Genomic DNA, 133,679 nt, shown 5'->3' with positions numbered 1-133,679 from the left:
GTACCATATTTCCATATTTTCAGTGACTGTGAGCACTACACCATATATACACGCATCTACTCAAGCCCATGGACGCGCGGTCGGCCGTCACTTTGGCGGCGGCGGGGACACCACGACGGCTGCGACGGTGCGGGTGCCGATTGAAGTGCCTGGTACCGGTGCCGGAGGAGAAGGCAGGACTTGGTTAAGCTTCCGTGGACCTCGCGGCACGCAGGCAAGGCCTGCACATGTGCATTAGAGCGAGCCATAGAGTACAGAGCTAATTAAGACAGTGAAAAAAAGAACTACAGCTGATTGAAAAGTGATCTGAAGAAACCTAAAGTTTGCTCAAAACTCAAAACAAAACCAAAGATAAATGAACACTGAACTCGATCAGAAGTTCAGAACCCGACGAGTCACTGAACGAAATCGAACTGACCTGGGTATGGGCGAGCCTCCGACGGCGACGAGCGAGGCGACGAGACGACGGCGACCAGCAGGACGATAATGATTGTTAGGAGCCGAGATGGCCTAGCGCCCCACATTGTCAAACACCTCACTGAACGAATCAATTGACCAGGTTAGTAATAAGCATGGACAGTGCATGCGTCTGTGGAGTGGCGTGACGCTGTGTGTGTTTATATATGGGCGTGCTGAGAGATTAGAGAATGATGATGCCTATGAAGTGGAGCATATGAACTTCAACGAAACTACTTGCTAGTACTATACAAATTTCGTGTCAGTAACTTTTGTCGGTAAGGTAAGCCCGGTCAAGCAGTAAAAAATGGAGGCACAGCTCTAATCTCAAACAACCGAAGGTCAACTTATGTGGTAGCAGCGAGGCATGTAAACGTACGTGATGCTCGAGACATGGGCGCCAGGATGGAGTAGAGATCCAAATCAGGCCCAGAACGATAGAACTTATATAAGTTAGGCAGATTCGACTTGTCACCACTGGTTTAGTTCACATGAGACACTATGCATGCATGGTCTCCTAAACTTGGGGAAGGGTCTAAAAATTTAGTCTAGAAATTTTAAGGATCGGATTTAAAAAGAGCCGGACTCATATTCTATATATTTTTAGCTAAACGTAATTAAAGACTGAGTTGAATTATGAAGGAAGGATATTATAACCATGATCCATTACAACTCCTGGCTAAACCTACAGAGTGCATACACATAGTTATTCATATATCTCTAGTAAGATCAATGAAACCATCAAAGACTATATAGGCGATAGCACGTCACACTGTACTATTATGGATCCACGTGTGGTCCACAGGAAACATTATCCGTGCATGGTTAAGTCAGGCAGATTCGACTTGTCACCATTGGTTAAGTTCACAGGAAACATTGTTCGTGCATAGCCTTCTAAACCTGCAGCTGCAGGTATTCACTTCTCCAGTAAGATCAACTAAGATGGTACGCACGCTACGCTGTCGGTGTTGAGCTATCAAGGAATGGTGGATGGTTTTTGAGCCAATAACAGTTTGGTGAAATATCGAGGAGACATGGATTTTGCGCACGATAGACAAATCCCATGAGGATGTCAGGATGGGCGGCCTAAACAGATGGGGGCTGCAACGGACCAACCTAGCGGCAGGAAGGAAACATGTGAGGTCGGCATCACCACCGGTAAAAAAAGTAAGACACGTGTCACGCAGTGATAGGCTAAAGTGGGAGGGATACTACCGTGATGCGGATTTTTTTTAAGACACTTGTGAAGTCATCCAAGACTATATAGGTGATACCATGTCACACTACTACTATTATAGGTCTACGCGAGGTCCTACGTAACTTGGGGACATGATTTTTCAAAAAAAAACTTTTGGGGACAAGCCCTAACGATGACCCAGGCCAAATGTCGAACTCCCAATTCAACCATGACTCTCGCCCAACTTCAAGTGTACAACTGCAATGCAACTGGTGGTACGAAGGCATATTTGCTATGGAGTTGTGCAGTCCTATCAGTAGCACCAAGTGGACACAAGTCACCACAGAATTGTGCACTTGAAGTTAAATTCCATGACGCGCTGTATACATTCACGGATCGGGCACGCGCATATCGGCACCGGCACATAATAATACGTGCAAGCGCGCCGGCGCGTGGCCATCGTTGTTTGGTCGATCACTTCACCGGCGCTGGCGGCGGAGAAGATTGTACGGCGGCGCGTGTGCCGATCGTGGTTCCTGACGTCGGCGGCGGCGGCGGCGGAAGCGTGGCTTGGTTAATAAGCTTCCGTTCACCGCGCGGCGCGCCGGCGTGGCCTGCACGGCTGCACATGCATCTGTACATACATGGATCCGATAAGCTAGCTGATCAGGATGTAAATATAATGGAAGGAATTAGTAGCACTCAGCTCGTACAGATAGCTGTGGATGAGACCAATTAACTAACTAATGAACTAGTAGTGTATATATGTGGAGAACGCACACTAACTATGTTGCCCTGGCGAGGTATCTGATGAGAGAAGTATGCAGTGGGGAGATGTGGCTTTATAGGGCGTAATGGAGAAGAATAGAGTCGGAGCTAGCCGTAGAACTTAAGGAAGAGGAAGCTCCGTCGTACCTGCTGGGTGCTCTGCACAACTACGATCCTATCGCCCATTAGCAATAATATTTGTTAACTATATCGTGAATGTACATATATCAATATTAGTCTTAATTGCTACTACATGAGGAACTACTAGTGTGTTTTTTTTTATAAAAAAATCATCTAAACATTTGCATAACCACACTAAAGGTGCATTCACAGATCCGAGGCAAAGTGAACTATATAGGTTTTGCAAGTGACCCAGATTCTACTAAATATGCATTTCAATGATCTAGCTAAATAGCTAATAATGAATCATGAGCTTTCATTCTTCAAGTGATTTTCAACCGTTCGATCTTTTTGTAAGAAAATGTCCGTATGTATGTATAACAATGCTGTCAAAGCACTCCAACTCTTGCGATCATCCAGGCGCACAGCTTTACCAAAAACAGCGTAATTAGTTAATTAATAAGCTTCATTGTTTCTCCAGGGACAGCGCACAACAAGCACTTTCACGACAACCACTGAGATTACCACCATGCGATTACAGTAATAAAAACTTCATAGCAGCCAGAAGATCAGGCTGAACACGTTCTGCCAGTCGTGGAGTAATAGTGTAATACTAGCTAGCTTTATTCAAATGTAAATTGAAGTGAGTAGTAGAGGATAGAGAACCCCAGGCTAGTACAGAGACAGCACTGCTAGCTGGCTGCTGCATGGATACACATGCATGGGCGTGTTCGTTATCAGGTCGTCGTCGGTGGCGGCGGTGGTGGTGGCGCCGGGGACGGGCATAGTGGGATCGGAGTGCCCGACGCCGGCGCCGGCGGAGGCGGCGCGGGGCCCAGAAGCCTCCGCGCTCCGGTAAGGCCTGCATCTATGTCATCATCAGCCTTGATGACTAATTCCAGTACGCTGATCTCGACGCTGCTTCTCGTAGGTACTACACAGAGAATCAGACAATGATTACGTAGTCCGATGATGCATATCTACCTGCGCTGTGGCCGAGAGATCATCATCAGTTTTTCGCCGTGTGGCGCGCGGCGAGCTAGGCAGCAGCGGGTGCGCGTGAGATATCGATGCTCGAGATGCAGTGCAGGATCCCGAGCATATGTGACGTAAGTGAAGCGATTGTACACATAGTATTGCAGAACTGCAGATTCGTCTTGTCGCCATTGGCTGTCTGGATTAAACTTCGCAGAATTTCTTCAAGATAGATTTTATATATCCTTTATATATATATATCGTCTTGTCGTCATGTATATCCTTTATATATACTACAAGCTCTTGTAGTCCAATTGTGAATCAGGGAAAATAGATTTGACCCAAGGGCCTGGTGTTTAATTAAATTAAAAAAGGGATCGTTCCCGCACTTAAAAAGCCACAGTCATAACTAGTATAATCCGTATTACTTGTACTCATATTTGCCTGGGCCTATATGTATAAATACTCCTATGTTGTTTTTCATTAGCAGGGAAATAGGAAACCAATGGTCAAATTCGCATTTTAAGGAAACCGCTCATTATTCCCGAAGCTGCATTGTGCAGCATCCACTGGTATGCGGAACTAGTGACCACCGCCACCCCGCGGTTGCGATACACGACGCACACTGAAGAAATCTATTGGAATAAGAGGGAACAGGCCGGCAGAGGCCGCACCGCACGGACATCTGCTATAGCGTACGTGCAGGCGCAGCGTGCGCGGTCGTCCGTCGTCGTGGCGTCGTCACGGCCCGGGAGACGGCGGCGGCGCGGGGATATTGGGGAGGGGGCCAATCGGAGGTCCGCCTGCCGGAGCTGGAGGCGGCGGACTTTCCCGTAAGTAACCTGCTAGGGACCTCCGGCCGCCGTACTTGCCACCAGCTGCGAGTAGTGATTCGATCATCGTCGCGGCCATTCGTCCAAATCAGAACGAAATTAGAGCATTATTCTAGATAACGATCTGGCGTTAGTCTGATCGAAGCAAGTTATTAAGTTTTTACCTTGTGGGGCGCTACCATAGGCATCCAGGGGATACGGGGACGAGGCGAGCAGGAGCAGGGCCAGGGCGAGCGCGAGCAGAGACGATGACCTAGGAGCAGACAACATCTCTACTGATAGCTAGATCTTCTAGCTAGGGTTAACTTAATACTCAGGAGTGCGAACCTGGCCACGTACTTGATGGAGGACGGAAGGTACAGTACTACCCTACTTATACACGAAAGCCAAGGAATTGATTAAGGACTTCACAAGTCAACTAACTTGGTGCTTTCCTATTATCGGCCGAGGTTTACAACAAGTTGCAAATGGAGGTTCGTTCTGGCTGAGGTTTGGAGGCCCTGCGCATGTGCTTGCATGATTTACAGTCTAGGAGCTCGAGCTAGGCATCTAGCTGCTCCTGCCCTAGTTCTGGAGCTATTTGCGGCGCGGCCTTAGCTTTGAGATTCGAGCTACCTGATGTATGAGCTAGATTCTATTTGTCGCAGGCTCGCTGTTACTGTTAGTATGTGAGTATGTTTAAGCTTCGAAGTTGCAATGTTTGTCCATAGCCAGGGGTGGTAAATTAGGGGCCCAAAAACTGCTGGTCTAAAATTTCATATCTTTGAGAGCTAAAACTGGTTAAGCGCTGAGATGGACAGTGAATATAATGCATGGATCATAAAGTCCTTTTAGCTTAATTAATGAAGCAGGACTTCTGATTTCCGTACCAAGTAAGGATGTCGCTTACTAGTCATTAAACTCGCAAGCAAGCATCTAAATTGATGGACGCCATGACGTGAACCCTGGCTGGTGTTACCGTGTTAGTGCCAACAACTAACTCTACCAGCACGGTAACGATAGGTCAAGTACTTGCATAAGCCTATCGAGATCAGGGTTACTGATCTTAATCTTCCATCGCAGATACACCTGTCGGCAAAGTTTATTTGACGAGTTTGCAAAAACCCGAACCTGCTGCCACACTACACTCCATTGCTACCTAACCAAAACCATCATATAGTCAAACAGGGGGAAGTTGAGTAACGGTAATTTTCATATTTCAATATATATCTTTTAATACTTCATTGATTTTTTTTTTGAACCGTGTCGGGGGATACAACATTGATTTGATTTTGTGATAATTGATTATATGTTGGTTCTCCTCTAAAGAGGTTTTAATCCTTTTTATTATCGGCGAGTCTTTCGCTGTGCACGTACAAGTACACAACGCCAGGCTTTCACTGAGCATACTTTATTCGTTGTAGCAATTATTCTACGTAGATGCGCCCAAGCTTGCAGCCCTTGCAACATTGAGTTACGCAAGTTTAAGCATTTTCGGTTCCGTTTGCGTATCTTTTCTCTGCAACTTCAGAACAATAATCCGCATTTTTGTTGAAAGCAAGGTAGTAGTATAATAATTAAGCTCAATTATTTCTGAAGCCGAATACACGGCAGCACACAGTACAGCAGCAGCAAATCACTTGCAGGCCCGCCTACTACATGTACGGATCATACGTATGCGATTAATTAAAATAAAGATTAAATTCCGTAACAGCGGGAGCAAGCTGTCCACACACATGAACATGGCCCCCCACCTACTCCCGGAGCAGTAAATTTATTCGATTCGACCAGTAGAAAATGAGGAGGAGGATGCATCGCCGCCAGCACGTACGTGCAGGCAGCTAGCACTGACAGATTCGTGCACGCACGGCGCGCGGTGATCACGCGGCCGGCGGCGGCGGCGACGGCGGCGGCAGCCCACTCGGGGTGGGGAGAGGGCCGATGGGAGGGCCCGACGCCGGCGCCGGCGGAGGAGGCGTGACCTGGATATCGCCGCTGAGGAGCTTCCGTGCTCCGTGCTGCACGCCGGCGAAGCCTACACATGAATACATATTATAATATATATATATATATATAGACAAATATAGAATGTAGAGTACGGTATATATAAAACACTTGCATTAATTAATTAACAGTGAGGTGCAGCAACCTGATTAAAGAAAAATGCATATCAGCCTATGCTAGCTTCTTATGTTTGACTGGAAAGTTTAGCTTCTTATATTAATAACAAGTAGCTATATATATATATATATATATATGCATGGTGACCTGTAGTACCTGCAGAATATGATGCAGTAGCCTCCGAGGAGTGTGGAGATGCTGTGACGAGGACTAGCACCAGGACGATCATGAACAGATGAGATGATGGCCGTGGAGCTGGAGACATCGCCATTGTTTCTGATCACTTGTCGATCAGAGCAGGCGATGTGATCGATCGAGCTGAGACGACCGGGAGTGAGAGGCCTGTGTGCAGTGTGCACGGTTTCGATGTCTATTTATAGAGGCGTTTCGTGGTCGTGGAGAGGTTCACCGGAGAAGCTAGCAGCGAGATAAAACCTGATCGGCCATGCATGGAAATTACCGTGCCGGCTGGAGTAAAACCGTTCGTGCATGCACTCTCTGAACTGGAAATGACCACAGTTCGCTACGTGTCGATAGTCACATGGGAGGAATGCTAGGGCTAATTGCCTTTCCTTGGCTTTCACTTCCAGCTGGAGTGAGTAATAATTAAACTGATCGCCATGATCGGAGTATCTTCGATCGGGCTTAATAAGTGATCGACTGCTACGTAATTAGTCTCGACGCTACTACTCCCAGGTTTGTGGAATCACTGCACGTAGGATGATGCTTCAGAAGGATACCTGCACAGTGGCCGAGCTCAGTTTGGCCATGTGGCAGCGAGGCAGTGCGCCCAAGTAGTCCTCGAGATCCAGGCCCAGATCTAAACTAAACATGCTCGAGATGCGATGGAGAAATAGAAATGGCTCTCAGATTCGACTTGTCGCTGTTTGGCCGAGCTCGTGGGGAACTTCCTACGTGCACGGAGCACGGTAATCCAAGCAAGAAACTTCGTACGTGCACGGTAGTCCTAGGACTACTCCTCGGATCCTCGCAAAAGACTTAAAAGGGGGGGATCCTAGTACTCTTAATCGTATCAGGCAAGAAACAAACTATGCTCTCCGGACGGGAGACGAGGCGACGGATAGCTCCATAACGCGTAGGAAAATGGATACGGGCCGGCCCACGCCCTGGCTGCACAAGATGATGGTGATGGATCACTTGGCCCAAGTCGGCCTATATTGTGCGGTAGGATCAGGCCAATATAGGTTGTCTCCAAACGATGCGGCCTCTTAAACCTACTCCACGTCCACGTGATTCCACATCATGTCCTACTCTTTCTTCCCAAAACTATCATCACGCGCTCCACCATCCACCCGAGTCCAAGCCTTATGCCGTTTCTTCAGGTGCACACCCAAGGCTAGGCTATTGGGATTCAATTTTTTGTTTTATTAGTTTTTTTTTAAGATTAAGCAGTACAGCTAAGACGCTTACAGTGCACGCACACTCATCCCTATGAACACACGTACGTACGCAATTCCATCCTTATGAGCATCTTCGAAGACTGAACTGGCAACTCCTCAAAATTGACAAAATCACTATAGTCACCTTGTTGTCGACGGAAACATCTCCTACTACTGAAAACACAACGCTGTTAAATTTAAGAACTTGAGATGCTACTAAAAACTCTTATAACCACTAGACTACATGCCCTTTCGCTATTTTATTAGAGTTTCTTGGGGGCATCCTCTCCCTAACGGATCAAGAAGGCCAACATTGGAAGGTTGGACATGCGTCGATGACAGGAGGGGTATAAGGAGATGGAGGACGGGCGGAGGCAAGGGCTTTTGTGGAGTGGCCATCTGAGAGGAATGAAGAAGCTCGGTTTAATTGTGGGCGAGACGAGAATGAATATGACTGAAGTTTCGAATCTCTTGTCGGGCCTAATTGGTTGCCCAGTACGAGAGGGTTACTAGTAGTAGCAGCGTGGTGGAGACTTTTCGTGTAGTCAACAAAACTTTGACTTTTGTCATCTCCTTGAATATTGGATTAATTGAAATTAACTACAACTTTAAAACGACACGCTTAGCAGTTTATGTCCCCAAATATATATACTTTCAAGTATATTCTATAATATGATCATATTAAACGGAATTTGGTGGTCGTATATAGCTAAGCTTTTGGTTTTGAAGACGTGTCGATGTTCAAAAATGATATATATTCGATTTTTTGTGATGATGAAATGTTAAGAGTGATGTTGAGTCATAAGACGATCCCTCTCAATTTCTCCGTGGACACTTGAATTAAATCCGGAGGACATTAAACCAAACGAACAATCGACGACTGTGAGCTCGCTTGGGCTTTGTTTTTCAGTTCATTCGCTCTGGTAAATTCACAAAGCATACGCGCACAAGAAATAACTTATAGGCACGTAATCGATGCGATCGATCGCAGCGTGCAAGCTTATTATTATTTTTTTGACGGCATGCAAAGCTTATTATTACATGATGAAACGCAGGCTACTGGATTAGTTAATCGCAGCTCGGAACACACACGCCCGCAATTTATTTCTGCAGTCGATCTGCTAGTGGAGGTCGACTGATCTAGAAGAGCCGTCACACCCCCGGCGGCGGCGGAATGGGGACGGTCGGAGCAGGCCCGATCGGAGGTGAGCCGGTTTCCGGAGCCGGAGGCGGCGGCGTCGACCGCAGGGCGTCCGCTACCTGCTGGAGCTTCCGGCCGCCGCAGTGGTGCTTCCGGCAGAAGCGCGCGTAGCCAGCTCCCTCTTCTGCAAAGCGAACCAGTGAACAGGTCGACTTGCATTACAATAAGGCCACCTCAACGGCAGACAGCTGGTAGGAGTAGGGACGTGTATTACCTTGAGGGACATCATCGTCAGCCGCCAGAGCAGACGGGAAGGGGGCAGCGGCCAGAAGCAGCGTCACCAGGACGATCGCCGTGAGAAGAAGAGGCGGCGATGCCCTGACGGGAGCAGCCATCGCTGTCAATTTTGCAGCTAAAAACGGCTATGAAGGATGTGAAGGTACAGTGCCGTGCTTATATAGGGAAGGTGCGGGCTAATCAGCAAGTTTAATTTCAGGATGCTTCGGCTGATCGCTTGCAGCTTTCGTTCTGGCCGAGGTTCGCCATGTGACGCTGCGTGCATCAGTTCTAGCCTAGGAGATCGCGAGCTAGCTAGCTGCTTAGTACGAAGCCATTGGTTGTTGCTTCGTCGTGATTCGCGAGATCTTGCTTCGGAACTGGAGATGCAGCGAGCGATTCATCGCCAGATTATTACAACTGTCGCCGCGCCGCTCGCGTGGAGTAGAGTAGCGCCGCCCTCGCTGACGGACAGTACTAGCGCCGCCACCGGTTGGCACCGGCGACGGCATGAATCTGTCGCCTGGTGGGCCTAATTGAATCCTATCACGGATTGGCCTATCTACGGCCCAGGAAACAATGCGTTGGGCAGCTGACTGATCATTATTTCACCTGGCTAAAAGGCGATGTGGCCAACCATAGTCGTCGTCTTCTATTGAATGCTAAAGATCTTTGTACTCACGTAAACGGCTTCACAAACCTGTAATTTAGAGATGGCCGCCAACTCTTTCGTCTTCTATTGAAAGGTAAAGCAAGATTTGATTCAGGATATGATCGACCCATTCATCTTCTATTTGAAAGCTAAACATCTTATTCAGATAAGCCACCACGCGTACACGAGCACAAACAGATGCATTATGCTTCGACGATCCATCACATTACGTACTGATACGTGCACGGTCGAGTAGTCGAAAACGAAAATAGGTACGAGTACAGCGACATTTCATGCAGAGCGTGAAGCTCACTCAGGTGCAATTGCTTTTCTATGTGCAGCTAGCTAGCTAGCTAGCCAGCCAGCCAGCCAGCCATGCAGCGCATGATACATGGAGGGGCGCGCGCGGTTGTCGCATCACATTGCTGGCGGTGGCGATGGAGGAGGAGGCGGCGGCGGCAATGTGACAGCGGCGCCGACCGGAGTGCCCGATGACGGCGCCGGCGGTGGAGGCGCGGCGCGGTTCAGAAGCTTCCGCGCACCGCCGGCGAGGTCTACATGTAGCAGATCGAGGGGCATAGGTCAGAACCGACAGATCAGGAAACTTAAAGCTAGCTAGCTGCATGCTTTAAAAACCACAGATAATACAAATTCCACGCGGCACTTAAACCCCATGAATCAAAGCAAAAGATGAAACTAGCAGTAGTACGTACAGACCTGCTGATGGTGTTCGAGCCTCTGAAGAATTTGGAGACGAGACGAGCAGGAATAACGCGAGGATGATCACCAGCAGTAGCTGAGACGATGTTCTTCTCGCCGAGGCGCCCCACATTATGATCACAGGAATCGCAGAGGAGATAATTAATTGGACGGGAAATTCGGTTGATCATCTAGAGGCCGGGCCGCCGGGCAACATTCGAGATGCGCGCGCAGGGTGCAGATCCAGTGGGCGCGCAAGGGGGAACCGCGGGGCGGAGATTCGACTTGTCGCCGCGCTGTTGGCTGCGCCACCACTCACCGGAGCAAAGCTCTCTGAGATTCAGGTCGATCGATCTCGCTCGTTCCTCTCATCCCGATAGATGCTTACGGCATGCGTGCAGATGCATCATGCATGCATGATTCGGCACCGGCCTCCTCTCTACACGCGTGCGAGCATCGGAAGCCGGAGCACCACAGCTGCATGCATCTCCCTCTCGCTGTCGACCGCGCATACACCGCCTGTCAGAAATCAGAAACAGCAAGCTTCTGAATCAGTTCAGGAGCAGTGGAAGTTCGGGGCGTCCATATATGCAGCCGGCCCAGGTGGACCGTCCCGGGCCGTCAAAAGTTCGGGGCCCAACCATATGCCACAAAAAGTTCGGGAGTGCTGTAAAGTTCACGGGGGGCGACGCCAGCGTCCTGCTCGACCAGACCGACCCGAGCAACCCGCCGGAGAAGCTGGGCATACCCAACCTGAGCCTGCGCGTACGCTGCATTGAGGTGATCAGCGCGGCCAAGGCGGCGCTCGAGGCGGCCTGCCCGCGGCAGGTCTCGTGCGCCGACGTCCTCGCCTAGTCGCCTTCGTCGCCCGCGACGCACCATCCTCCTACACTTCTTCAGCGACCACGCGTCCACGCCATCGACTTCAAGATGCCATGCCAGCGGGGCTACAACGGCCCAATTAACCTACTACACACTTAGGCCTTCGCGCCCCTGCACCAAGCCCAAAAGCTACGAATTACTGTGCGGAGGCCCATACGTCCCACTATACATTTCCGCGGTTAGGGAAGGCCAACCCCGGAAGGTCAATTTCATTTTTTTTGTTCATTCCCGCTCAAGTATTTTCCTCTAAAAGGATAAAATAAAAAAGAAGAGAAAAGGATACAAAAATACCATTGTCACCCATGAACGCGTGAAAAGAAAAAAAAATCACAAGGGGAGTAGCATGTAAATTTATAGCAACTTTGTTTTAAAGAAAACAAAGGCCAGAGTGTTATTTCCATAATCCAAAAGGTTCTGTAGCTTTGGGAATAAGTCTAAATTCCCGCGACTTGCTAGTCCGCAGAAGCGGAGCTAGTGAAAGATCGAGGAGGTGCGGCACTTCGTAGTACGGTGAAATTTTACAGGTGATAACTGATTATGGATTTTTCTGGGTGCGGTCGCACCCACAGCATACACAGTAGTTTCACTGTGAGAACGCACTATGAAATTTATTCAAATAATAATAAGATTACAACCACATTGTTCCACGCTCTGACCGCGAGTGTAAATATAGCAGCGGCATCTCGTCTAGTTACTCTGTTTTTTATTTATATGTCGTATTAGGTTTGTCCTAAGTTGAATTTGACCAAATTTGATCAAATTTATAGAAAAAATAATAACATTTATAATATCAAATTTATTTCATTAAATTTACCATGAAATATATTTTGATAGCGATTATGTTAGATAGTACGGCTGCTGCTACATTTTTCTATACATTTGATCAAAATTATCTAAGTTTAACTTAGAATAAAATTAATACGATATGTAAATAAAAACAGAAGGAGTATATAACGTACCCACGGATGTTGCCACCTACATGGTCGGCGGCGGGGTGACGACGAGTCCAGGGCCAACCGGCGGATCGGATGTCGGCGCCGGCGGAGTTATGACCTGGTTGTCGGTGCCGAGGAGCTTCCGTGTACCGCCGTGCTGCAGCGTGCTTGCAGCCAGGTCTTCATCTGCATATCGCACATATACATAACTTTCGCCATCAATTATATATGAGCAGGGAGATGCATGTTGTGTATAAATATACTTCCTCCGCTCCAAATTGTAGATCGTTTTGTCAAATTTAGAAATAATTTTTACGTATTTAGACATATTACATATCTTCTAAAAATTTCAAAACGATCTATAATTTGAAACAGAGAAAGTATATTACCTCCGTCCATACTTAAAAATACAACGTCAAAAAGAGGACAATTCATTCAAAATTGTTTGTCTTAAATACATCATGTATTTATGAGTGGAGCTGCACACATGGGAACGCTAGCCAGATGAATGGAAAGAACTGCAGAGATACCGTACCTGGTGATGTGCGAGCCTCGGAGGAATGTGGAGAAGAGACGAGGAGGACAAGCAGTAGGCAGCCGCAGATCAGGAGATGATGAGGAGATGGTCTTGGAGCAGAGGCGACCCACATTGTCACTGTAGGTACCTAGCTAGCAAGCTGATCAGGCCGATCGCCCAGTGAACAGGGTGAATAACGTGTGCTACGGATCGGAGAGAGAAAGCTGTTGGTTGGGAGAAGCTAGTATGCAACCGGTGCTGTGTCGTATTTATAGGGAATGGCGCCGATCAAGAAGGTTGACCAAGATTCTATAGTTTATACAAATAATCTCAAGGAAAATAGTAAAATGCCTAGCACCCATTTGCGATATGATCCGGTTGATCATGCTCGGAGGCGGAGCCAACAATAAAATTTAGGGAAACCGAGCCGAGCCATATCAAATTAATAAATAATAAATCCATCTGTAACGGTATTTAGAATGTTGTCATCATTAAAAAGTTACGCCAGACATATTTTTTCACAATAAACAACGATCGGAACGCGGACTCCAAACGACAAATACGAGAAGCAGCTTTTCTGGACGCACTCGTATAGAATACGCTGCCACGTAACACAGTTCCAAACAAGCTCAATAGTAATTATGGTTGTAGAATATATAGTATCATAGAATACTTATTTATATTGTAATGTAGCATGGACAATTATATTTCACCGTTGTCAGCAGATGGTCAAAAGATAAATAAACTCACAGTGATTTTATAGTTTTAGCATAATGTGTAGTTTATCTATAGAAAAAATAACTTATATATCTGGTAAATAGGATAGTAGAACATGACATTTGTATCTATGAATATAAATTTCTAATGAATAGAAGTCTTAATTATTTAAAAAATTCTAAATAATTTAATGAATAGAAGTCTTATATTTAAAAAAGATCTAAATAATTAATGATTAGTCTAAATCAGTAACCTAAATTTGTTTATCTAAACTTGATTACCTGGATCATTAGGGGGCCATTGCCCTGCCGGCCCCCTGCCTCCGCCACTAATTATGCTTCAACCACGTAGCCTAGAATTTCATATTTTCATTCGCTTTCATTTGTCCTATTTACACGGTCTACAATGAGCTACTCTCTTGGTCTAAAAAGAAAACATTATTCTAACCTAAGTCAAATTATTTTTAGTTTGATTAAATTATAGAAAATAGGGTCAAGATACCAGACATAGATATATGGAAATAAATTTTTATCATGAATCTAGTGATAACTATTTACTGTCACAAGTGATAACTTTCTTTACAATAAACTTAGTCAAACTTAAAAATAGTTTGATTTAGTGCAAATCAAGAAATGTATTCTTTTTTACTACAATTATCCTCGAACTACCAACCATGAGTTGAATGTCATCATTAGTCTTAATTGCTACTTTAACCTCAAACGATATTGCCTCTCCTATGGTGCAGATCTTTTTTTTGCAAACGTGCATGAACACGTATTTCATTAAGAATAAACTAATACGACCATTACAAATCTTAGGCACAAGCACCACCAAGCAAGTGGCGGACGATCTCAACAACAAATAAGAACAGCAATAATATCAGGGAGGAGACTCACCCAAACCTACAACCCTAGCCACAACCATACAACTAAACCTGCTAAAAGATACTACAACATCAAGGATGCAAAGGTCCACGGCGCAACAAAGGTAGCAAAGTATCCACCCGATCAACTAACCACAGCGGCAAAGCATACGCCCGAGGCGATCCCCAACCAACACGACGACTGCGGCAAAGCATCCGATAGAGCAGAACAGTGGCAAAGTATCTGCAAAGAGAGGGGCGGCAAAGCATCCGCTACACGATGTAGATGCAACCGTGCGAAGGCAGGCGTAGAAGCGGAAACTCTCCGAAGAGAGCAGATGACCACCACCAGCAAAGCTTTCAAGACGACAACTCAAGGGAGAGAGCGACGCCACGGACGCCGTCGTTATCCGACCAACGTGGTCAAGTTTTTCACCCGAAAATCTCACTGGAGAGAAGGGAAGAGGTCGAAAAAATGACGCTTTCAAGAAGGTGCACGACGTCGATCAGCGGGTGAGTACCGCAAGTAGGAATTCGTGAGAACCTCCGTTTAGAGATTCGGCTAGAGGATGACGCGCAACAATCTCCTAGAATAGCTTGTGAACTTACTGTCTCACATTAATTGTTCATGTGCCCAAGTCCAAATGGAGTATTCGAATGGTTATTTTCTCTTTCAAACAAGTATGCAAATACATATGCATCTATTACGTGATATAATATTTTTTATGAATTACCTGATATAATATTATTTGGTTCATTATTTGATATACTAATTATAGTTTATTAGAAAAGAATAGCATACGAAGCAAGTAACTGATTTTACTAAGCTGAAGTTTTCTTTTCTTTTTCTTTCAGAGGAGGTGGTGTTCAAGCTAAGCTCCTTTACTCGCGGAGCCCACAAATACTTGGAGCCTCTTCGATTTTCTGGCCCATCTCCACGGAGCTTGGCCCATATACAAACAAGACATATTAACGCTGTTATGTAAAGCCCATTAACAAAATGTCTGCCCAACTAGTAGCAGACTGCCTACCTCTCCAAATCAGAAGAGGACCCTCAAAAAAAGATCAGAAGAGGAGGAAAAAAACTAACTTTTCAAGGAAAATAGAGAGGCGGGGAATAAAAAGATGTTTTTCTAGATACAGTTTGAAATTAGGCGCAAACAGCTGATATCGATGAGACGAACTTGACCGCACAGAGACACTCTGTTCTGTCGAAACCGCAAGATTGTTGCCAAGAAGGAAAAAGGTTTACAGCAACTACGGCCACCAGCTCATCAGCATCTCGTATACAGGGAGCCTGTCTGAACTCTGAAGTATTGATTCGTACTGGCCCCCTACACTGAGAACTCTGAAGTTTTTTTTTTTTTGAAAGAAACTACAGCAACCCTTGGGTTGCCTGAATTTTACTCTGAAGTAGGAGTATTCTATGCGCAGCCGACCATATGAAGCGCTTGGTACATGGAAGGGCGGCGTGGTTGTCGCATCATATAGCTGCAGGCGGCGGCGGCGGCAAGGCGGCAGAGGCGCTGTACGGAGGGCGTGAAGCCGGCGCCGGCGGCGGAGGCGCGGCGCGGCCCAGAAGCTTCCGCGCACCGTGCAGCGCGCCGGCGAGGTCGTCTGCATGTAGATAGAGCACCATGGATCACAATTAAACTCATAGAGCACAAGAAGCTTATCACCAGCTAGCTATCTTTAAAAAAATATATAAATAAAACTCATGCTGCAGTTGAATTATACAGCAAAAAATAAACAATAAAACTGGTGCAGACCTGATGATGTGCGAGCCTCTGCTGAGACATTTGCAAATGAGATGAGGACAAGTAGTGAGACGATCACTAGCAGAGACGATGTTCTTGTCGCACAGGCCATGATTAACACTAGCTTGCTGGCTGATCGGTCAGGTTAATAACAGAGGACCAAGGATTCGCCGTTGTTCTGCGAGTATTTATAGGCGCAGAGAAGATTGGACTAGCAAAATAAGTTCACTGCACCTGCAGCTACCATTTGCAATTTTCCATAGTTTTCTGCACCACTTGCCATGATCCACAAGCTCGGGTTTCGCTCCCTCTTCACCTGCCGCTGGAGCCCATTTATCAGCACCATGAACTACACACAGCAACCCGGCCGGCGCTGTTTCGATCTCCCCGGCAGTCTGGGGAGTACTCGTAAGTATACAGCATGCACCTTTCTGAAGCCCGCCTGCGATGCGTCCATGCCGAGGTCAGCGTCGCCGCGTGGCAGGCTGCGCGGGGAGTCAGCGACATTCGAGATGCGCGCGCAGGGTGCAGACACGGCGAAGGCCGATCAAGTGGGCGCACGGGAACGGAGCCGCGGGATGCGTAGAAAGAGGCGGAGATTCGACCTGTCGCCGCCGTTGGGAAACCCATCGGTGCGACGGCGTGCGTACAGATGCATCCACGATTCGGCACCTCGAGCAGCACAGCGCGCGTGCAAGGCATCGGAGGACGGCCGGAGTCGGTGTCGACGACGGCGCGGCCGCGTGTCGTCGCGGGTCTCGACGGAGCCGCGGGAACCATTAGGTAGGCCTGTTTGACCAAGCATGGCCCGGCCCTTTTTTCTCGCTTGCAGCCCGCGCAACGTCACTCGGTTAGTCAAGGCCCATTTCATAGGAGCCGGCCCAATAGTTGTACCTCCACCGGGAAAAAAGAAAAAAGAAAAACTATTCGGCCCCCTCAATTTTGACTACAGTCACATTTGCCTCTCTAATTAAAAGAATGAATTTGACTGGGGATTGAAAATCCCTTTTTCTAAATCAGAGAGGCAAATCGGGCTACCGTGAAAATTGAGCAGGGATAAATAGATCTTGTTACTTCTTTTTACTATCTCTCTGATCAGAATTCAGAACTGTGCTGGGCTTGAGTGGGCCGCGTCATGGTTGTAGCTAAAAGAAAATCTCTACAACCAGAACCAGCTCAAAGAAAAAGACCCCCCGCTTGATTCCGCAGTCTGCAGGTCTAGTGCCAATGTTGTAAGAACCTTGTCGTCTGGTCTCGAGAACCGAGCAGACCAAGTTGTCATTTGAAATTAGGCGCCAAGTGCCCAGCATACATGTCTATGCAATGCATGTGGGCCACATTCTGTCAGCAACGACTCGGTCGTCATCAACTCGTTTGGGAGGGAGGACGAACAATCCAACCGTGGCTCCACCAGTACATCCGCATGTCGTATGCGATGGATCTTGTCTGAAAATTTGAAGTATGGGTTCATGCACATCGCCACTGTTACGTACTGTTGTTCAGACAGAAACCAGTTCACACACTGATTGTACTGTTCAGACAGAGTTAACAATCAGGCACGGACTCGGATCCTTGTTTAGTTTTATTTTCATTGATTCGTTTTTGCACATTTAATTTGACACACACACATACGCTACATGAAGCAACTTGAATTTGTGTTACCCAGGAACAAATGGAGCCGAAAACTGGAAAGGAAAACAAGAACAAGAAGCAAAATAAAAGGAATCAGCTGAACGCATGGCCTTCCCAGAAGCTGATCGGCCCATCCTGGTTGCCGTCGAGGTAGAAGTCCCCGAACAGGAAGCTCGCGTCGTCGACCATCGCCTTCAGGAACCCGTCGTCGCAGCCTCCCGCCTCCGTGCACGCGCTCGCGGTGCTCGTGGGCGACGGCGCTACCGAGTCCGCAGCCGCGGCGTTCCCGGCCACAAGAACAGAACCACCTGGCGCCGCCGCGGTGCTACCGGCGGCGGCCGACGGGTCGCTGTCGTAGCTGCTGCCGGCGGCAGCCGGGGCGGCGACATAGCCGGCAGGGCGCGGACGGTTCTCGGGAGCCGGGAGTGGGTTGAACACGGCTGGCGGATGCGTCCCGCTCCCGCCGTCCTCGCCGCCGCGGCGGCGGTGGCTCGCGGCGGGCTCTTTGCTCCCGGCCGTGGACGACGCCTCCTTCTGCCGGAGCTTCTTGCGCAGCCGCGCGTTCCAGAAGTTCTTGATCTCGTTGTCCGACCTCCCGGGCAGCCTCGCCGCGATCTGGGACCAGCTGCAGGCAATGACCAAATTAGCACCTGATCTAGGCATGAAGTTGAGGCGACATGTGGCAATGGCGGAGTAGATGTTAAGCTCAGCTCAGCTCAGCTACCTGTTGCCAAGTGCTTTGTGGAGAGCAACGATGAGGTCCTCTTCCTGCTGGGAGAAGCGGCCGCGCTTGAGGTCCGGCCGCAGGTAGTTCATCCACCGCAGCCGGCAGCTCTTGCCGCACCTCTGCAAGCCTGCAAGCAACAATGAACACACGCCACATGAGCAGCCAAGAACCATGGTGAATTGTATGTAATTCTAGCCAGCAGCTCATCTAGCTGAAATAAAGCTTAAGCTGAAACTGAAAGCTGAGGCGTGATGCCATGCAGGCATGCAGCACGGTATGTATACCTGCAAGTTCAGGGATGGAGCTCCAGCAGCTGACGCCGAAGCGGGCGATGTGGGAGGCGAGCCTCTCGTCCTCCTCCGGAGACCACAGCCCTTTCCTCACCTTCTTCTCCTCCGAGCAGCAAGGGTGTACCCTCCCCATCTGCTGCTGCCCACACCCTGCCAGCAATGGCGACTTGGCGAGTGCTCTTGATTACCAATCGACCTGGCTAGCGAGCTCTCACAATCAGAATGGCATGTGCACACTAGATAAAGTCTGGCTCACTGGATTAAGTACTCGATCGATGCTCTGGTGACAATCTGTCGATTTGTTAGAAACGTGCTTAGGAAATTGGGGCAGCCGCTGCATCTTGCGCCATTGTTTATCCCCAATGGGCCATGCATCGTGTACTTTATGCAGGGAGTCTTTTGTAATTGCGTGATAATGGCTGTAAAGCACCCATGTTCAATCAGGAGGCAGCATGCAGCCGGAGCCGGGAAGCTAGCTAGCTAGTTTAACGTGCAGCTGCACTTGCTGCCATCGCAAAAGCAGCCACACTCATGTCTCTAGCTGCGTCCTTCATAATGATGCGTGATGGGCTTCAGACATGCTTGACCCCTTTATACAGGCGTTGCGACATAAAGCTAGTGTGCTCCTGTGTGTGTGTTTTTTAAATTTTTTCCTTCAAATGCTGCATCGATGCATTGATTGGTCACGTTCTGACATATTTTTTACCTGTTCATGATCGATTATTGATAAACAGTCTAATAGCACCACCTATTTGCTTAGTAAAAAAAAAATACTTGCATGCATGTGTACTCTCCCTCAAGTCACAAGCAAGTGATATTTTGCAATATATATACATGGTCTATTAAACATAACTTGAACTAGTTTTTTTATTAAATAAATAAATAAATTATATATGTATATGCGCTACTACACCTTAGGTGTGCAGATGTCGTTCTACACCCAGTAGTTAAATTACTGACTAAACTAACAAAAAATACTGAACCAAATTACCATATTATACTAAATCACATTTATTAAAAGATGTCAGTAATCATGCGCAATAGTTATCACTGAAAATTTGTTCAATACTTAGTTAGATGTAGCTACACGTAGGATGCAGAATAGTACATGGGTATAATATATCACACGCATAATTTTATTTTATTCTATTTATTTGTGCGGAACACAAGTATACTTTTATGAAACCATCACGTCTCAAATAAAATTTACTCACGTTATTTTCAGGCATCCAAATTAATGTAACACATAAATATAACTAAATTTTCAAATGGTTGACTAATAAGAGTTCACTCGAAAACGTCACTTATTTGTGACTATAGTAGCATATAGTTCGGTTCTTTCTGTTGGCCCAGAAACAATTAAGACCGCTGTTTTAGTCGTTTTGTTTTAGAAAAGAGTCAAGATTTCATGATTATTCTGTCATTTGTTCAAGTGGAAGATAGTCACATCTTGCACGTATAGGCGCATAGCGATGGACCTTCTTAGAAACACCCAAGGATAAGATGCTGGTGGAGGATCGGAAAAAGTACATTTTACTACCACAAGATTGCACTATGCGACCAAGTAAAACAGTCGGACGAAAACATCATAGGATCGAAAAACTAACAATTGCAAATATGAGCACGTATCGCTGCCTATCTCCCCAGTTGTACTACTTTCTATGAGCTCTAGGACGGAGTCATTACCTGCTGGACTAGTTCTTTATTTTTCAGGGAGGCGTGCTGCATGGATACGTGCTCGTCTGATGTAGGAATTACTGGAAAGTCTTTGTCACTTTGTGCAGGACGTGTTAGGCCTTTGGAAGTATGTGTAGGGTTTACATATATAATAAGTGTAGGGCCGTTATTACCTAACCTCTCCATCACATCATGCATGACATGAAACCTTTGTGTGGTGCATGCACGCATGTAGTAGTAGTAACAGAGGGATACGAAACATCGATGGCCTACACTTTTGTCCCGTGACGATATTATCCACTGGAATTCCGGAAAAGCTATGGGATTAATATAATTAGAGTGCAGTATGTGTGCATGTATCAGACCTCTCTCTCTCTCTCTCTCTCCATTATTAGTTGTCCATGTTCGTATTAGATGGCTTGATGCAAGGACACACAGGCACGAATATGGTCTCCTGTCTTTGACCATTTCCGTTTTGAATCTTACACGAATCAAAACTATTCATTCGGATCAAAGTGATTAATTAAATTGCAGTAGAAATTTTAACCGCATGTGTCCTGTCTTGAATCAATTAACAAATTAAATCTTGGAGACCTCAGAATGCAACAACAAGATCGCGGCGCGGCCGGCCGGTTCGTCGTCGTCCATGCGTGCATGACGATTGGCGGCCGACCGGGAGATTTTGCACATTCATGCATGGGCCATCAACCACGAGAGCACGTATATAAAAACCTGTGCTTTGATAGCTACCTTCTACCACATTTTCACGTGCCAATGTGCCATGTGGGGGTTAAAGAAACCCTAGATAGGTGCCTGCTCCAATAATCACAACCAAGACACTCGCATGAGTCCATGGCACTTTTCTGGGCGAGAGATTTAGTTACATCGTTACGTGATAATTAAGCACCTAAACAAAAAAAACATCCATGAACATCTTTACTAGCTGATGGCGTAACCCATCTCGATCTGCACGTAGCTAGTACTGGTTCATAGTACACGTTCCTTGGTTGGCATGCTCAGTTTGGGATGTAATCATCAAATCGTTAGAGAGTTCATGCAGCAGGTGGAGGCTTGTGATCTCAACGGCCAGCAGCTGTAAGTAGTAGTTTTTTTTCCCCCCAATCAAAATCAAGGACAAGTGTGTTATATATGGACCATTGCTTACCTACTACCGTGCATTATTAGGTTCAGTTAATTTTCATATTACAAAACCTGCAACTTGATTTTTTTATTATTTTCAATCCGTACTCCTCCAGTCCCCTAAAAAGGCAATGAGAAAACAAGATCTGTAGGGGAGAAGGCTGTGATCAATTGCAAGGAATCTGACGCGCCTCTTGGTCTGTGTTGAAGCATTCCATGGGACGACAGATACTCATGGTAGTCACATGTACACCCGAATAGCTGGAGTGGTGTATCCATGCCAAGCGCTGCTGCGAGCATGTGGTGTTGAGATGTGTATCATTTTGTAGGGCAACCAAACTACAAAATTATTGTGCCTTCAGGATAGAAAAACTCACAATAAGGGATCATTGTGACAAGCTTAGTTCAGTCATTAGTTTCCAATTTATCATGTGATCTAAATGAGGTTTAAATGACTAGATTATTGTGATATATGGAGAGATTATTGAGCTTTGGGCGACTGATAATGTCCTTGCCTTGACTCTTGACTAGCAATAATGGTTAGAAATGCCAGCCAACTAATATATATTTGTTCAATCCGCGTAGCAACTTGATACTCTGATTATCAAATGAAGACATCATAATCCAACAAGATGCTGGCGGCTCTGTCCATATGCATGACGCTGAAGGGAACCGAGCGGATTTTTTTCGTGCACGAGAATCCTTCGATAAATTTACGCATCCTTTTAGAAACAATCGATCCTACCTTCGGTAGGTACTTACACTCTACTACATTCCCTTTTCATGTGCCAATAATGTGCCACCTCACAGTTAAAACAGACACATTGTATATGGTTTCTGCAAAAGTAGTACATCCCCCTAAATAAAGAAACACAGCACATGTTCCAAGCACACATATATATGAGGACATACTTTTGTGTTCATAATCCTTTCTTCGTGTGAGTTTACTCTATTTGATAATGAATTTAGCACGAAAATCATAATTGCATTCATTAACTTGATTATGGGGACTGTTACACCACCAGGTTCAAATAAAATTAAATACATAAAGTCGAAAGTGATGATCAACTGTCGACTAGACAGCTAGTCTAGATCAGTATGTTGAGTGGAACCGTGTTAATTGTGTTGCTAAAAAGACAGTTTTATTCGCAGTAACAATTCTATCTAAAGCTCTAGATGCACGGACTTTACCTATGGACTGAGGGTCCAAATTAATGTTATCCCATGTGTCCTCTCTGAGTTGCCAGCTAGTGACCAACGCAAGATATGACTACCTCTGAGTAACTGATGGTGTTCGAGCTGATCATGCAGAGACATGTGATCGACAATGCTTTTGATAGCAGATCCTAGCTTGTTTAAAATTAACCAGGAACCAGAACAGGAGTCAAAGGGCCAATACCGGCAATAAACCAGTCCAGGGAAGACCTTAGCTTGACCAATACCGTTATACCGGCAACACAAGTCCAAGGAAAACCTTGCTAATAATGCTTTCCTGCTTCAAGGAGAACGATAAACTTTTATGCATTCATAGTACACGCTCCTTGCGCTGGTGCCATCTAACCACCCACCAGCCCAACCATCGTATCAATCATGCAGATAAAACCAAGCAGCAGAGGTGCGAAAGAGTATCCCATGTGTTGCTTCCTAGTGTAATTGTTTCCACGCAGAGAAAATTTTCTAACCAGCATTGATATCAAGTTGATCCGTGTTTATTACCTACTACCATGCATCGTCAGATGCAACTAATTATCCTATCCCTCTTTGCAAAAATAATTGAATGAACTATCCTATTCGGCTACTGCGGGCCCACCAGCAACTTGATCGTATTTATCCAATAATCAATCTCCCCTCAAAAGGTAATGGGAACAATAAGATCGATCGATTGAAGAAAACAATGTGATCTATCATTGCTTGGAATATCTGTTGAGGTTGAGGCGGCACGTCTGTTGGTGAGTGAACCTTTGCTTGAGATAATTCGTGGTATCCAATGCAGGTAGCTTGAGAATGAAGCATGTAAGTATGTTCATGGAAAGCGCGGCGAGCGCCTTCACTATTCATGCTGGTTGCACTGTTTCTGGAGTCGAGACAATCTCCAACAAATTAAAAAGAACAGTTGTATTTCTCCAAAATACGTAGGAGATCTGCACACCAATACACTGCACGGTATCATTTTGACGGGGAGCTTGATAACAAATCTCGGATAGATACAACCTTACAAGGCAGCCAACCGACAACACTCTAAATGATTGGCAAACCCTCGACAACAAGCAAACAAAAGAGAACAATTATTAGAATTAAAACCAAGCAGCCGGCTCAACTTTAATTTGCAGCCCACAAATAAGAGGTATTATTGGCCACTTGCATCGAGTATGTATGTAGCCCCCCAAAAAAGCAGGCTAGCTCATGCATGAAACAAATTAAATCAACAATTATCAGCAGCATTTTCAGACGAATGCATCGCTATTTAATTCAACAATCAAACAAACCCACCCAAGCTAGCTGAGCTTTTGTGATGCCTGCAATATACATGCGCAAATAACAGTAGCATGCAGCTAGCAGCATGAGACAGTATGTATGTCATCAGCCATCCGATCGCTGTCGAGCTAGTGGCCATGTTGAGCATCTAATACACCTACTAATCTCTGCCCGATAATGATTTAGTATCACTCCCGTCAGTTAATCACAGGCTAATTATGCAGGTATTTAGCACTAGATCCAGCACTGCAGCCAGCCCAGGCTGCTAACCTGCGTGCATGCAGATGAATATGCATGCATACGTCAGGTGCTACGTATAATCTATTCAGGCAAGTTGCATCTGCATTGCCTGATAATAAGTATTGTTTTTCTCATCATGGTTGGGCCTTGTGCACTGGGGAATTTAATCCCATGCATGCATACACCTAAGCAAGGACGCTGACACGGGTTTAATTAATTAATAATCTCATATGTTTTATTATTAGATGGGTCGCGAGTACAAACAGAGGCCGCCATAAGTTTGTCGCGCATGCAACCTTAATTATCACCACACATGCATAATGCAGGATTAAATCATTTAATAATTGCGGAACACATGTCAAGGGAATATAGCTAGCTAGCAGCCGTGTGATTATTGGATTGAGAGTTCCTAATATTGGTAATTCCTGGCAAATTAGTTTCATTAACCTTCTGGAATGGGATGGCTCACCTAGCTAGAGTGTGTATATATACAACTTGCAACTGTGTCGCCTTGGCTTGCCTCCACCTCTAACAACCCAAGAGACAGAGGATCATTTTTTCCTCGCTCGTCAATATTATTTACCTGTTTGACTGACCATGTGCTCGGTAAAGTATCACGTCCACAGTTCTATATTCTGTGAATGCCAAACAATGTCTTACTCCAGACATGTGGTTGAATGTAGTGGTTGCCTTCATTGACTTGTGTAGTGACAATAATACCGTCTATTTATCTACTAATCTAGGTCAAAGAATTTGTAATTTTGCCATATGAAACATTGCAATTGCGTGTAACTTGCTGTAAATGTGGCCTTCTGCTGCACCTTTCTTTTCGTGGCAATGGAGTATATGTAAAAAGAAGTAGCTAAATATTATTGTTCGCATACTAGCTCGTAGCAGCAAGTGAGAACTTGTAGTCTACAGCTGCTAATTAGATGTTGTGAGAAGCATGCATGTTTACCTGATGATGGCCTAGTATGCATATATAGCCGCCTCTTATGAACTTTCCAATAATATCAAGCAACTTTCCAATAATCAGTGTGTATGCCTTTTGTCTCTTCCTGGAGCTAGCTAGCGGGAATAATAGGATGGAATGGTTGGCAACATCCTAAGTAGCTGATATGTACCATAAGGCCAATTAATGGTCCAGTTTATTGTGACCATGAACTTGGCAAATGATCATCACCACCAAAGACAAAGGGTAGTTGACAAAAGGTCATTGTCTTAGGTTTGTGACTATGATCATCCACTGAATAACTTTCTAGGCTAGGCAGGGGTCATAACTTTATCTAAGTGCACTTTCAACGAAGCTAGCAGATGTATCTGTCTATATATACATATACTGCTTAGCTCTGTCTGCAGATGTATCTTTATATATATACATATACTGCAGGCAGTGCAGTCACACACATGAGCAGCCAGCAGCATCAGCCAACAAACCAAGCTGAGCTTGCAAATACACAGCAGAGCCAGAGCTAAGCAATGGTGCGGAAGCCGAGCCATGGCGACAGCACCGGCGCCGGCAACGGCTGCACGGAGGCGGCGAAGGAGAGGAAGGGGCTGTGGTCGCCGGAGGAGGACGAGCGCCTCTTCGCCCAGATCACCTACCACGGCGTCTCCACCTGGAGCTCCGTCGGGCAGCTCGCAGGCAAGGCGATTAATTCTTTTTCTGAATAATCTGGTGCTAAATTTTGCATCATCAATTAGCACGCGTATCATACAACCTGTTCCGACTCCAGCATCAATCGTGAATGCGCAGGTCTGAGGAGGAGCGGCAAGAGCTGCCGGCTGCGGTGGATGAACTACCTGCGCCCGGACCTGAAGAAGGAGCCCATCTCCAAGCGCGAGGAGGAGGTCATCATCTCCCTGCAGCAGTCCCTAGGCAACCGGTGGTCGACGATCGCGGCGAGGATGCCGGGCAGGACGGACAACGAGATCAAGAACTACTGGAACTCCCGCATCAGGAAGCGCCTGAACGACGCCGCCAAGGCTGGCCGCGACGACGGTGCCGGCACCGAGCCAGCGCCGGCCGGCGAAGAGAAGGTGGAAGTGGAACCAGCCAATGCGGCCACCGAAGCGGGGCCTATGCCCATCCCCGCGCGGTTCCCGGTGTTCGCGTGCCAGATGCTCGACGGAGGAGTCGGCGGCGGCGGCATTTCATCGGCCGGCAGCGGCAGTGGCGAGAACACCCCGTCGACTACTAGCAGCACGCAGCAGAACTCCGGTGAGGAGAGCGAGGCGAGCGTCGGCGACAGCAACATGATCCATTTCCTGTTGTTCGATGATCTGGATTACCCAGCTGATTTGGTCATGGATGTGCCGGGGGCCATGGACGCGTGGGAGAGTGAACTGTACCCTGCAAATTCGATCAGCTCGCTCAATTATTGATTCATCATCATTGCCAGCAATCACAGCGATAGTTTCGTTCCCGAGAATTATAGGTCGTATGAGCTATTAAGGCAAACGAACGCCTCAGGCTTGACGTGTGAGCTGAAATAAGATGAGTAGACTGGCCAGTTGTCGGAGTGGTAAGAAAAATGTACTTCTTGTCATTTACATTCTTCTTAGGTGAGTTTTCTTTTGTTTTTTTGGTAAAGTTTATTGTAAGTAGCTAGCTACCTTATTAGCTTGTGTCAACCAACTCTTTGTTCAGAATATCGATAAGAAGACTGTTATTCAACTTGTTTTGAGTCCCGGTGACTGAACTACACATAATCGGCGAGCACATTTGGAAAACGTGTTGGGATAGTTACTTTGCGGACAGTCTTTATAGTATGTAAGGATAACAGAGCAATTCAGAGCCAATATGCAATTCAGCAGAGTTTACTGTGTCTAACTGCCTAGAATATGCATGCTTGCTGAATTAAGATGACTATATATAGGAGTATATATATGAAAGAAATAACGTAAGAGGGGGAGGGGGTGAATTAGGCGATTCTAAAACTTTAACATATGGCTCAAACTAACTAGTTAGCACAAAATATAAGCTAAAACATATTATTTAGATGTGCAATTAGTAGTGAAAAAACCGTATTCCAAAAAATTTTGCAACGTACAGTCAATCCTAGCAAGATACTATGTAAAGGCACACAAGATGCAATATGAAATGCAGAAATATAAAGGGGATAAGAGGAAGCAAACTCTTGATGTGTGATTTATCTCGTGGTATTGGTAGGCACAAAGTTATCGCTAGTCCACGTTGTTGAAGCACTCACTAAGAATATCACTTTCCGGTCACCAATTCTCTTCCAGGATTCTTCTTGACTCGCCATGATGGCTTAGCCACAAGACTCTCGTCAAGTCTCCAGCCACCTTGATGCCGCTTCCCACTAAGGAGCTTCTCCATGAAGGATGGAGATCTCCACATCCCCGCTTAAAGCCGTCGTCGCCGTTCCACACCAAGCCGGAGGGTCGATGACTTGCCGACAAACCACAAAAAACTTCAAGGGGCCGGCACACCGAGATACAAGCTTTGGTTCCAAGAACCAGCACACAAGACAACTACACCTTGCATTCTCACTCTAACTAGAGCTAGCCTAGCACTCTCACTTACAAAGCTTGTGCTAAACCTAAGGATGTGATCAACCTGCTTTTTGAATGGCTTGGGAAACTTCTTCAGAGTATGGATGCTTCAAACGAACTCCAGCACCCTCAAATGACCCGGAATGAGGTATTATATAGGATAGAGGGCAGCTCATAGCCGTTGCTTGCTTTTATCTAGAAAAACATAAAATGTCGGTTAAACTGGTCACAGCCATCGGTTCAACCGGTCACTCTAAACTTGCATACTAGCCGTTGCTCTACTATCTGTTATACCTGCTTTTGCTTGCGTCATTGCATCGGTGCATGCACCGACGCACTGTCAGTTCAACCGGTGCTGAAGACCTTCAAGCTTCTCCAACTCCAAACGCTTCTGCATCACTAAACTACCAATGCACCGACACCTATTTTTTGACCGTCGGTTCAACCGGTGCCTCTGGCACTTTTCCACTTGATCGCCATACCTTCTTCTTATTACACCGACGCCTTCCTTCTTATAGCGTCAGTTTAACCGGTGCTACTAACTTAATCACAGTAGTATCTCCCCAATGCACCGGTCGGTTTATTTTTAAGGGCGTCGGTTTAACCGGTCGCCTATTTCCTGCTGCACCTTGTCCAATCGTTACCGCTACATTTTTACTATAACTTGAGCATCTTGACTGCGGTTTGGACTATCTTATATATGAATTGGACTCCATCCATAGGATCTAGAAATACTATAAATTTGAACAAACTTGAGCTCACAAACTCGTTAGTTCCATTGACTATATTGTCACACAATCACCAGAATTACAACTATAACCTAAAAAGGACCATGTTTCATACAATATACCAAGTGTCATCACATATATACACAGTTTTTCCAAGCTACTTTCTAGGAGCAAGAGCTTCCATAGTCATCCCTGCGTGCGAGCATATAGAGCTTGAGATACAATTAATCGACGGCTTGCTTTCAGCATATACTACAGTGGTCAGTCTCTCTTCGTCGATCGTCGGCGCGACCATGGATGATGGATGGCGCATGGCTGATTGGCGCAAGCAACCGCTGCAGAAAAAGAATTGGTAAAGGCAGCGCATATCAGCACGAGACAGTATGTATTAGCGCGCGACAGCAAAGTTAATGGTTTCTGCTTATCCGCAAGCATACGCCCATGACCTGTTGCTCCATTCGCTTTACAGCAGATCTAATCTAAGATCAGCCCAGCCCAGCCTAGCCTCGCTACTCGCTAGCCGTGTCCTGCAGGTGCAGCTATATATGAATGGTTAGTTTAGTTCAGTAGTGGTGGTAGTAGCAGCCCAGGTGGTCATTAGCAATTGAAAATTGGAAAGCAAAGCCAGGCCAGGTCTGGATGGGCGCATGGATCATGGATGGATGCCTAGATCCATGCCAAGCATGAGCTTACCTGCTCCATCCCATGCTGGACTTGACTTTTGATTTGGAGCGGCACTTGTCCAATTACACAGCATACTGCTTGCATACGCGTAGGGCTAACAATGACTGATGACCAAGACTAATGATGATGACTAGCTATAAGTAGGTACTAGCTAGGACTAACAATGACTAAAGAGTACACTGCTACTCCCTTCATTTCACTAATTGCTAGTATAGTTGTCCACAACTTATGCAAGCTAGCTTAGGAAACGACAGTATCAAATGGCCATCTACATATACCACTGTAGAATGACATGATGCATCTATTTTTCTTAATCTTCCAAATCATTTAATTATAGATTATAGATTTTTTAGTTAATGGAAAAGTTCCGGCTTAGAGAGTGAAAACATTGTAATAAAACCATACTCTTGGAAGCACATTTTGGAATGAAAAAACTATTGGCCTGATGCCAAAGACAAGGAGAGTACCAGTAAACAAAGTGAGCCTATTGGTTGACAGTAATTAACTGTCAAATCACATTCATGCTTGCTTGATTGACGCCGCACAACTTTCTAGCCCTAGTCTAACCACTGGTTGTCTTCGTCCCAGTTAATAATTATCTCGTCGATCGTAGCAGAGATCAAATCACATGGGCATACAGGTCGCAGTCACCAATGACGATGAATAGCTAGGTGCCTAGCTAGAAGGACTAACAATGCAATGACTAATCAAAGTATACTTGCTGATACACTACGTACACAGCAACTGTCAGCTCAGCTCGCACTCATGCTCAACCCCGTCGACTAATTCTATTACCCTATTCGCTAGTCGTCTAACCTCTAGCTCATGTCTTCTTCGCGGCAAATTAAATCTTCATTAATTAGGATCCCTTTCAAAAAAAAATCTTCATTAGGATCGTAGAAGAGATACAATCACATGGGCATATAGGTCGCTGTCTGTTCTTCTTTGGCTCTTTTCTAATGTGTCTGCTTTTTTTTTATTTTGAGATGAATGCGTCTGTTTTTTAACCTCAACTGTAATGGTGGAAGAAATGCGTCGCTAACTGGGCTGCCTGTCTGCCTTTTTCCGCTGCTCAACTTCTTCTTCCCGGGCGGAGGCCTGTTGGGCTCAAATGGGGCGTAACAGAAAATGGAAATGGGCATGAGCGCAATCGGGCCGGACTGCCAGAGGAGAAACAGATGGGCCGAAATCAGCCGCTAGTCCCTTCTCTTTCTTCCCTGATGTCTCATGCCCCCAAGGAAATCCGTTTGACTTGGGGGTGGAAAGGAAAGGAGACAATACGGTGCCAAGCCTGAGACAGTGCAGACTTCAATCATGACTGGCTGGTCGTCAGAGATTAGGGAGGAATTAATCGATGCCGGTGCGGCGCATTCCGCTGCCGGGGGATGGCTTTGCTTTCGCCAACCGCGCGGTGGGTGGCCACCAATAGGATTAGGAGTGGATTACACTTCACTTCCACTTTTGTCTGGCCGCGTAATCGACGTCCCAACGAACTGGCAACAGAGACCTTCTAGAACCCACCCATGGCACCACGGCGTCCATTGGGCCTACAACGTGACCTTCTAGAAGCTCTACTGCACTTTGCCATGATTCTTGGTGCTGAAAGCTAAAGCCATTTGCGCATGTGAAGGCTCGATGACAGGTGGGGACACCCCTAGTATAGTAGTCAAAGTTGAATTAAACATTAATATGCGTGCGAGGTCCTTTATTCTAGGATAATCACCAGAAAAAAAATTATGCTCAACAAACTGAAGTTGATGTGATCCAACAAAATGCACCACCTGCCATAGAAAACCTCAGGAGAACGAGGAGTGCTCTGCTCGGGCCGGCTGCTAGGACAAAGCTGAGGGGCAGAGCGTGCTGGCCATTCAGAGAGAGAGAGAAGCAGCTGCTACTAACAGAGGGGCAGCCATGGGGTTCGGCGTGGTGTCCCTGCTCAACGCGGTGTTCCGCCGCATGTTCACCTCGGCGGGCCTCCGCCCCGCCTCCGCCACCGTCGACGCCGACGACACCACCATCCACTTCTGGGCCCACCCCTCCCTCCTCCAGCCCTCCTCGTCCTCGGAGCAGCAGCAGCCGCCGCGGCCGGTGGTGGTGCTGATCCACGGGTTCGGCCCGGACCCGACGTGGCAGTGGGCGGCGCAGGCGGGCCCGCTGTCCCGCCACTTCGACCTGGTGGTGCCCACGCTCCTCTTCTTCGGGGCCTCCGCCACGCGCGCGCCCGCCCGCTCCGACGCCTTCCAGGCCGGCGCCCTCGCCGCGCTCCTCACGGGCGGCGGCGGCGCGAGCAGCAACCTCCCGGGCCTCGGCGCCGGCCGCACCGTGCACGTGGTCGGCACCAGCTACGGCGGGCTCGTGGCGTACCACCTGGCCCGGGAGCTGCACCGCCGCGGCGGCGGCGTCCGCGTCGGGAAGGTGGCGCTGTGCGACTCGGACGCGTGCAAGGGCGCGGAGGACGACCGCGCGCTGGCAGCGAGGAGCGGCGTCGCGGAGGTGGCGGAGCTGCTGGCGCCCGCCGACACCCGGGCGCTGCGGCGGCTGATGGCCGTCTGCGCCCACCGCCCCGTCAAGTACATCCCCGAGTGCCTCCTCCGCGACATGCTCCGGGTACGTATACGGTATACGTACGGCCGGCCACCGTATGTACAATACACGCAATATACGTACGCATCGCGTTGAGCTGGCTGAGCCCATCCAACCAAAGTGGAGGCCATCATAGGAATAGACATGGAGCCCACCAGCGCAGGGTTTGGTCATGGGCTGGCCCACATAAGTTAGGTAACTGATCGTCCTTTGCAAAGCAAAAGATTTGGCGGCGAATCACATCCTCGACCACCGACAACTCCAATCATCTCCTCTCCTCTCGCGTACACCTAAAGCGTACTAGGAGTCGAGGACTAGGTCGCCATCGTGACGCAAGCATAGCGTCATGCATTCATCGGCTCCAGTTGAACCCCCCTAATCGTAGAGAAAGGAACCTGACATCAGTATCAGGTTGTTTCTTCGGAGAGCAATGCGATCGGATCAAATAATTCCTTGCTTGAATGCTGCATTTGCAGAAGTACTTCGGGGACAAGAGGGAGGATAAGATAGCGCTCATCAAAGGGATCACCACCGGGGAAGGCTTCCAGCTCGCTCCTCTGCCTCAGGTACGCACGGTCTGACCAGTGACCAAGCTACTGGCACCACTGAAGATGCACACCAATCTCGATCTATCGCAGGAGGTCCTGATCATCTGGGGCGAGTTCGACCAGATCTTCCCGGTCGAGAAAGCGCACAAGATGAAAGAGTAAGTTCCTGCTGCTCCTGCTTGATAAAGTTCAGTCCACTTCGGCTTCAGTAATCAGTGAGTCAGTCAGTACTGAACATTTGGACCTTCAGCACGACTTAACGTTATTGATTAGCTCAGTAAAACATGCTAGTTAACGCATCCATGGCCGATGAGATGAAGTAATAGATACTATCTGAATTCTTCACGCGCATGCAGGAAGCTCGGGGAGAAGGCGACGGTGAGGGTGATCCCGAACACGGGGCACCTGCCGCAGCAGGAGGATCCCAAGCTCTTCAACCAAACCCTCCTCGACTTCCTGCTGCACCCATCCGCCTCCAACGGCAGCGCCGCCGCCAAATAGCGCGCGCCATTCGCGCCACCTTGATGCTGCGTGCATCCGGTGATCGTTCGTGGAGATTCTGCCTTCTCTTTTTTTGCCCCCCAGCCGGTTTTGAAATGCAGAGGCAATGCAGGTTGCTGTGTTTTACCAAGGTTTAGGGAGAAAGGTGAAAGGACGCAGCCTTGCTTTTTTCCAATCTTTTTTCTTTTTCTCTGCGAGCAGTTAATATTTTGGATCGATGTCACAAAGTCTGTTTGGATCGGATGCTGCCTCCATATACCGATGGGGCAGTTCTTTCTGAAGAACACTATTGGGCCCTCTTAGGGCTTTGTTCAGTCGGATGGACCTGTGAGGTGAAAGCCAGAGAGCCCACCACCCATGCACTGAAGTTTGAAGCTTTCGTCTGTCATGTTTGTTTCAGTTCGAGACTGTAGTCGTCATACCTCTTACAATCACAAGATGAAACAAACAAGCAGCTTCTCACTTCGGATTGTAACAATCATCCTGATGCAAATTTTTCGTAATCCAAAGATCCGCCTCCTCCATGCTTATAGATTATTTCGATTTGCAATAAGCTGCTTTCTAAAACAAACTAGGAGCTTACATACGAAGACCATGGGCAACCTCAGCGTAAGAGACTTTTACACCAGCCGTGCGGTAGGTACTGATTCTCAAACAAAGATCAAGCTGAAAAACAAAAGGCGCGAGGTAGCTGAACCTCCTGTTCAGGAAATTCGCACCAGGATTCGGTCTTTAAAAGAGGAACATAGTAGAGTTATCTTAGCCTTTTGGTACGAAATTCATTCAAAGAAGCATATAGAATGACATGAAGATCGGGCATTTCATTGAAAGGAGCAGCTACTAGAAGGCTAGGAGTTCGAGGAGTCGTCGGTGGGTGATAGATGGGACCAGAAGACAAATTAGCTAGGTTTCAACGAAACTGCCACAAAACGAAAATGAAGGACCAAAAGGACAACAAATGGCATTTCTTCAGTGACCGCGTGCACTTTAGGTCTGAACGTAGCGACCTTTAGGTCAACAAACGGAACAACCATCTTTAGAAATGCTTATGTGTGCATGTAAAACGATCCAGTTTCAAAGTTGGCAGCACAAAAGGGAGAGCTCCAGGAGACAATGCAGTTGCTTACTGATGAGGTGATGAGTGTTCACCCCCTGCACATTTTGCTAGCATAGCATGTACTAGCATACTCCTACAGTGCTAGCTACTCCACATTCAAATTCTCAACCCACTGCCATAATAAGAAACTACAAAAATCAAGTCACCTACTCAAATTACCTGCTCCCTTCCAGAACTAATCCCAAGACCAGGGAAATTCATTCTTCTACATATCCCGTATCACCATTCACCACATGATCGATCGCTAGCTGGTTCATGCCGGAGCTCTGATCAAGCCGAGGCACATACCGTACCGGGTGCAGAGCCAGAGAGGAATCGAAAACCAACCGAGCTAGCATTGGCAATGGGGTTCGGCGTGGTGTCCCTGCTCGACGCGGTGTTCCGGCGCGCGTTCACCTCCGCCGGCCTCCGCCCCGGCTCCGCCGCCGTCGACGCCGACACCACCATCCACTTCTGGGCCCACCGCTCCCTCCTGCCTTCGACGTCGGCGGCCACCACGGAGCAGCGGCGGCGGCCAGTGGTGGTGCTCGTCCACGGCTTCGGCCCGGGCCCCACGTGGCAGTGGGCGGCGCAGGTGGGTCCGCTGTCCCGCCACTTCGACCTGGTGGTCCCGACGCTCCTCTTCTTCGGCGCCTCCCGCACGCGCGCCCCGGCGCGCTCCGAGGCCTCCCAGGCCGCCGCCGTCGCCGCGCTCCTCGCCGGCGGGCGCCACCTCCCCGGCCTCGGCCCGGGGCGCACGGTGCACGTGGTGGGCGCCAGCTACGGCGGGATCGTGTCGTACCACCTGGCCCGCGCGCTGCTGCAGCGGCAGCAAGGAGGCGGCGTGGAGCTGGGGAAGGTGGCGCTCTGCGACTCCGACGTGACCAAGGGCCCGGAGGACGACCGCGCCCTGGCGGCGAGGGGCGGCGTGGAGGAGGTGACGGAGCTGATGGTGCCCGCGGACACCAAGATGATGCGGCGGCTGACGGCGCTGTCCTTCCACCGCCCGCACAAGTACATGCCCGAGTGCATCGCCCGCGACCTCCTCCGGGTATGCACGTTCACGATCACCGCACCTTTATCCGTCAATTAGAATCCTAATCGAAATATGAACAAATCAATCAGAATTATAATAGAAATCCGAACAAATTAATCGAAATCCCAATCAAAACTAGAACAATTAATACCTCGCACGATCACAGTATAATCTATACACGCAGTGAAGGAGCACAAAGATCTAGATAAAATTTATATTACCCGTAGTAATGTACGGGTATTGTGCTAATTAAGATAGGATCGAATACTTATAAGAGTAGCACCTCTTTGTAGCAAGTAGAGAAATAAGCAACCTTTTTTTCTAGATAGCTCAAGGTAAGCAAATTATCATCACTGATTGCAAATAGCAGTGGATTGATGCATGCAGAAATCCTTGGAGGACCGAAGAGAAGATAAGATCGCGCTCATCGAAGGGATGACCACAGCGGGAGGCTCCCAGCTTTTGCCTCTGCCTCTGGTATGAACAGGCGCAAAGCTAGATTGAAATTATAGGAGAGTAGCTTATATAATTAAAGACTCAGTAGAGGAGGGTTGAGCATAATTTTCATTAATCTATGTTGTCAATTCGAGGGTGCATCACCAATGGTGTGCAAGCGTGGCGGTATGAACTGCAGTAATCATTAACCCACATTCTCTAAGAGTTTCATACCATTGCGAATAGAGATCCAGGTGGATACAGTTCACTCGCTATTTAAACCAATTGTCCATCTGTATATAGAGTAGTTTAACAAAATTATGTGCCCACCCAATGATTTAGAGAAAGAAAAACTTGCATCTACTCCCTCCATCCTAAATTATTAATTATTTTAGTTTTTCTAGATTCATAAACTATGAATCTAAAAACCAAAACGACTAGTAATTTAGGACGGAATGAGTAAAATATAAAATCTAAGTGATGGTTAAACATTACCTTTGTGCAATTTATCGATATTAACCACGTGCAGGAAGTGTTGATCATATGGGGAGAGTTCGACCAGATCTTCCCGCTGGAGAAAGCATACAAAGTGGAAGAGTAAGTTCTGTTCTACTTGCAATTCAGATTTTTTTCCCCGTTAATGGGTCGGTACTCCTTCTTTAGAACTTCTATTTATTCACCATTTTGAGCATTTCAGTTGAATGGGATGAAATGAATAATAAAATTAAATCCCAATGCATACACGCAGGAAGCTCGGGGAGAAGGCGACGGTGAAGGTGATTCCGAACTCGGGGCACTTGCCGGCGCAGGAGGAGCCCAAGCTCTTCAACCGCGTCCTCCTCGACTTCCTGCTGCAGCCTTCCAGCTCCAACGGCATTGCCACCGCGGCTAGCTAGATTTGGTTCGACGTGGCCCGGTCGGCTCGAGCTCATATAGTACTCCATCCAATAGCAGTTTTCCATAGTGTTACTGAATGGAGAAGGGGAGCCTATGTGGCACTATTTCGTAATATTATGCAGTTTTGTAATGGCTTTTTATTGCCAAGTGCCATCCTGGGTCCATAGCTCAGTGGTAGAGCATTTGACTGCAGATCAAGAGGTCACCGGTTCGAACCCGGTTGGGCCCTGTTTTGTGCTTTTTTATGAAACAAAAAATAAGTGTCATTTTGTTTTTGCTTCATATGTATTTTTTTTTGCCAGTTTAACGATGTCCTCATATAGTGTCATTTTCTTTTCTTTTCTTTTCTTTCCCTATGGAAAAAAACGCCAGCTTCACCATGTCCGCCGTTCACGAAACTTACAAGTGCAAATTATTGCTATCGCTCTTGCAAAGACTCCTAAACTTATTTGCATCGAGGAATCATGGCCACGCTCACGTGAAATGGCAGCAGTAAAAAGATTGCAAATTTGCAAAGCATATTCTTTCCTGCTGCTACGTACCAAACTGCCAAACGATCAATGCCATTGGGTTGAGACGCGACGTGCAAGCCAAGTCGGAACCAGCTGACCCGTTTCAAGTTGCACGTCCATGCACAGAACAAGGCATGAAGGCAACAACCACATCGGCATTTTCTCTGCACCATCTTGTTCGATAAAATGAGCACAAAATCTACGGACCACATGCTGCAAACAAAATAACTGCTCAATCGCCATTAATTCATCCCTCCAGAGTAATTTGTCAGAAACTGTCTGCATCAGTTGAGAATCTTAATGGTTTTGGTGACTGGCTAGTACAAGAAACTTTCAGGGAACTGAGCTTCTACTGGGGCATCATCAGGGATGCTGCCCCTAAAAAAAAATGAAAATTGAAGGGCAGCAAAATGGGAGTTTAAAAAATTGACTGGTTGACAAAAGAAATACAACATCTATAACAGATGGTGGAAAAGGAGCAGACTGGATGCACAAGCAGCATCTCTTCTTTCTGAACCCAGGGGATTTCGGCTTCTTTTTCTGCTTTATTCTGTGAAGATTCTGGTTGTAAGCATTTGATTTGTGAACCTGCATGTACCTGAAGTAAATGCTTAGTAAGCAGAGAGGGCCTTTGGTCAGCTGTACAACAGTGATGGTGTCAACGAACAAACGGGTGTGCTATCGGATTGAGGCACCAGTATTCATTGGCAACACGCTTCCAGGAAGCATTGTCAGGAAACATCTCTTAATCCCCCATTGGAGCCAAGGCATTCTTGAGGATTAGCATAGAAATAGTCCTCTTCCTTGGGCTGCCCAGGGATGATCTTTCTTTCTGTAGGTTGGCCCATGCGGCTCTTGTGTGCCTCCTTCACTGCACCTGAGAATTCATCCCAAGATAGTGCACCTCCTTGGAAAAGGTCCAAGAGTTCAACGAGCTTCTTTCTGTCTAATACAATGGTCTTGCGAAAACCCATATACCTGAAATAGATCAGCAAAGAATTTTACAACTATAGCAGCGGTAGATTTGAAATTGTGAAGGTAGACATAGTTTATTTTTCCACGCAAAGAATTCAAAATTGACATAAGCTATACTTCTATTGACTAGTAATAATGTACTATAAAACAAAAAGGAAAATACAAAGATGCAGACCTGCGGTGACCTTCAACAACCCTTGCCATATTTCCATCATAGCTGGGAATGAAAATATCACTTGCTAAAGAAACCATGTAATCCAGTGCTGCCATCTGGGTTGAATGGTTCTGGAATGGCCGCAATTCATCAGGAGATAAAATTTTCTCCTTCCTCACCTAATATAAGATAAAACTGACGACGTTAGCATCGAAGTAAATATCTCCAGAACATTTAACTAATAGAGAAGTGCTCACTAGTTTAGGGTATGCAGCCTTGAGCACAGCCAAGCGCCTTTCACCACCATAAATTTCACCAGAAGCAATGTATATCAGTGTATCTTTTGTGAATCCTAGAGCTTTAAGAACTAGGGTAATTTCTTCTGGTGTGAGGGGGCAAAGTCCCTGAAGCCTCTTCGCCTCAGAATCAATCTCCTTTTCTTTCCACCATGGATAAGCGTATCTATAGTACAAATGTGTTTAGTTTATATCTAGTGTAGCATCAAAGTAGCACAGAGAATATGAATATATACTGAGTAATAATACAAAACACAAACCTCATTCTAGTGAGCTCCTCGGTTTCTTTACTAGAGCAGCCATGTGTGCAGCCTGAAAAGGAGAGCATGTCCATTTCATAGCGCAAATGAAGCACAACAAATTGCCCATTTCTCTGCAGGATGGAGACAAGTTTTTTGCCAAGGGCCTCAATCTGTGGAGTGAATCTCAAAGCCTCAAAGTTTACACGGCAACGCAGCATCTGGAGCTGAATTGGAAGGCCATTGTTTGCAAGGCGAGAATCTGATTTATCAAAATGGATCACTTTGTGCTTCCTTGCAAGAGGTAATATCTACAAAAGAAGTGCTTGTTATCACTCTTTCTATGCTGCTAATTTCATCCTACACTCTGCAGTATGAAAGATTAAAGATTACCCGCTTCAGGTAGTATGTTTCATTCGACCAGCTGACAGGAGGCATCGAGTATAGTCTCTTTTTAGTTCTTAACTGGAGTTTCAAAGGCAGTTCTTTAACAATCATCAGCTCATCTCTCAGCGAATTAATGAAGTGATCCACATCAAAAATCTCTCCAAAATCACTGCAAAATCAAAATAACAAAGAAACTTACAAGGAGCAGATAAGAAAAGAATTATGTCAAATTCAATAACATTTCTACACATAAATCCTAGCTTATTCTGAAATACGTAGATGAATGCAGTTTCTGGAAGCAAAAGATAAACAGCTCATCAGATATGTACAGCATTGATCTTGTCAAGACAATGTTATATGGAAAATCATACCTTGGATCAGCCCAAAAGGACTTTTTGTCCAGTTCAGGGACCACTAGCGTTAGATTTAGATGGCGTGCTATAGTCACCATATCACATATCTGCGCCATAAAATTTCATATAAACTTCAGATAGAACGATGAATGAACAGCAGAACTGGCTCACAGCATGAAACCAGGGGATAAACCTGCACTAAGCTACTAAAGTTGAGTTACGAACCCCGGCTCGCATTTGATTGAGGCCACCATTGCAAGTTACTCGTAGATAACCATTGCTTTTATAAATTCCTGTAGAAAGAAACATCAACCTAATCAGCTCTAGTGCCAACAGGAGGGCTGATACAACAAGAAAAGCAATTGGCATCTTAGTGATGCGTGCGGGGCTAGAAGGAAGTTGCCTATCACCACATGTCTTAAGGAATAGAACTATACTCAGGGTCTAGTACAATTCTTCACTGTATTGAAGAAGTCCCCTGAATCCCTGATCATTGCACTGTATGAAATTACAGAGTCCCTTCGGAGCGTCGGGCTAAGGACTGTAAGCAAGATAGGGATCAAGACCCGAGGCCACATTTTGTCCACTAAGAATAAACGGTGCTATCAACCACGCCTTGCCATATGAAACAAGCAATCGTGAATTTCAGGATGCTTGCACCACAGGTCAAAACCCGAGATCCCAAAAGGGCACCAAATTCGCTTTAAAACCGCCATTTCGAGCTCGCGATCGAGCCGAATCGACCCGGAAATGCCGCTGCTCTGACCACGGAACTGCCGCATTTGACCCCTTGTCGCCTAAATCGGAGAGCACCGAGCTCCCCCCTAGATCACCGGTACGGAAAGGAAGGCGAGGAGACGCACGCGGGGGCAAGGCAAGAGGAACGAACGAGCCACTCACTCTTGGGCACGAGCGCCGGCGGCGAGAGCCTCGCCGGGACGCTGTCCTCGCCGGCGAGCGCGGCCAGCCCCGCGGCGGCGCCGCCCCCTCCGCCTCCCGCCGCGCCGCCGCCGCCGCAGTCCGCGAGGACCCGCGGCCGGAACAGCCCGGCGATGGATGCGAGCTGCACGACCGCGGTCCACAGCACGGCGCTGGCCGCCGCCCGCATGGCCCACCGCCACGCCCGCCTCCGCCGCCCCCCTCCGCCGACGGCCACCATCCCGCGGCCTCCACGGCTCCACCAACCTCCCTCCCAACTCCCGCCGAGTCCCAACCCGCACACCACCACCCCCTGCTAGTGCTACACCACCAGCAGGTGGCAGGAGGAGGCGGCTGCGATGAAAGGGGGCGAGCCGCCGATTAGCGTGGGGGAGGCAACGGCGTTTGTGCGAGGGGGAGGAGATTAGCGGAGCTCCTGGGCGATGATTATTTTAATGCGGAATCGGGGGTATCCGGCGTCGCGGGGGGAGGAAGAGGAAGAAGAAGAAACCGAGGAGTGGGACGAGGCGGGCGCGTGCGGCGGTGGGCACGACGTGAGCATTTGGCGCACGCACTCCGGTGGGTGGTAAGTCGTAGCCCCCCGCCTCGCCTCCTCGCCCTCAAACACGGCGATTAATAATGAACAACTAATTTAGTCAGTTGGCTTTGGCTCGGGCGGCCATCAGTGAGGACGGAGGAGTGACAGGTCAGTCCTCCTAGTCTCCCTGTGCTGCTGAAAAGCAGAGGACGTGGTTGACACAGTGTCTTATATGCCACACTTTTTACATAGTAATTATGAATTATATTATTTTACGTAGAAAGCAGTGTCTATATAGAAAGTGCTTTTCATAATTAATATTGGGCGTATATGTTGCCAAACCTAACTTTTTAGATGCCTACCGTCAAACGCCTTAGACTGATATCAGCAGCGAAGCTATCGGACCTTGCAATTTGAAAAAGCGGTGTGCAAACGAGGGAGCACCAGCGATTTTACACGGGCGGATAGCAACGCTGCTGATATCAGCCTTAGGACATGAACATGTATACATTTCAAAAATGACATAAGTACATCCACGAAATCCGAGTATTTATTTTGCTCTTAGTGTTTTTATAAGCATGATAAGGTAGAAAATATGGCCAATGTTCACAAAAAGGATTACTGTCCGTGTTACATTTGATAGCGTATGATATCCAAAACCGTGGCCAGTTTTTTTTTCCTGAACCATAGCCCTTTTGGTGGGAACGAAACAAGGGAAGGACACCTAAACTAGCATGTGCCAGCGTTGAATTATGTTAGAATAGATTTTATTGTGCCACTAAGACAGGTAACGTATGTCAGTATATGTATATGTTTTAGTTCTACCACGGTTGTAGCTTCATGTGGGGCGGATCAAGTACCTAAGCACCTAAACAAGTTTCAAGTGTGCCTCGTGATGGTGAGCTCCGGCCCTCCGGAGCTGGCATCCTCAGGCGCAGAAGCTTCGGACTCTGCAGATCTGTACTGTGCTTGCTTGTTCCCTAGTCCTCCCTTGGTTTTGCGCCAACTTCCAGGGATGCGAGGTTGCATCAGCAAGTCACTGTCTAGTCGGTTTCGTAACCGTAACTGGTGACTTGCCACCCTGAACATTATGATAAAACGTTGCTCCTCGCCCGTGCCGGCGAGTTTTTGGCCTCGCATTATTAGTCTATGATCTCGCAGCCAACGATACGAACAGCGCACGCAACCGCTGGAAGTGGACGTGGCTGGAATGGGCTGCCCGTGAAGATATAGCAAAAGGGGGAAGGATGTGAAGGCCGGCCAAAAGCAACTGATCACATGTTCTTTTCATGAAAATTTGTAGTAACAACTACGTATAAAGGGACATTTTGCTTCAGAATTTGCGACCGAGCTTGATCGCGTTATCTTCTGTACGAACGTGTTTTTTTCTTTTTGGTTTTTGGATATTTAAAAAGATGTCATTCCCGTCCACAGATCGTTGAAAAATGTGGCTAGCAACGTCAAGCGGCAAGGCAATCTTATCAAATCACTATTGCCGACAGCACAAACATAGATGATCAGGCTCTTCATGCGATCAGGAACTTATCAGATCCAAATCATGGTCAGCTCTTGACCAAGACCTACTAAACAATCCGTCAAACAGCACAAGCCTAGCGACCGACCAGCAAGGCAGCAAAGCAATGCCACGGCATGCAGGTTGCGGAATCCAAAGTGGTTTGGACACCAAGATAACAGTCAGATTAATAAGCCACAGGCAAGAACAAGTCTGAGATTTGTTACAGCCTTGCAGATGCATAAGGTCACACAGTCAAATTTGTTCTTGAACATTTATGTTATATACCAATGGGTGTTCTTGTTTGCAGAAAGAAGAGAAACGGCCAATAATGCTTGCAATTTGGACGGGGGCCAGCTGCTTCAGAAATCAGAACGTTGGGAGAGGAAGTAGGTTGCGATCCAACAGCCAGCTCTCCTTATTCCGGCTGCCTATAACATTGCCGGCAAGAAGATGATATGTACAATGGACCAAGCATGACCTTCTATATTTACAGGGGTGACGTGATCATTGTCCAGGTCAGGTGGCTGAGGTCCTGAAAGGCGGGCTGTCAGACTTCAAAAACCGGAAATATTCCTTCTGCAACATCTGCCCTCCATTCACTTGGTCAAAGCTGCACCTGTAGAAGCTGGAGAAGACAAAATTGGCACGATTAATGAATAAGCGATGCTTCCTACAAATGGAGGTGGAAGATGCTGGCACTCAGTAGATAGGAACAAAGTCTGCCAAATCAACTATACTACCAACTGAGAACTCTTCTATAAATTAATCCAGGGGCGGAGTTGAACCAGGCCCACGCCTAGGCCACTCAGTATAGAATATGGGCTAGCTGGACTGGGCCTCTTATAGCTACAGTAAATACAATGTGGAGAATCTGGCCCAACGCCTAGGGCCATGGCCATACTGGCCCTAGGCATTCCTCCACCATTGAATTAATCTGACAACAAAATCAACTAAATTGACACCTGAAAAGTCAGGTGCGCAACTGTTGTTTCCATTGGCTGATGTATTTTTTCCTTAGCTAAATAAGTGGCAACTGCTATGATATTTTGAAGTAAAAAAAATACCACATGACTGAGCATGCCTGTTCAATGAATATTGGTGGCATAGGTTGGTGAATAACATGGGCGCCAGTGCCACCTCAGTGGATCCGTTTATAACATGCACAATTCACAAACAGGACATGCAACAATGCTGGTGACAAGGGCAATAATGTCTTGATCTAAAACAAAGAAGGTACACAGTTTATATTTCCATTTATGTGTTCCTTTTGCAAGAACAAATTCAGGTGGAGAAAGATTTGGAAATAACGAGCACTGAAAATGTAGATATTTGCTGAAAGGAAATCTCGAAAATAAAATTTAATTCGATGAGGTGAATACCTGCCATCCAGGCCAACCATCATTACGGTGCTCTGTGCACCAAAGGCTACTATGTAGCGTGTGACTTCTGGTAAATGGAACTGAGCAAATGACCATTCTGAACTGAAATACTTCGGCAGGATCCCTGTAGAAAATTAAGCAGCGATAAGCTATTGACTTGTGCAATTTGAGAAGCCAACCTCAATTATTTCTCAAGATTATAAAATGAGACAAGGATTTAGCAAACATGTAAATAATGCACTAGATTTAAGAGGTATGGTTATACATGTGCTTTAGCTGCTAGAAAGTGCTCCCTCCTGTTTTTTCGAGATGACTCCCTCCATTTTTAAACATATGACGTTTAGGGCAAGCTAATTAGTTCATACATAATTAAAACAGAGGGAGTAGCTTGTTTAATAATTTATGATATAATTGCATGGTTGCCCCTACTTTGAGACCTAACTATGGGTATTCATCCTTTTCAACTTTCACCGTTGCCCCTACTGTTTCCGAAATCCTTTGCACCGTTGCCCTGGTTTGTGTAAGCAAAGTAGAGGCATTGGTACAAACATTTTGGAAATATTGGGGCAATGATACAAAGTAAAAAAAAAAAGAGGGCAAACTCATAATTAGGCCGCAAATTTAGGGCAATGATACAAAACAAGAAAAGAGGAGGTTGCATGATTTTATGTTTTGAGTCAATCCTCAGTACTTCCACACCTCACAGCAAACTCAGTGCTTGACACTTCGAGGAGATATTAGAATTTACAGCCAGTGAAAGTCACGGGAGTAGGATGCCCCTTTTACAATGAATGCTGGATGAATGGATCATCTCAAACCATATGGTAGCAAACAAACTGTAGTGCTTCATATGCTCCCATGAGTGCAATGTTGGGAGCAGGCAAGAGAACATATGCTCCGATGAGTGCATGCATGCTAGTTCCCTAATTACATGACCAAACAACATCAGAGGGCAATGCTGAGGGCACTGTAATGATATCACAAACAATGAGCACCCCCCCCCCCCCAGTTCCAGGAACAGCACAATTGCCTCCAATCAGGTCAGAAGATTACAAGATCATGAGAATACATGCCTACAATTGACATTCAAACAATTTATAATGGCACAAGTTCCACTAGTTCCAGAACAGATCAAATAAGAATGGACGCAAACCAGAGTAGCATGTACCTCTCATGAAAGACAGTGATGAACTCGCATTGGACCCAGTGTTCGTCTGAACAAGAGGATCAATAGAACTGGAAGAGTTCTGGTGGTCCATCCGTGGACCTTCAAGAGTGCGTTGCTCATTGCTTGCATCCTCCCCAGCAACTCTGACTCTCAGAGAGAAAATGTGAACAGTTCCTTTGTCACTGGACACTGCCAACCACTGCACATTGGGCGACAGCGCAATGCTATATATTTCTGCTTTGTCAAGTCCTCGGCGTACCTACATGTCATTTAGATTTTAAATAAATAGACCATTATGAGCTCATTCCAACCATTTATTGATTATGATATTGCAAATGCAGAGGCAATGGAATAAAGGAGAAGACCGTGCTTTCTATTCACAAATGAGGATGTCATGCAATGGAAAAAATAAGGATCAACAAAGATATAGTTCTAGAGAGTAAAATAAATATGCTAACCTCTTGTAGGCGAGTGCCATCCATTGTGTTGAATATTCTGATCAAAGTACCCTTTGTGCTTGCAGTTGCCAGTAGGAGCCCATCCATTGTCAGTGCCATGCAAGAGATGTGTGAATCATGAGCCGGGATTGTCTTTGTCATCTTCAGCCCAAAATGCTCCACCCGAACATGCCCCTGGTGCACCCCAGGGCATGCCAAGACTGAAGTATTGGAATGATGGGAGAGGCAGCAAAGTCCTTTGGGATTTGACAGGGTGTCAATCTGGTACAGCAGCTTCAAATCGGTGAAGTTGTAGACATATATCTTCCGCTCCAGGACAATCACGATGTAATCCTTTGCCAATTTTACGGCCCGGACATCAGAGCGAAAGGCGAATTCTCCAATGCAACGGCTCTGGTGATCATCCCAGATCATCACCTTGTTCGGCGGATACTGCACATTGGAGCCCCCACCAACAAGAGCAAGGATGTTGCAACGAAACAGCATCTCAACAATCCCAAACCCACCACTCTTAAGGTCCCTCCTGAAAGTTTCCTTGAAAGGCTCGCAGTTGAAGATCCTGAATCCATTGCTGGTACCAGCAGCGAAGCATCCACAATCCTGATTCCAAGCAACCGACAACAACCTGACATCCTGGTCGTCGCCACGAGCTGCTTCGGGCTGGCCTGTAGGTGCCGACAGCGGCCAGACATGAGGGGATTCGAATGTCCCAAGCTTGCCCGGGGGAAGTAACCCCCGTGATGTGGAGACTTGTGAGCTCATGAGGTGGGCAGTGAAGCCAAATCAAATGTCTTCGAATGCAAAGATTTCAACTACACCAAATGTAAAAGGCTGCTGCCACTGGAAAAGTTTTGGAGATCCTGCAAAAATCAGAAAACATCAGCAGCAAGCAAATAAAAAAACACCGGACATAGGCGCAATCAGTTCGGTAGCTAATAATCCAATCAGACACAGAAAAGAAACAAGATACAATGCTAATCATTGTGATGTCGAGCCTAGTGCGCATTGCTTGGGCCCTCAGTTCTACTTGTGCAGGAAAAGCCAGGGAATGGAGCTCGTAGGCACACCTTGGTTAGCTAGTGGTTGTAATCAGGGGTGGCATCAAGGTGGCGCATAGGGGCTCACATGATCCATGGATTCGGAAAATAAGCTAACCGTTAATGCTACTCAGCTACGCGGCATACACAAATCCACAACGAGCCGGGGAATCGGAGAGCAGAATTGAGGGAACATCTTGCCGCCGAGCCTAGGGCTTCGAGAAACCAGTCCCGTTCCGGGAGGATCTCCGATCTCCTCCACCCGCTCCGGTGGGGAGGGACGAGGAGGCTTACGGGAGAAGGAACGGGGGCTCCGCCGCGGCAGATCTGAGCGGAGGCACCGACCACGGCACGGAGGGCGGCGGAGCGCCAAAAGGAACGAAATCGGCGATCGACGGCGGCGGATGGTTCCAGAAGGCGCGAATCCCGATTCCCGAGGTGGGGAATCGGAGGAGGGTTCCGTTCCGGGGAAGCAGGAAGGGAGAGGGAGGGGGGGGGGGTTAGGGCGAGCGGGTGTTCCCTACCTCTTGCGCCGCGAAGCCGGCCGACGAGGGGAGGCGGAGGCCCGAGCGCGCGTGCGCGGCCGGCAGAGAAGCGAGGGGAAGGGGGAGTGGGGCAAGCGTCTTGCGGGAGGGAACGGGGAGGGTGGGAGGAGGGGGAGTCGGGAAGCGTTCGTCCGCGGATGCGTGCGCCGCAATTAACCTCTTCCCCCTCCTCGTCCGTGCTAATCCGTGGCTAAATCGTCGTTACGGAGACTTCTTCAGTTCTTTCACTATTTCTCTGGTGAACCTGCAAGTGTGGAGGCCTGTTCGCGGGTTCTCGCTGTTCCAATCACGGGGCGGCTCGCTGGATGGATCTGGTCTGCCATGGCCGGACGCGCCGGCACGGGATAGGGCGCAATCTGAGGCTGTGTTTGGTTCAGTTCTGAACCTGCTTCTACTTTCACAAAATAGAGAAATGAGAAGCTGAACCAAAAGTGTTCGGTTTTTCTGCAGCTGCTTTGAAAAGCTGCTTTTCTGTAGTACAAATTTGAAAGCAGGTTGTACCCTACTTTTGCAGCTTTTCCGAATTTATGAAAACTACACGTCCACTATAGGTCATATATATATACCCTTTCAATTCTTTTTTATATATATGAGAAAATAAAGATTTTCATATATAGGAAAATAAAAATAAAAAAGAATAAAAAAAGTTAACTCCAAATATTTTTCGACAACTCACAGCATTTGCTTTCAGCTTTTTCATAGCAGATATCTGACAGCAGCTTTTTTACAGCTCACAGCTGAACCAAACACACCCTGAATCGCACGATGGTCCCCGTCCAGGTCCACGGTTCGCCTGGATATTCAGATAATTATCAGGTGTAACCATCCGTGGCCGGTGAGATTCTACAGAACATTCGTCACTAGTTTCCCGCGCTATTCCCACGTATTCTATGGAGTTCCTTCCACGTCACTCCGTTAAAGTGGTCTTCGCTGTGAATATACCTCGCCGGAGCAGGCAGGCAAGCTAGGCAACAAAGGCGAACAAGAGATGCCATTTGAGACGAGAGTGGACTGCCGAACTGGCATGCCGACCTGCAAGGCCGTGTGAGATATATATGAACAAGGAACCATAAGGATTTATCGACGCGTTCCAATAGAGCACTAGACTAGATAATTTTATTTCCCAGGTTAAGGAGCACAGCATGAAGTTGTACTATATACTCAGCGTTTCTATTTATAGTAGTAATTTGTACGTATATGGTCAGGTGATCCTCCGGTGCTCGAGCATCCCGCGAGAGCCTATACAGGGGGATGACAATATGCACAGTCCAAAATACACACTCATGTACGCCTTCAGCATCTGCTGGAAGGGACTTGTACACTCTTTCAGCACCGCATCAGGGCCGCTCTGCTCGCAGGTGCAGCGACTGCGAGCACCAACACACGCACACACCCCTATCATCTGCATGGACATGGAGTAGAGCACTGAAACTTTGCTGCTCTTTCGGCCCTCTCAGAATAGCTGGAAGAAGAGGCTTGTTGAACCGTCACCAAATGACCGGAGGTCTGCTGGCTTCACCAGCGACCTGCACAGCGGGCACGTCCGCTCCCTCTCAAACCTGTTATCGTCGAAAGAATGTTAGAAAGGGATGAACGCCAGATAATCTAGGTTTTATGGTTACATGGAAGTTGGCGGGGGAGGGGCAGGATGCACGCAGCTTACCATTCAGATACACAGTCTTCACAAAAGATATGTTTGCAGCGCAAAAGAATGGGGACATTTATCTTCTCTTGGCATATCGCGCACATATCTCCAGCAGCCATTACCTGAACACACACAGGAAAGTTAAGTGGAGTGCATATCTCAAGACATTTCTCAGTTAGGCGTTTCGTAGCAAACGAAGAACGTTTTGGATACCTGCTCACTCGTTGCATATGAACCATAATGGAAGTCTTTATGAGATAATGCTCTCAATGCTGTCAAAAACGATTGAACCTGACAGATACAACTCAGTGTTAGGACGCATCCAACTCAGTACGCAAAACTTATTAACTTCAGAAGTTAGATAAGGGAAGCTATAAGCACCTTTTCCACAACAGATGTCAACTTGAAAGTGAGATACAAGCCAGTGGTTAGAGACGAAAATAGGCTTCCATACTCCTTGTTCAAGAAAAAACGGTACCACACTGGCGTAGGCAATAATGCACGATACAAAAGTAGAAAATATTCCACAATTGTCAACATTTGACCCTGAACAACAGGAAATTTTGGTTATAGCTTCTCCCAACAGTGATTATGCAAAAATAAACACAATACACCATGAGCTATCCAGGAAAATCTCCAAGATACACCACAGAAAATGTAGGATAACAACTGAAAAGAATGGCTTACCTGCCTACGATAGCTTCGGCCTCTGCTGTCCTTGTAGTACATCAGCAGCAAACATTTGACAATCATAGCAGTTTGGCGCACCATTGTATCTGAAAAAGATTAAGGACGCATTTGAATAAAAAATATTCAGGAAAAGGAAAAATCACTTTGAAGACAGTAATACAGTATTGATGGTTGCATGAATATAAAGTAACAGTGATGTTAAAGTACAGGGGACAGGTTACCCACTTGCAACCTAGGAACAACCAAACTATTTGTAGAAGGCAAGTACATATGTGCGTCAAGTAAAGTCAAAGTGAACATTTAAGCCCAGTTGACAGAATACTAAATTTGTTCAGGCGGTATGACTTCAAACGATGCCAGCAGTATCACTTTGCAAGCATGCCAGTATGCACAGAGAGTCAGAGACAATGTAAATATGTCCAAGCACCATACCGTTCACCAAGATGATGAATATTGCATGCCAAAAAGGTGGTATTTCTTTCAGAGGAAGCATCACGAGAGGTCTTATAAGGTCCCCATTCTTGTAACACCAATAAAACCCAGATACGTGGACAACAAATAATACTGTAATCCCGACAAGGACTGGAAGTTTTCTCTCCCTCTGCATTACATGGGATAAAAAAAATCAAAATTAGCCAATATGGTAGAAGGATAGCTAGTATGCACCATGTTGTCACTAACAGAGAAAAATTGTATCAAAGGATTGAAAGCATCTAAGTTTGCAGGGTTTTGTAACTTCAGGGTGTGCCACAACAACATGAAGGTATTATAAAGTTCCCATGTTAACAGAACTCTCAATCCATACAAGAAGTTAATCAATTGCTGCAGAGAAGTTCAAACCATTGTTGGAAAGGAAAATCTTGCAATTGTATAAACACACGTCATACTTGACAATTGTTGAGTGTCCGACAGAGGTTAAGCCATCCTATAAATCCACCTAATTATCCTTGGACGAAAGCACAAGTGCAAAGCAATCCTTGGAGATTGCTTATACGAATGCATCGAATTATAATGCCTTCGCGTGGAGGAAAACAATAAAACTTGTGGATACAATGGTGAAGTGACCAAATAGCTAAAATTTGACCATGTTTACTGCACTTAAATATTTCCATGTTTAGAACACTTGGAAACATTCTCAGATGAACAACAACAACTCTGGGCAGAGCACTGGCATTTAGTGAAACCAGAATTATTTAATGGCATGAATTCCGGGGCAAATGATGGCATGCAACAAAACGAGTTTTTGCTTCTCAGTGCTCTGCAACACAAACCTTAGTAAAATTGCACCAAAAGTTCAACAAAACAATCACTAACCTTTAGAGCGGTCTGCTTACGCAGGATATCATTGGACTTGAACATCACCGCAGCAATCCAAATTGTCACAAAGAAACCTGTGCAAAACAACCCAAAACAAATTTAGCCAACATTCCCCATACATCAGCATTACTTCAATTCGCAAACAGCATGACACCATGTTCTAATCATCATTTTTTTTAAAAATGTTGTAATCATCAAATCGCTAATGTGCATATCATTTTGGGCTATGTTGACAGGGGAAATAAGTGAGCTCGACCTTGCAAATGTTGTCTGATGAAGACGACGAGCAGCAGCAGGGAGAAGGGCAGTATCTGCTCCACCCACCTCGCCACCTGCTGTATGTCGTACCTCTGGTACGACGACGAGGATTCCCTGCCGCCCTCCCCGACGCCAGCCGCGGGTACCGGCTCCTCGGGACGCGCCCTCGTTGCGTGTCCCTCCACTTCCTCCTCCTCGACGATCACCTCCTCGGCCCTCTCAGACGACGTCCCCGCCTCGCCGGGCGCCACAATCCGGATCGACACCTCGCCTGGCCCAGCCCCTGCCCCCGCCTGGTGCGCCCCGCCGCCGGGATCGGGGCGCAGGATGCCGGAGTACTCGAGCAGCGCGGTGAGCGGCGCCTGGATGAAGCTGGAGGCCGAGAAGTGCAAGCCGTACCTCCTCGACGGCGCGGGCGGCTGGGGCGGGGGAGGCGGGGACGGGGCGCGCGGCGGCTGGGCCTGCGGCGGCGGCGCGTCCATCGGGCGGGGCGGGGCGCGGGAGGGGTGGAGCTTCCAGAGGAGGATTCCGCCGCGGCGGCGGCGGCGGAGGCCGGGCGGCGCCGCGCCGGGGGCGGAGGGGGACGGCGGAGGGGACGACGTCGGGGCGGCACCGACGCCGCACGCGGCGAGGCGGAGGCGGAGGCGGTGGAGGGTCCCCGTGCTCGTCGCCGTCGTCGTCGCTGTCCTGGTTGGAGGAATTTCTGGGAGAGGCTTAGAGGATATTTTGTGGTCTGCCCGTTTGATCTCTCCTCTCTTCTTCCTTTTTTTTTTCCTCCGGGCATGGGTTTTGTTTATCTCGTTTCCTTTTTTTTTCCCTTCGCTTTGCTTGCGTGGTTGGTTTGGCCGTGTGCTGCCTCGTTCGTTAGTCCTCTGTTTGGTGCGGTTTCTTTTCTGATTAATGGCCAGTTTATTTAAATTTGTCGGCGTCAGCACCGGATGGGAACGAAGGACAAAGCCACAAACCCACAACGGCATATAGGAAACAAAAATATTGGGCACTGTCTTATTTTATACTACTCCTACTTATAAGTTTTTAGATTTTTCTGAAGGGCATGATAAGTTATAGTAGTAGCTTGATTAATGTGGTATATCTTACAGCCTCCGCTGGTTTGCGTCTTCTACAAGCTACTGCGAACGATATTTTGGCTTTTTTGCTAACCCGCGAACGATATTTCATAATAACCAAAATTTCAAACAAAAACATGTAAGATGGTTGGATTCAATTCTGGTAGGAATTCGGGAGGAATCTCCTGTGGTTCTAGTAAGGCACAAGTCGCATTAAGTTTGATACGTAGCAAAATCAATGCTAGAACTACGTAGTAGCATTTTTAGAATCAAGATGTGCCCATCATAAAAAAAGGACTTGCCAGTCACCAAGTGCTTTAAATTGTAAGGTTTTTTGCCGCACACTGTGCGATATGATTTGATATAACCATGAAGGGTTTTTTTATACAAATTACCCGCGCAAGATTCTGTAACCAAGTTAAAAACGAATTAAACTAGTCGGCGTAAATTTCGCCAAATTAACGAGCGGTCAACTTTTGGACCAGATCGACGAGCCAAGCAATGGTAGGTTCCCTGTCCACTAGGACTAGGAACGACTGAACACATCCAGCTAATTTTAAACCAAAAAGGTACCAGAGTTGCACGCCAAAAGCACTTGTTAACAAACCTGATTTGACAGCCGAATGGTAATTAAGACGCAGTCTGTTTGTATTGTTTAATACGGTTACGTTAACATGCTACCAGTAGAAGTAGTCTAGAACCACTAGCTTACTAACCTAATCCAGTGTATCAACATCTTTCTCCTTAACGACCATGCCGATGCCGTACCATCAAACAGGTATGATTTGTGACTTAGGATCTCATGCCTCTTGTTGCGTCATCTCTGATAAACTTTGCTTAGAGGCTATCATCTCCATTTTCGTTTACTCAAAGCTTTGGATGTTGATACGGGTCTCTAGAATATGTCTTTGTCTTTTTCGTTGAAAATGACTAGAAATATAACCATTTAAGAATGTTTTTCATGACGATTTCACTTATACTATTTTCATGTGACGATTTCAAACTTTTTTCTAAACTTTGACTACACATGCCCCTGGACTTCATCTGTTCGAGAGCGACAGTATAATTTCTTCCTCTCTCATTTGAGCGTTGAGAGGTTGTATGAAAATAGCAGTATCTCAGTGTCTATCTAGTGACAATCCAAATGCAGAGGTGTTCAAAAAAAATTTAGCTAAATGCAAGATCTCTTGTCACCATTTCGAAAGAAAAGAAGATTGGAGCGGACAAAAAAAAATACAGTATAACACGAGGTCAACATCACTGAAGGTAGGGATGTAAATTGATGATTCGAAGAAGTAATATAAATATTTAAACTAAAGAAGATTGGAGATGCAGAGTCACCAATTTGCATCCATATTGGAGGCCTCTGGTTGATACTTTATGGCAACAACACCCTGTCGCGTGGTGCAAAAGGGGGCAGATCACCTCGCTAGCTCTCCGTCTCAGCTACCCCTTGCGCGGGTATTGAAGAAGCCACGAGCCCACGATGCGGCGGCGACGTCGGCGCGCGCGCGTCTGCCTGCTCGATCGATCGCTTCCTCGCCCCCACTGGTCGCCTCATTGCCTGAAACGTCGGCGTCCGACCCAACAACAAGATCCCTCAGCTCCCGATGAACAAGCGAACGACCAATCTCACGCAGCAACTTGTTGCGATGCGCCCTTGTCACTTCAACGCCTCCTAGCCCATGCTCGCAACCAACCCCTATGGCCCTTGAGGCTGTGCATCCCCGAACGCCTAGCTATGGTCCTCGGAGGACGACGAACCGTGGCTTTCGTCCTCGTCCTTCACGGCTCCCGCTGCCGCCAGAAAGCAAGGGTTGGTGATGCGCGCGTTGCTGCTGGGTTGGGCAGCCTCATCGATCACGATCACGATCAGGAAAGGGCGGCGTGAGCGGAAGGCCAGACGGGAATCGTCGTGGCCACCGTGTCCGAATGATCAAAGCCGCAGGGCGAACACGATCGACCAACAGGCTGGTTTTTTTTCTTCTTCTTCTTCTTCTTTGATTGGAACTTGAACAGTCTGGCTCTGGTTGAGACTTGAGAGGATGATGGGCTTTTCACCAACGGCCAACCAGGAGCTTTCACTGCTCAGACAGGCTGATACTACCATTAATTATGCTCTTAGCTTGTGCACTTGGTGGTGTGGTATGATTCATTGATTCTGCATTGAGAGTTGACGTAACGGGAACCTTTAGGAGTGACGGTTGATGCGCTCGTGTTCTTGGTCACTTGCTTGGTGAAGTTGGCGAGGCCCCTGGCAGTCTGGAAGAAGCACGGGTGTACCTGCACTGCACAAGCAATGTGCAGCAGGGGGGGAATCGACGCTCCAGGCTCCAGACTCCGACGGCAGTTGAGTTCCACAGAGCCGTCGACGATGATCTCGGCCCCGCCCGTGCTCGAGCTCGTCTCGGCGGCTCGCCGCCGCCTTTGAACTCTGAGAAGGGCGCGCGCGGCACGGGCAAACGACACGGGACCCTGCATGCAAATGGGCAAATGGCGTCGTCGGCGGGGGTAGGCAACGGTGGGATCCTTTTTTTTTTTTTTTGAGAAAGTGGGATCTTTTGTTTTGCGGGTGCCAGGTCGCGCGGGCCGCGGGGGAGTACTTGGGCTTGGGCCGTCGCTCTGCCTCATGAGAAAATACAAAATAGGCCCATAGTTTAGCTCTTGCTCTACACATGGAATTTTTTTTCCCCTCTCAGTCGACCAATGAACGTGTCACGTGTGGACTTTAGCAAGCAGGCATTAGTGACTAGCGAGCAACTCGACTTCGCGTGTAATTTTGTACTTCAAAGCACCGGAGGTAAAAAATTACTCCCGAAGTCTCGAGGCTTAATAGTCCCATGTGGTTGTAAAAATGCACACGTAGGGCCAGTTTGGCAGAGCTCCCAGAGCTGATTCTCTGCTGAATCTAGCAAGAGCTCTGCCAAACAGTTTTTCAGAGAGAAGTGATTCTCTGCTGATTCTGTGGAGTGATTCTCTGAAATGAACTAAGAGGCTGGGAGCTGAAAAAAGTAGCTTCTCCTGATTCTGTGAAGTGATTCTCCATCCTGATTTTAAGAGTTTATGCTAGAGAATCAAAGAGAATCACCTTCAGCCACAGAATCACTTCTCTTAGAGAATCAGCTCCCACAGAGAATCAGAATCAGTTGGAGCTCTACCAAACTGGCCCGTAGTATAAGCGCTTCTAGGCAGTGGCGGAGCCCAGCCAGCTAGGGCTACACTGCGCTCCGGCCTTTTAAGAAATTGGCAAAGAGTCGAGTATATATCTATTACATACCTGCTAATTTTGTATGAATGCATGCATATTTTATATATATTATTTTTTATTAGATCTGTTAGAGATGTAGAATTTAACTCAGGTAATGTAAGCTGCGAAAACTTTACCGACTAGCCCCGCTTGGTTTACTTTCACGCCACTGCTTCTAGGGTCCTCGTGCTCTTAGACGTACTAGGACTATGAGCCACATTGCAGGAAGCTTTTATTGTTCGGTAGTGCTTGCAGTTGCAGATGCAGCCACATCAAGCAAAACCGCATTAGTCGGCTGCTGCACTACCAACAACAGAGCCGATCTTGCTGGTGCGGCATGAAGTCACAAATAAAATTAACTACACTAAACACAGGTGAGAACTTAATAACTGCATAATGAAAATAGATGTGGTCTTGACGAATTCTTTGGTTTATAACATAATTTATTCAAATCGTGTAATGCTACGTCGTCGGACCATTTTGAAATGTAAAATAGCCTGCCCAAATGGTATACAATTATACAAAATTAGCCGCAATTTATTCAAATGCGGGAGTAATAATGCTATGTAAAATGTAAAATAACGTTACCATAACCTCTTTTCACTACAGAGCATCACATTTTACAACCTGCCTTTTCTTTGCGCACAAACCAGATCAAGACCTCAGAAGCAACGCCGTATCGATCGAAGCACGACCAAAAAAAAATGTTGGAAAATTCATCACTAGTCTCTGCCTGGTGCAAGCCGCCGCTCATTCAGTCCCTCGTCTGACTTCGCATCCCGCTGCCCGCGACTGCGAACCCGATCTCGATTCGATCCCCCGCTTCCATGGCGGCCGCCCTCTCCTCCTCGCGGCGCGCCCTCCACACCCTCCACCGCCGCCGCCTCCTCCACCCCGCCCCCTCGCCCACCGCCGCGCGGCTCTCGCCTCCCGCTCCCGCTCCCGTCCCCATCCCCCGCCACTCCCCCATCCCCTCCTCCTCCCCTTCCTCACGCTTCTTCTGCACCGCGCGCCCAGATGCGAGGCTGGGGCACTGGATGCTGCCCCCGCTGCCGCAGCGGGTGCAGCGGCTTGTGGGCGGGGTCAGGTCGGTGTCGACCCGCGGCGGGTTCAAGCTGGCGCCGCTGGGGCAGGGGGTGAAGGGGCTGGGGCGGCCCGTGGAGGCGGCGAGGACAGCGGCGGCGCGCTACCGGGAGGCCGTCGGGCTGCAGGTCGAGGCCTTCTGGAGGCGCAACTACATGATCCTCGTCGGCGCCGGGGGCGTCATCGTCTGCATCGCGCTGTGGAGGATCATGTTCGGGGTCGCCAGCACCTTCGTCGGCCTCTCCGAGGGAATGGCTAAGTACGGGTTCCTTGCCCTCGCCACCGCCATTGTCGCCTTCGCCGTGAGTACCATTCCCTTCGTGTCCGCCTAACTACCATACGCTTGTGTGTATGTGGTGAACTGGGATTGTTGCTCTGTTGATGGTTTCTGATTGGTTATAATTAGCCTATAAGTTGCCCTGTAGTTTTGCGTGTCACTCTGTTCTGGTGGTTCAGCTTGCTGTACATGAGCACATTACGACTGTTAAGACTTAATTGTCCCACCGGGTTATATTCATGGTAAGAGAATTAGTGAACTGCACTAACTGACCATTCTGTTGATCAAATGAATGTTGATGGCATCCTTGATAAAAGCAATACATTATATGGATCATATGATTGAGCAACGTGCCCGAATGTTACATACCATACTAAAATCGCTGAGATTCTCTTCTGTCCTTCTGGGGTATGCTGTCACATTTTTGAACTACGTCCAGCAATTACTTTGATTTTGAACTTAATTTGCTTAAGAACCAATTACCCTATATATGTCTCATATCGCAAGCACTACGTTTTAATCAATTTTGGTTTGCCAAACAGATCTATAATGGCTAATTAGCTATGAGTATTAGATGGGAATTTACCATGTCGATATTAATAGAGCTGTTATGCTGACAACGGCTTACCATGTAGGGAAACAATTAGAGATTCTATAACTTGCACGATGATCTTATTAATAGCAGATAATCATGCATCAGGTGTGCAAATATTAGCTCTCTGCCATCATTTTGTGGAGAAAATGCAGAGTCTGACAGTCTATTCAGCTGCAGCAAACAGAATATGAAATGTCTGAGAAGTGTTACGTGACTGCATAGTACAGAGTTCATGTAAACTGGAATTATTGTTTTGGTTTCCTCACAATATAGCCTGTTGCTAGTTTTTTCGTGACTAATTTTTGGGTTTACTCTCAGTTGTTTTTATCATGTTGGACACTGATGAAATGATGTCATTGGCAATTTAGGAATCTGAGTGCAGCTTTACTTGACATATGACGCCTCATTTTTTTTGGGGAGCAAATTATTTTAATTATCTGTCTTTGGCTTATAGGGTATGTATGCACGTGCAAGGTTGACCATAAACCCTGACAAGGTTTATCGGATGGCTATGACAAAGCTCAATACATCTGCTGCAATCCTCGAAGTCATGGGTGCACCCTTAACTGGCACTGATGTCAGAGCATATGTTATGTCTGGAGGAGGCCCTAAATTGAAGGACTTCAAATTTAAGCTGGGTGGCAAACGGTGTTTCCTCATATTCCCCATCAAAGGATCAGAAAGAAGGGGTCTTGTAAGTGTTGAGGTCAAGAAGAAAAAGGGACAGGTATTTGAATTATATCTGACAACTTATAGCAACTACTTAAGTGTGCTAGGTTGAATTTCTGATGCTTATATATGCACAATTATGACGAGATCTCAGGCCTTTATTGAATAAGCAGAATTTTGGAAAAATGGTACAGAAGCAGAGTTAAATGACCCTTTCGTGCTTCTTCCTTAATGATAGAAGTCAAGCGAAATTGCTTTTTCTTCAAATTCACTGGCACTATTTTATGTCTGTGGAGAATTGTGGGCAACTCTTTTGTTGAAATCTTGAAATGAATGACAGTAGAGTGACAGACAAATTTTGCATATGGAGTTGGTGATCTGTAAACCCTACTTCTAGTATTTTATTTGAAGAAATCTTATGTATGATCCCAACTTGCTTCAGACAGTTAGCAGATGAGTGGTTTGCTCAATGACTGCTTCTTTTCTTACCTTGTCTTAATCCCTTTGCAGTATGACATGAAGCTACTAGCTGTTGACATACCAATGGAATCAGGGCCTGACCAACAGCTATTCCTTGTCGGTGACGAACAAGAGTACAAGGTGGGCGGAGGCTTGATATCTGAGCTGCGAGACCCCATCTTAAAAGCTATGGCTGCAGAGAAGGAGTTTGATTATCTCGACGAAAGAGAGGACGCAGAGGATGAACGCAGGGAGCGTGAGGAGGCTGAGCGACGGCAACGGGAAGAAGAGGAGGAAGCATTGAGGCGTGAGGAGGAGAGACTGCGGGAGGAGGCTGCAGAGCGGAGGCGGCGGGAGGCGGAGAATCTGGAGAAAGCATCTTGACATCACCTGTATCAAATTTTCGCCTTGTTCATTGTTTTCTTTCCCTTCACCCCTCAATGTAGCAATCGGCCTTCCGGCAGTAAAGAGAAGATTGCATTTGAGTTTTCAGTTGGCGGCCGGCCGTCACCATTCACAGCGTGTTCAAGAAAGTAATAATTTTGGCTGCTCTGCAATGAATTACTTGGGGAGCAATGTAATTTAGTGGATGATTAATGGCTATCTTTTTGCTGCACATCTGGCCTGGTGCTATGAGAATTGAGATGACCTTAGGCCCTGAGCCAGTTTACCTGCTTCTAGGCATGTCGCTTGTTCTACTTAAGCGGTTAGAAAGCTTTACTTAAGGTCGTTGCTGAATGCCTACGACAGGTTGTTTTTTTCCCTCGTCGCATGACGACAATTTACCTAAAAAAATGCGTTGTTTACCTGAGCAAAATATTGATGTCACTCTCGTTGCAATGCCTGGAAACGCTGAGACTGCAAATGTCAAATCGTTGGCGTGCTAGGTCTCGGTTTGTTTTTTTTTTTTGCTAGTGTCCACAAATATACAACCCAGAGCACTCTAATATAGGTTCAATCCAAGAGATTCAAATATAAAACAAACCTGATTAGTACAAAAGGAAAAAAAATGGCTGGGAAAAAAAATCGTGCCGCTCTTGAGATACAACACTCGAGGAAGGAAACCTGGAGCAACGGCAAACGACCCAGAAGCAGAAAGACGCCTCCACATGGAACACGACACAGCGGTCTCCTTAGCGCGATTTTTAAAGCGCGTCGTCGCCATTGATTGTCTGACCGCTGCTCGCTGACGCACCGTCCTGGGTGCTTCAGCCTTTAGCATTACCCATCCACTACCACCGAGACGAACTCAATTCAGAGCCCTCGGCTCCTCTTCATTCTTCCGCCTGGTCTCAGCGTGTGTTCGTTTCCGAGTACCTAAAGTTTAGAGGGGTTACATCAAAGAGAATCTTGTCATTTAGAAGTATTAAATAAAGTCTAATTACAAAACTAATTGCAGAACTCTAGTGCTAATTCGCGAGACGAATCTAATAAGGTATATTAGTCCATGATTAGCGAATAATTACTGTAGCATCACTGTGGCAAATTATGAATTAATTAGACTCATTAAATTTGTCTCGCGAATTAGCACACAGCTGTGAAAAAATTTTATAAATAGATTTTATTTAATACTTCTAAATAGTAAGATTCTCTTTGACGTAGAGAGCGGAAACGAACATGCCCTTAGAAAACCCCAAGTGGCCAAGTCTTCCTCCTCGCCGCCAACTTTCCTTGCCCCCCATCAACTCCCCCGCGTCCCAGCCGGTTTCGCGGCGTTACGTCTCCCTTGGCGCCAAATCCGCCCCTCCGATTCCTGCCCCACGTATTGACTTGAAACTAACCTCTCCAGTCTCCGTCCTGAACTCCTGATCAGATCGGCCGCTCGCGCCTATCCACTACTCCAGCTCTCCAGCCTAGTTCTTGGGAGCCGTTTTTCCTCAATTTTTTTTGGCTTCGCACAAAAGTTCCATGGATTTCGTGATCTTTTTCCATTTCTCGACTGCTGGGGTTTGCAGTTTTGCTTGCCAGGAGTGAGGATGGTACTGAAGCGTCTGATGAGATGCTGCTGCATTAAGGTCAGCCTTCTTGCAAACGGACCGAGTGCCGTACCATCTGTACATATATGCATACCGCACCTGTTTTCAGATCCACGATTGGGTCTTGCTGCTTGCTTCTCATGCATGCTGTTTCTCTGCCAGGACTGCAGCACTGCACGCCGACGACGACGACATGGTTGCATTTGGGGTGGCAATGTCCATGTCGTTACAAGCCAAGAGAACTGGGACCAGAAAATCGAAGAGGCAAACAAGGATGGGAAAATCGTAAGTAGAACCTTGCCACTTTAGGTCACGATGCCTGAGTTTTCTCGCAATGTCTGCTTGAGGTTTGTTTGCGTTTGCGTTTGCGTTTGCTTTGTCTTCGAGTCCCCAAGATTTGGCCAAGTTGACTATGATGACCATCTCTTTTTTTGTGAGTAGTAGACTATGGACAATATGAAATGGTGTTCGGGTGTTCATATAATTCATATTATATGCATATAAAACTTCCCACTTTCATGTTCGTGCTGCTCGCATGTTTTTTAGTATGCAACTTTTTTCTGGCAAGGATGCACCACCAAAGCCACTAGTATTTCTATATATTTCTCCACTAGCTACAAGGCAAACGTACGTGACTAGGCACTTCAGGAAGTTGTAGCCATTGTGGTCAGGCTAGTCGTCGTCTTGGTGCGAAAACGCATGCTTAACTTTTCTAAAAAAATCATATAAAAGATTACAGTGTCGTACATTTCTGATATGATTTGCAGAGCTACATAAATGATTTATCGATCTTTTTGTAGGTGGTTGCAAACTTCAGTGCTTCCTGGTGTGGTCCGTGCCGGGTGATTTCACCTGTTTATGCTGAAATGTCACAGGCATACCCTCAACTCATGTTCTTGATGATTGATGCTGACGACTTAGGGCCTGTTTAGTTCACAGGCCGTAAACGCAAAAAAGCCGTAAATGTAAAATTTTCGAAGGAATCTTACTAATTTGAAGTACTAAATGAAGTCTATTTACAAAACTTTTTGCATGGATGGGCTGTAAATCGCGAGACGAATCTAATGAGCCTAATTAATCCATGATTTGCAACAGCGATGCTACAGTAACCATCCACTAATTATTGCTTAATCATGGATTAATTAGCATCATTAGATTCGTCTCGTGATTTACAACCCATCCATGCAAAAAGTTTTGTAAATAGACTTCATTTAGTACTTCAAATTGGTAAGATTCCTTTGCAAAAAAAATTTTGCCTTTACGGCACGCAAACTAAACAGGCCCTTAGTGGTATTTAGGGTCCATTCGTTTTCGGGATCTAAAGCCCGAAACATCTAAAGTTTAGAAGCCCGGCACCGAACCGGCCTCTAATCGCGCGAGTGTCCTTCGTTTAGAGGCCGCGATTCTTTAGAGGGAGCGAGCACTCTAGTTTATAGGACTGTTTTTTAGAGCCCTCTAAGGGGAAACGAACACACCCTCTTTCCCAAACCTTTATGCTTATGCAATAAGTTGTCTCAGCTCTGCAGACGTACATCTTGTTACTTGCATACATGACTTTTCGAACTGACGGTTTTGTGTCTAGAATGTCTATAGTTAGTTGATCCAAAATGACAAAAAGAGAGTCGTTTCTCCATATACAGTTAGTTTTCTCTGTTATACACCTGAATATGGGCATTGGGTGTACAGTAAGGGTGTCCAGACTTCAGAGACTGGTCACTGTTTTATCACCTAATAACGATTGATGCGCATAGATCCGAATGCTTTTCTTGTCGAAGCTGTGTTTCATCACGCATCGCTACTGCAGGCTCCAGCTGATTGGTGAAACGGTTTCAATGAAAACCATTAATTGACCTTTTCTCTCTCGATTTTTGGCCACAGGAGTTAAGCAAGACGTGGGGCATCCGGGCAACCCCGACGTTCTTCTTCCTCAAGAACGGGCAGCAGATGGACAAGTTGGTCGGCGCCAACAAGGCTGAGCTCCAGAAGAAAGTCGCTGCCGTCGCTGGCGCCGAACAGACTGACGACGCATGTGACAGAAGAGCAATGTAGGCAAAGACCATCTTTCATCAGCCTGCATCGCTCTATTTCGTGGGTTCCTTGTCATCGTGCATATGGATCTGTCTGATATCTTGTAGTTATCCGGTACTGATCTCTTAGTTTCTGTGGTAACAATAACAACTGGTGACTGGTGAGTCCATAAGCACAGCTATATTGATCTTGTCGTTCTAATGCATTATTATTATCATGTAAATTAAGATGATTTAACAGAGAACCACCACAATAAGTTATTTTTAAGTTGTCTTGTACAAAATAAATATTGTGATTTATATGCAATAACAACTCGTACAATGAGGGTGAGGGGATTGGAATTAGGTCGTTAATACGTCAAGCGGCCAGTAGGAAGTTTGCCCTATGATCGTCTTTGCGGTAGCAGATGCTTGGAGGGTGGATGGTATCTTGCAGCTAGGATGACTGTGTTTCCTTTGTCCGTGTTTCCTTCTTGAAATAGAAATCTGATGGGATTTGCAGTTTTGCCAGGAGTCAGCAGTTGAGGATGGTACTGAAGCGCCTAATGAGATGCTGCTGCTGCTGCTGCATTGCAAAGGTCAGTCCTTCCAAACGCACTCGACCCTACCGGACCTAGCACCGTGCCTTTTGTACATATATATATATATATCTCTGTTGACGCCAAAATTTTGCAACAATATCATGTCTCTTTTTTAAACCCACGGTTGGGTTTTGCTGCTTTGCTTCTCGTGTCGTATCTCTGCCCGGACTGCAGCACGCCGGTGACAAAGAGATGCTTGATTTTGGGGTTGGCAATGTCCATGTCGTTACAAGCAAAGAGAACTGGGACCAAAAAATGGAAGAGGCGAACAAGGATGGGAAAATGGTAAGCGAAACCTAGTGGGGGTCATAAGTGAAACTGAGAACCATTTATTCGGTATAGCTAGCATGATGCTTGAAGTTTCTTGTGGTGTATGTCATGTGGTGCGAAGGGTCTGGGTCATCGTTTGGGTATGCTTTGTCTTCGAGTCTGCTTTGTCTTTAGGTCTCCTGATTGCACAATTGGCTAAATTGAACATGACCAATATGAAATGGTATTCATATTATATCCATAAAACCTACCACTTTCAAAACTCACTTTGTTTACATGATTTTAGTAGTTATCTTTTTCTGGCAAGGATGCATCACAAAAGCCACTATTATTTCTATTTTTTCCACCCCAATGCAAACACATGAGTACATGACTAAGCACTTTGTAGCCATTGTGGGCAGGGTAGTTGTTGTCTTGGTGGGAAAACTGATGACTTTTCTAAATTGTATCAACAATTGTACTTACCGTACAGTTATGATATGATCTGCACAGCTACAAATGATTTGTTGATACTTTTGAAATTTATCAACAATTGAATTTACTAAATTTCTGATATGATTTGCGCAGCAACGAATGATTTGTTGATTTTTTTTCTTTTGTAGGTGGTTGCAAACTTCAGTACCTCCTGGTGCGGACCATGCCGGGACATTTCATCTGTTTATGCTGAAATGTCACAGACATACCCTCAACTCATGTTCTTGACGATTGATGCCGACGACTTAATGGTAACTGATGTTTTTTTTTCCTCCAAACCTTTATCCTATGCAAGTTGTCTCAGCTCTCCGGACGTCTTGTTACTATGAATGCGCGGACGTCTTGTGGATCCAACAGTTTTGTGTCGAGAATGTCTATAGTTGGTCCTAAATGACAAAAAGAGGGCTGTTTCTGGTTTCTAAATACACAGTTTTCTTCGCTTTTGTACATCTGAGAGTATGGGCATCGAGTGTACTGCAAGTGTGCCAGGCTTCAGAGACTGGTCACGGTTTTATCACCTAATTAAACCTGAGTGGTGAAACGGTTTCACCGAAACCATTTATTGACCTTTTTTCTTGATTTTTTGCCACAGGAGCTCAGCGACTCGTGGGACATCCGGGCAATCCCAACGTTCTTCTTCCTCACGAACGGGCAGCAGGTAGACAAGCTGGTCGGCGCCAACAAGGCTGAGCTCCAGAAGAAAGTGGCCGCCGTAGCCGGACAGACTGACGACGCATGTGGCAGCAGAATAGGCTAGGCAAAGGCCATGGTAGCGATTCTAGTTTCTGTGGTAACAATAGGTGATTCAGTAGAGCTCACACACTGCCATGTAACAGTACGATTTGACTTCCTTTCAAAAAGAAACATTACGATTTAACAAACAGTTCCTACATCAGAGAGGAAGATCGAGAGGCAGTACCTTCCAGTGCTCGTATTGCAATGTCAGTTCAGTGCTTGTGAGTCAGATAAACTGAATTCCATTCGGACTACATCAGTGAACGTTTTCTGCTGCTCGTAGTAACCACCAAGCCAGTGATGAACGAAGAACATGATACCAGATTACCATCCAGATAAACTGAATTCCTGGCTACAGCTTCTACCCAACTGCTAGTTAGTTTTTCAATCATTCAGGATTTGTGCATGAATACTGCTCTATTCAAGCACTAAGTGTTTGGACTCACTGCAGGCTTACACCTTCTCAAGGTTCATGGTGATCCGGCAGAGAGCCCAAAGAAATAAGATAATGAGCATCGCGGCATGCCAGCAGAAGCAAACCATCTAAGCTTACATCGATAATAGGATAGGCTAAAATGACGAAATTCAGTTACGACCCTTTGAACATTGATCAAACAACTGAGTACAAAGCTTACATTTGGCCTTCATATTTAATCAAACGTGGAGCTCGATCACATATGTATCAGCCTTCCATTTGATCATATGGATCAGCCTACAGTGACCATTTTTTCTGTAGCAAAAGAAATTAAATTTACACGAACGCAAGCGACCAGACATAAACTGATATTCCTGCCAGAAAGGCATGAATAGGAGGTTGACATAAGTGATAAATCCGCATGCACATTGATTTGAAAATATGATGGTTTGAGGCCACAAGGCAATCCCGAAAACTAAGCCCAGAAATTTCAGGCAGGCAAACTTCAGCAGCTATAATGAATATCGAGCATGACAGATTAAGCAATTCAGAAAAGCAAGAGGGCAAGAATCCGATGAGCCATTAGATAATAGAGTACGCAAATGAGTACCAGGTATCAAACAGTACAAGGACACCAAAACGAACGGCTGGTCTCTATTTTCAGCACCAAAACAAAACTTAGAACAAGCCCTTGGCTGTAGCATCAACTAGGAGATACTATATCCGGTCGCTTTACTTCTTCTCTTCCTTCTCTGCCTCAGCGGCCTTCTTCTGGCGGGCACCAAGGTGCTTCTTGTTCATCCGCTCGAGGCGGAGCTTGCCATAGGCTGCGAACGACTTCATCTCATCGCTGACCTTCACAACCTCTACCGAGCGCTTCTCACCACGAGTAATAGGCATGTAGTCACCCTGGACCTGGGTGGCGCTGGCAAGCTCCTCAGGAGTAGAGTCACCAGCCTGCAATGGATGTAGATGATCAGGGATTAGGTCATAACTCATAAGCAGTCAGGACAATGTCTTCAAGAGATCAGATGATACATTCAGGAAAAGGTTTCTAGCCATACCTTGACCTTGCGAGCACACCTTGGGAAGATAACCAGCTTGGCCTTGTATGTCTTCAGCCTCTGGACATTAGCCTGAAGTCCCTCAAGTGATTTGTTCTTGCGGCGGTGATCCACAGAAATGCCAATGGTTGGAGCAAGCTTCTTTGGAATGCCCGCAGCCTGCAATCACAACAATTAACTTTAAGCGAGAAGGGCAATAACGGATGATAAGAGTGGCTCATCAGCAATCATGTCAGTTTTGTTTCAGCTTTGGTGCTACAGGCTATGATGCATGATGATGAAGAGGATAACAAAACTGTAGTCATTAGCCATGATGCAATGGACAAAATTGACATGGACAAAAATCCTCTTCATCAGCAAGCATGAAAACCAGAAGTTGACACAAAATAACTAATGCCATATATAAGGTATACAAACAGCAGCAAATTATTTGAAAGTAGAACAATGAAAACAAACAAGGAGATTCAAGGAAAAAAAATGTCTCAAGAGCAACTCATATAGGGAAGAACAATGAACAAATGTATCACCTTCAGCTCCTCAAGTGTAAAGCCTCTCCCAGCCCTTGACTTCATGTTATACTTGAGAGTCTGGCATTGGACAATGGGGCGAAGAGGTCCAGCAGTTGGGCGTGGGAATATCTTCGCAGCCTTCTTTTGACGAGCTGCGTACACAACATAGCAGGGAATTAGAAAGCTGTCGGTTAGTATAAGAAATATAAAGAAAAAATCAATACATAATAACAAGCTGCCAGTAAAGATGCATCACAGGTGAAACTATCTAGGACAAGGGAGTTTTTATTTTGATTCATTCGTTGGTAGCATAAGAGTAGTGTAGCAAGTAAATCAGTGTACTCCAAATCACATATATGCAAAGCTTAGCCTCATAAAATCTCACAGCATCATGACTGGTGCTAGATATATGCCTGAATTAGCAAACTAATTAAGTAACATAACACAGACATAACATGGAAACACAAATAAATAACTATGATCCTCCTTGCTGCAAGGTGCAGGTGTTATGTAGGGGCAAGGAACAGCTAAGTGGGTGCTACTGCTTTCAGGATGACAAACTACAGTCAAGGATTTCTGGTGCATCAATAAGGATACCAAATTGTATCTTTTAACTGTACCTTTACCAACAATACAAGATCAAATGCAATAAATTGCAACCAACTAAAGATAACGCAGATTCTCTATCAATTACAATGAGAATATTGCATTGTGCAGGACACGACAATCTATTTATTGCTAGGCCACTACTACTTCTGAACTGCAACTAGAGCCTAGCTGATCATTAGTTGATCACATCGATAGCATACATAAAACGGGACCCTGATAAGACTTCGATTCAGTTCTTACGACAGTAAAAAGCAGGAGAGGGTGCACTTAAAACGTGACAAAATAGAGGTTAAAACAGAGGGTAGGGAGCGATGAGCTTACCGATGCGGCGCCTCTGCTTGCGGGCGGGCTGGTTGAACCATGTCTTGACATAGTTCTGCCAGTGCTTCTTGAAGTGACCGTTGGGGATAACGTTGTTGTGCTTCACCATCTCGCCCTCTTCCTCTCCTACCTACCTGCACATCAACATAACCACGCGATCAGCAAGGGCAAACAACAAACAGGAAAAATCAACGAGCCACCACAGCTCCATCCTCATTGTCACCGCAGCAAAATCCCGAGCAAATTACAACACCACGACACATAGTCACTGGACGCACATAACGGCACCACTCACCAACGCATCTAGAGCACCGCACAAACAACGATCGACCAAGAACACGGAGATGCAGCGCAGCAAGATCCACGCACTCATTGACTCGACACCAGGAACAAAGGGAGGTGCTAAAGGGCAGGCGCCTGAAATTTAGGCTACTTTCAGGCGACAATCATGGACCGTCAGATCACAAGTGAACGGAGGATCGTATTTCTTCCACCTCCAAACAATGAGACTGCGCTCGTTCTTTATAAGCGAAGCTCTGCAACGCGCTCCCCCGCCTCCACCGGCGGCCAGCTATCCCTGGTGGCGGCCCCACTGCCCCCTCCCACACTAACTGTTCCATTTTGCTGCTCCCCCGCTGATATCGCCGCCCACCGGATTTCCAGCTCCGCCCGTGGCAGGCGGCGCCACCGCCGTCTCGCCGTACCACCCCCGCGCCCACCTGCACCGTCGGGCTATCCTACCTCCCGAGGCCATCCTTCTAAGCCAGGGGATCACCAGGGAGCCAGCAACCCCTCCCCATTGACTCCGGCAACCTCGGTCGAGTTCTTCTATCGTCTGAAATCGACGCCAATTTCAGGCGCCTGATGGATAGAAGATGTGCAGAACAAACGAGCGACCGCCACCCACCCGCAGCACGGAACGTAGGGGTAGGAGGGAGGCGGCGAGCGAGCGTACCTGTCGAGGAGACGCGACGGCGGAAGAACGGCGGCGGAAGAGTCTGAGGTGGAGGGAGGGGTTTTGGGCTAGGCGGGGGGCGCCGCGAGACCTAGGTTGGACAGGAATGATGGGCCACGGGAGCCACAGTAGGGCTAACGGGCCTCCTTGGACATGTGAGAATATTCGGAAGGCCCATATACGGTTGGCTGATGACGATGCCCCTCATGGGCCCATTCAGTTCTGGCCGCCTTCTCCTCCCCGCGCCACTTCCTTGGACACGTCGCGTGCGCCGCGGCCTCGAGCTCCTCCCGCTCGCTCGCTCGCTCGCCCTCCCCTCGCCCGTGCCGTGGGCCGTGGCCGCGGCTGCTAGTGCTAGGCGAGCTGGTCCCGGCCGAGGCGGCGGGCCGGCTGCTGTCGTCGGCCGCGGGCTCCCTCATCGTCGCGCTCGTCTCCGCGCCGCGGAAGCTGCAGGCGGACGAGCTCGCCACCGTCCGCGCCGTCTTCCAGGAGAACACGCCCTTCGCCGTCTGCATCACCATTCACTAACCTCGCCGTGAGGTAGGCCACTCCGCCCCCGCTCCTTGGCTGCCCGTCCCTGCGGTTTCTGTGTGGTGTGGCATGTGTCCCGAACTCCTGTTGCGACCTGCAGCCTGCAGGCAGGACGCGTTCACGCTCGACGTGCTCGAGGTGCCGCATCGTCACCAATTTCCCACGCTGTGCGCGCGCTGTTTTCTGCTTTCCGTTCCCTTCACGGCTTCACTCCACAGCTGTCGATGCTGATTGCTGAATGCCTACAAAAGATTTCACTTTCCTGAAAAAAAAAATTCATGGTAGATTTTTTTTCCCCCTCGTTGCATGCTGACAGCAACGTACGTACTCCGCATTGTTTTCCTGAAGAAGACTTCAGGCGATGATGAGTCTCAACTAAAATGGATTTCACTTTCAGCACTGAAAGGAGATGTTGATGCTACGCTCCTTGTTGGGAAGCACGGAAAGATGCTCGACAAATTGCTGGCGTGCTACATGACAGCAATAATACAAGCACGCTACAACTTGCAACGCGTTTGTTTTGGATTCGGTCCAGGAGATTCAAGCATCGAAAGAATTTGCGCAGAAATTTCGCAAGACACACCATCCGAATCTGGAGCAATGGCACTGGCCGGATTTTACTGGCCGTCCATTTCACCGCCAGCTGACGCACGATTCTTAAAGCACGTCATCATCGCGCATTGCTGGCTTGATTACTGCCCGCTAACGCATCCACGTGAGCGCATCACGTGGAACGCCACGCGTGAGGAGACCTTTGCTCCTGCATTATATTGGCATCATCCATTTTCCATGCACTGATAAGCCAAAGTATCAGTAGTAGTATAGCCAGCTCCCCTTCTCCCCCAACTCCGACGGCGGCGCGGAAGGCTTCCGGTCTCCGCCTCTCCTTTGGCGCCCAATCCATCCGCCCCTCCGATTCCGGGCCTTCCAGGTAAAGGGATTCAATCATCTCCGGACTCCAGTCTGATCAGATCCACACCTATCTGCTATTCCACGCCCAGAGCGCCCCTCACCCCCCCCCCTCCCTCCCTCTTATTCGTGCAAAAGTTTCATGGATTCGTGATCTTTTCTGTTCGTAGACTTGGTCGGCGATTCCGCGGATTGGTGGTTTCAGTTCGGGTGGATTCGCGATCCTGGATAGTTTTCTTTTGAAAAAATATCCTGAATAGTAGGCAGGTTAATCCAGATGTCGCGTCTGACAGTGTACGGTTGTGGGTTGTAGCATAAAGAAACGGGGAAATATTGAGACTGTTGCCATGAGATGATTTTTTTGTTTAGCAACTATATGGGATGATGATGAGAGCTAAAGTGTCCGGTTGTTCTGGGTTCTGGCATCGGAGGCGATTACAAATTTTGGACCTACCACTCTAGCTGAACGTCGGAGGATCCGGTTCCATCGAGACATCAACCACCGCATCATCTAGGACTGAAACACTTTATGTGGTTGATATGTCAAGTAGTTGGTCACAAAGTCAGTCCTTTGATCCTCACACCAGCAGATGTTGGGAGGTCGGATCATGGTTGTGTAAGGATGGTATCTCCAAGTAGGACAGTGGCTTGAGCATTCTGTAGTATTGTTCTCGATCTTGAGAAGCCTTTCTGTTGCGGCCGTTTCTGTTGATGCTGGCTGGCGTCCTTATATTGTGAGCATTTCGTTGTGTTTTTCTTTCTGTCACGTTTCCTGTTTGAAAGAGTCTGATGGAGTTTGCAGTTTTGCCAAGGGCCAACAGTTGAGGATGGTACTGAAGCGCCTGAGGACATGCTGCTGCTGCAGTGCAAAGGTCAGCTATCTTGCAAAAACACTCAACCCAACTAATCGCATAGTACATATTATGTCTGTTTTCAAATCCACGATTTATTTTTGCTGCTTGATTCTCATGTTTCTCTGCTCGGACATCAGCACACTGATAACGATGACAAGATTGATTTTGGAGGTGGCAATGTTCATGTCATTACAAGCAAAGAGAACTGGGACCAAAAAATTGAAGAAGCAAACAAGGATGGGAAAATTGTAAGTAAAACAAACTCGAGGTCATAAGAGAAAACATATGTTCAGAATGGCATATAATGAACACCTGAAGTTTCTCATGGTGCATATAATCTGATACATGGGTTCCATTTCTCAAAGAAAAAACATGGGTTCCATCCATCTAGATCTAATTTTACCTGACAATAAGCTGCTTTCTTATTTACTGGAAAATAGGAAACTAGGACACCGGGTGACTCTTGGATTTCTGTAATTTCGTTGTTTTAGTAATGAAATTCGGGGGTTACCCCACAGTGGAAAAAAAGGGAAACTAGGACACTAATTTTCTTTCTTTCTTTCTTATGATAAAAACACAAGCAGCTCCAATGTGTGCATATGTGTAGGCTGTATCGTTGTTCATAATCTGCATCTCTATGGGAAACCTGAACTAGTTCAGCTTGTTCTTTTTGTTTTGTGGTCATTGATGTTGAGGTTTGAATTTCACTATAGTATGTTGGTATAAAAATAGAGTTGTATGGTAAAATTGATACCATTTTGCGTTTAGCCTTGGTTTGCTAATTGCTATCTTGTGCAAATTGGAACAGGACAGTTTTGTATGGAGTCCTTTTCTATACACATTTAATCCAGTCAGTTCAGTAATGAGCAGGTCACATATCAATTTTGTCCTACAAACAACAGGCGTAAGATGGAAATTCATGTTAGCGCTTAGTGGTGTTCACTTATTCATTTTACAGTATTACTATGTTACTTTCTGCTGATTAGGTTTATCATCAAAACCACTAGGCACTTCTGAAAAACATTTACACTGTGGTCAGCCTTGTCACCATCTTGGTCCATTGGTTGGGTACTATTGACATGATGTTTCAATTTTCTTTTTTTGGTATCAATGAGCAAAACTTATGCTTACAAACTGAATTGTGATATTACGACCATAATATAAAGGTGCTGTTTTTTTATTACGGATCTTTTGCAGGTGGTTGCAAATTTCAGTGCTTCCTGGTGTGGGCCGTGCCGGGTCATCTCAACTGTTTATGCTGAGATGTCGCAGACATACCCGCAGCTCATGTTCTTGACAGTCGATGTCGATGAGTTAATGGTAACCGATGTTTCACCAACCTTATTAAGTTATTCTTCGTTCTCATATTCAAGTGGTGTCATCTTTTGTGGGCTCCCTGTCATGACGAAGATACAATGCAGTCAGACTGACAATTTCCTCATCTAGAATTGCGATTCTATGATCCTGATGTAAACTATAGTGTTCGCCTACACAGCCGTTAGCCCGTGCACACACTACATAGTGACTAGCCATGTCCGTTTAATCAGCCGTTTGCCCCGTTTAATGACTAGTTAACCCGTCTAAATGGCCGTTTAGTCCGAATAAATAGTTAAACGGTAGGTGACTGCTTCTACCATTTAGGCTAACACTACTCAGTGGTGTTGTGTTCAGAGACTGCATCATCGTACTGACACAGATAATTGGGCTACTCAGTCTTACCGCGTAGGAACAGTTGACAGGCTTCGAAATTCTAGTGCCATTTCTTATCTGAAGTGTGTTAGGCCACTGCATACCAGTGGAGAAATCATCAGATAATTCCTCCGTCTTTCTTTGTCTCGTCTCGCAGGAGTTCAGCTCGTCGTGGGACATCCGGGCGACCCCGACGTTCTTCTTCCTCAAGAACGGGCAGCAGGTGGACAAGCTCGTCGGCGCCAACAAGCCGGAGCTGGAGAAGAAGGTCGCCGCGGCCGCCAGCTCCAGCGGCGGCGTGGCGCCTGACGCCAAGTGACAGGACGACGGGGTGGGCGGATATCATATCAGCATTCATCGATCAGCCCGTGCAAAGCTCGCGCTGCCCACATGTGCGCGCGTTTCTTCCCGACCCGTCGCGTAGCCGCATTGATCCGTGTGATAGCTTCCCCGATGTGCAGACTGTACAGCTCCTTCTTGGTAAAGACGGAGTAAGCATGTAAGTATTGGTTTCTGTGGTATTGGTAACTGGTGGCATGCACACACATGAGTTCATGGTGTTGGCGTTTGTGCTGGTGGTCAAAGAAGCATCCAAGCTGCACGATCATGGTAAATCGACTAGTTACTGCGGAAAAGGGGCGAGAGGAATTAGTGGGCCGGTGCGAAGGTAGGTAATGGGCCGGATTACCGGAAAGAGTCCGTCACGTCTTGGCCCAAGGCCTTCCGCATGACCTCGTCGTATGTTTTTTTTTCCTTTTTTGATTGAGGTTGCGTCGTAGCTTGCTTTGTAGTATTGATTGTTGTCAGAAAGAACATTTACGCGTACGTGGGGCGTAAATGGCGCCTGTGCGGCGCGCGGTGAATTTGTCGGAGATGAACCAACGAGGGTGAGTTTTGTTTCTCATGATTAAATTTTAATTCCGCCACATCGAATATTTGGGTATTAATTAGAAGTATTAAATATGACTAATTATAAAATTTATTGTATAAATGGAGGTTAATTCGCAAGATGAATTTATTAAATCAAATTAGTTTATGATTTGATAATGTTGTGCTATAGTAAACATGCGCTAATGATAGATTAATGAGATTTAATAGATTCATATCGTGAATTAATCTCGATTTATATAATTAATCCATCATTTGTACGGGAAGTAACATTTAATCCCCCTCGTCGTACCAAACAGGCCCTAAAGCTAACCACGTGCAATTGGCCCTAAAGCTAACCGCGACCGCAGCCGCAGGAGCAGGCGGGCAGACACAGGGCACGGCTGCGCTGCGCTTTCAGATGTCAGAGCGCGACGGGGGGACGGCGGATGGGGAATCAGAATCCGTTGGGCTCGCGGAGGCGGACGAGCGGTGCGGCCAAGGAAGAGTGTGGTGTGGTCGAGAGCAGCGCTGAACATGAACGAGACTGGGGGAGCTGGGGCCATCCATAGGCATCTTTTGTTGGCTCATTTACAGTTCGTGGACGTACAGCGTTTTTACCACCCTGCCCCTGCGGTGATCGGCACCAGCGGAGCGCACGGCGGCGGGCGCCCTTCTCTGTTGCTCCCAGATCAAAGGCGGAGCAGTAGCCAGCAGCCTAGCAGGGAGCCGTCCTCGTTCGCGGCGCACATCAACCCCACGTGTCTCCCCTCTCCCGCCAGGGATTTCGAAATATCCCGCGCGCCGGCCGGGCCGGCCCACCCGCCACAGCGAGCCGTGGGCCCGGCGGGACCTGCCCGATAGCGACGCCGCCGGTGGGCCCCGCCGCGCTACCCCCTCTCCGCGCCCGCCGGGCAGCGCCAGCGCGAGACGTGACAGCTTCGTGGTTCACGGTTCACACCTCCGCCCGCGACTCGCCAGCGAGAACGACGCGCACGGGGGGCCCACCGATCGGGGCTTTCCCGGCCGCAGCGCCACCTCGCGTGTTCCCGAAACTACCCCTGCGAACGTTCCGTGCGCGTGGTGGGGGGCAACGTAGCGGTAGCCTTCACGGAATCAAAAGGCCTTTTTGGGGCCGTCGCGAGATCCACCTTTTGTCACGTAGCGCCGCTCTCCTCCTTGCCGGTACGTAAGCGGCTCGCCTGTCGTCCATATCAGACAGACCGCCCCCATGTGCTTCGTGTGCTCGCTTATTTCTCTTTGTTTTTTGTTTTCGTTCAAAAACCCTTTTTTCTTGATTCGCCCGCGGTGAATCGGTGGAGTTCGGCGAGTAAAAATAATAAAAAAAGTCTCCATAATAACCATGCTGTACTCGTTTCATTAAAAAAACATTCTCTACACGAAAGAATTTGATTGCGAAGGCGCATGTCTTGATACAAAGAGTTGCATGGTATATTTTTTATGGCCCACCATTTCGAGACAAAAAAAATCCACCTACACACATCATTTTCAAATATCCAACTCATCCCGTAAAAGCTACCAACAATACATAGTAAGACCATACTAATGGAAAGTTTCATTTTGCTATTTTTCAGAGTACCATGTCATGTAAAGATATATGAGTTCAATGATGAAACAATGATTCCAATGCACAATTCCATTTCACGATTTCATTAACTATCCATATCATTTACTTGTGACGCATAATATTGGATGTAGTTGGATAAAATGAAACTCTCTAGCTCCCAATGCCGGTTTCATAGTCTTAGAAACATTATACACCTAGTTTTATCATGATGAAAAATATTTCCTTTCTCTCTCTCTCTCTTCGTAATTATAACATATCACCAAATTTACTGATGTGTCGTATTATTTAACGAGAATGAAGCTCCTACGAGGGAAATTTGGACTAATATAATATGCACCAAATGTTTCTGATCGTTGGCAAGTTGGCTTAACAACCACAAAATGTCACTTATTACACTCGGATGCAAAACATATCATTGGCAGATGTGTGTGTCGAGGGTTGTATAATTCAACCTGATCGATATTGAATTTGCGGATCTTGAAAGCGATTCTCCGGCCCATGCATTTACACTTGTGGATCTTGAAGCAACAGGCTACACTTATATCGCTCCATGAGATGAGCTGTTGGTTCATCGGTCCACGTGCCTATGCTTGTGTTGCAGTTGTTGGTCAATGACTCAATGTGATCGTTTACTTTTTTTATTTTTTGAACAATGATGACTCAGCTCAATGTGATAGTGTATGGACAGTTCACCAACAACTGACGAACTAAACTGTAGTGATACGTGCTTTACTTAATTACTTTAATGCACAAATGAGCTGCGTATCATGGGTCACGCAGCGGAAGTAGGTATATCACAAAAAACAAATACATGCGCGTAATAAATGTCTAGGATGACAGATGCACCTTCGAGCTAAGCTACCATTAATCGGGATACATACCACTTGATCGAGAAATAAGCATCCTAGTCCTAGCTCATCCTTTGAAATCGTAATGCACCGCAAATTTCCTCAAAGTCTCGTGAACATAGTGAATCAGACTCAGCACGAGTGCTCGTATCTATAATTTATTATTCATTTCTTTCTATGAATCTAAGATTAATCATTCTTTGATTAAATGACAAGTCCCTTGACAATGAGCTTATGAGGCACTTCGTTAATCTAAGCCGACTGGTCGCTAGAACGTGGTTGCTTGAGTAGGGCACATGAGCGTGAAAGATGGGTGTGAAAAAAATGATAGTCCAAGCATTATTGGTCTTTCGGAAGAAAACATGCAATGCATTATTACGAGCGGGCAAGACGCACGCGGCAGCAGAATTCAAACCTCGCGGGCGCGCCGCGTGGGTCCCATCCCAGGTGTCTTCCACACGGATTAAATAACCACCCCCGTTTACCTGTAACCACCTGCCCCGCGGTAGCCTAAACGCGTCCAGCTCATCACCCCGCTCCCCCGTTTCTGGAAACCGAAGGCCCACCGGTCACTCACCGCTCCCACCCACGCCGTGCGGCTACCCCCCGCGCCCGAGGGCAGCGCCGTCATTTCGCCCCCCGCCAGGCCCCCGTCGTCCCCGCAGTTTAAAGAGCCCAGCGCTCTTCACCAGCGCCGGGGTTAAGGCCTAATCACTCTCGCTCGCAGGAGCCGCTCGGCTTCGGCTCTGCTTCCTCTCCGGGCGGGGGAAGGGAGAAGCCGGCCTTGCTCGATCGATCTCCTCCGCGGTATGCTCTCCCAGCCCTCCTCCCCGTCCATCTTCCTTCCTCCCGGTATCGCGCTGCGGTCAGGGTGCGGCGTCTCCTCGTTCCATCGCTCCTGACTGGGAAAAGTGATTTCTGTCCTTGTTTTTGCGCCCCCCCCCGGTTCCCGAAAGGAGATGAATTTCGTGCTCAGTGTTTCGCATATCACGTTCCGTCGGCAATTTTGTTCTATTTTTTTAAAAAAATTCAAACTTTGACATGTGCCGTGTACTGTCGCTTGTTGTTCACTCCACTCTGATGGTGGCCAGGAGGGGAACAAAAGGCATGATGATTCAGGCTTTTGTGCGCAGGTGTGGTTTGTAGATTCTGCTTGAAGCCAATTTCCTTTTTTTTTTAAAAAAGTAGCTCCCCAGTTTAATAGATTGACCTCTTAAATCCCCATCGCTTTCACCTGACCATAAAAGTAGTCTGGTTTCATTGATTATACCGAGCTTTCGTAATCCGTTCATGAGGAAAAATCTGCTTCGACTTACTCAGATGCCACCATTACAAGTCCTCTCTGGCCTCTACCTGAAGCTGCTAGACTCAAACTCAAGTGTAGCGTTCCTGGTCCGTGCAGCCCCCCTTTGCACCTGTGCTTGTTGTATGGTGGGCAGATGGGGACTTTCCATGGGACACCAGTCTGATGAAGGGCAATTTCATTTTTATTTTTTTAAAGATCCTCCACGGTACCTTTTGCCAGGTTGGTTCTAGAGCATGCATACATGCATGGTGACCATCTTAGCGGGTGCATGTGCCTATTCACAGCTGTTTGGGTTAGGAGACATGCAAATAGTTTAGTTTTAGATGTTTATCTGATGCAATGATATTAGATCTTTTGTGACGGTTAATTCTGGGAAATTGATTGAATGAAAAAATTTCCTGACAAAAATATGTAACTAGCACTGATAATTGCGCTTCTTGATTGATTGTGTGTGCAAGCTCCATTCGTCACTGGATATTACATAATTTCCTTACAAGTTTGACTTCTTCTAGCTATGTCCATTAATTATTGCCATCTTCACATGCACGACAAACTTATCTTCAAGAAATGAATAAATATACCATTCCAGAGAACAAAAATAGGTGTATCATTCCTGGCCTTTCTTGAAAACTACAGCTGACATCAGAATGTTGAATGTACTAGATTATGGCTACTGTGATCCCCACTTGGTCCCTCCTCACCCGATGCCTGCATGTGTCCATCTATTTGTAAGCTGGGGGCCATGTTACGTGGATCACAAACAAATTATTTTTTATACTGAATTGACTAGTCTAGTTTATCACTCAATTATTGGATGGATGGTTGACAATAACTGAAGAGCTTCTGATACTGCAAGTTTCAGCTGGAACCCTGAACTTCTGATTCCTGTGGGGACAGAACAAATTTGCTGTCACTTTTCTAGTTTATTTGAATTCATTGAATTAAGTTCTCACTCTTACCTAACAAGGGAGAGGCAGCTGCCACATCTCTTGTGCCGTGGTATGTGATAACCAAATCATAGGCATGCCTGTAAGCCTGTTCCATGATGGAGTTTCCCATCTAATATTCGGACCTGAGAGGTTTGATTAATTTCATCTTCAACAGTCCATGAAAAACACGTGAGATATGCAGTCTATGTCAAACTAGATGTTTGTCTAACTGATTTATGCATGTCAGCTAAATGTGTACTCCCTCTGTTTTTTTCAATATATGACGTTTAGGACAAGCTCAAAAATAAATTAATTAGCTTAAAAACAGAGGGAGTACAATAAGCACCAAATAGTCAAAATTCATTAGTCTATAGCTGTCACATCATTCATAGTGCTTTTGTTCATTCGCACATCAAAGGCTTCAATGAGATACTGTCATACCATCATAGATTTTTTTTCCCCTTTGCTTCCTCAATTCCACCTTAGGTTGCTGATGCTAATCAGTTTTCTGGTCCTGGGCTTTCTGAAAAAATCATTGCTGACTGATGAGCTGATAAAATCATAATTGATGAAGGATATGTTAGTTCCCATCTTTTTGCTAACCAATCAATGTTCTGGTCCCTGCATTTTGGAGGTTGAGATGACGAGTCCTTTTCATGACCCTCTGTAATATATGCAAACGGTACCTCTCTATAGGTAGGCAGCTCAAGACCCGCTTCCTACCGATATGATTGCGAGTTCATCACAAATAAACCTCATAACATGCACAGCTTTTCTGCATTCTGTGTCTTTGAGATTCCTGCAGATGTTATTGCCTGCTGTTTCTTGTTTACTGCCTCCAATATTCTAACAGTTTTTTTAGTCGTGACATTGAAAGATTATCTGTTTCCTAAATTTACTCTCAATATATTGAGCCTAAGACTAGTCCACTTCTAGTTTCATATTCTTATTTTATGCTCTCTGTCAATAATGACCAGGTCTACTAAGCGGAATTTCTTATTTTTGGTGAGAATGAAGCGCATGCACAGAATGCCAACGAAGAAGTCCCATTCGTGGTGGTGGGACAGTCACATTAGCCCCAAGAACTCTAAATGGCTAGCTGAGAATTTGGAAGGTAACAACTCTGCTTTTATTGAATGGCAGTATGTACTGAAGCACTTATGTTATTTGCCTAGTGGAGTAGCCTGCAGTAACTTGCTCAATGTTCATGTATCTTGTATATGTTCTATCCCGTAATACAATTAAACATAGCACAATTTTCCTGACATTTTTTTCTGAACAAACAGAGATGGATAAGCAAGTTAAAGAGATGCTGAAGCTCATAGAGGATGAAGGTGATTCTTTTGCAAAGAAGGCTGAGATGTATTACCAAAGACGGCCTTTGCTTGTAACCCATGTCGAGAACTTCTATCGCATGTACCGTGCTCTTGCCGAGCGTTATGACAATGTGACTGGGGAATTGCGCAAGAATCTTCCATCATCTCTGCAGTCTCAAGGCTCTGGTATATCTGAAACTGATTCCGAGACGCAATCAATTTCCCCATCTCCAGAGCCTAACATGGAACAGAAGACACCAAAACAGAAGCGCAAAACAAGAGCAGTTGGCTTTGATGTGTTCCTTGGTTCTGGTGGAAGCTCAGACATTTCGAAGAAGGGTAGTGATGGATCATCATCTTCTTCTTCAGATTCTGATTCAGAGGTTGATGAAGGAAGTGAAGAAAATGGCAATGGAATTTCTTATATAATGAATGGACGGATCAATGAGCTAGAAGAGGAGCTTCAGGAAGCAAGGCAACAAATTGAGGCACTTGAGGAAAAGAACATGCACTGCCAATGTGAAAAACTTGAGGAGAGTCTCAAACAAGTTAGCAGTGAAAAGGAAGATTTAGTAGCTGCAGTTCTGGCAAACAAGAACAACATTGAGGGTCTAAAAGGAGACCTAGCAAAAGTTACAGGAGAGAAATTGCAGCTGGAGGCCCAGGTAAAGGAGCTTGAACAAGCATCTCAGAGCTTAGATGATTCTTCTGCAGAGATTATGAAGTTACAAGAAATAATCAAGGATCTGCAAGCAAGATTGCAAAATGATTCAAATGAGAAAAGTATACTTGAGGAACGCGCTCTGGAGTTTGAGCAAGTTCATAAGCAGTTAGAGGATTCAAGGACTGAGGTCAGGGAGCTACAGGCTACAATCAATAACCTGAAAGATGACTTAGGAAAAAGTCTGCAAGAGAAAGCACTGCTTCAGGACCGTGTGAAGGATCTAGAACAAGCAAGTTGTGACTTAAATGCCTCGGTGGCTTCTCTTGAGGGCAAGTTAACCGCCACAGAGGCACAGCTTGAACAACTTCGCGCCGAGAAGGCAGAAGCTTCCCTCAAGAGCGAGGAGCAAATATCTGAACTGAATGAAACCATCGCTGATCTTAAGAAGAAGCTTGATCTGCTGTCCTCAGAGAAATCTGCAGTTGACAACAAGATGTCCATTCTGCTGATTGATGTCACTACTCGTGATGAAAAGCTGAAGGAGATGGACAGCCACTTGCATCAGCTGCACCTGGAGCATGTCAAGCTGCTCGAAGAAGCAGATGTCGCACGGAAGGCTGTCTCAGACCTGCGTGCAAGGGTGTGCGAGCTCGAGGAAGAGGTTGAAAAGCAGAAGCTTATGATATCCGATAGCGCAGAGGGGAAGCGGGAAGCGATCAGGCAGCTGTGCTTCTCGCTTGATCACTACCGCCATGGGTATGAGCAGCTCCGGCAGCTCCTTCAGGGCCACAAGAGGCCAATGGTGATGGCATCTTGAGGGAATAGCTCGTGGGATCCTTCGTTCTGGATGTTCAAAATTGGTCCGCCGGCGGCTTATCATGTAATTTGAGCGTCTCCTTCCGCACCGTCCCCCTTTTCTGTATAATTTGAGTGAAACTTGTTCTCTGCAGTTACTCCAGCAGTTGAGCTACTCGTACACTCTGTGGTGTGTACTGTGTAATGTAATGAGTTCTGGATAATCATGGTATTCCCTTCTCTGTTCGTTCTGTCCGTTGCTCTTTTTCTGATGGTTGATCCGAGCTTGTGAAAGTGAATGCTGCCTGCTATTTGAGATATCGGTGACCAATGAAGTGATGTGAATTATGACACAAGCCATTGTTTTTTGCCAGTCTGATGAGTATCTTGTGATCTGATATTGGTTTGCCATTGCATCAATTCTGACTGCAGTTCCTTGTATGCTATGAACTTGTGATCTTGACTTGACTTCTTAACAGTTGCACCTTTAAGACTGAAGTGTCTTTCCATTCATAATTTTCCCTAAAGCCGAGGGCGCAACCAATCGACGACGGCGTAGAAGAGGCAGACGAGCTCCTTGGAGGATTCCAGGAGCTAAGTCTGGGTCGCCGTCAGTGCCAGCTCAGCTCTTCTCTCCTTTCGAAGGTGGGCAATGTAGCGTCGAAGGTGACGAGCTCTACGCATGGCTCCGGGCCGTCGGCGAAGCTGAAGAGAGCCCCGGCAGCAGCCATCTCATCGATCGTCCTCTCGGAGTCGGTGGCGGGCTTCCCCGGGACTTCGTAGAGAGCCATGTCTTGCGGCTTCCTGACCCACACGGCGGCGCCTCTGATCCGGCAGAGCAGCAGCTGCGGGCGCTCGAGGTCGTAGACGGGGACGAGGGAATCTGGAGGAGCGGCGCCGCCGGTGACCCAGCCAGGATGCAGCAGAGGAGCGGCGCCGTCGGTGACCCAGCAGCCAATCTCATTGATCCGAAAATATACATTGCAAATGTTTAAAAAAGATCCCTAATTTGGATCGCGATTATTAATCGCGATCCAAACCAGGGATCTATATGAAAATATTCGATTAAGTATTTATATATGATCGCAATCCAAACCAGAAGTTTTCTGAAATTATACAATCCAGTATTTACGAAAAGACCCCTAATTCGGATCGCAATTAATTAATAATCGCGATCCAAAGAGGTATTTTGTAAATAATCTAGGCGGCGCCGGAGCAGCGGGCTCATCGCCGGCGACCTCCGCTGGCCCCATCGACATCCATCCCGGCGACCCCCTGCCACGATCTACCGCCTAGCCGGTGCCCGTGTTCTCCGCACCCGCGCCGCTCGTGCTCCCAGATCCTCGGAAGATGCTGCCGCGGCGGCGCGACGGGAGCGCGGTGGCCTGGGAGCTGATGGCTGGAAGTCTCTCGAGTCGCCTCCACTCCCACCGGCCAAAAATATATAGCTCCAAATCCATGCCTCCTCGTCTTCCTCCGTCCTCACCCTGCACCCAATCCTTGCTCTCCCTTCCTCCTCCCCTGTCCCCACACCACCAACGCCGGCTCCCCTCCCTCCCGTTGCGAAGCGCCTGGCGGCGCCAACCCGTTTTACCAGATTGCCGCTCCGCTTCCCATCTCCTCTCATCTTCTCCCTGGCTCGCCCTTCCGCGCTTCCCTGCATCGGAACCATACACGACATCTGCCCTTCGTTCTGTTGTCCCAAGCGGAGGCGCGACCAGGCTGTAATGCTGCTCTATTGTCACGCTGGGCAGGGCCCAGCTGCCTACAGGTGCGCACGGACGGCGGCGTGGCTAGCGGATCCGGCGGCCTCGACGGTGCCGCCCTCACTCCGTTGCTTTGCTCTTAGGCGAGGATAAGCTGTCGGCCATTTGGTATGGTATGTTGCCCCCAATCCCCTCCCATATCTGTTGGGCATACTGAGCTGCAGAATTCCTGCTTCCTGTCTGTAGGCTCGTCACGGTTCTTTTCTCATGTTTGTTGCCGATAATGGATGGATAGGTTCATACACAGTGTTTGATTGCAACCTGTTCTGGGTGAGGCTGTGGTGTGGCAGCGGCATGCTGTGGCTAGCAGTAAGGCAGGGGGGGTGCCAGTTTGTGTGTGTTCACATCGCTGATGGCCAAGCTGTGCGTGTGTAGCGTCATTTGTTGGCATCAGGCATTAGCAGTCATGCTGGCTTGTGGATGATGATTAGGCAGGCGCAGGCAACTTAAAGAGTGCACTTGCTTTGTTCAGTTGGTTTCCTCCTGCCCATTTCATTCACCTTTGCGGTTCTTATCAGGTTTGTTGCTTGTGTGTGTGTGTGTGTGTGAAGGTATACAAAAGATGGTTTCAGTTTATTGGAATTTCAGTTGCAGATTAATTGCCTTCATTTTTTGATACCTTATTATTGATTTCGAAAAAGTATGCAGTGCTATGAATGATAAAGACTTCTGTGAGGAGCCTTGGGATTAAGAAGGTAAGCTTACTAAATTAAAAAAAGTGACATTATTCTACCATGCCGATAGGAATTAATAAGTGTACTTGACATGGATTATGGAATATTGTGCATTTTGGACTATAATATTCAAAATTGGTGTTTTTTATGGGCTTGTTAAGTCTTAATGTATCATGTTCAGGGATCTTATATACAGAGGCAATCTGATAACACAAGCTAATTATGTTGAAACCTCAAACTAAGTTGTTTATTCTTTTAACTTTCCTCTAAATATCTGGAGAAAATACCGAGGTAGATGTAAGGATGCTACAATCATACAATGTCGTGTTTCTTAACACATTCTAATGTTTGGTTGAGTTTGTACGGGTCAATGACCTTTTTCTTAACTGTGCATGATATTCAGGCTGCTTTATCTTTTTTCTAGAACGATTTTTGTAACTAATGCAAGTTCATGGCATATTTATTGTAAGGTAGTTATGTACTGTCCAGTTCATCTTATTGCATCCTAGCAATAGAAACTGCCAGCAATGGTGGGTGGTATTTTTATTTTCCTAATTTATGGAGAAAAGCAGATTGCTTTTGAAACTGATTTTTCTCTCGTTTTTTCATCAGCTTTGTGTGTGCTGAAGTGATCAGCTCAATGGCTCTGTTTCTAACGCATGGAATATGATGATTGTATCAAACTATCAATAGTTGATTCAATATAGCCTGCAGTTGTTCCGGCCTCTATTTTTTTTTGAATGGGCCGCTTGAAGTTTTCTGGGCCGGTAGCAGATTTGGGCCATTAATTAAAACCGCTCATCTCGTCCCAATCTTTCCCGGATCACAAAACTGGCCCAGGTCGCAGTTGGAGCATGACTGAATGAAATCGAAGAGGCTGAGACCTGCTGCTCTCTGTCAAAAAAAAAAACCCTGAAGAATGCTTCAGTCTTTCAGAAATAACGTCAGGATTGACGGGAGAGGCAGCAGGTCTCAGCCTCTGACCCGCCCACGCGGTCACGCCGCGCGCCGCCCATGCTTTCCTCCACGATTTGCTCTCCGACCTGGTCGGTCAGTGCTTTCTTTTTTTCGTTTTTGCGTCTCAAGGAAAAAAGATTTGCGACCTGATCACAGCTAGTGCTCGCCCGGTCCATCCCACAGGCCAAAGCACGCTGCCCGTTCAGCACAAGCAGGCAGGCAGGCAGCGCGTCCAGTAAATTACAAGGAGATGTGTGCCGGGTCTGGAGAGCTAATATTAATTATTATTATTATTATAATCACCGGGATTCATGAGCCGTATCTGATGATCGATCGGGTTTTTATAGTATCGTAGGGATCGGGAGTTCTGAAAGGCGTCACATGGCGGCCGTGTGCTCCTGCAGTAGTGCAGGGTCCTCTTCCTATGCAAGTTTTGCTCGGTTACATGGTTCAGGGCAGGCTTCAGTTTCGTGCCCATTCAATTTGGCAGCAATTTGACCATGGCTAACTCTCCATCATTCATGCATGTCTAACGTCCCTTCCTTCAGTTTGGATGAGTGCTGCTGCTCCTATATAAGGGTCACGCATGCGTTCCCTGAGTTCTGATAGGGATTGTGGAGGATCGCAAGCTTTTCTTCTGTTTTCTGTCAACTCCATGCCCGGAAGCTTTCAGGAAAAAGGAAGTTCTTCACAAGGTACCGTATCTACATAGAACCGTAGAAGCAAAATTTATCTTGTTTTACCTAGTCATTCATTCGTACAATTCCACGGCAACAATTCAATGCAGGCTGTTCACACACACCTCATTCCCTGTATCCCTGTTTCCCTGCCATCTTGCAAAACATCTTCTTATCTTTTCCCTCCTGAAAAACCAAAAGAAAAAAAATACAATCTTTCTTGACCACGAACCACAAGTCCAGACACCCCAAGCCCAAGGCTGGCGACACCATGTGCCAATATTTATTCCCTGCCCATTTCTCTCCATCCCTCCTCCCCTCCCCATTCCTGGCCTACCAGCCAAGAACACCGCGCGGCTGGCGGCTGCGGTTACACTACTCAAGTGTGAACAAAAAGGTCCATGCTTCTCCCCATCTCGCTTCCCTTTTCTGCTCCGTAAAGGCAACAGTAGCAGATCTTGGATTCGGCTGCAGGCGGTAGCAACGCACGCAGCAGCAGGAGTAGGTGGGCAGCACCGCGGCAGGCCAGCCCCTCGTGGTGCCCTGCATGTTTCACAGCTCTCCACGCGTTTGCTTGGAGCATTGACCGGGGAACGAATCCAGCTTGCCGGTTCTTGACCCCTTCTCTTCCTCTCCCATGGCCTGTCTGCCTCTGCAGGAGCTGGCGTTCTGAGCGAGAGGGTGCGTGTGGTGGCCGTGGGCGGCGGCGGGGATCTTGGGCGCGCGCGGATCCTGGGCTCTGGCTCTGAAGGCGCCGCCGTCCTGTTTTTCTGTCCCTCAGGTGAGATCGGGCTGTTGCCGCTGCTGCTTGCTTATGCAGAATCTAGCATGTTTCTTTTCAGTTTGTATGTTACGGTTTCTTGATGCATTAAGTTAAGTTTGGGGATGGTCTATCTTCATAGCTAGATCTTGCGGCATTTCTGAAGCGATGGTTGATTGCTTATCCTTTGATCTGGTCTTGCTTGGTTTACTGGCCACCTCCGTTTCTTTCTGAATGCTGCTGTTACCACCGTAATATGCCTATTCTTTCTTGAAACAAATGGATGATCAAACAGAAACAGTAGGATGTTTGGTCATTGAGTTTTTTTTTACTGCTCAAGTTTACTGAATCACCCTGATGAACTGACTGATGTATTATTGATTCCTTCTGGATGTCTGGTGTTTGAGATTGAGCCATCTGTTTCTCTCTGTCACACCATTGATTCCTTTGTTTTATGAAGAGTAGACTGAGGCTAATTGCACGTACTTTTCGTTTGAATTGGAAAACATTCTATTATCCAACCGACAAGGACTAGGTACCTCCCAAGGAGTAGACACACTAATCTCTTGATTTGAACTACCTCGAATAACAGGCTGCTGGCACTGTTGTCAATTGCATGCTGACGCCACATTATTCTAGTCATCCAGGTTGAGTTTATATTAAATAATGTTTCCATTGTGGGAAAACCATGATCCTGTATACTACATTCATTTTTGCAGTATTGAACATTCAGCTCTGATATTTTTTACTGTTATAGTTAATTGTTCCTGATGATGCACGTTGCATAATTTCAGTTTCAGATAGTGCTTCAATCCAATACCGCTTCTTGCTTGCCTGAAAGATTTGTGAACTATGAAGCCACCTTTGGAGAGGAACCCTACCAAGAAGCGCCATTCGTGGTGGTGGGACAGTCACATTAGCCCCAAGAACTCGAAATGGCTTGCAGAAAATCTCGAAGGTGAGTAGACCATACATGGAAATTTCATCATAGGCTCTTCTCAGTACTTAGTTCTCAGTACTTAGGTACTATTCATACATTTCAATGCATGTATAGGTACAGTACCATTTTCTAATAGTCTATGCAGTATGCACTGAGATGGGCATAAATGAATAATAGAGCAAAGGAAGTGCAATATCTATACTTTCCATAGTACTCTGATTCTTTGTACATACATACTGTATCTTCTGTACAGTAGCATCATCTGATTATTCCACTGAACCGATGACCAAGAATGGGTAGTTACATATGTACTACTAGATACTTTTTGTTCCTACTAATTGCTGATCAATTTATATTAGTATAAGTGCAATAGTCTTTTGTGAATGTTCCTGGCGAAATGATAAAATTGGGATGCACAAATTTCATTTTAACCAAAATATTCCAGTGAAGTGAATAACACATTTCCTAATTATGGTACTGCTGTTCTAGTTTTATGTGCATACAAAAAGTCTCTTATGCTTCCCACAGTACAGTAAATGAGCAGGGGATTCCACCTAGGGTATTTGAGGTTTTGTCTAGGCTTCCAGCTATTTATTCTGCATGTTGCCTCTGTTGTTCATGTTTATCAATCTTTCCCTGAATTTAAACATGCAGAAATGGATAAGCAAGTGAAGGAAATGCTCCAGCTGATCGAGGAGGACGGCGACTCCTTTGCAAAGAAAGCACAGATGTACTACCAGAGGCGTCCAATGCTCATCACTCATGTCGAGAATTTCTACAGGATGTACCGCGCTCTAGCTGAGCGCTATGACAATGTCACCGGTGAATTGCGCAAGAATATCCCAACAAGGCTGCAGTCAACAGGATCTTTAGCTAGTTCAGAGTGTGGTTCTGAGCTCCAGAGGTCACCCTCACCATCTCCTGAGCCACTACAGAGGTCATGGACAAGAGAGCAGAGTCCTAGAGCTGCCGGCTTTGATTTCTTCCTGAGTAACAAGAACAATGATTCGCCAGCATCAAGGAAGGAGCCTGAGGATCTGGCATCGCAGTCAGAGTCTGATGCGAAATCCGAAGATGGCGAGGATGATGGCATTGCCTACACATTGCATCAAAGAGTTCTTGAACTTGAGGACGAGCTCAATATGACAAACCAGAAACTGCGTGATGCAAATGAAAAACTTGAGATTTTGGAGGAGAAGAGCTTGAGGTGCCATTGTGATTATAAAGAGAATGGAAATGTTGCTGATCAAACAGCAATTTTGTCCAGAGAGCACTCTAATATGTTGGAACAAAACAAGAAGCTAGAAGCTGACATTATTGAGCTCAAGGAAGAAGTGGATTCAGCAAGAAGGCAATTTGAAGAGGAATTGTCTGAAAGGGATGGAGAAATTAGCAAGTTAAAGCAAGACCTTGCTGATGCTTCAGAGAAATTGCTACAAGAGAAGTGCACTAATGGTGCGCGAATATCTGAGCTGCAAAAATCGGTTAAAGACATCAGGTCCAAACTAGAGAGAGTTTCTGAAGAGAAATTACTAGTTGAGAAGCAGGTTAAGGAGCTGGAGGAAGCAAATGCTGAAGCTGAAAAGTACAGTCAAGAACTGACTGAAGACGCTGAAAGGCTTTCAGAGGAGAAGTTCAGGCATGAAGCTGAGATTCTCACAATGCAGCAGAGCATTGAAAATCTGAAGTCCAGAATTGAGAGCCTTGCTCAAGAGAAATCGTTGATGACAACATGGTTCTCAGACTTGGAGCAAGTTGTGGGGCGGGGAAGGAGCATTTTCGTCGGGTAACCAAGTTTTATCGGAAATATCAGTAGCTAGAATTTAGCAAGTTAGCAACATTTTATTTTTTCCATATATATACCATCATGTGAAATTAAGAAGCCCTACCATACGTAAGTGTACTACCATTGTCCTTGCTTGAATTTTTACTTACGACGTGAGGGATGGTGGTGATGTACTAGTGATACTTGAGATATTGTACTGAACTTACTCCTCGGTAATAAAATGCCCATGGTGCACTTGCAGGTTCAGTCCCAATTCATTTGATGTATGTTGCCAACTTGCCATTGTCCTCACTTCACGTTCAGTCCTAATACTGCTAGTATCTCTCTTTTTTTTAAAAAAATATCGTTGCTCATACTGCAATATTTTGAACATTCTGAAATCAATTCAATTTTTTTAAATAAATCAATTCAATTTACAGTTCATGCTCCTGGCCCTTTCTCTAATTGCTTCACTTCATACAAGCTGTGGCGATGAAAACAGTACAGATTGCGATAGGCAGGAATGATCTCGGTCACGATGGTTTCTTCTGCGCTCAACTGTGCTACGAATAAATTGCCGCCTGCAGCGTTACGGCCTGTGCGTTTCTCGTAAATTGCAGGCACTGTACCTTTAGCTAACAAGCACGTGATGCCATGTATATCACAAATGTTTTAGGCAGTGCAAATCTATTGTTAAGGCAGCATACACTCGGGTAATTTATGCAAACCAAATGCATTTCCATAGGTTCCCGTGCGAGGAGAAACAACGGCATATTCTCGCAGAAACCATGAAACAGTACAACTTGAATAGGAGACTACTGTAAATAGACTTGTACTTAAAGGGAACAAGGTTCCTGGGAAAAGCTGGTCCAGCATGCCATGGCCTTCTTCTTCAGGTAGCTTTGTAGTGGTCCTCATCGATGGTTGTGTAGATCTCGCCAACAGTCGCAAGGTCGAGCAGTATGGTCCTGCATGAGACATCCAAATAGATGTAATACATGTTTAGACAGTAGCTTCGTGTCAAGTGGCGTTTACAGTAGAGAAGTTACTGCGTAACCTCATGTCCGCTAGCGTTGACGATAGCTTGTCGGGGATCAGTTCAATGTGGACCCCTTCCAGGTCGCCTGACCTGTGGAACAGCCGCGTGGCATGGGCCATTTATTATCTTTCTGTTAGAAATTGAATAAGTAACGGTTGTTGGCCTGCCCGTCCTCAACTGGATGTGTGTTCTCTTATGATCTGCGTAAACAGCATTCGAAGGAGAAGTGTCCAGTGTCTTTCCCTGCAAATGATCACGCTAAGTAATTCACCTTGTCTTATATTGTTCGATGTTAGGCCGTACATTGTTTAGCGGCGTACCGGGTTTATCAGCTACGATTCAGTTGTTGCAACGGCATCTGCTTCCGGTGTGGGAGTCAGACTAATGCCCGGTACCTGCTGGTCCTTGAGATTTTCTTCCTTGGTACCCTGCATGGAGCTAGGCAAATAAAACTCTGGGTAATATAAATTGGCTGTGCGAAATACCTTAGTGCAGTAGTCTCACACTTAGGCTGATAACCATGGACCCGCCAAGGACATCATCCAGGGGATAAGCACTTCACATCATACAGGGTAGGGTTTGATATTAGCACCTTGAATGGTTTCTTTTCGGCGAAGGGCTGTTTAGTTCCCGTAGCTGTAAACGCAAAAAACTTTTTGCAAAGTAATCTTGCTAATTTGATGTACTAAATGAAGTCTATTTACAAAACTTTTTGCACAGATGGGCTGTAAATCGCGAGACGAATCTAATGAGCCTACTTAATCCATGATTAAGCAATAATTAGCGGATGGTTATTGTAGCATCACTGTTGCAAAATATGGATTAAGTAGGCTCATTAGATTCGTCTCGCGATTTACAGTCCATCCATGCAAAAAGTTTTGTAAATAGACTTCATTTAGTACTTCAAATTAGGAAGATTCCTTTGAAAATTTTACGATTACGGTTTTTTTCGTTTACATGCTGGGAACTAAACAGGCCCAAAAGCACACTTCTTTACCGCGTGCTGCAAGCGAGCCTTGTCATGAAACATCTGGCCTTTCATCGTCACCTCAATTTTAGCATAGTCCAAGGTAGAATGGTGCCCATCGTTAACTGTGAGTCCGTCCATATCAAAATTGCACCATTGCTCTCGGACATTTGTTTCATCCTCAAACCTACTTCCATCCCTGCCATCAACAAAGCTTTAATACTCTTCGTCATCCAACTCCATCTGATCTACAATTGCCTCATCCTCCTCGCCCTGATCAACGCCCATTGTCCCAGCATTTCCTTCATCGTCGTCGTCATCAGCAGCTTGCGTCGGTACGTCCTGTTGAACCACAGGATGCCCCACAGGATCTTGCACACCCACACCTTCATTTGGACATGCGTTTTCTTCAACCGTCTCAGTCCTACTACTCTCACCCTCCATGACACTGGCCATCGCAGATTCAACAATTACCACAAGGGGAAACTTAAGTTAACCGTACAGAGCCATATGCACGAATGCCCGCCAACGCTTGGAATTCCTCAACTCATACAAGTCCCACTTCCACCCATGCTCATGCTGTCTAGGAACCACACCGCTAACTTTCAGCCTCTGCTGCAGTGGACTCAACTGCAATAGATTGTGCAGCCATCCTAACACTTCATCTCGTCTCATCTCTATCGGCTTGATCACATATGTGTCGATGAACGGGTACTCGCTCAAGCCTACGCCTGAGTCACGAAATGTGATGTACCCATCACCATGATGGACTCTGATATTGACTAGCTCTGGATCCATACCTGATTCCACAAACTCGGTTGGAGAGTCTCGCAAGACTTACAAACCCCGGATTTACAACTCTTGGTGCGCGCAAGCATCGACCGACAAGAGGTGTGCAAACCTCGCTAAGCTCTAGGCTAATCACCTAAGCAATGCGCTAATAGGACTAAACTAGCACTAAACACTTTTACTAATTGTCTTAATCTTCTATTTATCACTTTGGTGAATTGAGCACTAAATGTGGGTGAAACACAAGCCAATACTTCTCAGAGCTCAAGCACACTTCAAATGGCCGGGGGAGTGTGGTTGCTATAGCCTCAACAAAAAAAACTAGCCGTTGCAAAGCCATTGCAACTTCCTAGGCACCACTGACTGATTCGGTGCGAGGGGTATCACCTAATCAGTCGGTGGCCACCACCTCAACTAGTTGTTACAAGCCGTTGCGTCGCTGACTTCTAGGCCCCATTTAAACTACCGACTGATTCAGTGCTGTATTCTTGTGGACCATCGAATTGATCTGTCATTGTAGAAACGCACTATCTTCTTTATCTTCAGCACCGACTGATTCGATGCCCTCTGTATGGCACCACCGAATGAATCGGTGTTCGCACACAAAGAGGTCTTCATTGCTGCCTGCCATCTTCATGATCACCGACGGATTCGGTGGCTTCCTGGTCTTGCACCGATTGAATCGGTGCAAGCACACTAGGAGCACTTGCTCTTTTTCACCACCGATTGATTCGGTGGCCTTCTTAGCCATCACCGAATGAATTGGTGGAAGCATCGGTGCCTTTATCTTCTCTGTTTTCCGTCGTTTCTTCGCGGGTCTTTGTCCAATCTTCCGTGCCATCAATTTGGATGTCTAGAATATGACTAAGATATTTTTCACAATCATTTGGATGGCTTCCAAAATATCCTTGGGATCTAAAACATAAAAATACAGCGTCACCGAATGACACATCTGTGAATAGGAAATAAGGTTGCCAATTACTTAATTATGATGATTCAGGAGGTACAGATGTGTGGTAAGTTGGTCACCATTCTGAATAAAAAATTCACAATAAAACATGGAACTGTCATACCATGTACTTGTGACATTCCTTGTCCAACTTAATGTATGAAGCTGCTTCAGACAAATGAAACAGTTTCAGATGTGTCATTTATCAATATGTTGAAAATAAGCACAAGTGTCATTTGGGCGGGCCGGCGGGCGCTACCTGAACCTCGCCGACCGCTACAGCGTCACAGCGATCGATCCGAGATCCGCAAAGTAAGGTCAAAGTGTAAGGTACGGTGGGGGCAGGTGCATACCTCCACGATGGCGACCTTTGTATCAGTGACCTTCTCGACGGCCTCTGAGCGGATGAAGTCCGCCATCTGCCTGACCCGCCGGCGCTCGGAAACCCTCCGGCGGCGACGGGTTCTGACCGGTTCCCTCGAGGGGACGAGCACGTGGGCGTCGTGGCGGTTCGTTTCGCGTCGGGTCGGGGAGGGCAGGCTCCTGTTTCGTGTGTCTTTTCTTTCCGTGATCGTGTCAGACTCGTTCCTGCGTGCGTGCGCCCACTCCCACTCGGAATCGTGTAGTAGTTACTATAAAAAGGAACGAAAACGTCTAAAACGCCACCGCCGTCGTCGTGTACCAAACCAGAAACCCAGGAGCAGATGATGGAAACCACCCACGACGAGGCCGAGCTGATGACCGCCGAGATCCATGGCCAGCAGGTATCTCTCCCTCACCTTCCCCACCCAGGCCTTGCGCTGCCGCGCCTTCCAGTAAAGCCCTTTACCAATACATCGCCTTCGGGTTACACCGGGGAAAAATCTCTCGCCGAGAAAAAAATGAGAAAACCGATAATCACGTTTATTGGTGGTGATCGGTTTGTCAAAAATTTTCGATAATTTCGAATCTGTGCCCACCCGCTTCCTCCTAATCCATATATCTTGCTATTTCTATACATTGTGATGTCTTATTTCCCATGTTAGATTGTTTCAAGATAATATAGATTATTTTGTGTACAGTTTGAGGGGTTTCCCCCTAAATTTATCCAAAAGAAAAACGGTAAACTTGATAAATTTCCAAAAAAAATCGATAAACATGATTATCGGTAACCTCCGGTTTTTTTCTCTCTTACCGGTAAAGTTAACCCTAGGTTACACCGGTAGTCCGGTACTTCTAGTACTTGAATTGTGTGATGCTCTGCTTAGCGAAAATTTTATTGTACACGGTAAATTTGGGGCCTTGGAAGGCCTAGGAAATTTAAAATCGTTTCGCGTAATGCTTAGATCATATATGTACTGTCTTTATTGATGCTGTGTCTGCTATTTCGTACATTTACGTATTCTGTTATGTCACGTGTCTTTATAACATACCTTTCTTTTTAATATTTTTAGAATATATGTTCTTTCTTTCTTTCTTATCAAACTCATTTCAACTCTGCATCAATGTAGAAACCTGGACAGGAGGATAGGATTAGCAAACTTCCAGACGACATTCTCATGAATATTTTAGATAGGGTTGAACTACTAGGCGATGGATGCTGTGAGGACCTGTGTACTTTCAAAGCGGTGGAGGCATCTACCTGGATTGCGTTCAGAGATTGTTTTAGATGTGGCACACTTTCAACCTGGGGAGTTTTGCTCTAACTATACGCTTAATGAGTTGGCACGAGCCAAAGCCTCAGTGGTCGAAGCCACAAAGAGTATCTTGGCGCGTAAGAGTCAGCACACCATCAACTACCTGACCATAAAATTCTACTTGAGGGATGAATCAGTTGACATTGTCAGTTCTGTGGATAACTCCATGACAAACCGGGAGGTTATTAGAGCAGAATTCAAAATCATAACAGAGATGCCAGATAGATGCTGCTCGCCTGATGATAGGGTCATCTATGGAAGACGTTTCATGACATTATTGGATGCTTATCCCTGTGCATTTAATGGTCTCACAGACTTGTATCTGTCTAATCTGAGACTCGGCGAGTTTGACATGCCCAATGTGCTCAGAGCATGTAAGAAGCTGGAATACCTTAGCCTAAATAGCTGTGATGCTGGACTTGGATCTGTCTTACAAATAGAGCACCCACAACTTTATGAGCTAAGTGTTATCCTTTGTTCATGCAAAACGATCGAGCTCAAGAGGCTTCCAAGACTTACTCATTTGACTTGTGAGAGTTGGATGCCTTCACATGATACGTATCCATTAACCTTTGGCTATGTTCCACAGCTTTCGGTGCTAATCCTTAGTATTATGGCCTCCATTTACAACAAAAATCTTAAGCTCAGTGAGTTCCTTCGTAATGTTGACATAAATAACCTGGATTTGAATTTTCAGTGTCAAAAGGTGAGTAACGGTGAGTTAATACCAGGTGATTAAGACTTTATTTATGTATGTAATAATTTTTTAATGGTTTTATTTACTTTATTGGTGCAGATCTGGATTCAACCTGAAGCACCGAGAAGATTCACGTAATCTTGAGATGATTAGACTACGTTTCATTCATGGAAAGTGTGACCTCTATTGGACAATATTTTTCTTAGAAGCTGCACCCCTCTTGAAGGAAATAAACATGCAGGTATATGTTGATGTTTTTCTATTGCTCCAGTTACTTGTTGATTTTTCCAATATATGTGTAACTAGCTTGTTTTCATTATGCACCACAAGAGTGAGTTAATTAGTTCCAGTAAGAAACTGTGGTAAAATTAAGTTATTGTTGTTCTGTTTCATCTTTCTTTGTGCGCCAGTCCACCTTTTCGAAATATACTATTTATCATAGGACGTCAAGACAGTTAGTTTGTTCTTTTCAGTCCAAAAAGCATATTATTTGAACAGTCAGTAATAATACAACATGGGGACTAGTATGATAAACCTGGTCTCTTTTGCAAGTGTGGGACCGTGTTTGTCCCTCATCGGACGAAAAGGGTATGACCAAACGCCTTATTCAGATACAGCAAGAAGTTTATAAAAAGGAACGTGATCTCGTTCCTATTCTCGACTTGACGACTTGTATAAGAAGGCTGAACACTACGGACTAGTCTCGTCCATAATTAATGGATATCAAAACCAAGCAAAGCTATTGACTACACTACTAGTTGTAAATCAGGAGAGTATACGGTAACGAGAACTACGGTAATTGATAGTGTGGAACTTTTCTGTTCGCAGACAGGGCGATGAACATAACGAACTCGATCATCCACGCAATCATTGCCAAAAGCTGTTACAGTGCACGAACACTGGCTAGATGATAACCACGAAGAACTTTTGTGAATGTGCGAGGCAATCTCCTTGGGAGCCGGAGTTCCTGGCCTCTCATGAGCGTGGCCCAGATCTTCCGTAAATAAAGCAAAACAAAAGTGTCAAGTTACTCCACTTCTACCGACTATACCCTTGTTAACAATGTTAAAGGTGAGGATGGTTGTTCCATGGAGGCGAACCCGAAATGGTCCATTGATCCTATGAAGCACCGGCCTAACCATTTGTAATCTATGGTGATAATATGGAGCTCCAATGGATCGGATAGATCCAACTACTTAGTGGCTAGCTAGTTGCGGCAGCAACCTTGTGCGTGGGGATGACGTGCTACGCATGTGCACGCAGGTCACCAGCAAGAAGGCCCGCGGTTGGCGTTGTACAACACTGGCCCGACTGCAACGTACGCCATGGCCACGCTACTCATAACTCTACGCCTCTACCATCCCACTGCGGAGGACACCATCGCCGCCACGCTCAAGGCCGCAACCTGGCGCTCAAGAACACCGCGGGCGTGCCCCTGCTCAAGCGAGGCGCCGTGGCCTCCGCCGTCATCATCGGCTACAACGCCAAGGACGTCCTGGCCCTCCTCGGCACGACCGTTAACTACAAGAGGAGCCAGTAGCGATGGAAGAGATGACTAATTAAGGAGAGATTCATGGAGAAGCTGCGGGGCGGGATGATAGTGCTTGCGTCTCATTTCGCCTCCATGACGTTCCAAGCAAGGCTCAATCCCCCAGGGTTATTCTAGCCTAATGTCTGCAGCGGAAGCACCCCGAGGAAATATGGGTTGTGATAGAAAATGATGAAGATAATCTGCCCCTAGGCCTGATGATTATGCGTGGCAATAATACTGTGGAAGGGGCAAACGAAGCTTCAAAAGATTATAAAATGATGATGGATCTCTTTTTGTAACGGCATCTCCAGTTGTAATCTTTGAGTTTAGGATAAGGTCAGGCTTATCTTTAATTGTTTAGGCCCAGATGCATGCACTCCGCTGATTTTATCCTGTTTAATTCTTATTTTTGGTGAAGGATTCATGAAGAAACTAAACTAGTTCAGGTTTCTTCTTCATATTCCTCTTTTGCATCTCTCTTTTTAACCACTAATCGTTGAACAGTTTGAGTGGTTCCCAACTACTTAAACAACAGTAAAGTATGTCCCTAACTTCCATTATAGGACAGTTCCATTTTTCGACTATTGCTGAGATGTGGTTTGTGAGTTTGCGTCTACGTCCCCAACTCTACATTCCAGGCTCCAACAGGAGACCTGATAGATCAAGCAAAGGTCGGCTCTCCCTTAGGAAATGGCATGAGCCTGTACATGCAAATTTTCGCGAAAGCAAGATCATGGATTTTTGGACTGAATTGTGCAGTTGCTCGCACACTGACCGAAAACGCGTCGTTGGAAACTTCTCTCCAAGAATGGAGTGTTCCTGTCTGGTGTATCGGATCGAGTTGCGGCGCCCGAATTCTTTTCTGACACTCGGAACCGGGTTCAGGACCTACCTGTCTTTCCACAGCTCGTAGTCACTCTGAATGATCAGAGAACCTGTTCAACCCTTGAATGAAATGCAGCAATGCAAGGCCCCTGAAAGCACTATCTGGTAGCCACGCGACACTGACTGGTGAGCTGAGCACAAACTCCGGACAAGGTTCATGGAGATTGTAAGTTGTAACACGAGCAATATAGGGAGAGATGGAAAAAGAGGAACCGTCGGGTTACCGACTTGCCGCAGCCGCAAGCCCGCAGCTGCAGAGCTCGCTTTCGCTGCGGATGCCGCCGGTCCGCTTGGGTGGATTAGATTCATGTCTTGCGATGTCATCTTCGCCTTCGTCTTCGCGCTAGCTCTAGCTGGGAAGATCAATCACGAGGTGTGCTTGCAGATGGTCTCGTCTTTTAGGCTTCAGCGCTAATCCCCGCGCGCGTTCAGCTCGAGCTTCGTCGCAGACGCGGGTGCTGCGCCGCCGCGCGCAGCCACCTGGCCACCGCCGCTGAAGAAGGAGAGCGAGCGAGCTCATCGGGTGGGGCGCCGTGCCCCCGTTCCATTCGGAGCAACGCGTACGGGCGGAAGCTGCTGCGGCGGATCGCCGGGAGGGGAGGACGGGCTATCCTTACGAAGGAGAAGGGTATATTTGGAAATAAACAGGGGTTTTTATGTAAAATATCGGATCGCGATTAATAATAGCGATCCGATTCAGGGGGTTAAGTGCAAACTATTGTATGGCGATAGGGGGGTGTATGCAAACTTTCAGGCCGGTTGCCGACGAGGCGGCAGCCGCCAATCCCGTGCCCGAACATCCGGCGCCACCTTCCTTCGACCGCGGCGCCGTCGACCCCACGATCGCCGCCGAGGGCGCCGCCTTCATCTGGACTTGCCGCCGTTCCCGCAGCGCCTCGGCGGGCCAGACCGCCAGAGCGCGAGGAAGAGAAGCAGCTATCCATGGTGGCCGGGCGAGGGAAACAACGCATTCCGTCCTCCCGATGCTCACCTCCATCCATGGTCCCCCTCTCCCCAGATTTTTTCGCCATGGCGATTCTGTCCGCGCGTTGACGCCGGACCGACCCCGCCGCAGCCTGCCTGCTGGCCATCTGCAAGTGTCTGACTGCTCTGCATTTTCTAGGTCTCGCTTCGACCAACGGATTAATTAAGTTCAAGATTTGTAGCGCCATGCCAACCAGCTGAAGGATTGCTCCCAATTCTTGCTCGCAGTCTGAACCCTGAAGGATTTCTTGTCCTTCCCGTTTGAGTTCCCTCTGCAGCTCAAGCTGCCACCTGCCTCAGGTGCGACTTCAAGCGCGCTGACGGAACCTAAATTGGCTTGGAGCTGCCGGGATCGATGGCAATCGGGCATCCCACATGCCTCGCGCGTCACCCTCACAAGCTTCCCCATGACCCCATCACATACCCTCTGCTTCTGACGGCCAGTTCTAGCGTCAATGGCACCCTGCCTCCGGCGTTGGACGGAGCAAGCATAGCGCCGGCTTCGTAGAGGGGCGTCTTCTCGCCGTGCAGGATCGCAGAGGCCACGCGACAGCTTGTCCTTGGCTGATAAAACTTCTCGAACTGCAGGCCACATGGTAGGGGAATTCTGATGTTTGTAACTGAACGTTAGGCGAGATGTTACCTGGCCGTTGGTAACTGCGATCTCCGAGTACATGAGCCGAGTCGAGCTTGAGGAAGCATGGATGCCAAACATTGTAGAGGGGTTGCGAACATTTATCTTCAGTGAGCAGTTCAGTTTGAGTGTGTGACCAGGATTGTCGACACCCCCAACCCAACTGCGGTTTGTGCCTTCGCCAGCACAGAAGTGGTGCACTGTCAAGCTCTGCAGAGACAGAACAAAACAATGGGAATGCTACATTGACAGCATATGCATGAACTTAAGAAGTTCAGATGATAGGAAATTAACAACACATGCTACATGAACTTCAGAACTTCAGAGATCGGTGATGGTTAAGGTTTTGAAACGTCATAATTGATTTTTTTGTGTTTTATTAACAAGGTCTTGTTCATTATTTTTAGAACAAAATGTATGTTTGCCGCATAGCCTTCAGAGAAAAATAAACATAAAAAATGGAATTTCTTGGAAGAATCAAGCCTATTGGAGATGTTAATTGTGAATTTCTTTCGTGATTCAAAATTTCTTACTTAATGTTCGCATGCGCAATAGTAAAAAATTCTAGTTTCGGATAGGCTCCTTCTGTAAACTTTCAAATTGAACTAACAAATAACTAATTTAGATTGAGTATGTGAGAAATTATGATCTTTCCGCTCAATTTCTATCTGCGTTTCGGATACATTGTCATGGTAGCCTCTAAACCAAAGAACAAATGCCACACATTGCAGTTCTACAAAAACCCGCACATTGCAGCTTTCTTCTCACGTTTGCCACGTACGTAAGCACTCTTCATTGGTCACAAATCATCAGATAATCCTATAATTTTTATTTTTTTGAGGGGGTCAAAAAAATTTGAGGGGGTTTTATGTTAATTTTTATTTTTGGAGAAGGATTCATGAAGAAACTACATTAGTTAAGGTTTCTTCTTCATGTTCCTCTTTTGCATCTCCCTTTTTTCCCCCACTAATTATTGAACTTGAACAGTTTTTAAGTGGTTCCCAACTACTTAAACAATTACAATAAAGTATGGCCTAACTTCCAGTGTGGGAAAGTGTAGTATCATTTTTCTACAATTGCAGAGATGTGATTTGTGAATTTGTGTCTACGTCTCCACCAACTGGAGACCTGATAAGTCAAGCGAAGGTCGGCTCTTTCTTAGGAAATGGTATGAGCCTGTATGTGCATGCAATTTTTTTACGAAAGCAAGATCATCGAGTTTGGACTGAATTTGCTTTCGCACTGACCGAAAGAGGGTCGTCGGAAACTTTTCTCCAAGAGTGGAGTTTTTCCTGCCTCGTGTCTCGGATCGAGTTGCTGCCCCCGAGTTCTTTCTAACACCACCAGGTTCAGGACCTGAACACAGCCCGCAGTCACTCTGAATGATCAGAGATCCTGCTCAGCCAACTGCAGCAAGGCCTGATCAAGACCATCTAGTGGCCACGCGACACCGGTGAGGTGAGCACAATCTCCGGGGAAAGGGTTCATAGAAGCTTCAATACTCTTTCATGACTTCACCCTCTTGGGCTGGCATTGCAGAAAGACATGCATGTCTTAGTGCTGTGAATTTCTGAACCTGCAGTCCATTTATTCCAAATATTTAACCACTCCTGAGTTGAGATTGCTTTTGTGTCCACACGCTATCACGGCAGTTTAGCATTCTGCTATCTGGAAACTATCAGTATCTTTCTGCTGCTACTGTTTTTTTGGGCTCGGCAGGTGCTGATAGCATCTACGGTATGCTTTGTCCCTTTGTTCAGTTGCTGTTTTTTCGTTTGTATCGCGTGCTAGAAAATCACAGGGAATGGTGGAAGAAATTGAGAGGGAAATTCTGATGCTGGTGATGCTATCTTCTATCACCTGCACCGCGTCTTCCGCGTGAACGGAAAATTTCAGTAGAAGATGGAACGGTCAAGTTGGTTCTCAGCTGTTCTCAGTTGGATGCTCCGACCGACTTCAGAGATCGGTCTCCAAGCCCCTCCTGTTGTTTTAACAGATGTCTCGTCAAACCTATACATTGGCTATTGTTTCTTTAACGTTCGTTGTGTGTCGGCGTTTGATTAGTTGTGCCATTCTGTTAGCAACAAATGCCTTGTGTCTGTTAACTGTTATCCTTAAACTTTTTCCATTTTTGTTTCTTTTTTTTGCACATCATGCACAGTTCACAATAGTTTCACATCAAGCTGCGTAGGTGCTTCAGTTTCTCAAGTCTGAATATGGAATACGCTGCTTCTCGAGTCTCGTTTCATTTCTCATGGGATGGAAGAATTGTTTGCTGCGTCAAGTGACATGATTATTCAGATGTGTGGGGGAACAATCAGCAACAAGGCATCCCAAGTAGATGGTTTGCATAACTTTTTTCAAAGTTTAGTTCTTCAACTATAGATTTCAAATTCTAGGGATAAATGCCCGTTTGATTTCTTTTCATTTTCCTTTTCAAGAAAATAAAAACTGGCAAGATACGAGATGTGTGCACCGTCCATCTCCCAAACCCGATGGATCGGACGGCCCAGAGGCCCGTTCAGCCGTCCCGGTCGCAGTATAGTAGCCCACACTTGAGTCCTCGGCTTGTTTCAGGCTTTCAGCCGCCGCCGGCTGCGTCTCTCCGCCGACGCGATGCCCCCGCCCGTCGCGGCCGCCACCACCACCCGCGTCGCCCTCTACCTCCGCCGCGCCCGCCTCATCGACTCCCTCCGCCTCCGCCTCCGCTCCTCTTCCCCTTCCTCCCCTCCTTCTCCCCCGCCCGACGACCCCGTGGTGGCGCTCCACGCCATCCGCGCCGCGCCCACGCCGTCCTCCGCGCTCTCCCTCTTCCGCGCGCTCCCCTCCGCGCCGCCGCCGCCGCTCCCGCTCTACCACGCCCTCGCCGCCCGCCTCGCCTCCCTCGCCGCGCTCCCCGACCTCCGCGCCCACCTCGCCTCCTTCCCGCTCCCCGCGCCGCCGCTCGCGCGCCTCCGCCTCCTCGCCGCCGCGGGGGACCGCGCCGCCGCGCTCGAAGCCCTCGGCTCCCTCCCGGCCGCGCCGCGCCGCCCTGCGGAGGCGCACAACGTCGTCATCGAGCTCCACGCGCGGGACGGCGACCACGGCGCCGCCGTCGAGGCGTTCCGCGGCATGGTCCGCGAGGGCGCGCTCCCGAACGCCCGCACCTACACCGTCGTCATCGCCCACCTCGCCTCCGCGGGGTTCGTGGACCAGGCGCTCGAGGTGTTCCGCGTCCTGCCGTCGCTGCGCGTGCGGCGGACCACCCGGCAGTACAACGTGCTCGCCGAGGCGCTCGCGGCGGCGGACAGGTTCGACCAGCTCCGGTGGCTCGTCCGTGAGATGGCGGCTGTCGATGGCGTCATGCCAGGGCCGCAGATGCGCGCTGCCATCGCCGCCATGCGGGGAGCTGGTCATATCGATGGCACGGAGGACTTCGTCGAGGAGCTTTCACCCAACGCAAGGATCGGGTACGCCGTGGACGACGTCGAGGGAGAAGGAGTCAGCGAGGAGGAGGACGACGACAACGGCGATGCCAATCATGGCGACAGGGACAGAGGCAACAGCGAAAAGCAGAGCCTGAAGCCATGGCTCGACCCGCGCGAGCTCGCCAGGGCTTTGGACGGCTGGGACCCGCGAGAGGTGGCCGACCTGGAGGCCGCCGGGCTCGTCTGGACGCCGCGGCTGGTGTGCAAGCTCCTGCGCGCGTTCAAGAAGGCCGAGACGGCGTGGGAGTTCTTCTGCTGGGTGGCATGCCGCCCCGGCGGGTTCGCGCATGACCGCCACACGGTGGCGAGGATGGTTGCCATCCTCGCCCGCGCCGGCCACGTCGAGCTGGTGGAGCGCCTGCTCGCCAAGGTGCGGGCCGACGGCATCCTTCTCCCCTTCGCCACCGTGCGTCTCGTCATCGACTTCTACGGCCTCTCCAAGAAGGCCGACGCGGCGACCAGGGTGTTCCGGGAGGCCGAGTCCATCTGCGGCCCCATCTCGCGGCCCAACCTTGCGCTGCTCTGCTCGTCGCTACTGCGGACGATGGCGAAATGCCGCAGAGCGCTCGACGCCATGGACCTCCTCGAGGAGATGATGGCGCGTGGCGTTCTCCCCGACCTGCAGACCTTCTCCGGCCTGATGGAGCACCTGGCCGGCGCTGGCGACCTCAAGGGCGTGCACCGGCTGCTGGGGCTGGTGCGGCAGTGCGAGCTCCAGCCCGACGGGTACATGTACAGCGTGCTGGTGAGGGCCTACTGCAAGCGGGAGCGCGCGGCGCTCGCGCTGAGGGTGTTCGACGAAATGCGCGCGGCGGGCGTGGCCCCCGACGCGCCCACCAAGGCGCTGCTGGTGAAGAGCCTGTGGCGGGAGGGGAAGCTCCGCGAGGCGGCGCTGGTGGAGGAGAGGTGCGAGGACGTGGCCAGCGGCCTCCCAGAGGCGTCGCCGGGGCACGTGTGGACGGCCAGCGCCGCGGACTTGAAGAAGGTGCTCGACATCTACTCCGGCTGCTTCGCTCAGCTTGCTGCACAGGGCGGAACCGGGTGATGCGGCCGGGAGCCATTGGTGCTTGATCTCAGACTTCAGATTCCAGAATGGCAAACTCGCGGTAACGTTTCGATGTGCAGCTGCAGAAGAACTGAAGAAGCGTGGCGAAGACGAGGATGATAAACTTGCAGCGCAATTGCACATGGAGTTCTGAGTCCTGATTCGATTGCTGGAGGCAGGCATTGCTGCTGCCTTCTGCAATTCTGTTGTAGAATGTGTTCGATGTCTTCTCAAAAGAAAAAACGGAATGTGTTCTGAGCCGAGTCATTTTTCTCTGAACTGTGATGTCTTCGGCTCTTCACCCACCGGGGTCGTGTACTTGTGTTGCTGAGAGCCTGAGACTAGCGCCGTCTCCTTCTACCAAGGCACACCCGTCAATTGTCCGTCTTCCCTTCGCCGATGTGCCATACTATTATTTAAAAAAAAAATCAAAATGGGCTCAGTTGTTTAAGTTCATCAAAGTAAATCAAGAATTTCGGTATCTTGAAATTCGAAAAAAATCTTATTAGATTAACGGCTCTATGGTGCGTGGACGGTTATTGTGTTTCAAAAAAAGGAATTTTGTTATTAGATTAGATATTATACACCGATAAAAAAAAACAGCAATACGCTGCTACGAGACGGCCCTGCTGGCCTGCTGGGCGTTCACCTTCACGGCTTCACCCAAATCGCCGCCCCCTCTATTTCGAATCGAAGCGAAAGGAGGAAAAAAAAACACCTCTCTCTCTCTCTCTCTCTCTCTCTCTCTCTCGGCCGCGGCGGCGCCCTTCGCCACGTCTCCGCCGGCGACGAGCACCCACCAGGTATGCTCGCCCCTTCTCTTCCCTTCCTGCCGTGCGAAACGGGGCACCCCAAAACCTAATGTATGCTACCTGTATTCGGATCAACCAGTTGCAATATGTATTATACCTACTTCGATTTTTTGGGGGCAAAAATGTACACCCATTCTGGCCCCTGGTTCTGAGCTTGTTCCTCGTTTCGATTTCGCAGTTGGGGGGATTGTTCATAATTGCTGTAATGCTGCAATGGATGGGCGGTTCGAGGCGGAAGGTGTACGCCGTGAGTATCCAATCTCTACCTTAAATTTCATTCGTGTTGTACTTCACGTCATTTGATTTGGGCTACTAGCATGAATTTCGCCTGTTTTGTGCTTCACTTTTGCAACGATGGTTTATGGCTGGCATTCAAACTCTAGAACGATGATTGCATGTAGCTGTGTTTTAACGAATTGTGACATGCTGCTAACATTTGGTTATGTTTTGGTGGCTTTGGGTTCTGCTTGGTTGGCTGAAATGACCAGTCCAGGAAGTCAACACAGAGCAGGTACTTTGGTGCTTTCACTGATTTCAGTTAGTAAAAATGTATGCTGTGGTGCTAGTCATATTCGTTTTGTGTTGATGAAACTGAGTGAGCCATCCTTGATCAAACAATGCTCGGCAGACAAAGGCAGTACTTCGAACAAAAGAGACGGCAACAGCAGAGGCCAGAGCTACAGAACCAGGATAATGTAGCAGGAGGTCAAGCTTCACGTGATCAGGAGCCTCGATCACTTGATGTTCTAAACATCAACAATCTGGCAACTCCAATTAGTCATCATAATGAATCCACAAGTGAGGTTCCTATATGTTTTGATTATTGAGGTTTCAGTGGGAGCTTTATTTTTCTGTGGTTCATCGTATTGCCCTTCTGCATATTATCTGTAATTTCTGTACAAGTAAAACAAGTAATGTCAGCCTTGGGAGATTTTTCTTATGATGATTGTTTTACTATCATGTCAGGTGCAGATGGTGCTATACCACAGATGGATTGCACGCTTTCAGATGGTCCCCCTACAGAGGCAATAAAGAAGACCACTTCTTTATGCAATAGCAACATGAAGGAAGCAGGTAAGGGTGCAGTCTCCTGTACATCAGTCGAGGAAACTCATCAAAAGTAACTTATTTTCTTGCGCATATGGCATTTCATTTTTTCTACCTAGGACATGGAGATGACCATAGTACCATACATATCCACAAAATTAACAGGCTAGGTACTCCCTCCAGTATCTTTTACTTGCCGCTTAGAAATCTATTGTGGCCTTCCAAGCATAATTTTGATCATCACTTTTCCCTAGTCAGTAATCACATGGTGGTAAAAGGTACTAAAAATCTCCGATGCCGTATCTGATTTTTTAAAAATATTCATGGCCTATTTTGAAAAGGTCTAAGCCAAGTTATAGAATGACATCTAATTTGAACTGGAGGTAGTTGTAAATATATGTGTTCTTCTGTCAAATATGTGGCTGCTAAAAGAAGAATGAGCTTTGACGATAGTATTAATTTATGAAGTGTGTAATGCGCCCTTTTGTTACTGTACAGTTTATCATAATATTATTTTTTCTTCTATTCTGCAGGCTCTCAGCCAAGGTCATTATCTCCACAAAGCATAGTAAGAATGTGCCTGACTTTGTCTTGTTTTATGAGATTGACATCTTGTGCATTGGCAGATTGTCATCACCCTTTGGTCATCAAGGTGTTGCAGCAGCTGTAAATTCTCATGAAGAACCCCCTGCTTGTAAAATATCCCCATCTACAAACTATGGCACCAGGAAGCAAATTCAAAATCTGGAATGCCAAAGTGGTGATGTTTCTTCAATACTACCAATCATTTCTCTTGTCCCTACTGATTAAGTTACTTCTCAAGTCTGTGCATTATCAAAATAATAATCCCTCTAATCACAAATGTATGATATTTAGGACATTGGGATGGTCTACAACTACAAAACAACACTTTGACTAGTCATTTCTATAAGAATATGGCATTTCTATTAAAGATGACTATATATTATAAAACCACTTTTCATGATGAATCTAGCAAAGTATATCTTATGTTATGAATCTATGTAATTCTCTATGTATTCATGGTCAAAGTTTAAAAGGCTTTTTCTTCAAGAACACGTAGTAGAGCCGCATATCTTTGAGTTAAGAAGGAAATAGTTCTGCCCACGGGCAGTTGCCAACTCGACAAGACAAATTGGGATGTTACAATAAGAAACTGGCAAACCTAAGTTGGAACTTGTACAAAGTTAAAGTAGTTTGACAAGTAGAAATCCAAAAATGGCATACATTTCTGATGGAAGGTAGTAAGACTTAATAGAAATGCTTAATTTGGTCAGCTGTTATTGCTTGGAACTAGAGGAAGTAGCAGTTGATGTCTGGTGCTGTGTAATTAAAAACTTGATCTATAAACATAAAATAAACTGTATCCATTCATAAGTTGTATAGCTGAGAAACTCATGTTTGACTATGATTTTTACTTGCAGAAATTTCACTTATTGATTTGGTCAGTTATGAGGGATCAAAGAATAAGTCTACCATGCGACCTGCCTGTGAGCTTCATGCTTCATTTTCTGTTAAAGGTGCATGTTTCGATAACATTGAGCTCATAATCATCTTATTGCCTAGATCCCAGCATAATCACTATTTATTTAACTGCTTATTTCGTATGGTTTAGTGGCTTACTATAATAACTAGTTTTGCATCAGTTGTGAAAATGAGCGATTTGCCTGTGCTTACTCGAAGACATGCTGTGTAGACTTGCAGATCACTCCACAGCAAAACCTCAAATTCTGGACTTGTATTTTTTTTAATATTACTGATTTGTTGTTACATGTATTTTCTCAAAGGATTTGCACATTAACTGCATCCTTATGTTCAGATCGTAGTAGAATTTGATAGCAAATGTGTATGTGTTTGGCTGTGAAGTTGTGTGAGCTCTGTAGTCCGCCTGTTGTTGGTGATCAACCTTAGTTCCCTGCCTTTCGTCTCTTTTAACAACATGCTATAGTGGTTCATTAGACATTCATCTGCTTCTGTTTCAGGCCTTGGTCATATCAAGATGGAAACACCTCCCCATTCACCGAGGCCAATCAATAGGTTGAGTGATAAAGCTTGAACTATTAATTTAATATATGTCCCATATGAATATTTGAGCTATAAAGTGTGTGATGAAGTTTAAATAATGACAAATGGTAGTATGAACACTTACTTCTGTTAATGGATATTTCTCAATGGTTGGTTGAGACTTCTACAAAACAAAGTAACCATAGGTGCAAACAGTGCCATAATCATGGAAAGAGTCCTATTTTACATACCTCTAGGGAAAAAAATTCTTGCACTTTAGAAGTTTAGATACTATCCTCAAATCTTGTTCGTGTTGCAGCAATCAAGTTCATCAGTAGTCATTATCTTGCCCTTGAGACCTAGAATAACTGTCACCTGGTCCAGTTCAGATAGGCTCTTGTCTAAATGGTCTAGTTTGTCCACCTTGACTATAGCCAAGTTAAAGCACAATTGTTTGAGAACAACAAACTTTCTTCTCATGTGATACAAGTCATGCCTGTGGCTTTCACACAGGTTCAGTGTTACATCCAAATCTAAACCTATTTTGCATTTAATGTGGCGATGCAGGGTTTTACCTTTGCCTCCAAAGGCCATGCGGTCCACACATAAAACAAAACGGTCTATCCCCTTTGATGTCACAAAGGCATTGGTGAGAATTTCAGACTCCTTACTCCTTGAAACCAGATCCCAACTTTTTTTAATAAAAAGGAGGAGAAAATATGGGCAGACAAGAATTTGAAGGGATGTTTAATTATAGAAAAAATGTTGTTTTAGTAATTAAGGTGGATCCAATTTGAGTTGTCAGTCTTTCATTTTATTATTTCTACTGTTTGTTTACCTTGAAATTCTTCGGTGCACTCATTGGAGAAAACTTCTCCTTATATAACTTATATGACTGACATTTTTCATTATACCTCATGAAAAAAATTTACAGCCAATTTCTTATCATAGCTAGATGTGTTAATTGAATCATACCATTTTTAGAAAAAAAATTATTTTTTGTATTGCTTTTGTAACAGGATTCTATGAATAGTATCAATATGTTGAAGGAGCGAAGACTATCAGCCAAAATGGGCAGTACATTAAATGAATCAGGCTATGAAAGGAGGAAACAGTTTAACTGCTATTTTCCGGATTCATCTGAGAACCATAATGCTGACCTCTATCTTGAGGATGAAGACATGTTTTATGAACCTCAAGCTGAAAAGGAATGGCAATGTAAGTTCTGCTGTGCCATCTTACTATCTAGTCCCATGAGTGATCAGAAAATATTACACTTTATATTCATTTATTCTAATGTTTTGTTCTGAACAGCAAAGCATATGAGATCAGATGGCAATCTTGTTGATGAGGATTCTGATAGACTCTGGAGGATAGATCAATTTAATTCAGAGGATCATTTTCCTAATCAAAGAGAGGAACATTTTGATACAAGTGGCTATGGATTTAAAGATGGATACTCTCCAGAGCGAAGGTTACTCCACATATACATAGGTTTGACTAATAGGCCTAACATGTTCTACCAGGCACAAATAATATAGTTTTTTCCTGCAGAAACTCAACAAGATCTAGCACAGGATTTAAGAATACAGGTTAGAATTCTGTCTATCTTTCTTTGTTTCCCATACCTCACAGACCAGTAACATCTCTGTAACAAAAAAAAAAACAGTGGGCATTCTGTGTTAATTTGTAGCTAGGGTGCACTTATTCTATGATGATGAAGTGACCGTGATTTCATATCTCCCAGACTCCCAATCCTATTAGAACATTACTGATCTCTGGCATGTTGCCCAACTTGGTTTTGAAAACCTGCTTTACACTTAGTTTATCAGTGACAAGCCCACCTAGCAATCTAGCATGGTCGAAGTAGGCTTGTAAAACAGTGTTCCACAATCATGCCGTTCTGCTTTTCTTGTGATATCTCTGAAATGACTGGATTTGTGCACAAGGTGCCAAACTTTGGTTGGAAAGTTGCTTCACCTGTTCTTAGTTCATCAGCCACCAGCCACCTAGCAGACTTGTAAAATGGTGCTCAGCATTCATGTAGTTCTGCTTTTCTTCTGACATCTGTGAGATACATGGAATTTGTGGTGTATTCTCTTTCTTTTATCTGTTACATTGTGGACTAAGTCAGCCTAGCAGTATGCTTTCATTGTACACTTGCCTTACTGTCATTAAATCATGGCTGTCCTTTTTTCTGCTCTGAGATCTTTGTGTTTCTTAATTGCGATGTTCATCCTAGGAATTCCACCATCACATGACCTGTTTTATGATCATTCATTGATGGATGATGATGAGGGCACTGGACTTTTCGAATTGGAAAGGTCAGCATACTAAAGCCTCATGCACATTACATTCAATGGTTCTGATCATTCTGTCATTCTTGTCAGGCACCCACCAAGTAAGAAAACCTTCAACTCAAATGGCACTTTTGGTGCTTCTGCTTGGTCTTTCGACACTGTAGATGATTCAGAGAAAAGGAGGAGCCCAATAAGGTATTGGAGGATCTACTTGAATCTGTGTATGAGAATGGGTTCTAGGCTCCTGGTTCCTTAAATGTTTTTATGTCATGCAAAATCATTAAGAATTTTCTTGCTGATCCTTTCAAAATTGTTCTTTGCAGTGAAGAATCATGCTCGTCTGCTGCAGGTCAGTAATTTTCACTCTTGACTTCTTTTATCTTCATCAAAGGCTCTTTATGGGATGCATTTCCTAGTGGACTAGGGTTTACATACGCAAAACCTATGTCTTGACCTTTCCCCCTTTTTTTGGGTTTAAAGCAATGAAGAAACCATCACCATCAGTAAAGAATGAGATGAACCAGAAGGATGAGTTTCATATAAGCTTCGATAAGTTGGATATTCCAGATATGGATGCACATCTTCATGGGAGGTCACTATTTAACAGTCCAGAAAAGGTGGGTAGAAAAGCAATGAAGAAACCATCACCATCAGTAAAGAATGAGATGAACCAGAAGGATGAGTTTCATATAAGCTTGGATAAGCTAGATATTCCAGATATGGATGCACATCTTCATGGGAGGTCACTATTTAACAATCCAGAAAAGGTGGGTAGAAAAGGAACAACAGATCAGAGGATACTTGGAACAAATTATTGTCCAGAAAGTGTTACTGAGCAGCCAAGAACTCAAGAGCCGAGCTGCCGTTTATCACTTAACGAGAAATTTTCCAATTGGGATTCTCCTAATTTCCATCTGAAGGGTAGCACTGGACTAACTAACCAATCAAGTTGCACCGTAATGCCCAAAGATAAATCTTCTTTCCATGCTTCTCCAGATTTGAGCATGTATCAAACTGTGGAGTCAACCGAAAAGAGATCTGCTTCAAAAGTTCGTCCTGTTTCTCACGGACCTGACAATGCCATTTTTGAAGATGGCATTCACATGCAGCAGCCTGTTTCAGATGTGTTTGGCGATAAAATTGAATTATCAAGCCCATTCCGGACCAAGAATCTTCAGAGTGACATTGATATGAGCACGTTCTTTGGACAGAAGGTGGACAGGAAGCAAGAAGATAATTTTCCAACTTTCAGCAATCGAAGCACAGAATCCTTCCCTGCTGAGAAAGCAGTGAATTCTGTAAGAAAAACTGTCGGTGGACACAGTACGTGCTCACAGCCTTCTGGCAAGGGTTCATTCAGGCATGGGTTCAGTCCTGGTTTTAATTTCCAGGAGTCAGAATCAAACACATTTTGGGGTGGTAGCCATGTTAGTAATGACACTTTACGGGGCGACCTTGAGTTTAGTGGCCTGCTTGCTAGAAAAAACAGTGATAAGAATGAAGTCAAGATTGAGGCGTCTGAGAAACCAGATACTAGGCTGTTGACAGAAACATTTCGGATCTCTGCAGATCACAAAAATGAGATGAATGGAACGGGAACAAGTTCTAATGGCTCAGAAGTGTCCAATTGTTCTGAAGCACAGAAGGAAACTTCAGCAGCAGCAACACAAATTCCTGCGAACTTAAGCTGCCTTCAGGAAACCTCAGCAGAATTGTTCCAAGTTCAAACTCATGTTAGACCTGTAACAGGAGAAAAGCTGTAAGTACTGTGCCCCTCAATTTTCTTTTTCTAAATTATTGTATGTTTCATAGATTTACTGGAGGCTCTCTCATTGTCCATTACTAGAGACAATCCTGGTGTTGACTTCAAAACTCCAATGCATTCGAGAAGCAAGATTCATGATGTTGGAGATCATTCTAAACTAAATGCTATGTTCCAGTCTCCTTTCATTGGAGGTTCGTTCCTCATTTCTCCATAGCTTTCTCTCTCGAAAAGCCATGTCATCATGTCAATATGTTTTCTGCTATCTAGAGGAGGTGGGGATTGAGAAGAAGATCATAGCATGTGTGTCACCAGACAACAGTGATGTTCAGTATCAGTTTATGCTTGAACAACGTGTTCTCCGGCGGCTTTGTGTTCAGAAGATATTGGTGCCTACACCAATGAAGGACAAGCTAGAAAAGGTAATGTAGATCAACTAGGTCGTAACAATTTTGTACTGCTCTTTTTCCCGTTACTTTTAGAAGATTCTGAATTACATGTGTCCTAATGATGCTGTTCTGTTGCGTCATTTTGGAAATGATTGGAAGTGTTCCAAAATTAAAAATATACTTTGGAGATGTGCAACTTTATTTGATGCATAATCCTTGTGTCAAACTTATCAAATGTTGTTGCATAATAACCTTTTATGAATATCATATTTTGCTTGAACACTTTCTCCATATAATGAAGTTTCAATATGCTTCTTATACAGGATACACGATTTAGGATAGTGGAGGATGGACCCCATGCCCTTCCGAAAAGCGTCTAACAGGTAAACAGCAGAAACAGACTTTCCATTTTCAGTCTTCTCTCGTGTTTTAAGTGAATTTAGTGCGAGCCATGGAGTCAGAAGTTAAAAGTGTATCCAACATTCATCCATGTTACTGATTTGAACCTGTTATCATCAGGGGGAGGAAATGATGATGTAGGTGAGGAGGGAACTCATTTGACTCCCGTAAACGCAGGATAAAGCACCTACAGGTGCCTTATGGGCTCCTCCATGTCCATTGTTCATTTTAAGTGCACCTCACTCTTTGATAATGTCTGTTTGAAAATACTAATGTTTCCTTCACCCATCAGTTTCGTAGTGTTGGTTTTCACCACAAGCTCGACTCATCGTACACCTGTGGACTTGAGATCTGTGAATTTTTGTCTGTTAGTAACTCCGCGAGGGCTGTCTGATGTTATACAGTGTAATCTATTAGATTTCTGAACATTATGTAAGGTTCCTCAGAAGCTACAGAAATGTAGCCTATTCGATTTTGCAAACAAAATGTACCAGAGATTTTCTATTCTGAACTAGTGAACTTCAACAAATCTCACACTGGCAGATCCCCCTGTGGAAACCTTCCCCCCCCCCCCCCCCCCCTCTGATAATGTGGACACTATTGAATTGGTATTGTAAAGACACAAAATCAGATCAATGTCTGTTTTGAACCTCGACATCAGATCAGTCTATTTGATTGTACAAACCCCAACCATCATCATCTATAACACGAACACTAAATTAACATAGGCTGTGTGTATCAGGAACCCTTCCTAATTACTAACCCAGCCGCCTTCTAATCTGACCTGGCCACCTGGGTGAATCAGATCTCTACTTGCTTAAGATCCACTCCAATCCTCGCTTGGGCACGCCAAGCAGCCACTTGTACTTGTGGTAGGGAGGAGGATGATGCTCCATCAACTCCAAGAACTTCGCCCATCGGGCAATCCGTTCGCCGTCGCGTCCTCCTCGCCAGTTCCAGCAGCCGATGCACACCTGGATTCAGAGTTCAGCCGTGCTCAATTCGTGAAACTGTTTCAGATAGCATTGCGTAGCTTGATCTGATCATACACAGCAAGAAACAGGCGTGCACGATGTGGCATACCGTGATGCGGAACACCACGACCACCGCGACGGCGGCGACGGCGAACCGCAGCGCCGCCGCCGACGTCGGCGGGCATGCCATTGCCAAGAAGCCAGGCCGCGTCGGCGTTCGACTCTGCTGCAGCCACACAAGAAGCCAAGAAGTCTCAGACCAAGCGTGAACTGGATGGGACGGGAGATTAACCTGCCGAGAATACGGGGGACGGGATCACCTGAGCCCGGTGGCCCGGCGGCGAGGCGGCGGCGACGCGCGCCGGGGGATACTTCTTGCGCCGCCAGATGGAGGCGACCCGCGGCCGCCGCGCCCACCTGCTCCGCAGGAAGCGGAGGATCTTGCACCCGCGCGGCGGCGTCCCGGGATGCGTGGCCGCCGCAGGGCGTGCGCCGCATTGGGAGGTGACGGTGAGGATGAGGCGGCGGCGGAAGCGGAGCAGCAGGGACAGGCGCTCCCCGCCGCGGCCCCATCCGGGGAGCACGTTCTCCGCTGCGGCGCGGATGTCCAGCCCCCAGCGGTGCCTTAGGCGTACGGCCACCGACCACGCCGGAGGCCCCGGCGGCGGCGACGCCATGAGTGAGGACGAGGGAGGGGGAGGGTCGTTCGGCCGCGCGCCCGCGCCGCGGCTCTGCTTCCTGTCCCTGTGGCAACGGTCGAGAGGCGATGGCGACAGGATCACAGGACCGTGCCTGGATATCTGGACCGTCCGATGTAAAGCTAGGCATCGAAAGGTGGAAGGAGAGGAAGAGCATGTAGTAATTTGATGACCACTCTTCCGAACACTGCTATGAGTATGACTAAAAATTTAGTCTGTTGCTGATTTTATACTAGTACCTTATCATTTGCAGAGTTTTAGCCTATCCAATAACTAATTCATATAATTGTTCCCCGTTCAAAATTTGATACAGGTTACATGGAAGTTTGCAGCCCGTTTCTCCCCTCTTTCCTCCACCCAGTACTGATGTGATGTGGCAACTCGTACATTTTCCTCATTATACTTAGCTCTAACTGGGAAATTTATCCCACTGATCCGATCCGTGGACGCTCCGTTAGACCTTAAGTAGGGTGTGGACTGGATATCAATCCTGCCGCGAAGATCACGGCACAAACCTAAAATCTTTAGAGCGGCGTTGACATGAGCGTGCGCCTAACCGCCTGCCAGAACCTGAGAAACGCCGCACGGGTCAGACGCGCCCCCGAGACACGACTGGCTGCTGACCCCGTCGTCGACCTCGATCTGGACCAGAAAGCAGCAGCAGGCGCCCCGCACGGCAGGCCGAAGAGCGGCGCCATTGCTGCGTGCTGACGAGCCTGACGGCGATAGATGCTAGCCGAATAATTCTCCACCATTGCAACGACGACACGCTAACGATCTCCCATGCATGACCGTTAGCGCGAGACGCAAAGCTGTCGGCGGCGAGGGACGAGGAGTTGAAAACGGAGGACCTACCCATGCGTTCGTTCCACTACTAGCTTCGGATGATCGGATCCGTGTCGGCGTGTCTGAACTGAAGCCACCGCCGCGCTGCAGTATTGATTCTTCGGTCGCTTGGTTTGGCAGGGGTGTGTGCAGAGAGTCAAGCAGCCCACATGAACGAAGAAAAAGGAAGCCGAATTAGAAGCATGGTCACTAACACATAAACACAGTGCTTGCCATGCCTGGATCCCACGCTCTGCACAGAAATGTGGAGCGATCCACGCAGTAGTTTTTGGTTTCTCTTCTAAACTCTGTGTGCAGAACTACAGATGATGAACTGGAAACGATGTCAAATGTGGATTGCAAATGAATGAAAAGGAAAAGGAAAACAGGCAAAGAATACGTACGAAGAAAAAGAAAAAGAAAAACTTTGGTGGTGTTCAGAAAGGACGGCGCGTGGAGGCCCATAACATAAAGGTCACCAACCGCACGGGGCTCCATTGTTAGTCCAAACCCTATACTAGCAGGGCCAGCCGGCTAGGACTAGCTGCCGGCAACCCCACCTCCGATGGCCCGCCGTCGCCTTGCTCGTTGCAAGCATCAGTGAAGTGAAGAAGGATGGACGCGCGACGGGACGGGGGAATATATACGGGCCGGGATTGGACCAACCGGTGCTGGTGACTCCTCCATTATCGATCATCAGCTCTGCTAGTGAGCGGCATCTTACGCCAAGAAGAGTCGTACGAGCACAGACCCAACCTAGCTGTCCGATCAGCCACCGGCAAGCTCGCGGCTGCCTGGGTAGTCCGTGGCGACTGCACCGACGGGGGACGAGGCGGAGGAAGGAGGATGAAGTGAGCTTGTCGATCGCCACGCTGAATGATCTGCCCATGATTGAACATTCACTACTCGCATCAGCAGCTGATGCTGGTGGCACCCGGCGGTCAGCGGCAGCTCAGCATTCAGTGACCATTGCGTTGGATTGCTGAATTAATTCGCGTGTTTTATCAGAGAATCTCAAGACACAGGACCATCAGATATATTCAGAAATCAGAATCCCAGCCCAGCTACACCTCTCTCGCGCGCGGAGTGCCGGATTGCGTTGGATTTTTTTCTGTGCGGATTGCATTGGATGGTGTCAGTGTCAGCCCTCACACTGTGAGCATGCAGCGAGTGGGCATGCATGTGGAGTGAGACGTTGAGAGGCCCGGGGGAGTGTCGGTGGGTTCGGCGCCTCCGAAAGCGACTCTGAGATCGTGCATGGGAGGAGGAGCTAGCGCTAGCAGGGCGGGTGGGAAGGTGGAGGCCATCCCAACCCAACCAGCAGCATTTTCATAAGAAAAAAACCCAACCAGCAGTAGCGCGCTTTATATAATTAGCCAGTTAGCTAATCCCAAAGTAATCCGCCGGTTCGCGCAGCGACAATGCCGCGCCACCTAACCCACCTTCCCCTTTCTTCCTCCTCCTTATCCACACGGCCAAACCAAACGGACGGAAAGGAAGGGAGGGAGAAAACACCATCAGCTTTGTTTCGAAGCAACGCGACGAGGCGGAGGGAGGAAGACGATCATCATGCCAGCGTGGCGTCCCGCGTCCTTCCTCTTGTTTTCTTGCCCACCATACTGCTTCTCTCTCTCTTCTTTTTTTTCCTGACGAAGAAATACTGCTTTCCTTTCTGACATGTGAAAGTACAGTGCAGTGCGGTAGTGTGTGCGCTGGTACTCCCTCGTACGGACACCTGCCTCGAGATTCCCGCGAAGACGCAACGCAAGATCCCGGTGCGATCGGCTGTCAGAGCTTTGACCGCCACTGGATTTCACGCATACTATCCTTGATGGTTGATGCTGATCTCCGTGTGCCATGGCGAAAAGAGGAGCAGCAGCGAGGACGCAGTCCTGTCTGTTCTCCATAAACCCATGCACCTACAATCTGTACTGCAACAAAACATCGCAAGCTTTTCGCAAAAAGCAACAAAAATTTTCGACAAGACGCATAGCTCCAGCCAAGCCTTGAGACCAATGAGCCGGTAAATTTCTGCAGCAGTGGGAGTGTCAAGGGGTGAGAGTGGACCTGACTGTAATTTTGTTTTTTAGCTAACCCTGGTCGTCTCAAACTGATCCGTGTCATTTTCAAGCTTCTGACAGCCCGGTATCTTACTATAAATTAGTGGATTAGGAGGGGTCTTCTCATCATTTGCTCAAAGAAAAACAAAGATGGATCCATTTTCTTGGTCGCTATTTATGGGCGTGGGCTCTTATAACTGTTTGCACTTGGCACGCTTCATGTGACAAGTTGCTGCCGCGGTTCTACCCGAATGGCGACCATTGGGAGGGTAAATCGTGGGGCTGCCTGCTATTTATTTAGAATGTGAGGGCTTGATTAATATAGTATACGAACCAGGATGGCCACTAGTGCTAACCACTAAGACATGCAAATAACCACATTAAAATAGTCAGCAAATGGGAGATCATGGCCTCCATTTACATATAAAAAAACACACCACAATTCTCCCAAGCAAGAGATTATTTTTTGATAGGAAAGAACAAGAGATCATCAATCAAATTGTACGAGGCAAACGACTACAACTATTAAGTATTGGAGCTCTTTTTTATTTTGATAAGATAGTATTGGTGCTATTTGGAACTACATTGAACCTTGCCAAGTCATACTCAAGTCCACCAAAATGTCACCAAACACCTCACCGAACAATGTACCAAACGCAGAAATTACGAATCCTATTAAACACGTGGACACAATCACATTATTCCAAATCCAATGGACCCTGATAGAATGCCTTGATCACCCTGAAAAACTAATAATTTCACATCTGCCCCTCAGCCACCACCAACCCGAAACGACCATACAACAATATCTTCTGTATAAAACTGCCGTCTCCGTCTCCGGTGAGCAGGAGAGGGGAGGGAGGAGAGGAGGCCAAGAACGCAGCAGCTCAAGCGGCCGCGGAGCCAGAGCCCACCCGATCCGGCCACTGCTTGCCTCTCAGATCCCCGCGCCATTGCCAGTTCCGCTCTCAGATTCTCGAGCTCGTCTCCCAGATCCAGCTTCTGCTTGCCCGAATTCTGTTTCTTGGGAGCAAAGAGGTAGTTTTGACAGGGAAAGGCCGGCTCTTGGATGCTTGTCGGTGTCCTTGCTGCACTTGCTTGATTGAAACGTGATCTTTGTGCTGCGCAGGTGCTGGTCGGCGGCGTGGTTCGGTGGGTTGGGCCGGGAAGTTTCTAGTTCTCCTCTGCTTGGTTTCCTGGTGCGGCGGTGGAGATGGGGGTGGCGGGGGAGAAGTTCCAGCTGGGGACGGTGGGGGCGCTCAGCCTCTCGGTGGTGTCCTCGGTCTCCATCGTTATCTGTAACAAGGCCCTCATGAGCTCCCTCGGCTTCAACTTCGGTACGAGATCCAATCTTGCCTGTGATGCTTAGCTCCTTGCTAGTCAGCTACTGCTTGGTTCTTGGATGCTTCCGGTTCTTTTTTTTTTTGCTTGTGTGCTCTTTGCTGAGACGCGACACGCGAGTTCAAGATTTAGTTCAGGCATGGTCTGTGAGCAGTGGGGATGGGAATTGCTGCTGCACAGCGTATATGTGGCGTGAATTGTCATGGGAGGCTTGGTTTTGCGAGAGATTTCACAATTTCAGTAGGAGCAAATTAGCTTGTGCGTCGAGGGGAATATCTGTGGGATGAATATTTGCTCTTCTGAGTTGGAAGTGTTATGGGAAAATGGATGAACAGCTTAAATGATAGAGCTAAGGCGAATTATTGGAATTGGTAATGCCGCAGAAGAGGAGCTATAGAGTCAGCTTAAGTGATACCAAAATGTTCTCTTTACTCTTTAGTAGTTAAACACATCATACTTTTGGAATTGATTACACATTGATATGTTCTATTTGATTTTTGTATTGGAATTCAATCACATTGAAGTACATGGATACCTTGTATCAGCATGTGTTGCGGAATGATAGTTCGTATAAACAGATAACAATAACGGATATGGTAGGTTTTACTCCAAATATTAATCAACTGTGGTATTTGTTTTGCAGCCACAACTTTGACAAGCTGGCATCTCCTGGTTACGTTCTGCTCTCTCCATGTGGCATTATGTATGAAGCTCTTTGAGCATAAACCTTTTGATGCAAGGACTGTCATGGGATTTGGAGTGCTCAATGGCATCTCAATTGGACTTCTCAACTTGAGTCTAGGTTTCAATTCTGTTGGTTTCTATCAGGTATACATTACTTTTGCTTCCTTCTGTTTTTAATTTTTTATTAATCTAAATCTAAGAGTTAACTCAGTGGATTGGCACTATTTCCTTATCTGGAAAGCCAATGGTTGCTTGTGTATAAACTACATACCGTTAACCGTGTATTTTACTTGATGTGCTGTCATTGGTACTGGTACATCACAACAGGGCAAAAATAACATCTTAGGAACATGTTTTCAGTTTGATGAAATAAGTTTCGTTCCATCTTGCATCCTAATCACTCCACTGAGCTAATCATGAAATAATATTCATGTTCAGATGACAAAGCTGGCTATTATTCCCTGTACTGTTATATTGGAGACCCTTTTCTTCAGGAAGAAATTTAGGTTTGTATGTAACATGTCATGCGCTTTATGTAGCTTGAAAGTATATATTCTGATCTTTTATTGGCTTTACTCTGCAGTCGGAATATCAAGCTCTCCCTTAGCGTGCTCCTTGTTGGTGTTGGTGTTGCAACAGTGACTGATCTGCAACTCAACACTGTGGGATCTGTACTGTCCCTGCTGGCAATCATCACAACCTGTATTGCTCAGATTGTATCCTTTCATTGTGTCATCAATTCGCAAACAGCAAACTGAGCATAAATCTTGCAACATGTTTTGAGTTTGTTAATATTACATAAAGGAAAAGTGCTAATATTAAACAAGAGAAGCTACTTCTTCCTCTACTGTATTATTTAGTACCGTTGACCATAAAATTTTGAACATGTGGTAAGTTGTGTCTTGTTCGCATTATCATTTCGATGCTTGTAACAACAGCTTTGTGCCATACTTTGGTAGCTGCCATCTACTCATGGCTCATTGGTAAATTCGTTTTTATGTGGTTATGCATATTTTCAGCACTTTCTCAGAAAAAAGGGGCTATCAGTACTAAAGGACTCTTTAATTTAGTTATTAGAGTGTTTTATGATGTATAACTTGAGACCTTAACAAGCTATCAGATGACAAATACAATACAGAAGAAGTTCAAGGTTTCTTCAACCCAGCTTCTGTACCAATCATGCCCGTACCAAGCATTGACCTTGTTCGTTATTGGTCCATTCCTTGATGGATTTTTGACTAACCAAAATGTCTTCGCTTTCGATTACACAACTCAAGTTCTGGTAAGCATAAACATTAAATTAGCCTTTGGGCAATTTAAGTTAATTTTTGTTACTTCATTTGATTTAAGGTTTTCTTTTATCGTCTTTGTAGTTTTTCATTGTGTTGTCATGCCTGATTTCGGTCTCAGTAAACTTCAGCACCTTCCTTGTGATTGGGAAGACATCTCCTGTAACCTACCAAGTTCTTGGGCATCTGAAAACATGCTTGGTTCTCACCTTCGGCTATGTTCTGCTTCATGATCCGTTTAGCTGGAGAAATATACTTGGAATCCTAATTGCTGTGATTGGGATGGTTTTGTATTCATACTTCTGCACTAGAGAGACTCAGCAAAAACCTGCAGAAGGCTCTCCGCAAGTCATTCAGGTATGTTCTGCATTGTTAGTGAATTCCATGGATAGTATCATGTTTGGAGCAGATAGCATTTTGTGTAATTCAAAATTGAATCTCTTTTTAATCTGGTGATTTGAGGATTAACATAAGCCCCTTGAAATTAGCTTGAATACTGTCCGATGAAGCTTTGTGAATCTTTATTCTCTGTCCAATTTATCTTTTGTCAGATTCTTTTCATTTGCAGAATTTTTAATTGCTATCTATTCTTGTGGCTGTTGGTAACTTCTAGTAATTTTCTTGACAAGAAGCTGCATGTCATCAACATTGCAGGTGAAGGAGAGCGAGTCAAACCCATTGATCTCAGATTCTTTAAGCACTGCTGAAAACGGGGGCAGCACCACAGACGATGAACCCCTGAAGGTACCAATGTGGAGCTCAAAGTACTCGAGGGCGTGAAGAATGAAAATTGCTCTGCTGTTAGTGTACGGTATTATACAGAATTCAGCTTAGTAGGCAGATACTAGGGTTGGAAGGCAACCCTGTTCCTGTTCCATTTTTGGCCTTCTTTTTTTCTCTGGCTTATATTATATGCGTTGTTAGTAAATGGATCTCACTCGTGAGAGGATACTACTGCTTCCTCTGCTCCAGACGATTGATCTGCCTGAAAGCTAGACACGAGAGCTAGCTGCACAGGGGATTTCTGTTGTATTTTCGTATGTTCTGAATGCGCTACATGCTGCAACTTTGTAGCGGGACATGATACAACACGTAGTTTTCATTCTTTTGTACTACCAAAGAGTTGGGTTTTGCTGAGAGTTCATTTTTAGATGATTTTTGCTGAGATTCGCAGATGCTTTTATGAACATCTTCTTTTCTGTGGAAGTTTATCTTGGGGTTAAGACACCAAAATGTATAGGTCCCGCCGTTGCATTTGCTTTCCCCCGTGTTCCACCACGATGCAGAAAACTTTGCTTGCTTTGACCCATATGAGGGGTTACGGCCCATTTTGCTTTCTTCTGAGGAAGTAAAAATGAGCCTGTTTTGGCCCAAGAGACGTACCCAGCCCTACAGCGATGGCGGGAAGAGGCCAGAGGGGCAAGAAACGGCGGGAAGCGCCGCCACAATTGGCGGGAAACCCCCAGCCATTTAACACCCCACCACTCTCCTCTGTTCCCCTCGCCTGCCCACCTCCCCGCAATTGCTCCCCATTCCCAAGTCCAGAACCCCAACGCGGCAACGCGAGAGAAGAAGAGAGGGAGGAGATGGTGGGGCCGCAGTACGACCTCGTCGGGAACCCACTGGGCGCGGTGCGCGCCACCTTCGAGCGGACGGCGGCCGCCGCCACCGCGGAGTCCGGAGGAAGCGATCCAGTGGCGGCGTTCCGGGGCAAGGACTGGGGTGCCTGCGAGCTCTTCCGCTCTTTTCTGTTCGAGGAAGACGGACTCGACAAGGTGAAAGATCAATCCTTGTTCTCTCTGTTCTTGATTTATGTCATTATGTGTGTTCGTGTTTTTTGTTACTTTACACAGGTTTACTTAATATGATTCTGTTGGTGATTCAAGATACAGATAGACTATTCCCATAAATTGCATCGTCTTTGATGAATCGCGTCGATCATTTGCATATATAAAAAATGATTTGATGAGTTTTGAAAGAAGATTATAAAAATGCTTTGCGATTTAGGATTTTTTTGCTAGATTTACTGTTGTTGGTGCAATTAAGTGTATTGGGAACCTATGCTTTCACTTCTCATTTTCTGTAATTGAGGCTTCTAATGGCTAATGTCAATGAAAAAAAATATTTCCAGGTTCCGGTGCTGGATGCTTCAAATCTTGGGCTGATCAAACCAAACAACCTCGTACGGTACCGGGGAATGGTTCAGGATATGCTTGGGAGTGAGTATTACATTGGTGCATTCAAGGTACTTGACTGAGACTCATAAACTCTTGTTAAAGCTGCCATTAGTGCTTCTTATGCTTATTTTAATGTGTCGTCTGTGTAGGATGGGTCAACTTGGAGGACAAACAAGTTCACTGATTTCTCACCGTTCTCAATGCCACATCCTTGTGATTCACATCTTTGGGAGCGCCATCTCTTCCATTGTGTACCTGTATGTCACTTCTTCCAGAGCATTTGTTTTTCATTCTGTAACCCTAAAAGTTCCCTGTTTAAATGACCAGCAGATGGAAACGGAATTCATCTGGATCTGTAATTGGTTTATTGCAGGCGCCTGGACAAAATTCTTGGACACTAGAGTCTTCACCAGGACCTGATGTGCGCAGGATGTCAAGCTGCTTGGCAACTGAATTAAGAGAGAAAAGGAAGAGAGATGGAGATAATGGTGACATGGATGTATGTTCTGTACATGGTTCCTGCAAATAAAAAACACAGTTGTTATTTCTAATACACACTATTGACATATAATGTCTTTCTTTCATCAGGTTTCAGAAAATGGGCATGAAGAGTCTCCTTTGTTCTGCAAGAAGCTGGTGAGAGTTGTCAATAATTTGCTTTCAGTTTCACTAGGGCAAATATTAAATGATCCTTCTGACTAAGGAAGCATCTCATAATTGCTTTCTTATATGTCACGTGCACTCACCAGAATCTCATAAATGTTCGATGTATTCTTGCTTAGTTTAGTGTTTGTGAGCTTCATCTCAGTTTCTCTGAATATATGTCATCCTGGTTTGTTTCCACTCTTAGGATAGCTGGTATCCTAATAAGATAGGATGGCTGATAACCTGATCGATTCATGAATATCTACTTGAACTGCTTAGTTTCTTTCTAACCTTATGAAAAAAATAAATTATCTGGCTATTAATCTTATTTGACCTCCTCTTCTTTGCAGAAGGAAGATGATGTTCATGTCCCATCCAGTTCAACTGAAGTTGCAGAGGGTGTGCCAGAGATGAATGGGGGGGATCATCATATACCTGGAAGCTCCTTTTCATGTCTAGTGAAGGTGAAGCCATAGAAATTTTGCAAGTAAAATAAATATGAAAGGTACATTTCTTTTTGCTCAGTTTTGTGTTATTTACAGTTGACACCTTCATTTGTTCGTTGCAGGTCTATGACATGCCTGATAGTCAGGTGAAGCTAAATGATGTTATTGAGTTCATTGGTGTATATACATTTGACCCAGAACTTGCTACTCCTAGTGATAACCCAGATGACATAATGCTAGACCTCATCGAAGATGTAACAGTTCAATTGCCTCCGAGCAAGGTATGCATATTACATAGTGCCTTCATGTATAACCGGGAAAAATGTTGGTTTGATCTTTTGCTCCAGTTTTTTGCCTTAACTTTTGATTCCTTCAAATGATTGTATAGGTGCCCCGTCTTCATTGTTTGGTATGGAGAAAATTATCACCTCATGATTTTATTTCAAGGCCTCCTGTTGTTGAGGTAGATATCACCTGGATTTGCTAGTTTCACCTGCTTTTATCCGCTGGCTAATAGGGCTAATTCTGTTCTTTGTTTTGGTCATGCAGCCTTCACCTAGCATATTAAAAGGCATTCGGCAATCTTTGCTCTCACATCTCACTCTGGTGTTAGGAAACGATGAACTTGCAGCCCAGTGCTTGCTGTTGCATCTTTTATCCAGAGTATGTTGTCTTACTGATCAACTTCTCTAATTATAAGAATCTTTAAAAAGTTTGGATTGAATCTAAGAGTTAAATCAGTGCGCTTTGCTTTCTTAAATTGATTCTTGCAAAGGCAAATTCACATTCAATAATTTTTTGCTCCTTAATCTCCATGCAGCTTCGAAATAGGGTGGATGTGGTTACTGTTGGCAGACTCTCGTTGAATTTCACTGGCTTTAACAGGGAAAGTGCCTCCATATTTGGGAATCAACTGTATTCTTTGATCCAGAAATTGGTGCCATATTCACAAGCCATCCCTATGTCAATTGAGTATCTGAACACAGCCACACTTCAACCTAGAAAGGACAACAAGTCAGGAAGGTATGTGACGTCTATCTTTCCCTATCAACTGTATATAACTACCGGGATATTATATGTGGTCTATTATATATGGGTTTATAAAAAAATAACTATTAATATTCAATGAACTTTCAGTTAAAGCTAAAGTGTAACCTGTACTTCCCCTAATATTTGTTGTAGGTTGGTCACAGGAGTTCTGCAGCTACCTCAAGGCTCTCACCTGACTTTTGATGAGACTCTTCTACAGACAGGATCACTGACATCTAAAGGTGTGGAAAATACCATGCTGCTCAAGAATTTGATGGAGTCACAGAAGGTAATAATCCTTACAATATTGAGCCTGATTCTAGCACCAGGACCACTGCCATTGCTGTGGCTATAGGTTAAGGTGAATTGATTATCAACAACATGTAAGCTTCTTTGAATTTATTTGCAGGTTGACTACGATTTTGAGTACTACAAGCTGGATATGGCAACTGATGTGCAGCTACTTACTCTCTCTGAGGGAAAATCAAACATCCTTCCTTCAGACCTGGTAGTGCCTTTTCGTCCATCCTCCGTTCCCACGATTAATGCAGGTTCTGAGGAACTTGAGAGTTGGAGATGGTATTTGGCCACAATTAGGTCTCTTCCTCAGTCCACTGAACCTGAGACTTACCAGGTAAACACCCCTTACTTCACCCTCTATCTAGCAATTCATTGATCTTCAAACCATGAACATGATTGCAAAAGATATATATTCTGAACTCCCAAACTAAACCATTTTTCATGACATGGTTAATGAGTTGCATTTTTGCACATCTTGTTGCAGATGATTCAAGATGAAATGGTCAGTGCCATGCGCGATGATAGGAGCTTGGGTTGTTCTGAACTTAGCAGGTCTGTGTTCATGCCACAGTCAAAAACGCTAGTCTTACAGTTTGGCCGGGAAGCTTATGAATCATTGATGAGCTGACTTCAATTCCTCTGATCTGCAGATGGCTAACAATGGCACAAATAATAGCCTCAAGCTTTGGCGAGCAGAGTCTTTCTTTGGAGCACTGGCAGATGGTGAAGGAGCTTGAGAGGCTTAGAAAGCAGAGATTGCAATGAGATAACGCCACATTAGCTTTTGTTTTTGCACGCTATTGTGTATAGTTCCAGGTTGTGTGAATCAAGACTTGGATTAGGGATTTCTGTAACAAGTATGATCCTATGCAAACTATGTGATGGGTTATTCCCAAGTTCGTGCCACGCAGTCTCTTGCTCGAATTTGAAGTTTACTCTGGGAACTATTGCCATGTCACTGCCAGATCTGTAATTTTTAACTTCAGAACTATCGGAACTGGAATGCTAAATTGTTCTGAATGGACTACCTAACATTATGGAGATTTTGAAGTAAATCAAACCCATCTTTTAACTCTGCAAGAATTTAAATGCATTCTAGTTTGGTACTTTGGTTTTGTAAGGTGAAGAATGCAATCACTGATCATTTCTAATCAGAAACGTTTATTATGGTCAATGCAACAAACCTTTTCTGAATATTGAATCTCCTGTTCAATATATCAAACAAACTAAAAGTTTTTGTTGTAACTTGTAGAGTAACCTTTTCCTGACAAAACACAGAACAGTTGACAGCAATACTGAATTAAATCTCGGTAGTTTACAAACAATAAATGATACATTCAATGTAATCATCCCTTACAACTTTTCAATCCGATGCTTGAGATGGTTCGGGTGCTCAGTTGCAGTATAGTTTACAGATCAGTGGACAAGGCTACAAATTTACACCAAAGACTTTGACATGCTGAATTTTCACCAATCAATAGCGTTTCAACAATAGAGAAAAAGAGCTCCAATAGTCATCTGACCTTCATCTTTTCTCTCCAATTAGATTTCCTAGATAGATAAACCTTATTCTGATTCATATCATCTTCACAGAGTGGCAGATAGAGGCATGCTCTCCATCGATGATTGCGTGCCTGTTTTGCATGCATGTATTGCAGTGCAGACATCAGTCGTCTCGAGGAACTTCTGGCCCTTGACCAGAATCAGCGGGATATACTTGATGACCAGATGCTTGCACTGGACGGATGAAATCATGGAAGGAAGATTGTTATGAAGAACAGAGGAATAGAGCTAGCTCTAGTGTTTGCAAACTGACAAAAATGTCACAATTCAAAGAAGGAAACCCTTGCTTTGTAATACCATTCAATTGATAGAAAGCTGTAAGGTGCAGGGAATAGCCTAATTACAGAAACAATTCTGTAGGTATTGATTGAAAGTAATCGAGACGACAATACTGCTAAGGTATTTGAACTTGATACATGCTTAGGCACAACAGAGAAAATAGAGAAATACAGTAGTAATTGTAGTGTCTGTTTGGTTCAAAGTTTGTCAATTCTCACCGATTGTTGTTGTCTGATACCAATTAATAAAGGCTGATACACTCATATTCAATATAACTGAGTTTTTTCTAACTTAGCTCACCTTCTGTTCATAGTTCTGCGCCTTGCTGCATGTTTTGAGGAGTAGGTCGATTACCTCAAGCTGCAAGATTACGGCAAATGTAGAAAGGCATTACATTCTGTACAATGTACAAAGCAGTACGATACAGAGAATGTTGGTGACAGGGAGTAAAAACACAGCTACTACCTGTGTGTTCGGGTCTTTAAGCATGGCAAGAACTTCAACAAGAACGTGGTGGCATAATCCGCAAGGACCCTCCCGAGTGGGTAGGCTAATCTTCATTCCATTCTTGCAGAGGTGAACTGATTCACAGAACTCTTCAGGGGTAACCATTGAAACCTCCAAGAAGAAAAGGGGTATGTAGTAGTCGACCAACGTGATGCACTGCAACAGAGTTAATCATCAACACACTGATAGATTTAACACAACTGAAAAATGTGCTACCCAAAGCAGGAGTCACAAGTTATCCATACCTGCTGTTTCAGAGGGGCAAGGCTTGCACATTCATGGTGTAGAATGCTAAGAATCTCAGTCTGGGTTTCGTTTTGTTTGAGGTAGAGCAATGCCTTAGATGAGTACTGCTCACATAATTGACACAACTTCCCACTGGCTGCAGTTAGTCCTGGTCCCTTGGCTGCAACAGGCAAGCCATCCTGAGCTGAATTCAACACAGCAGAAGGGACTGATCAAAAGGGCAACCCTTCTGAAGCTTGAATTTCTATAAGAGAATAGCAGCTAAGCTGAAGCTATGGTGAGTATAATTGATGGCTTAGGCATAATACAGTTTTCTTTAAGGAATCACTGAATTGCTATGAATGCAAATACAAACTTGGCAAATTAAGACAGAATTTAGATAAACTAGCTAGTTGTGACTACCACTAGCTCATGATATCTGAAGGAGAAGTGTACACTGCAGGATTCAGAAACACCATTTCTATGGAATAATAAGAAGTCAATAAAAGAAAAAATAATTAAATTGAAAACTTACCCAAGATATTAAACTCTCTGCTCCCTGCAACCTCGTTCGATAAGGCTATAGCCAGTGCAAGCACAAACACTAATCTCGTTATTGAACGCATTGTACCTGCTTACCACTTGGTCAGTTTACAGAAACACAACTAAAGAATGCTATCCTAGTGAAATCAGTTAAAGTAGTTGATAGGTGCAGAAAAGGTGGGTAACTCAAGCTTCTCTCAAAAGGCAGGAATCCTAAAATAAAACCCTAGGCTTCTCCCATCACGTCATATAAATCAGTAAAAGGTTTCAGATTCGGCCAGCCCAACGTAACGGAAGAACTCAGGCTCACTTCAAGCTTAGCTATTTCGCAGAGTTAGGTAACTTGGGAACAGAAGCATGAGCTATCCTTCTGCATCCACACTCCGAGCAGAACACCAGATTCGGCTCGTTCCCCGTCAGCAAAGCTTACCCCTGGCAAAGCATTACGCTCCCTTTGTTCACTATTTTTCTTCTTATTTTCTTTTCCAGGTAGCTTTCCGTTCCGAAGAATCGAAGGTCCATGGATTCAAGAACAGGGGTCGAATTGGACAGAGCAAATGGGGAGATAGAAAAGAAGAAACTAGCATGGATGAGAGATTCAAGATGCGGCTCACCTCGTTGACTTGGGCTCTCCTCTCCTCCACTGCCCCGTTCTTGGAATTGGAATGGGATGGGGGAAGGAGAGGAGCAGCTTGGGGCCTCCTGTAATTACTACTACTATTTTTCTTTTGTTTATAAAGGTTCAAGAGATTAGATTAGGAGGATGCATCAGCATGTGAGATTAGAGTAGTGGGTGGGTACTGGGAAGACTTTGCTTCTGCTGTGGCTTGGTGGAGCAAGAAAGGAATAATCTTCTCTTACAAGGTAAGCTTGTGAACTGGTTGCGGGAAAGAAAAAGAAAAGATGAGGTGAAAAGGACAGTAGTGCAGGAAAATATACAGTACTCAAAGTTTCTTTTAGTTTAACGAAGCTCCTAATTTTCTTTTGGTAATGGATTCCTCTATTTGGATTAGTATGCCTGAAACAGATTGGTTTATTTGATAATTATTAAAGAACCCCGTTTTTCATTTTTTTTAAAAAAAACTCATGAGGAGATGAAACATGTAAAACTTCCCTCGCAAAAACAATAGAGAAAGTTTTCAGAAAAAAAGTCACTCACGCGTGGTAGAAATTAAACAGTAAAGACCATCATTTACTTTTTTTATATTATCATCGTTGCTTGTCTGCTGGGGCTGTTCTCGGTTTCAAGGTAGAGTTTAATAATAGAAAAATATTATTTTTGACCATCGCACTACTGGCTAAGTTTGGTTTTAGCTATCCAATTCTAAAATCAGAAATCTTTGATCATCCAACTATCAAAACCGTTCATATTTAACCATCAGGCGGTTTTGCTGGATGATTTGAATAGATGCCACATGGCGATGGGCCCACCTGTCAGCCCTCCTCTCTCTCTTTCTTCTATCCTTTCCTCTCTCTTTCTCGCTCATGCTGCTCCGCCTCCACGCCCTCCTCTGTGTTGTCGCTGTCAACAGCTCTTAACTGCCCCACCTTCGTTAGCTCCGACGGTGGCGCCAGCACCAACGCTCCTGCTCCTCCTCCCCGACACTCTCCCACGCGTCGAACTACCCACGAGTTCCTCCGCCAAGGAAGCATCAAGATCCAGCGTCCTCGCCGAATCACGCCGAATTACATCAGGCCACGGGCGCCGACCGCGAGATCTCGCTGCATGGTGAGCACCTCTCTCCTGCAGCACCTCTCGCCGTAGGTGACGGACACTAGAAAATGGAGCAAGCTTGCGGCGCGGTCTCCATGGGTATCGAGGCGGCACCTGTGTCGTCCTCCTCCTCCTCCTCCTCCTGGGGCGGCGCACATTATGCCGGTCTTGAGCTCCGGCGGGTACATGATGTAGAAGGCCGGATGAGCTCGAGCTCTATCGCAGGCCAGCACCGCCAGGAAAGCCAGTGCCGCCAAGCGAGCTGGAGAGGTGCGGGGTGAGGGTGGTGGCCGACGCAGGGCGAGAGGAGAGGAGAGAGGAGGCCCCACCGCCATGTGGCGTCCATGTCAGCAAAGCTACTATCAAAGCAGGTTGATGGTTACATATGAACAATTTTAAGAATTAGGTGGCCAAACATTCCTAAATTTTGTAGTTCGATGGTTAAATCTAAACCGAGACGATAGTTCCTTTAATAATACAGAACTGCAGGTGCATGTCATTGTAATGGGAATGTCTTGCTTTTAATAATCCCATCCGCACTTGAAGAATGAAGATGCCAGTTCTTTTAGTGTTTTCTCTCAATAGTTTAGACACCAAGAAGGAATATTCTGCTATTAGATGATAGAGACTAGTATCATTTGCATTTTGGCAGGGCCTGGCAGACCAATACCCGCAGGCCACCAAATTAAGGGCAAAATAAGAGGTGACAATGGATGTAGGGCAAAAACAAAAATAGAAGTTGTGGATAAAAAATAAATCCAATGGTGCTGAGGAAAAGCTGGAGGCTTGTAAAGGAGTGTCTGCCAATGTTCAAACTCGAGCTGCAAGAGAATATCCTACAATGGTCCAACTTTGTGGAGGTGGTGGCGATCGGCAATTCATAAAGAAGATCAAGACTGGAGGGATGAATCCGGGCTTGATGATGCAGACCCTGGAGGACAGGAAGCAGAAGGACAACAGGGCCTGATCCTGCTGATTCTGTGATGCTGTTATGTCTTTTTCGTCATCTCTGCTGTGCTGCTGCCGGCGCTTAGTCTTGTGGTTGTTTTTCTAGGTCAGTGCCCGTGCGTTGCCACAGACAGAAAAAATCCATCACTCTAATACAAAATGTCCATTGTCAAACTAAATTTAGGCAACATTTGATTCAATAATACTGGGCTGTTAGTCAACCTGATTCCACCAAGTTTGATTCGCCTATGAACCTGAACCAAACAAAATAGGAATGAAATCGTTTGTTCTATAATCACTTGTCATGTTCGTAAACAGTTTACGCAAATAGCACCTTAAGCAAAGTCTCATATTTATTATGGTTCCTCATCAACCAACGGTGTCCTGCTATACCGGGCACCATCTGTGTCTTTTCAGTTTCTTTCCATCAGTGTGGGCACCTATACATCATGATGACAGCATTATTTATTACGATCTTGATTATTTGGACGCCAAGGTGGGCAAAAGATTGACCGCTACCTTGATGTTTGTCTGATCGCCAAAAGGAGCCCTGACACCATTGCTTTGTGCCGATTCGATGTAGATAACCTGGTTCATAGAAGATTAAACAAAAATTAACCACAATAAATAAATGATTTATGTTTGTGCAATAAACAATAGAACAGCGTTGAAGCGTAGAAAAGGCCACTGGAACCTGTGCAAGTCTACTTGATAACCTTGTGATCTGTTCTCTTTTGTATCTACAAATGATTGGAGATAACCATTGAGCTTTTCTTAAGTATATACAGAATAATGAAAACGGCTTAAGCATGGCGGCGAAATAATGATATTTATACCAGGAGTTTAAGCTGTGTAAAAAGCAGAGAATAATGGAACGCTAAGCAGAGAATAATGGAACACTTTTGTTATCTTATTTTGAACGATAATGCCTTTTTGATCTTGTCAGTGACATTCCATGGCTAAATTCCCCGTGTGCCGATCAAATAAGAAAATTAGTATATTTGCAGTCCAGAGGTCTGCATACCGGTGATACACATGCATTTAACTAAATATATCATCCTACCATTATCATGGGTTGCAATGCCTACGCTAAGTGCTAACACAGTGCAACATTTAGTAATGCAAATCAAACGACCATACCCTATCTCAACATTGATCATCGCACCGAGCCACTGGCATCAATTATTTTTATTCAGCTATAGGCTTGTGATAGCTACTGCCTTATGGAAACAGTACAGGTCAAGAGTATCAAATTGGACACCTAAATAACTCAAAACAGTATAGGCATAGAGTATCAAATTGGAAACTAACAATTGAAAATACATTCTTCCCCTATCAACATGACAGGCCCACCATGAAATCACCACAATCATATGAGGACAGCAATTCGAGCACCAAACAAACAATGTTTCCAGTTGTACAGCACCTAAGATATGGATGCATACATCACACTACCATCATAACCAATGGAGGCAACTGAAAGAAAAAAAATTTACAGAGCACCTAAGACTATAATTTGCCATAAGAAATAATTGTTACCAGTTTCTCTACCAAAATATATAGGCCTACTATATTAACAACCAAGATAATGCATCTCCAGAATTAAAATTGAAAAACAGTCTTGCACTTTGAATACTAAGAACTCCACTAACCATATATTTATCAAAATCATATATAACTCAGGTGAACGTAAAAAAACTGCTGACAAGACACTATTGAGCTAACCAAATGAGCTTTGTAAGCTCATACTACTGTACATAAGTTGTTTGTTCTACTTTCCAAAATTCTCACTAATTAGAAAATGAATTTAAAGAAACTTAGCATATTTGTCTCATACTATAACAGCAAACAACCAGGATCTTGCCTGGTTAAATTTAATTTGTTTTAACTGGATCCACCCAGGGAATAAATTACAATAATAGATCCACCAATATTTGCTTTTGGTGTGCTTTCTTAAACCTTGCCAAGTGCTGCAAATGCCATACACTTACCATTTTAAGTCAACCTTTCATTAAAAAAGAATGATAAGTGACTAACCATGTAAATCATAAATGTTAAGCCTCCAAATGTAGTAAATCAGTGGCCTGCTGCTTTCTGATCGACTGATCTACAAAATGAAACCTGACAAATAGATTAGGAATTTGCTGGTGAGCCAAAAACCTAGGGATAAATTGCACACTAACAAGTAGAAAATACATAAATCAACTATCAATCATTAAACCATGAATTTGCTGGTGAGCCAACAAATTGGCTTTCACGAGAGAATGATAAAGCCTACGGCACAAAAATTAGCATGATTAGGTTTTCCATTGGTCATCACTCATCACAGCAACACACCATAGAGCAATGACCTAATTCTGGTGGTATATTAACGCACCTGAGGGGAATGGATCCCATCTGATTAAAACTTCAAACTAACGTTTACATGTTTAACAGTAGATTTAGCAGGCCAGTAATCATCATGACCCAATTGTGAGGTGAATTCTAAGAACTGTGTTAGGGACCCAACCTTTTTTCTTGACCTTACCAGCAGGCAGGCGTTTCACCTCTTCCGACTTAGATGCAGAAGCATCCACTGAAACAGCAAGCAGCACACGTAGATTAGAGATCAATTTTTCAACCTTCGAGCGGCTCACAGATCGAAGGTTGGTGTCCAGGAATTAACAACCCAAGTCAGGCAGGACTACACGAACCTGCAGCGCTGCAGGTGGAGCCGTCCGAGATCAGGCGTGCGTGCTCTTACATCTCGTCCCTCGTCATGTGGACTAAATTTGCACGAGGACTAATTGGCGGCCGACGACGCGAGCCTCGACGCCCTCGAACCGGATCTTGCACGCCGCCATCGAGGACGAGCTTTGCTGGCCACTTGCCGCCCTACACTGCAGCCCTGCAAGTGGGGATACCTCGACGGAGATGGAATGGCTGGTGTCGCGATGGCGGCGGGACGACACCTCAGAGTCGGTGTTACGGTGGTGGGATGGCCGGGCGTGGTGACGGTGGAGACGCGACGGCGGCGGGGACGGTGAGCGAGCGTGCGGGGAGCGGGTAGGGTTTGGCCGCCGGTAGGATTTGTGTCGGCGTGCAGTAGGGTTTGGATCCGCCACTCGCCCCGCCGCCTCCGCCGCGCTCAACGCCATTCTCCGCGCCGCCTGGCGATGAAGGAGCGGGGCTAGTTGGTCGACCTCGGTTGCCGTGAAGGCTGGGAGGGGATGGGGGAGGGGGGGTGCTGCCTGCGGCGGCGACCACGGCGGTGGTTGTGGATCGAGAAGGCAGTAACGTGTGGAGAGGATGAGGGCACGGTGGGAGGGCGACGGCTCGGAGGAGAAGGGCGTGGGGGAGGCGAGAGCGGAGCGCGAGGGGGGGAGGCCGGAGCGGCGCGCGAGCTGAAACGGAATATGGGGGAGAGCGGGGCGACAACGGCTGCGAGCGCGGGGGCAGGGACCGGGGGTGGGCGGCAGCGGCGGAGAGCTGAAACGGAAACTGCTCACTCGAGACTCGCGAGTGGGGGGTTGGGGTGGGGAATCTAGAGATGGCAACGGGCACGCGCCCGTTGGGTATTGCTTGCCCATACCCGTACCCGTTAGGATAAAATACATCCGTTAAGAAACTCATACCCGCTGTTTGGTATAGATTATGTCCCAAACCCGTACCCGCACAGGTGGCGGGTACCCGCGGGCTGACCGTGCCCGACAATCTGTTAACTACTCAACTACTCAGATGTATCAGCTAATAGACACATGTATAAAACTGAGGTAATAATACATGATAAACATCAACCATAATACTGATAGAGTGTTTCACGAATCATAACACCATTGATCACATCAAACATCACAAGTTCACAGCTAGATTAATATCTAGTTACTGTCCACCATCCCTAGCATGGCACTACTAGTTCACTACATTAGATATCAAAGTTCCAAAACAAAATTATTGGGCCATAATAAAATAAGTATATGATCTGATATTATGTCGGGTTTAAAAAATACGTGGGTTTGCGGGTTCGGGTG

General features: G+C 46.2%; 18 protein-coding genes, 1 long non-coding RNA gene, 1 other non-coding gene and 1 pseudogene across 34 annotated transcripts; 13 read left to right on the top strand and 8 right to left on the bottom strand.

The window, feature by feature from the left end:
- Positions 1-17,836: 17,836 nt before the first annotated feature.
- On the bottom strand, positions 17,837-19,370 carry LOC112893982 (myb-related protein Hv33-like). Its single transcript, XM_025961533.1, has 3 exons — positions 18,911-19,370; positions 18,624-18,753; positions 17,837-18,524 (listed from the first exon to the last, which is right to left on the bottom strand). Exons 1-3 carry the CDS (start codon positions 19,047-19,049, stop codon positions 17,993-17,995), a joined length of 801 nt encoding a protein of 266 aa, XP_025817318.1. The 5' UTR covers positions 19,050-19,370; the 3' UTR covers positions 17,837-17,992.
- A 6,501-nt stretch (positions 19,371-25,871) lies between these two features.
- LOC112893983 (myb-related protein Hv33-like) lies at positions 25,872-26,837 on the top strand. Its single transcript, XM_025961534.1, has 2 exons — positions 25,872-26,093; positions 26,205-26,837. Exons 1-2 carry the CDS (start codon positions 25,928-25,930, stop codon positions 26,831-26,833), a joined length of 795 nt encoding a protein of 264 aa, XP_025817319.1. The 5' UTR covers positions 25,872-25,927; the 3' UTR covers positions 26,834-26,837.
- Positions 26,838-31,087: 4,250 nt separating this feature from the next.
- LOC112893846 (dihydrolipoyllysine-residue acetyltransferase component of acetoin cleaving system-like) lies at positions 31,088-33,539 on the top strand. Of its 2 annotated transcripts, none has more exons than XM_025961358.1 (4): positions 31,088-31,986; positions 32,439-32,528; positions 32,601-32,681; positions 32,713-32,860. In XM_025961358.1, exons 1-3 carry the CDS (start codon positions 31,291-31,293, stop codon positions 32,670-32,672), a joined length of 858 nt encoding a protein of 285 aa, XP_025817143.1. In that variant the 5' UTR covers positions 31,088-31,290; the 3' UTR covers positions 32,673-32,681; positions 32,713-32,860. The 2 variants fall into 2 exon arrangements, with proteins under 2 accessions (XP_025817143.1, XP_025817141.1); XM_025961356.1 differs by lacking the exon at positions 32,713-32,860 and adding an exon at positions 32,867-33,539 and having other exon boundaries at positions 31,108-31,986; positions 32,601-32,668.
- Positions 33,540-34,128: 589 nt separating this feature from the next.
- On the top strand, positions 34,129-36,757 carry LOC112895495 (putative aminoacrylate hydrolase RutD). Its single transcript, XM_025963446.1, has 4 exons — positions 34,129-35,158; positions 35,531-35,620; positions 36,108-36,175; positions 36,327-36,757. Exons 1-4 carry the CDS (start codon positions 34,472-34,474, stop codon positions 36,472-36,474), a joined length of 993 nt encoding a protein of 330 aa, XP_025819231.1. The 5' UTR covers positions 34,129-34,471; the 3' UTR covers positions 36,475-36,757.
- On the top strand, positions 36,633-36,704 carry TRNAC-GCA. Its single transcript has one exon. It is a non-coding gene; the product is annotated as a tRNA-Cys (tRNA).
- A 448-nt stretch (positions 36,758-37,205) lies between the features above and the next one.
- LOC112895494 (O-fucosyltransferase 3-like) lies at positions 37,206-40,925 on the bottom strand. Its single transcript, XM_025963445.1, has 8 exons — positions 40,292-40,925; positions 39,617-39,684; positions 39,410-39,498; positions 39,045-39,207; positions 38,673-38,962; positions 38,374-38,578; positions 38,138-38,295; positions 37,206-37,965 (listed from the first exon to the last, which is right to left on the bottom strand). Exons 1-8 carry the CDS (start codon positions 40,548-40,550, stop codon positions 37,719-37,721), a joined length of 1,479 nt encoding a protein of 492 aa, XP_025819230.1. The 5' UTR covers positions 40,551-40,925; the 3' UTR covers positions 37,206-37,718.
- Positions 40,926-42,522: 1,597 nt separating this feature from the next.
- LOC112893851 (autophagy-related protein 18d-like) lies at positions 42,523-47,212 on the bottom strand. Of its 2 annotated transcripts, XM_025961364.1 has the most exons (5): positions 46,930-47,199; positions 45,369-46,228; positions 44,911-45,169; positions 43,743-43,866; positions 42,523-42,988 (listed from the first exon to the last, which is right to left on the bottom strand). In XM_025961364.1, the coding sequence occupies exons 2-5, from the start codon at positions 46,128-46,130 to the stop codon at positions 42,880-42,882; spliced, it is 1,254 nt and encodes a 417-aa protein (XP_025817149.1). In that variant the 5' UTR covers positions 46,131-46,228; positions 46,930-47,199; the 3' UTR covers positions 42,523-42,879. The 2 variants fall into 2 exon arrangements, with proteins under 2 accessions (XP_025817149.1, XP_025817150.1); XM_025961365.1 differs by lacking the exons at positions 42,523-42,988; positions 43,743-43,866 and adding an exon at positions 43,897-44,815 and having other exon boundaries at positions 46,930-47,212.
- Positions 47,213-48,044: 832 nt separating this feature from the next.
- LOC112893007 (RING finger and transmembrane domain-containing protein 2-like) lies at positions 48,045-51,625 on the bottom strand. The gene is made up of 8 exons (XM_025960141.1): positions 50,859-51,625; positions 50,600-50,676; positions 49,718-49,886; positions 49,283-49,371; positions 48,977-49,141; positions 48,809-48,886; positions 48,614-48,717; positions 48,045-48,509 (listed from the first exon to the last, which is right to left on the bottom strand). The coding sequence occupies exons 1-8, from the start codon at positions 51,340-51,342 to the stop codon at positions 48,404-48,406; spliced, it is 1,272 nt and encodes a 423-aa protein (XP_025815926.1). The 5' UTR covers positions 51,343-51,625; the 3' UTR covers positions 48,045-48,403.
- Positions 51,626-55,869: 4,244 nt separating this feature from the next.
- On the top strand, positions 55,870-58,935 carry LOC112893008. Its single transcript, XM_025960142.1, has 3 exons — positions 55,870-56,559; positions 57,584-57,856; positions 58,309-58,935. Exons 1-3 carry the CDS (start codon positions 56,002-56,004, stop codon positions 58,639-58,641), a joined length of 1,164 nt encoding a protein of 387 aa, XP_025815927.1. The 5' UTR covers positions 55,870-56,001; the 3' UTR covers positions 58,642-58,935.
- Positions 58,936-59,885: 950 nt separating this feature from the next.
- On the top strand, positions 59,886-64,590 carry LOC112893009 (glutaredoxin 3-like). Its single transcript, XM_025960143.1, has 9 exons — positions 59,886-60,019; positions 60,213-60,272; positions 60,396-60,518; positions 61,034-61,108; positions 62,112-62,278; positions 62,763-62,838; positions 63,016-63,126; positions 63,714-63,836; positions 64,178-64,590. Exons 2-9 carry the CDS (start codon positions 60,234-60,236, stop codon positions 64,340-64,342), a joined length of 879 nt encoding a protein of 292 aa, XP_025815928.1. The 5' UTR covers positions 59,886-60,019; positions 60,213-60,233; the 3' UTR covers positions 64,343-64,590.
- A 691-nt stretch (positions 64,591-65,281) lies between these two features.
- On the bottom strand, positions 65,282-68,323 carry LOC112891626 (60S ribosomal protein L13-2-like). Of its 2 annotated transcripts, none has more exons than XM_025958533.1 (5): positions 68,194-68,323; positions 67,239-67,372; positions 66,327-66,460; positions 65,800-65,958; positions 65,282-65,692 (listed from the first exon to the last, which is right to left on the bottom strand). In XM_025958533.1, the coding sequence occupies exons 2-5, from the start codon at positions 67,345-67,347 to the stop codon at positions 65,468-65,470; spliced, it is 627 nt and encodes a 208-aa protein (XP_025814318.1). In that variant the 5' UTR covers positions 67,348-67,372; positions 68,194-68,323; the 3' UTR covers positions 65,282-65,467. The 2 variants fall into 2 exon arrangements, with proteins under 2 accessions (XP_025814318.1, XP_025814319.1); XM_025958534.1 differs by having other exon boundaries at positions 67,239-67,368; positions 68,194-68,307.
- Positions 68,324-69,497: 1,174 nt separating this feature from the next.
- LOC112895531 (thioredoxin H4-1-like) lies at positions 69,498-72,744 on the top strand. 4 transcript variants are annotated; one of them, XM_025963488.1, is made up of 6 exons: positions 69,509-69,655; positions 69,804-70,367; positions 70,436-70,505; positions 70,625-70,735; positions 71,685-71,807; positions 72,334-72,744. In XM_025963488.1, the coding sequence occupies exons 2-6, from the start codon at positions 70,345-70,347 to the stop codon at positions 72,493-72,495; spliced, it is 489 nt and encodes a 162-aa protein (XP_025819273.1). In that variant the 5' UTR covers positions 69,509-69,655; positions 69,804-70,344; the 3' UTR covers positions 72,496-72,744. The 4 variants fall into 4 exon arrangements, with proteins under 4 accessions (XP_025819275.1, XP_025819276.1, XP_025819273.1 ...); XM_025963489.1 differs by having other exon boundaries at positions 69,514-69,655; positions 70,224-70,367; XM_025963490.1 differs by lacking the exon at positions 69,804-70,367 and having other exon boundaries at positions 69,498-69,655.
- A 3,402-nt stretch (positions 72,745-76,146) lies between these two features.
- Positions 76,147-80,824, top strand: LOC112892221 (protein NETWORKED 4B-like). 2 transcript variants are annotated; one of them, XM_025959355.1, is made up of 3 exons: positions 76,147-76,286; positions 78,692-78,828; positions 79,001-80,824. In XM_025959355.1, the coding sequence occupies exons 2-3, from the start codon at positions 78,726-78,728 to the stop codon at positions 80,509-80,511; spliced, it is 1,614 nt and encodes a 537-aa protein (XP_025815140.1). In that variant the 5' UTR covers positions 76,147-76,286; positions 78,692-78,725; the 3' UTR covers positions 80,512-80,824. The 2 variants fall into 2 exon arrangements, with proteins under 2 accessions (XP_025815140.1, XP_025815139.1); XM_025959354.1 differs by lacking the exon at positions 76,147-76,286 and adding an exon at positions 76,327-78,410.
- Positions 80,825-84,445: 3,621 nt separating this feature from the next.
- Positions 84,446-88,295, top strand: LOC112896002 (protein NETWORKED 4B-like). Of its 3 annotated transcripts, none has more exons than XM_025964037.1 (4): positions 84,446-84,581; positions 85,222-85,344; positions 86,118-86,281; positions 86,918-88,295. In XM_025964037.1, exons 3-4 carry the CDS (start codon positions 86,176-86,178, stop codon positions 88,051-88,053), a joined length of 1,242 nt encoding a protein of 413 aa, XP_025819822.1. In that variant the 5' UTR covers positions 84,446-84,581; positions 85,222-85,344; positions 86,118-86,175; the 3' UTR covers positions 88,054-88,295. The 3 variants fall into 3 exon arrangements, with proteins under 3 accessions (XP_025819822.1, XP_025819820.1, XP_025819821.1); XM_025964035.1 differs by lacking the exon at positions 84,446-84,581 and adding an exon at positions 84,832-84,960; XM_025964036.1 differs by lacking the exon at positions 84,446-84,581 and adding an exon at positions 84,872-85,068.
- Positions 88,296-100,687: 12,392 nt separating this feature from the next.
- Positions 100,688-102,970, top strand: LOC112891951 (pentatricopeptide repeat-containing protein At5g66631). Its single transcript, XM_025958966.1, has one exon. It carries the CDS (start codon positions 100,796-100,798, stop codon positions 102,689-102,691), a length of 1,896 nt encoding a protein of 631 aa, XP_025814751.1. The 5' UTR covers positions 100,688-100,795; the 3' UTR covers positions 102,692-102,970.
- A 472-nt stretch (positions 102,971-103,442) lies between these two features.
- On the top strand, positions 103,443-111,982 carry LOC112891986. Of its 3 annotated transcripts, none has more exons than XR_003228631.1 (22): positions 103,443-103,494; positions 103,682-103,750; positions 103,992-104,014; positions 104,132-104,301; positions 104,470-104,577; positions 105,084-105,096; positions 105,177-105,310; positions 105,993-106,088; positions 106,551-106,605; positions 107,140-107,221; positions 107,592-107,790; positions 107,887-108,046; positions 108,127-108,164; positions 108,815-108,896; positions 108,963-109,067; positions 109,196-109,221; positions 109,353-110,631; positions 110,719-110,828; positions 110,905-111,056; positions 111,347-111,406; positions 111,543-111,615; positions 111,715-111,982. XR_003228631.1 is itself a non-coding variant. In XM_025959010.1 (22 exons), exons 2-21 carry the CDS (start codon positions 103,709-103,711, stop codon positions 111,401-111,403), a joined length of 2,853 nt encoding a protein of 950 aa, XP_025814795.1. In that variant the 5' UTR covers positions 103,443-103,494; positions 103,682-103,708; the 3' UTR covers positions 111,404-111,406; positions 111,543-111,982. The 3 variants fall into 3 exon arrangements, 2 of the variants coding, with proteins under 2 accessions (XP_025814795.1, XP_025814794.1); XM_025959010.1 differs by having other exon boundaries at positions 109,353-110,363; positions 110,442-110,631; positions 111,543-111,982; XM_025959009.1 differs by having other exon boundaries at positions 111,543-111,982.
- Positions 111,983-112,040: 58 nt separating this feature from the next.
- Positions 112,041-113,073, bottom strand: LOC112896033 (annotated as a pseudogene).
- A 3,732-nt stretch (positions 113,074-116,805) lies between these two features.
- Positions 116,806-120,405, top strand: LOC112892906 (UDP-xylose transporter 3-like). Its single transcript, XM_025959999.1, has 8 exons — positions 116,806-117,017; positions 117,109-117,316; positions 117,964-118,148; positions 118,443-118,510; positions 118,588-118,720; positions 119,125-119,286; positions 119,378-119,650; positions 119,948-120,405. The coding sequence occupies exons 2-8, from the start codon at positions 117,193-117,195 to the stop codon at positions 120,071-120,073; spliced, it is 1,071 nt and encodes a 356-aa protein (XP_025815784.1). The 5' UTR covers positions 116,806-117,017; positions 117,109-117,192; the 3' UTR covers positions 120,074-120,405.
- Positions 120,406-120,549: 144 nt separating this feature from the next.
- LOC112892905 (mini-chromosome maintenance complex-binding protein) lies at positions 120,550-124,922 on the top strand. Of its 2 annotated transcripts, XM_025959997.1 has the most exons (14): positions 120,550-121,068; positions 121,425-121,538; positions 121,620-121,727; positions 121,844-121,969; positions 122,059-122,106; positions 122,466-122,579; positions 122,684-122,842; positions 122,950-123,024; positions 123,111-123,224; positions 123,382-123,584; positions 123,744-123,879; positions 124,000-124,224; positions 124,375-124,442; positions 124,541-124,922. In XM_025959997.1, exons 1-14 carry the CDS (start codon positions 120,691-120,693, stop codon positions 124,653-124,655), a joined length of 1,983 nt encoding a protein of 660 aa, XP_025815782.1. In that variant the 5' UTR covers positions 120,550-120,690; the 3' UTR covers positions 124,656-124,922. The 2 variants fall into 2 exon arrangements, with proteins under 2 accessions (XP_025815782.1, XP_025815783.1); XM_025959998.1 differs by lacking the exon at positions 123,111-123,224.
- A 251-nt stretch (positions 124,923-125,173) lies between these two features.
- Positions 125,174-127,868, bottom strand: LOC112892908 (proactivator polypeptide-like 1). Of its 2 annotated transcripts, none has more exons than XM_025960001.1 (6): positions 127,622-127,868; positions 127,000-127,095; positions 126,485-126,645; positions 126,198-126,395; positions 126,033-126,092; positions 125,174-125,627 (listed from the first exon to the last, which is right to left on the bottom strand). In XM_025960001.1, exons 2-6 carry the CDS (start codon positions 127,088-127,090, stop codon positions 125,478-125,480), a joined length of 660 nt encoding a protein of 219 aa, XP_025815786.1. In that variant the 5' UTR covers positions 127,091-127,095; positions 127,622-127,868; the 3' UTR covers positions 125,174-125,477. The 2 variants fall into 2 exon arrangements, with proteins under 2 accessions (XP_025815786.1, XP_025815785.1); XM_025960000.1 differs by having other exon boundaries at positions 126,485-126,669; positions 127,622-127,865.
- Positions 127,869-129,325: 1,457 nt separating this feature from the next.
- Positions 129,326-133,172, bottom strand: LOC112893684. Of its 2 annotated transcripts, XR_003228885.1 has the most exons (7): positions 132,363-133,172; positions 131,707-132,244; positions 130,364-130,409; positions 130,189-130,257; positions 130,004-130,109; positions 129,892-129,923; positions 129,326-129,818 (listed from the first exon to the last, which is right to left on the bottom strand). It is a non-coding gene; the product is annotated as an uncharacterized LOC112893684 (long non-coding RNA). The 2 variants fall into 2 exon arrangements; XR_003228883.1 differs by having other exon boundaries at positions 129,326-129,923; positions 132,363-133,169.
- Positions 133,173-133,679: the final 507 nt, after the last annotated feature.

This window comes from Panicum hallii, chromosome 5 (assembly GCF_002211085.1).
Source record: "Panicum hallii strain FIL2 chromosome 5, PHallii_v3.1, whole genome shotgun sequence".
In the NCBI taxonomy this organism is placed as follows: Eukaryota; Viridiplantae; Streptophyta; class Magnoliopsida; order Poales; family Poaceae; genus Panicum; species Panicum hallii.
Note: the sequence above shows the minus strand (reverse complement) of the source record. Positions and strands in the feature narration are given on the sequence as shown.

Excerpts from the sequence above, each read along its gene's own strand:
- LOC112893982 (XM_025961533.1), bottom strand. The coding sequence starts at position 19,049 with ATGGGGAGGGTACACCCTTGCTGCTCGGAGGAGAAGAAGGTGAGGAAA. Across the intron at positions 18,754-18,910 it reads CTCCATCCCTGAACTTGCAG|GCTTGCAGAGGTGCGGCAAG; the intron begins GTATACATACCG and ends TGTTGCTTGCAG. Across the intron at positions 18,525-18,623 it reads CACAAAGCACTTGGCAACAG|CTGGTCCCAGATCGCGGCGA; the intron begins GTAGCTGAGCTG and ends CATTGCCTGCAG.
- LOC112893983 (XM_025961534.1), top strand. The coding sequence starts at position 25,928 with ATGGTGCGGAAGCCGAGCCATGGCGACAGCACCGGCGCCGGCAACGGC. Across the intron at positions 26,094-26,204 it reads CTCCGTCGGGCAGCTCGCAG|GTCTGAGGAGGAGCGGCAAG; the intron begins GCAAGGCGATTA and ends GTGAATGCGCAG.
- LOC112893846 (XM_025961356.1), top strand. The coding sequence starts at position 31,291 with ATGGGGTTCGGCGTGGTGTCCCTGCTCAACGCGGTGTTCCGCCGCATG. Across the intron at positions 31,987-32,438 it reads TCCTCCGCGACATGCTCCGG|AAGTACTTCGGGGACAAGAG; the intron begins GTACGTATACGG and ends CTGCATTTGCAG. Across the intron at positions 32,669-32,866 it reads AAAGCGCACAAGATGAAAGA|GAAGCTCGGGGAGAAGGCGA; the intron begins GTAAGTTCCTGC and ends ACGCGCATGCAG.
- LOC112895495 (XM_025963446.1), top strand. The coding sequence starts at position 34,472 with ATGGGGTTCGGCGTGGTGTCCCTGCTCGACGCGGTGTTCCGGCGCGCG. Across the intron at positions 35,159-35,530 it reads TCGCCCGCGACCTCCTCCGG|AAATCCTTGGAGGACCGAAG; the intron begins GTATGCACGTTC and ends TGATGCATGCAG. Across the intron at positions 35,621-36,107 it reads AGCTTTTGCCTCTGCCTCTG|GAAGTGTTGATCATATGGGG; the intron begins GTATGAACAGGC and ends AACCACGTGCAG.
- LOC112895494 (XM_025963445.1), bottom strand. The coding sequence starts at position 40,550 with ATGGTGGCCGTCGGCGGAGGGGGGCGGCGGAGGCGGGCGTGGCGGTGG. Across the intron at positions 39,685-40,291 it reads GCCGGCGCTCGTGCCCAAGA|GAATTTATAAAAGCAATGGT; the intron begins GTGAGTGGCTCG and ends TTCTTTCTACAG. Across the intron at positions 38,296-38,373 it reads AGGCTGCATACCCTAAACTA|GTGAGGAAGGAGAAAATTTT; the intron begins GTGAGCACTTCT and ends ATCTTATATTAG.
- LOC112893851 (XM_025961364.1), bottom strand. The coding sequence starts at position 46,130 with ATGAGCTCACAAGTCTCCACATCACGGGGGTTACTTCCCCCGGGCAAG. Across the intron at positions 45,170-45,368 it reads ATGGCACTCGCCTACAAGAG|GTACGCCGAGGACTTGACAA; the intron begins GTTAGCATATTT and ends AATGACATGTAG. Across the intron at positions 42,989-43,742 it reads ATGGTTGGCCTGGATGGCAG|CTTCTACAGGTGCAGCTTTG; the intron begins GTATTCACCTCA and ends TGTCTTCTCCAG.
- LOC112893007 (XM_025960141.1), bottom strand. The coding sequence starts at position 51,342 with ATGGACGCGCCGCCGCCGCAGGCCCAGCCGCCGCGCGCCCCGTCCCCG. Across the intron at positions 49,887-50,599 it reads GTAAGCAGACCGCTCTAAAG|AGGGAGAGAAAACTTCCAGT; the intron begins GTTAGTGATTGT and ends CATGTAATGCAG. Across the intron at positions 49,142-49,282 it reads GCCGAAGCTATCGTAGGCAG|GGTCAAATGTTGACAATTGT; the intron begins GTAAGCCATTCT and ends CCTGTTGTTCAG.
- LOC112893008 (XM_025960142.1), top strand. The coding sequence starts at position 56,002 with ATGGCGGCCGCCCTCTCCTCCTCGCGGCGCGCCCTCCACACCCTCCAC. Across the intron at positions 56,560-57,583 it reads CCGCCATTGTCGCCTTCGCC|GGTATGTATGCACGTGCAAG; the intron begins GTGAGTACCATT and ends TTTGGCTTATAG. Across the intron at positions 57,857-58,308 it reads TCAAGAAGAAAAAGGGACAG|TATGACATGAAGCTACTAGC; the intron begins GTATTTGAATTA and ends ATCCCTTTGCAG.
- LOC112893009 (XM_025960143.1), top strand. The coding sequence starts at position 60,234 with ATGGTACTGAAGCGTCTGATGAGATGCTGCTGCATTAAG. Across the intron at positions 63,127-63,713 it reads CGAACAAGGATGGGAAAATG|GTGGTTGCAAACTTCAGTAC; the intron begins GTAAGCGAAACC and ends TTTCTTTTGTAG. Across the intron at positions 63,837-64,177 it reads TTGATGCCGACGACTTAATG|GAGCTCAGCGACTCGTGGGA; the intron begins GTAACTGATGTT and ends TTTTTGCCACAG.
- LOC112891626 (XM_025958533.1), bottom strand. The coding sequence starts at position 67,347 with ATGGTGAAGCACAACAACGTTATCCCCAACGGTCACTTCAAGAAGCAC. Across the intron at positions 66,461-67,238 it reads CAAGCAGAGGCGCCGCATCG|CTCGTCAAAAGAAGGCTGCG; the intron begins GTAAGCTCATCG and ends TTGTGTACGCAG. Across the intron at positions 65,693-65,799 it reads GGTGTGCTCGCAAGGTCAAG|GCTGGTGACTCTACTCCTGA; the intron begins GTATGGCTAGAA and ends CATCCATTGCAG.
- LOC112895531 (XM_025963488.1), top strand. The coding sequence starts at position 70,345 with ATGCTGGCTGGCGTCCTTATATT. Across the intron at positions 70,506-70,624 it reads GCTGCTGCTGCAGTGCAAAG|CACACTGATAACGATGACAA; the intron begins GTCAGCTATCTT and ends CTCGGACATCAG. Across the intron at positions 70,736-71,684 it reads CAAACAAGGATGGGAAAATT|GTGGTTGCAAATTTCAGTGC; the intron begins GTAAGTAAAACA and ends GATCTTTTGCAG.
- LOC112892221 (XM_025959354.1), top strand. The coding sequence starts at position 78,388 with ATGCAAACGGTACCTCTCTATAG. Across the intron at positions 78,411-78,691 it reads CAAACGGTACCTCTCTATAG|GTCTACTAAGCGGAATTTCT; the intron begins GTAGGCAGCTCA and ends AATAATGACCAG. Across the intron at positions 78,829-79,000 it reads GCTAGCTGAGAATTTGGAAG|AGATGGATAAGCAAGTTAAA; the intron begins GTAACAACTCTG and ends CTGAACAAACAG.
- LOC112896002 (XM_025964037.1), top strand. The coding sequence starts at position 86,176 with ATGAAGCCACCTTTGGAGAGGAACCCTACCAAGAAGCGCCATTCGTGG. Across the intron at positions 86,282-86,917 it reads GCTTGCAGAAAATCTCGAAG|AAATGGATAAGCAAGTGAAG; the intron begins GTGAGTAGACCA and ends TTAAACATGCAG.
- LOC112891951 (XM_025958966.1), top strand. The coding sequence starts at position 100,796 with ATGCCCCCGCCCGTCGCGGCCGCCACCACCACCCGCGTCGCCCTCTAC.
- LOC112891986 (XM_025959009.1), top strand. The coding sequence starts at position 103,709 with ATGCTGCAATGGATGGGCGGTTCGAGGCGGAAGGTGTACGCC. Across the intron at positions 105,311-105,992 it reads AAATCTGGAATGCCAAAGTG|AAATTTCACTTATTGATTTG; the intron begins GTGATGTTTCTT and ends TTTTACTTGCAG. Across the intron at positions 106,606-107,139 it reads TCACCGAGGCCAATCAATAG|GGTTTTACCTTTGCCTCCAA; the intron begins GTTGAGTGATAA and ends GTGGCGATGCAG.
- LOC112892906 (XM_025959999.1), top strand. The coding sequence starts at position 117,193 with ATGGGGGTGGCGGGGGAGAAGTTCCAGCTGGGGACGGTGGGGGCGCTC. Across the intron at positions 118,149-118,442 it reads ATTCTGTTGGTTTCTATCAG|ATGACAAAGCTGGCTATTAT; the intron begins GTATACATTACT and ends ATTCATGTTCAG. Across the intron at positions 119,651-119,947 it reads GCTCTCCGCAAGTCATTCAG|GTGAAGGAGAGCGAGTCAAA; the intron begins GTATGTTCTGCA and ends TCAACATTGCAG.
- LOC112892905 (XM_025959997.1), top strand. The coding sequence starts at position 120,691 with ATGGCGGGAAGAGGCCAGAGGGGCAAGAAACGGCGGGAAGCGCCGCCA. Across the intron at positions 123,225-123,381 it reads TGTTGCATCTTTTATCCAGA|CTTCGAAATAGGGTGGATGT; the intron begins GTATGTTGTCTT and ends ATCTCCATGCAG. Across the intron at positions 123,880-123,999 it reads ATTTGATGGAGTCACAGAAG|GTTGACTACGATTTTGAGTA; the intron begins GTAATAATCCTT and ends ATTTATTTGCAG.
- LOC112892908 (XM_025960000.1), bottom strand. The coding sequence starts at position 127,090 with ATGCGTTCAATAACGAGATTAGTGTTTGTGCTTGCACTGGCTATAGCC. Across the intron at positions 126,093-126,197 it reads TTAAAGACCCGAACACACAG|CTTGAGGTAATCGACCTACT; the intron begins GTAGTAGCTGTG and ends GTAATCTTGCAG. Across the intron at positions 125,628-126,032 it reads CGCAGAACTATGAACAGAAG|TGCAAGCATCTGGTCATCAA; the intron begins GTGAGCTAAGTT and ends TCATCCGTCCAG.